Here is a 144,179-nt window from a genome sequence, read left to right on the forward strand (position 1 = left end):
TACCCGTAGTTTAATACTAGTTTATAGTTACTCTCGATCGGTACTGTAACACGAAATATTTGTGATGTCCGCCTAACTTAGGATCTGCAAATTGGTTTGCAATAAAATTTTCTGGGTAAGCTTGTATAGATATGACTTGCTGTGTAAACTTTGTTTACATTTTTTCAGCAGGCAAATAGTTTTTCAACCAATCAGATCTTCTAAAAAGAATTATTATATAGCCAATTGAATTGCTTTATTTTGCCTGCCAAAAAAATAAAAACAAAAAAATTATCAAGATAGCAAGTCATCTAGCTAAGGCCCCATAGATGTATTTCACTATGACACGGTATGAGTGGCTCCCAGACTTCTGTGCATTTCGACAGGCAAAAGATGGCAGCAGAGATGGTAAACAACATGCAAAAAGAGCATAAAAATTACTATAATTACTCAAAAAACTGAAAAAGGAAAGTCGTTTTGCTTATCACTCGAAGCTCTTTTTGCCATCTTATAATGTCTGGTTGCTTAACAAAAAAGTCCTTGCCCGTGGGTGTTTACTCGTTTATTATACATCCCTTCTGTTATTATTTAAAAATCATGTTCATGAAAGCGAGAACAGTTGTCAATCAAATTTTCTAAGCTATGTATGACTATATACAACACAGTTAAGCAGAGCCACAGACTACATACGTTTCCAATAAGATATAACAGTTGAAATAAACCAACATATAAACATAGCCAAAAATGACTTCCTCTTTGCTAATAAAAACAAACATTAGAAGGCTCTGACATAAGTTATAGCTAGCTATATAGGTTCGTCAGCAAAAATATTTATTAAGTAAGTAAAAATTTATTTTCCACTTAACAAGCAAAGCAGAAGCAGAAGCTAAATATTTGACTATTAAAATTTTGTAGCAGGCGCAGTTCACAGGCGAAGTTGACGGATTGTACGAGCTGTTTGTTTAAAAAAAAAGTAACATAATAAAGGGCTTGCATGTACACACTATAGTTATAGCCTGGCTAGCATCCTAAAATGAAAGAGGTACTTATATTTCCAATGCCTAGCTAGCTATATAGCTAGCCTAGCTAGGCACAACAGCTAAGAGCTAACTAGCTGTTTTGGCAGTAGCTAACCACAAGGGATTCTAAATTTTATGAAAATATAATTTTACTTTTGTTCATGCATGTTCACAGCAAGGCAGACTATCCCTCGAAATTAACGGCGTGGCTAACCACGTCTTAAAATTTGTAAACATGACTATTGTACTTCGTTGGTGCACGCAGGCATGGCTTCACTGCTTAGGGTACCATATTAGTTCAAGTTAGTGAAGCTGTTACAAGACGAGTTTTAAATGCCCAGTCAACAGAAACTGCGTCCACCAAAATTTTGGTAAGTCGTCCACGTATTACTTCCTGAATATGAAGGAGATATAGTATTCAACATGCGTTAGACCTATGTACGTTCCCAAGCCTTGTGGAGATAATGATGTGCTATTCTCCATAAAGCACATTGTAGTGAGGCTCATCAATGTCTGTTGTTGAGGGTAGCAAGCCCTTTCTTTCCTGGTAGTACAATGTAGTAAAGCGTAATTTTTCGTAGCGATGTGTAGCAGTACGTTATTTTCTGTAGCAGGCCGTAGTAGAACGTATTTCTTTGTAGTAGAGCGTAGTAGCCTGTAGTAGCATGTAGTAGGCTGTAGTGGAGTGTAGTAGAGCGTATTTCTCTGTAGTAGAACGTATTTCTCTGTAGTAAAGCGTATTTCTCTGTAGTAGGGTGTAGTAGCCTGTAGTAGAGCGTAGTAGCTTGTAGTAGAGTGTAGTAGCTTGTAGTAGTTTCTTCGTTTTTTAAGAAGAAATTTTCGAGAATTAAATTAAAATTCGTGTAATAGAAGGTAAACCAATCTGATAAGTTTGCATCAAATTCGAATCAAGTACAGCTTTGGCATACTTCCTAGAAAAACTTTCGCTTATTTGATCAATCTATATAATAATGCCCGTATACGTCTGTCAGTGGTCCGTCTGACTGTCTGTCACGCAAAATGGTAACTTACCTGCGACAGTCGAACCCGTGGATTTTTGCACGGGCTAACGACTAGTAAATCTAAAATATCTCCAGTAATGTAGTTTTGTAGTTCGGCCAAACATATTCTGCAAGAAATAAAAAGGTCCGAGTGCACATGAAATTTGTTTAAGATAGATTTCACAGTACTTCATTGCAATGAAAGTTACAGCAACATATATAAAACTCGTCGAAAACATCATTGATAGAAAAGAAAAATCTTTATGTAGAAAAACATATGAAACATACAGTCGACGCTTATTATCTCGAACCTCCGTTATCTCGAACTTTCTCTATCTCGAACTTTTTCTTCGGTCCCTTGAGTTCTGTAAGCAATAGTAGGCAAAAAAACGTTCGGTATCTCGAACCTCCGTTATCTCGAACTTTCACTATCTCGAACTTTTTTCTCAGTCCCTTGGGCTGATTTACGCTCGTTATCTCGAACTCTTGAAGAGGAATTTTGAAAAAAGAAGACCTTGCACTGCTTGTTTTAAAGTCACAAAATGTTGCAATAAAAAGAAGACATTCCATTGTAAAACAGGTAGATTTTGCAATGTTTTTTTTGTGATTTTCTTTGTCAGAATGCCAACGAAAAGAAAACTCGTTGTAAAAACTTTGGCAGAAAAATGCCAAGCATTAAAAGAATTGGAAAAAGGTATTCCAAATAAAGATATCGCTAAAAAGTACGGGGTGCCTAAAAACACGATATCAACTTGGCTAGCCAATAAGGAAAAACTTTTTTCTGCTCTCGAAAAATCTTCGAGCAAGAAAAGAAAGATCAGAGATGGTAAATTCTCAGAAGTAGATCTTGTCGTGTTCAAATGGTTTGTTTCACAACGAAGCAAAAACATACCAATCGATGGGACAATACTAAAGGAGAAAGCTAAAAGCTATGCACAGGAGCTTGGAGTAGAAGATTTCAAAGCTTCAGACGGTTGGCTTGGTAAATGGACAAAAAGGTAAGAATATTAAATCTCTTTTTTTCGAATTGGTTTTATTTTGATATTAAAATCTTAAAAAGACTAACATAAACTAAATATGTTTCTTGAGTATCTCGATGCACTTTTCCGTTCCAATAAATGTCAAATTGCATGGCACTTGCATGCCTTCACCATCTCCCAAATTAACTGGTTTTCCAGTCACAGTTACTTTGCACGAGCTTAATTCATCACCTCTGAGGAAATAAAATATTGTTTTAGCGAATTTTCCAGACTTTCCAAGCACCAACTCTTTTTGAAGAGTGGGTGCGAGAAATCAATGCAATGTTTCTAAAAGAAGGTCAAAAGATAGTCTTGATCATCGATAATTGTCCCGCTCACCCTGATGTCGGTGGACTGCCCAACATTAAATTGATTTTCTTACCTCCAAATACAACTTCTGTGTCACAACCGATGGACCAAGGTGTCATAAGATGTCTTAAGTCTCTTTATCGCCAAAAATTGGTCAACATGATGATTAAAAACCTAGAAAAAGGCAAAGGTCTTCCAAAAGTTTCAATTCTGCGTGCTCTTCAAATACTTGTTTCGTCGTGGGACAAAGTGAAGAAAGAAACCATCGTAAATTGCTTCAAGAAATCAAAGATTTCCAAGAAAGCTCAACAGAATGCAATTGATGATATTGATGATCCATTTAAACAACTGGAGAAAGATCTCACACAACTGCGTGCCATTGACGATACCATTATTCCTGCTGATCTCTCGGCCCGTGATGTTGTCGATATTGACCAAGATTTGACCACAATCGAAAATCCCGTGACTGATGAAGAAATCCTTGAGTCGGTACGGCCAAGTACAGATGAGAATGACGAGGAGCATGATGAAAATGCCGATGTCATCGAGGTGTTTGATGAGCCAGTGAGCAAGCCAACAAAATCAGAAATAAACACTGCAGTGGAGACTTTACAAAATGCTTGTCTATTCACTGATGATGGAAATGACATGCAACGCCTCCTGCTTCGCTTTGAAGATTTGTTTCTTAAAAGTGAAATGAAAAACAAGAAGCAAACTAGTATTTTGAGCTTTTTCGATCAAAAATAATGTATGTAATTGTAATCAACAATAAGTATACATGTACGCAAAATGCTGTTTTCTTTATTATCCATTTCCCTTTCTTGACCAAACAGTTCCTTCAAGTACCCTTAATTCAGGTGAATTTTAATTTTAAAAGCTTGCCCACAGATACTTATGACCGAACTACTGACCCTTGCCCTTTTCTGAAAATTTCAAAAATTTTCGAAAAACTCGTTATCTCGAACTTTTCATGAAATACGCTCGTTATGTCGAACCTCCGCTATCTCGAACGCTCGCTATCTCGAACTTTTCTTTCGGTCCCTTGGGAGTTCGAGATAACGAGCGTCGACTGTACAAATATAAATGTTCTCAAAACAAACCGAGACTTGTATAATCAAAATATCAACCGTAGCAGTGTTAAAATGTTCTTAACACAAACCGAGACTAATATCAACCGTAGCAGTGGTAAAATGTTCTTTACACAAACCGAGACTTGTATAATCGAAATATCAACCGTAGCAGTGTTAAAATGTTCTTAACACAAACCGAGACTTGTATAATCGAAATATCAACCGTAGCAATGTTAAAATGTTCTTAACACAAACCGAGACTTGTATAGTTGTTGCACATATTGAACGATTTGGTGGAGGACACTGTTTCGCAAACTGAAAGATATTTCCCCTTGATCATTTTTTGATAAAAATCTCTAAAATGTTATTGCTTTTGGATAAAACTAAAATTACACTGCAAAAAGTAAACAAATAAATTTTAAGAATTAGATAAATTGCATTGACAAACGTTAAAAATTTGAATTCAAAAGTTGAACTGCAAAAAGAGAGAATAATTTTAAAGCTTACCTCCAGTGACAAAAATAATTTCAAATGAAAAAGCTTGGAAAGCTGTCTAGGAATATTATTATTATTTTTATTCTGAAGATTTTGGACATCATCAAGTAGCTGGGAAGTGTTATATTTAACAGTTTTACTGAGGCATATGGGGTTAAAAAATTTTTTGGCAATTGAGTTTGGTCTTTTAAACATTGTAATTTTAATATTTAGTTACTAAATTATGCCCAATACAATTTAATATTTTAGAATTAGTTGATAACGATAGATTTACATCTCGAGAACCACTAAAGGTTTAGACAACTTTCAAAGAACTTCCATAGGAGCTCAACATTTTAATTTTTCACGGAAGGTAAACTTCAATGAAGGAATCTGGTCTTTTAAAAAATGCTATTTAAAGATAGGACGTCAAAAAATCTCTCTAAATCACACTATAGAAAAGATCATTTTCCGCTACAATATAAATATTCGATTCTTTTCAAAGATAAATAAACAGGAGCAAAAAAATGCAATATGAAACGATGTTTTAATATCGCAGCAGATTAGACATCTTTATTATAAGTATTTTGCCGAACTTCGACCATTAACAGATTTGAGCGGATTTTAACACTCAATATTGTTTATTTGTAACAGTAAAAACCTTTTCGCATGGCTTCACTCTTCACCATTTTTTATAGCCTTCTTTGTCCGCATTAATGCATGTTCTCGCCTATACGAGGTAAACCATTATGTATTTACCAAATCTCTGTCTAAATAAGTAAGCATAAACATTTGGATGCTTTTGAACTCCTCATGAAATAATCCATCAAAACGATCTAATAGATTTTTTAGTCTCTTAAATAAGTTCCGACCTCTGGAGTATCATATACTACCTCCACTTGGTGCGGCTTCACCACAGCCGTGGGTGGCGGCGGCGGGGGTGCTTTTTTCGGTTTTAGTACAAAAGAACCACGTCTACTACCGCTTAGACTTCCCTGAGACAGCGGTCGTGTGGTTCCAGTGGCTGCAGGCGGTGGCGGTGGAGCGTCTTTTGGTTTTACCAACGAGTTACGCTTGGAAGAAGGTTGAGAATGTACCAGCGGTTTGACCGGTTGAGACGGCTTCACCGTTCCAGCAGGTTGAGATGTATGTTCGTGCTGGTAATTCTGCACCCGCTGCTGCACTGTGGTTAATTCCACCTGCTCATATCTCGTAATTGGTTCACTAGTTTGTCTTACTTCGTTCAAAGGTCGCTCATCATCGGGTGCATATACAATTCTTTTTTGGAGAAACGGTATCCTAGGAAGTTTGACTGTGTCAAAAACTCCACCGCATAAATGACACATATACATCACAAATGAAACGACACACAATAAAACAACAAGTGCGATGAATATATACAACACTAAGAACAACGTCGACATCTTAGACTGTTTGACGTTAACTATGTTTGTGCCGAATAAATTCTAATGGAGTTTATGTCGTCAGACGTCCAGCACGTTTTAAAAATACAAACGGATCCAAACGTAGCAATATGATGCCAATTCGTGAAATGTTTTTAACAACACCAACGTCGATTCTTGCTGGACGTTATCAAATCAGCGTTGAACGGACGACGACTTCACTTTTTAATTTAATTCAGACTTATACATGGTGCAGTTGACGGATTGTATTAGACGTTTAAATGAAACTTCTTTGACGATTCACATCGATTATTTATATTGTTATTTTTTTTTACCTATAAGTAAACAAACGCATAATACATGGCATGCAAAAAGGATGCAAAAAGGGGAGGCGAAGAAGGTAAAACACAAAATGAAACAAAATTATTTTTTTACAAAAAAAAACACGATACCAAAAAGTAAACGATTAAAGGGAGGAAACTTGAGTAAAAAAACTAATTCTGATGACGGATTGAAGGAAGATTTCATTTAACTTAATTATCTGTAAAAAAATAATTAGATAGTTTTAATTACTCCCACTAAGTTTATTCCAATAAGAAACTCTAAAATGACGGTAGGAGTTCAAGTAAATGTTGTCAGAAAAAACGTGTATAAAAATAATATCAAAACGTCACGAACCGAAAATTAATATGAGATTGGTAAATTAAATAAAAGACTCTAAATTATATAAAAGTTAACTCCCTGGTTTTACAAAAGAAAACAAAAACAACAACGACGACAATAACAACGACGACGACGACAACTACGACGACAACAACGACGACGACAACGACGACAACAACAACGACGACCACAGCAACGACGACCACAGCAACAACGACGACAAAAACAACGACAACGACAACAACAACGACGACGACAACAACAACATCGACGACGACGACAAAACAAAAGAAAAGTAAGAAATATCGACCTCCTAAGAATAACCTTTTCGTATTCATGTATCGATGTAGCACACATTATCTGACGTCATAATGTTGTTATTAAACCTCAACACATTAAAACGGAAATAAAATTATGGAAAAAAAAGAGTAAAATATCATAGCTGAACAATGTTTATAACTCAAAGTAAAAAGTCATTTCAATCTCGTAAAAATGGAAGTCGATTCATTAATTCAAAAACAAACACAGATCAAAATAAAGTGTCAAACTTCTAAGGAATAATATGTATGTGTATATTAAAACTTAATCCTCTCCATAATCACCAGTATCAACAGTATTTCGTGTAACAAGCGTCTTGTGTCTCGTTCACTAATAATTACATCATCACACGACTTTAGACAGATTACAGCATTTGTATTTTACTCCTACGTTGATTAAAACAAAGTTCTTTCTGAAAGAAAAACTACGAAGGAGTGTTGTAGTCATACAAGAAAAACCGCGGAATGAAAATTTTTAATGAGATTAAAAGGAATAGAAAGTAATCTCATTACTTGATACCTAAAGAATGAATCCATACAATGTTTTAAACTGTGGTAAAGTTTAATAAAGCGTATGACACCAAATCACCATGCCGCTCTTCTCACTTGTTGATTTCATTTTTCAAGTTTAAATAATGAAATAACTGATAATTAAAACAGGTGGAGGAGAGTCCACATAGTTATTAGCAGGAAGAATATTTATTGAATAAAGTTGTGATGACGTAATGAATATGTAATTTATAGAAATGGTAGACTAGGTGCGTAGAGGAACTTGAAGTATACTTGTACGAATATAATCCTTGTCTTTCTGAATGTCTGTCATCTTTTGGATTTGAACTTTGGTACAACAACCGCGTATTGTTTCGTTTTCTTCATTACGTCGGATACATTGTAAGCTCTCCTTCGTTGTAACAACTGATTATTCATACATCTCCAGTATTTGACAGGAAATACGCTCCAACTGTTCACTAGTGGTGCCAGGAGAAAATACCTACAAAGGAGAGTGAATACAAATGTCATTTGCCAGTGTACCTAAGCAGTCAGGTTTTCAAATACGGGTAGAATTAAAATTTCATGAAAAATGACAAAATATTGAAATCTGATTTAAAAATCTTAATAACTGCTTGATTAACCATACCTCATACCAGTGTTTTCCTTCTTCGCTTTCCTGTACATCGAGCAAGGTAGTTTTCAGCGAGATAAAAATTATAACAGTAGCTACAAACTCTGGACGACATTCTGCAATCAGAGGAAGACGGCATGAGTCATTTAAAAGGTTCCAGCAGATTTGTGAAACATTAACTTTTTTCCAACGCTGAATGTCATCGCTCCAATCCCGAAGTAACTTGATGAAATGAAGAAGGTACTAAAAATATTAAGGTTTATATTGCTAACATAGGTTTTGATAAATCAACTCGATAACTATTGCTAGAGGTTAGAGAGTTCCACAACAAAAACGTTTGAAATATTAATATTTCTTCAAGTCGCAAAAAAAAACAAAGATCTTGTGGTTTTACTTAAAGTGAAAGTAAAGAAGAAATATGGCCAGAAATATAATCCAGTGGTAACCGCCACAAAGTACACTACGTAATGCGATGAAGCCTGTACGCTTACCTTATGAGGTGTTTCAAAGCAGAGGTTGAATTGAAACAATCTCATCAATATAAGTTCGCATGTTGTGATACTGTCTCGAAGATTCCAATATGACTTGCCTATTTCCAAGGGTTCTTTGTCAGGATGAGTAAGGCTAAAAAAGAAACTAATCTCTTCATTTACATTCTTTTAACTTGTTAACATTGTGAATTTTCTTTTCGCGAAAGTCTATCCAGAATATTTCGAGAAATGTCTAATTTATTGATAGCTATGTCTAATTCATTGTCGTAGGAAGTCTAAGGCTAGAAAAAGTAAAACAAAAAACAAACGAGTTATCGAGTTCTTTTACATAACTTTGTCAAACGGCGGATAAGAAGTGGACTGAAAAAACTGGTAACATAAACTTAAATGGTAACACCGTAACATATAAAACAAACTGTCCATAAATAACTCACCGGTAACAAACATTTACGACATCACGAACCTTTTGGGGTTCTTCTTCAAGTTTGGCGGCTATATACAAACATGTAGCAGCGATAAGCTAGAAAGGAGATTTCTCGCTAAATACTTACACATTTTAAAGACAGTTTAAAACACAACAAAAGTTTACTCGCTGACATTAACAACCTGTAAGTATTGTGGAACAGTTTTAAAACAAAATAAAAAATGGCAAAACCCGGCTAATTATAAGTGTTAATTCACACAAACATTTTTAAGCTGTTATGCGCGCCATGAAGCCAACGAAATTTTTAGCTGTTATGCGCGCCATTAAGCCAGCATAATTTTTAGCAGTTATGCGCGCCAATAAACCAATAAAATTTATAGCTTTTTTGCGTGCCATTAAGCAAGCTAAAGTTTAGCTTTTTTGCGCGCCGTTATGCTTACATTGTTATGTTTATAGAAGAAGAAGTAGAAAGTTTACATATTTGTCGAGATCATTCTCTCTTCGCTCTTTCTTCTGTTTGATCACTTTATGGTACAATATGCACGCACTCGTTCGTGGTACAGCACTGAGATGCAAACAAGCACTAGCATTGAGTATAAATTTGATAACATCGCCATGTTCAGCTAAATATTCCTTCATTGTATATGTAAGTGTTTTTTGCTAAACAAAAAAAGAAAAGAAATTATAATACTAACTTATTTTTCAAACGTCCTTTCTTCTGCAAAACAAAACTTTGGAAAGTAGAAAAATAAATATGACAAATCAACTGAGACACTACTCTACATTATGAGAAAAGAGAGTTATTATCAACTGGAAACACAAAATAAATATAATAACCTTTTAATGTATAATAATAGATAAAAATTTCCAATACATTTTAAAACTATAACTCTTCATTATAAAAAAATTATATTTCTAAAAATATATATATCTCTAATGTATTTACATATAACATACAATAAATATACTACTTATTTCTTATTAACAAAAAATCCAAATAAAGCAGAAACAATATAAATATGGAATCAATTTTAGAAACTGACTTTATGAATTCTGCACGACATTTTAGATATTCGTCTCACAAAAACGGTAGTTAAGAAAACACTGAAGACTACTGTTACATCAAACTGATATTAGCTACTTCTTAAAAGGTCTTTTATAGTGACAGTTCGGTGTCACCTTCTACTATACTGATTATATCTGAAGTTGCTTGGGTGAATAGGAGGTAGCACTCCTCCGTTGCCGTCCTCTATAGCCAACAGATTGTTTTGAACATATCTTTCGTGTTGTCGCTCGCTTAATAGATGTTGCAAATGACTGATTTCAATCTGATATCTACGTGAAAAACCAAAGTATATAAACCCTAAACAAGAAAGGACGAAAACATGTGTCGGCGTTGTAGATGTAGCAAATATAACTTTTGAAAATTAATACGATTGTGTTTACAAAGGCTAGAAATATAAATTTGAACATTTTGTCCCACCTTTTGTGATTTTCTTCCATCATTTCTTGATACGTTTCTAGCTGTTGTTCAGCCAGATGACATCTAGTCAGAAGTTCAGCTCTCTCTTTCTCCAAGTTATGCTAAAACAAATAAAAAACTTTTGTGCTGAATTTATACGCTCCTCTCTATCACGCAAAGTATTTTGTTCAGTACTAAATAGTCGATAATTCTAAATGGCTGTAACATTAATTCTACATTTGATTAGGAGAAACTTTATTCTAGACAATCAAAATGCTTACAAATTTTCCATGTAATTGGAATGATAGTTGTTACAGCTAAAGGATACTGATCTGTTTTGATGTAACTCTTTGAAGTACAGACCGAGATTTTTAAATTGTTATTTCCAAAAAACAACATATGCCCACATTGATACCTTTGCAATCCAATATCATTTGACGTTACAATATTTTTAGGAAAAACTTAATTGTTGACATATTCACATTCATTTTATATTTAGTTATTACAGAAATTTCTGTCAAAAAAGTTTTGCCTCGCTTACCTGAACTGTGGTAGTAAAATCTCGTACTTTTTTTCGCACACCATTCCAAATGTCACCCATGTTGCTATGACAAAAATTTGGTGATAAATTACATGAATACAACAATTAGGGTGGTCACATGAATTTAAAAATAAAAAAATTCATACAACGATCCATAATTTTTATTAGAAATTTTATAACCACTGAACGCAGTAAGTGTGTCCAAAGCTACAAATAGAATAATCTTGTAATACAAATGGAATCCAAGGAAAAAAAACAGATAAACAAAAAAAACTTGTCTTATCAACATAGGTGTATATCATAAGATATGAAATATGCTAAAAATGTACACGGGCCCTTATGTGTTTATAGTGTGTAAATATACCTTTCCCCGAAACTTCCATTCAGTTCTTGCTCCTTGATATGTTGCTTTAACACACTCAACTAAAAAAATGCTCTCTTAGTCTACAGGAACCACATAACAAACACAAAGCTATATCTTTAAATAAGAACAATGATTGTTCTTTTCTTTTTTTGTATATCACTATCTTCATGTGGACATGTTGGTTTGCCACTAATGACAAATAAACACGCGGACCATGTTCGTTTCATTTTTCCGCAGCGGAGAAAACGCAATGACTTGCCAATGTTTACAAAAGCTATAAAAAGTTTGCCATTTTCTTGCACATGCACAAGCATTTCTGTAGGTCGAAAATATAAACAACAGACCACAGTAATAAAAAAAATATCTATCCAAAAAAGGAAAATTCGCTTAACGTTAGTGGATTTTTTTAAAAAGAATTAAAAGAATAAAGTTTAAATTTAATTCCAGTTCCTCTGGAGTCTTATGCTACCCGAAAAAATCTTTAACTTTTATCAATAGCAATTTTACCCTGTGCAAGTTCTGCTTTTTTACCTACACAAAAGTGCGCACATGCCCATTGTTCTCAACATGAAATCAAAACAACTACGTCACGCAAAAAGTTGTCTATAGAATTTTCTGAGGTGTATTGGTCTGATATCTAGTTAAACTTTCAACCAAGAAAGAACGTTACATTTTCTTGAAGGTCTTTCACTTTTTCTTCTGCTATGCACAACTTTGTTCGAAGTTCATTCCTTTCCTTCGTCTGAAAAAGAAACAACCAAAATCAAAAGAGGTGAATTTATTGACTCTCATCTTACTGATATAGTTGTCATGAGAGTAGCCTATTGTAAATACAGTTCGCAATCAGACACTACTCTGCGATTCTTGTACTTAAACATTTTTACTGTCTTGTACTTGAACATTTTTACTATGACTATTGGTCTTTTCTATACTTTTTTCTATACTTTTTCTTGATTTTTAAATTTCCTCTGATAGAATTGATGCAATTCTCTTGTCCTTGGTAAAGGCCTCAAATTTGGAAAGAACTAGAAGTCCAACTTCCCGTTTAACTCCCAATTATTGTATCTCCTTGTATTTCATAAAAATTATAAGAATAAAGTTTAAAAAATTTGGTTTTTAAAAAAAAAATTAATAACCGCCCCTGCTGAATCAACCGTCCCTGCTGAATAAACTGTCCCTGCTGAATAAACCGTCCCTGCTGAATAAACTGTCCCTGCTCAATAAACCGTCCCTGCTGAATAAACCGTCCCTGCTGAATAAACTGTCCCTGCTGAATAAACCGTCCCTGCTGAATAAACCGTCCCTGCTGAATAAACCGTCCCTGCTGAATAAACCGTCCCTGCTGAATAAACCGTCCCTGCTGAATCAACCGTCCCTGCTGAATAAACCGTCCCTGCTGAATAAACCGTCCCTGCTGAATAAACTGTCCCTGCTGAATAAACCGCCCCTGCTGAATAAACCGTCCCTGCTGAATAAACCGTCCCTGCTGAATAAACCGTCCCTGCTGAATCAACCGTCCCTGCTGAATAAACCGTCCCTGCTGAATAAACCGTCCCTGCTGAATAAACTGTCCCTGCTGAATAAACTGTCCCTGCTGAATCAACCGTTCCTGCTGAATAAACCGTTCTTGCTGAATAAACTGTCCCTGCTGAATCAACCGTCCCTGCTGAATAAACTGTCCCTGCTGAATCAACCGTCCTTGCTGAATAAACCGTCCCTGCTGAATAAACAGTCGCTGCTGAATAAACCGCCCCTGCTGAATAAACCGTCCCTGTTGAATAAACTGTTCCTGCTAAATAAGCAGGGGCGGTTTATTCAGGGGCACTTATTTAAAAATGAAATTTTTAAATAAGTGCCCCAGCCGCTTAATCCGTTATTTAATGCAATAAACTTGAAGTGTGTCAGGACAGGCTACCCAGAACTATATAATCGTTGTTAATAGAATTCCACAACTTTAGTATCTTGTCAATTGTTTACAAGTTAGAATGAATAACCATTACAAGCAAATCAAATGTGCTAGCAATTTAACACCAGACATGGAGAAACATAGCATCATTAAAATACTTACATAAATCGTTTGAATTTCTTCATCTGGTGGTAACAAAATTTCATATGAACTCGCATCCTGTTCGTTGTAGTCTTCAGTTTGATTTTTTAATAGCAACCTAAAAATGTTACCACTACTCATCTTCTCTTGGAACAACAACTTGTAAGCCATCCTATACTAACATCAGAACAGGATGACGTAACCTTATTACTGCTACTGTGATATTCTTTTTACATGTGTATATTTTTTGATGATTACCACAAGATATTAGATAAAATCGCTGCCACACACCTGACACACTAACACTTGAGGCAGGAAACCATTTAAATAGTCGCATATTCTCTCCCAAAATAAACGGTATAACAATATCGCGATTATTTTACAGAATAGATATTTACATTATTTAATTTTTCTTAGCTGAATAATTCAAAATAAAACACCTGTTAGTTTAAATTTAGAACAACACAAAAGACGCACATTGTATTTATGCTTCATTACAAGGAAATGTTCTTAGTTACAAGTGATAAATTAGAGCCATGGAAAACTTTGTAAATTCATGTGAAAACCCGCTGTCTTTAGACACACTTTATAGATCAACAATCCTCACCTATAGGCGATCAATAACTTTTCATGCAACACCACAATCATTTGCGATGTTTTCTTTTCTTCCTCCAGTTTCGTGTAATAAGTTTTTACTTCGTTGTCAAAAGCTGTTTGTAAGTCTTTCATCATATTGTCGAGTGATTCAATATATGCTTTATTGGTGTTATCATTGGAATTACCAGACACAAAATTCTGAGAGGAAAAAAGTAGTGCTTTCTAGAGCTAGTAGTACAGTGACATTTCTCCAGGCCTATAACATGATTGATTTGGATTTGTATACAATTCCAATATAAAAATACGTCAAAACTAAAAATACCTAAAAAACTAAAAATACCTGAAAAACTAAAACTACATGAAAAACTGAAAATACGTAAAAAACTAAACCTTATTAAAAATCAAGTTTTAAGAAATAAAAATACTTCCCTGATCACTGGTAACTCCTCAGTTGACAAGCAAGTAGAATCAGGTTTTTATCAAGAAAACACATAGCTAATATACGAATTTTAGACAGGTTTATTTCGTACATCTGCTAGGCACTTTAACCAAAAAGGTTGATTCAACAAACAAAAATTTGTGTAGATTTGCTATTAAATGACACCATACTTGCATGATAAGAAGACACAACCTTGACACAAACTTATATTGGCACAAGTGTTATAACAACTTTTTATCTTAGATGTCTTTTTGTTTTCGCTGTTAATGTGAGTGACGTTCGTAGCTATGAGGCAAAAATTTATGTTTACACGAGTTCAATCAACTTACTTTTAAATCAGAGATATATTGGTGCAAACGCGTGCGGTACTCATGTGAAAGATTTTTAAACTTTAGTTCCACGTCTGACAGCTTCGTGTCAACAAATTCTTTTTCGTCCTTCATGATAAGCATTTTCTAAAACAAAACAAAAAGGTTTGTTTATTACTGATTTGTTCAATATCAAACACTGCGTACTAGACCGCACCCAAATTGTCTACGGTAATGCTTCGAATAAACGCCCAGGGCATTTATTTAATTTTTTGACATTTTGGGGGGGGGGGGCTTCTATTCAAGGGGGGCGTTTATTAAATTTTTTACACTTCGTCTCTTTTGCAGTTTTTAAGGATACCTATAGTATATCTTCACAACAAAAAACAAAAGATATTCACATGTTTTGAAGAATGAACTTCAAAAGCAAAAAACTAAATTTCCAACCTTAAACCTAAGATTCAGGAAAAAAGTAAGAAAGTAAGTAAGTATACCTTAACCATCGCCTCACATAAACTCTCCTTATGAGGGAGGGTCGTCTATTCGAGGGGGGCGATTTAAAAAAAATGACTGAAAAGGAGGGGCATCTAATCAAAGGGGGACATTTATTCGAAGCATTACGGTACATGGCTTTGTGTGGCATGTTTAAAGAGTTAGGAATGTGTGAAAATGTCTACGAAATACTGGTTGTTCAAACTGTTAATAACCCTTCTTTAATTTCCCATGTATACATTACACTTTTTTTCTCATATGACATACTTCTGAATTAGATAGAAAGATTAAACAGTCAACTATCGATGATATAAAGTTTACAGAATGACAAATTACTGAAGTAGTTTGAGCAAGTTTTCTTTGATATGTGAATATTGTTTCTTCATTCTGTACGAGTTTCTTCTTCAGCGAAAATCTAAACATAGAACATGTTACTTATCAGTCTCGTCTTCGTGAAGAGGCAACATTATATATTCAAATTACACATCAATTTCACTTCTCTCTGAACATACACTACTACTTCGTTCTGTATTTGATTTACAATAAAAGAGAGATGTTTATTAAAGCATGTAGCTTAACTTTAACTATTAAATAACCATAAAATACACAAACATCAAATTCTCCAATGACTGCAACTCTTTGTGGTGCTTTTCTTGAAGTTGCTTCATATAATTGTCACTGACTTCATCATGATCAACAAAATTCTAATACGAAAAAAAAATGGTTAGGACTTATAGGAGATGACAAAGATAACGAATCACCACCACCACCTGTCATATTCAATTTTGTTTTTCGTATTGTGATTGTGATGAGGAATCTTACCTTAAGCAAACTTTCATTCTCTTCTACCTCCACCTGATAAAAAGAGAATATGAAAAAAATTGTTTGATCTAACTAAAGGATCCATTTCTATATCCACAGTGCGCCAATGTAAATAAATCAGGTGACTTTATGAAACACAAACAAACAATATGGTATTCATGTATGTAAAATTGACTCTGTTACCCGTAAACAACTTCAAAGATTTACCTGTTTCTTGTTATTTGATAATGCTAATTTCAACTTATGAAGCTGTTCATTAAAATGCTAAAACAAAAAAATAAATTTCACGTGATTGAGATCTTGTTATATTGTTTTTCCATCATGAATAATTTTTTGGTGAAAAAGATAAATTAAGGTTCAGGCACTTAGTGCTCAGTTTTTTATTATGTGTAGTTTTTTCAATTAAAAACTAAGTTGTCTTTATTATTTAAACATGAGGTTGTTAACAATTTTTACATTTAAGCAGCCCCATAGTAACATAAGGTAGCAACAGGTAACATTATTATTGCTTTTCTTTCTTTTTATTCCGATTATTTTCTGCTTTTTGCTACTTCTGACCTACCTTGATTTGCTGACACTGTAAATCTGTTTTCTCAACATCCATTTTTTCTTTTATCTCTGACAATTTGCATACCATTTCATTTAGCCCTTCATTTGTAGATTTCTGAAAAAGTAATGTTGCAAGTAATACTAGTAAATATAGAGACAAATATAGGATATAGTCAGTAAGCATAAATTATCATATAAAAATTCTCTGCATTTTTTTTTCTACATATGTATAAACCAAGCACAGGGTAATTATGATTTGGTGAAAGTAAAGTATAGGAAAGTTGAAAAACAACTTCAAACAAGAAGCCCCACCACTTAAAGATTTCCGCCATCAGCAATAATCTGAACTTTGAAGAGGACTGGGTAATATGGGGGAACAAAATCATTGAATATTCTAAAATTTTAAAATTCAATTTGTGATTATTATTGTAGCTGTAAATCATAGCTAACTTAACTTACACAAACTTCATTTCTCTATAAGAACAATTTTAAAAGAAAAATAATAAACCTGAAAATTAACAATAAAACAATAAAAACAAAATAAGAACAACGGCAAGGCTGAAAATTTGTCTATTTTCTCTTCTTCTCTAAAAAAAAACTCGGAAAATATCTTTAAAGGTGGCAGCAAATTATTTTTTACATAATCAGTTACGAAAGGTAACTTTTCTTTTATAACACACTTGTCACGATTTTATAGCTATAATACATTATCTTTCACCAAAAATATTCAGCCTCAACAATTTCTCTTTAAATTAAAATTCATGAATAATTAATTAGTTCTGCTGAATATAGCTTTAGTCTACGTGCTTGAAAAATTGTACAGAAGGAAATGACGTAATTATTAAAGGAAAACATTAATAGCATCAAAGATGGCACATTATAAGACGATCTTCATTATGCTACACTGCATGAGCTTTAACTTTCGATAGCATATAAACTTTAAAATAAAGTGTTGTTCTTTGGATAATAAAACAATTTGTTGCACTGTTAGGATTCTTATTGGCTTAAAACTTATTTCAGCCTCATTCCCAGAAATAAATATGTCAAATCGAGGATTTAGGCTTTAGCCTGGATAAGTTTCGGGCGTCCAGCCTAGCTGTGATGTCTCTATCTATCTCCTCCTCTAGTCAAGTTTGGATGTCTTTATTCAAAAACATCCATCACACCTAGCTATTGGTACACACCTTGGATTTCTTTTCTCATTTACATCCTTAAAAAACAATGCAAATAGGTTGGAAGAAAACTTGCCAAAGTTGTTATAAACAATTTAAAAAATACTGTTAATATTGTGAGCTATTTAAGGAATGGAGCAAATAATAAGGCTAGCCAATATTACATACTTGCAAGTAACTAGCAATAAACTAAGGATCATAACATTATTTAGTATTGGGAACGGCATTAAGTGCCCACTGTAAATTCAAGTTTTTATATCTTCCGAAATACTTGCTAATAGTAATTTGAATTACCCATCCTTATGCAAAGACGTATTATCGTGTTTGTTTTAATGCTTAGTCAAACGCAATTCCAAAGATGGCAGTACCATTGTTTGGGACAAGCTGTGATAACAGCTGAATATTTAGCAAATGAAACCACCATCATGAAACAGCTTTTGACTGAATGATAAATTTTTTTTTCAGAAAATTAAAAGCACACACTAAGTGTTTTTAGGTATTCTGCGTTGGTCAACTTTTCATTAAATTTGCCATTTTACATGTGTTATTGATAGCTAAACTATAAGTTTATTTTGCATGTATGTGGGCTATCAAGTGTCTCTCGGATAAAAAACAGTTGTTTAAAACCAAAAAAAATTCATCTCTAAAAAGGTTATCGATTGTGCTCATGTTTTGTGCAGGACACACTACAATTATGAAAGAGTTGGCATAAATAAAAATATCGCCTAAGTTATTCATTAGAACTCAAATTTCTGAAACAGACGTAAACATTGGGAAACTATTTGCTTTTAAATACATTCTACGTTTTTGTGTTTATGGATGATAGTGGATAATCTGTAGCACATTTCTACAAAGAGTTATCTAGCTAACCTCTTGCTGATATCGAGTCTTCACAGATTGATAGTTGGCTTTTAAGTTGATATATTCTTCAAGAAGATCTTTCTTGTCCTTGTTTACAATATCAAATTTCTCTTTCAAATCGGTATGCACCTTTCTTTCGAAGGCTAAATGGCGTTCAAGTTTTGAGGTTTTTTCCTGCTCAATCAGTAACTAAAAAGAGGAAAAATAAGTACAACAATTGCTATAGAGTCCTTGATTGTCATGACATAAAATCTTAGAATTATTGTTCAATTTGAATTAAAACAAAAAACAAAATTCCATATTCAGAAAAAAGTCAAAAAGGCCACCAAAAATTACATGCACAATTAGAATGGAGCACTGCTCCTGCGCAAAACAACCTACATTGCAATATAACCTGGGCATAGCAGACAACACTGATGTCTTCGATTTCTTATGTAAAGACAAAATAAATCTCTTGTAGTCTGCCCAAGAAAAGGAAGGTCAAAATACCTTATTTTTCAACTCAAAAAACTGTGTCTCTGCCTCTTGTTGAATTTTGTTAGTATGAATACGCAGTTCGATTGCTTCTTTCGACATCTAAAAATAGTATACTTTTATTCTCACTCACAATGTCATCAGAATTTTTTAAAAGGATCACAATTCCTATTCATTTAAAAAAGGGAAATGATAAAACTTTTTGAAAAACGTTTTTGGTTACCACTCGCAGGGGTCAGTTATCATAGCCAATAAACAAATAGTTCTTAGATTTAAAACAATATCAGTAAGTTATATTGAGAATGTTATCTTTGTAAATAAGACAGCTATACCTTCAGCTTTTCTTCCGTAGAAAAGACATTTTTTGATGAAATATCGGCATGCGAAACAACAGCCTTGTTATATTTTTCCTTTACGTCACTCATCATGTTTTCCAAGTTTTCTTTTTCATTGTGCAGTTGCTTATTTTCCTGATCAAGATGTGCTATTTTTTCTTTTAATTCTTCTATAAAAGCATCATCAATGTTTTTTTTCTTTGACAAATTTCTTTGCAGAGCTTTGATTTTGATTCGGTACTGCCGCAATAAACTCTGTAAAACCGTTTTTTGTTAAAATTACTTAACAACCAACAAAATAAGCTTTATCTATCTGACTGTTTTAGGTAAAAAAAATGTGTTTTTTTTGCTTATTAAACCACTCTTTTCTCAATGACATTAATTTTATTGTTCATAAAAAATAGAATTGATGCTCTCTCTACTTATCTGGTGCAAAAATATCAATAGTATCAAATTAGCTGGGACTGGGACTATTTAATATTTAATTTCAAGTGAAGTGAAAAGTTATTTTGAGAAATCCTAAAAAGATTCCCTTCTATTCCAAGTACTGACATAAAGTCCTTATTTTATCAATTTTTACCTTCATATGTGGCGAGTTATCCACTGGATAATTGTGGAGTTTACAGAGCTTTGTTGCTGTTTCAAGAGAATGTTTATTACTCATCGAAACGTATGGTTCCATTAATAACATGAAATTAGTTATGCAGTTCCCTCCGATCATATCAGACAACATCTTTACTGTAACATGTGATCTAAATAAAAACTGTAAAATTATCAATTGATTTTAAAGTTAAATAATGTTTAAGATATTCCAGCACTTCACATTAAAGTGAAAACACACCCTTAAATGTTCAAACATTTTTATTTACCTGTTGACAGAATCATAAGCATGAGGTGTTGCCAACCTTATAAAAGATTCAAGCACATCTACAGAGCTCATAAACTGCTCATTCTCATTGGAAGCAGCTGGTAGGCATATAAAGCGAAACCAGGAAGAAACAGGAATATCAAATCCATCAACAATCTAAAAGCAAATTAAAATACTCAAGGTTTAAATGATTTTAGACTTCTAGCTACTTCAATATTGTCCGTTATAAGTGAACATTTATCAACCTGGAAAAGATGGAATACTTAAGGTAATGAAAACTGCCTGATTTATTGGTGTAGCTTGATATCTATCAATTTGTACTGGATATTTGTTCTATCCTTGTTAAAACAACAACCCACAAAGCATGAAATATTTTACCTTTTGGAGAGCAAGCTCAATGATGAGATTTGATGTAGTGCTATCCTTAGAAATTTCAGATTGATGTAAAGACTCTTGAAGTGAGCTCAGTAAAACTGTTGACGATAGAGTACCCAAAGATAACACTTTTGCATTCTCTATCATGATGCCATTAAAATCATCTTCCACAACTTGAACATTACCTAAACCAGTGAAATTATAACTTGTACACCTATAAGGAAATTGTTGATGGGAAAAAAATATGCAATATTTTTAACCAAAATGGGAAAATTTTATTAGTTTACTGGATATAAAACAATTAAGCCAGCTCTTGCCAGAGTAAATTATTATTCCAATAATTTAGTATTTAATATCTGTCTGTCAATCTACCTTCAACTGGAGACGGCGTTTCCAATGTGGGAATAGAATCAGTATGTTTAGTTGATGAGTCCCTTCCAGATAATGACTTGTTACGAGCAGATACTTTCAGCAAACATAACAAATCTTTAATATTATCTTGTTGAACTTCAATCACTCTGATTAGAATCTCATCTTTCCTGTTCGATGATAAAGTTGATGATTTTTTACCCTCTTTAGCTTTGCATTGTTTAGAAAAAGCATTGTATATTTGCTCAATTATGTAACTTAATAGTCCTTTATCACTGTGCAGCAACTGACTTTTGACAGCACCCAAAAATAAAAACGAGGTGTTATATCCGCTTAAGAAATATCTTTCCAAATCTTCCAGACATGCTGCGTATATTTCGTTATATCTTTTTGGTTTGTAAAAAACTTTATTAAAGGTATAACTAGTCGAATTGTATGTTACTTGGTTTTCTGATATGGTGTACTTCTCCTTTCCTTTTGGAGTGTTCTTCTCACTGTCACATATTCTACAGAATCCTTGTATGGCAGTCATGACTACATTTTTTAAAGAACCATAATGATGTGCCTAGGTTCTAAATAATTAATAAGTTTTGAAATATATCTACACACAATTCAACTATCCTGAGTTTCATTTACAACAGTGCGGCCACAAAAATTAAAAAAAGAATGTTACTTTTCCGTGATACTTATGAAAAATTATACCTCCACTGAGGCTAGTAAAAATGTTTCTAAAAGTTAGAAATTGAATAATAATTCTTGCAGTTGTCAAGTCAAGTCAACAAAAAAGATAATTACAAAAGGAACACTGAAATAATTAGAACGAATCATCTTTTTGATATGAGTGCATTTATTGCAAAATATGAATCGTATGCTTAACATAAACAGACAATCATTAAAAACTCCTGATGTAAAAGAAACTTGCTGATGACTTTCTGATGCTTTCTGGCACCAGCAACCCCAATTGAAATACAAGGCAAACAAAATCAACAATTTTGGATAATATAACGCATCTTCATTATTATCTTGTTAAACTTCAATCACTTTGCTGAGAATTTTACCTTCTCTGTGTGATGACACGGTTAATCACATTCTACCCTATTTAGTATAGATGAACTGAGTGAAAAAAAAAAGAAATTCTACTTTAAAAGAAGCTCCCAACACAGTAAAAGCATCTTCATCTTTCCAAACCATTGCTTATGTTCATATGTATATACTAAACAGTTGAAATTGACGCCATCAAATGACTTGTCATCTAGATAATCTGACATTTCTATAGACCGTAAGCTTTTTTTTGTTAGTTTAGTTAGTTTTTTATGGTTAGCAATCAAAAATAAAAAGACAACAAGAATAACAACTTCAATTATAAGAACACTGGTTTTCTACAGTAACAATAAAAAATCTTTGACAGCTCTTTTTCAATGCCTTAGGCTGACTCGCATACTGTTTGTGTTTTACCTAAAAAAAGAAGAAAAATAATTAGAGTATTAATTCATTTCATTTTTAATGGGTATTTGGCAAAACTTTTGATACATACCTTACACCTTACCAAGAAAAAAAAACTTATAGGTAAAAAATAGAAACTAGGAACTTATCTATGGCTATCAACTTTTTTCCTTTCTTGAAAAACAAAAAATGGCAAGAAAAGTGCTTTCTTAATTAGCAATATGGTAGCTCTAATTTGAAGGGGTCATTTCCTTTAACTAAAGCAAGCTTTAATGGGTTTTTATTATCAGCTTGCATAGTTCTTACTCTACCAATCTGCCACAAAGTGAATCTCCCTTATCTTCGATGAGGCGAGCGAGAACGTTTTCGTGGTGACCTAGAGCGTCTTCTAGGTGAACGTGAATGTTGCTGAGGTGAGCGAGAACGTCTTCGTGGTGATCCAGAACGCCTTCGTGGCGAGCGGGAATATGATTGACGACGTGGAGAGCGTGAACGTGACCTTGATCTACTCCTAAACATAAAAAATTGAAGTTATTAAAGGTAAAATTCTAAGAGTATTAATGTTATACTGGTAAAGTAATTTAGTCTTGACCCTCTGTTATGTAAGAAATTTACTAATTTCCCTACAAAATTTTTAGCTTTTTAGAAAAACTACTATGCCACCATAATAGGTTCCTGTGAAATAATAATTTCAGCTCCCATGCAATGTGTATCAAAATTGTGAATAACTCTTTTGCCTTGGTTGTGGAAACCTGGAAAGTTTTGCAATTTGATTTTTGTTCAGACATTCAAATGCCGATTTAAACATTTAACGTGTCACATCATGTTTTATAAATATGATTTGTAGACTTTTATTTTCTTGTGAAGGCAATATTAAAGAAGATTGCAGTTTTCTTCTTAGAAACTATGGGCTTTTTTACAGGAGCCATGCAATGATGTAAGAATATAGGCACACAAGCCTTAAAAGGTAATACTTAAAGCATCACACATAGAAATGCGGTATTAATAAATTGTTACAACCAGCACATCAAGGACAACAAAAATAGAATAATAGAAAATCTCAATGACAGATTAATTGCACTATATTTAGCACTGAATATCAACATTACAATTTTAATAGGAATTAATTTGAGCAACAGAAATAAAAGTTGTGAAATGTTAGCAAGGTCTGTCATGAAATAACTTTGTTAAATGCTCTACAAGAGTGTCTACTTCTGCCATAGCACCAATACCAGTATCACCACATGCTAATGTTTTCGATATAGGTGCAATCATTTCATATCCCCAACCAATCAATGTGTCTGTATGCTGTTTTGTAATTGGATGATTCCACATAAATGTATTCATAGCAGGTGCAAAAAAAATTGGCTTCTCAAAATTCCATGCTCGACATAAACAAGTAAGCAAATTGTCACATAATCCATTGGCTAACTTTGCCAATGTATTTGCGCCCAGTGGAGAAATTAACATAGCATCAGCCCATTTAGTTAACTTAATATGTAAAATCTCATCACCAATCTTGCTCCATTCATTCCACTCATCAGAATCTCGATATATACTTGCAATGTTTTCTATTTCTTCAACATCTTTCTTAACAAAGAACTCTCCACTCCTTGTTAACACAAGCCTGATTGAGACGTTTTGAAAACGTTGTTCTATTTTTTTCAATAAAAGTGGCAACTTAATTGTAGCCACGCTACCAGTGCATGCTAGTAACAAATTAAATACCATGTCTCAAATTAGCGTTATTGCTAAAACTGCATTCTTTATTTACCTTGATCGAGAACTGCTTGAGGTGCTACTTGAACTACTGCTCTTTGATCTATAAAAAAAAGAAAATCTTAGATGAGACAAGAATATTTTAACCCTAAAGCCACCAGATCTAACAGTCTACTATCTGTCACAAAAGACTGTAAATTGTTGCCATTTGTTAATACAAGTGTTACAGGTTGAAGATATTGCTTAACAAAATACTGAGAGGAAGAGAGACAATGACCAGGGAAGGACACACCTTTTAACAGCAGTTTTAAATAATTTTAGAAAATAATTGCAGATTTCACTTATGTAATATTTCTGTAGCTGACATTGTTTCATCGATCAACAGTTCAACTAAGCGCAAGGCCTGGCACTGATGAAGTATACAGCTCGAATATACCAAAACAATAACACACACATATAGCATTATCCACTATAAGAGCAAAACATTTAGCAGTACTTTGATGGCTGTTAAGCTCTATCTATTATTAAACGGACTGTTTTAAAATTTATTCAAATTCTATTTTACTATTAATACATTCAATAACAACATTGACTTATAATTTTAAGCAGCATTACTTTCACCAGTGTTTCAGTGCTTGAACAATGGCAATATCTAGATAACTTTAACGTACATATAACAGCTGAGCCATTAACTGCTTCCACAGTTACACAGAAAAAAATTGGGCTATAGATTTCCAAAAGTGTGATGGTTAAATTTTGTACATAAGTCTAGAAATCCTTCTGAAGAAACCATGGTATGCTGGTATTAACTTGATTCCCCATTAAAAAAACTGTGAGCTTATTTAATAAAATAAATGAGATAAAAAAGGAATTCTAAAAACATTAACATTTAATGCAAGAGACAACAATAAACCAGTTTGGGCAGAAACACAAGACAAGACTGGATTTAAGTTAGATGTATTTTATCTTTAATTTAGATATTATGCTAAAAAACACGACATATAACATTATATATGTGCTCATGGAAAGATGTAAACAGACCATAAATATCAATAAAAAAAAAACTGCAAACAACTTATATCTGATTGAACTAAGGATATATATGTTGGCACAATATTTACACTACATCAGACATATAAGTGTCATAATTACTGTCTCCAACATCAAAAAATACTTGGACAGACATATATTTTATTGTTGTAGACAGACAGATACAATGTACTTGCTTTGAAAAACATGCATGGTAGCGTAGGATAGGATACATTTAGTGGAGTAACAAAAGCAGAAAACTGTCAGAACGAATGCTTGCTTTATATTAATTTATTTCAAACTTATTACATTTTAAGAGGGTAAAGATTACCCTCATAAAACTTAACCATCATCATTCATAGCTGAACCTACAACTATAAGTAAGACTTTTATTTAAAACTTTGCAAAGCTCCGCACAATTGTTCTTTTTGACCTACCTACTGCTCCGTTTGGAAGAACGCTCTGGTGACTTTGATTCTCGTCTAGAAAGAAGAATCATGATTGTGTAATATTCTATATAATAAATGACTGCTTGATATTTATTGCATTTTTTTGGTGTTCACACGCATGTATAAATTATTCTCTATCAACAACACATTAGTGTTTAAAACAGTCAGTTTAATTTAATATTAGTTCGGTATGTCAGGTATTAAAGGACAAAGCTCTATTCTCTAGGGTACTAGTTATTGCATTGCACCAAGTGCAATATGGTGTATATTTTGTGAGTGCTTTAAATTTTCTATGAGGCTTCAGGCAATTAAAATATCTGCAAGAAAAATATTATTTAAGAAAACAAGGATTCTGTTTTTCAAACGCAAGGTAGTTCAATTTGAGAAGCGTTTATAATTTTGATTTAATGTTTCTTGTAACAATTAATAACATTAAACAACTCCCAATTGCTAATGAAAATTATATTTATTTCCTTTGATTGGCTGTTTAACTTATGATTTTGATGATATGTTTAAAGTTACATTTAGTTGTGTTTCGAACTTTTTATTGAGTGTTTCATGCCTTTATTTTCACCTTTTCTAGTGAATTATAACACTACTTTAAATTATTCAAAAAATTTATCTTCTACGTGAATAAATGAAATAAACACAAATTAAACATAACACGTTTTGCTCATTTGACATATGTTCTGTTTCGTCATTACTTGAAAATGGTGTATGTGATTCCTACAGGAAAAAATGCCTGCAAGAGAGACTACCTGAATTGGTTTTCATCCTTATCTTGATATAAAAAAACATACCTTTTTAAAATTTTTGGAGCTGGAGGAGGTGCACTAAGAAAAGAAAATATCTCTTATAATAATACAGAGATGGTGTCTGTTTGTAACAGGCAAAGTGGATGTCTTCATTTTCTTTTGATGTTGCCGAAAAAGTTATGTCTAATATGTTTAATTTTTTGATGTAAAGGCACGACAAAAATAACACTACTTTAACGTCAATATCCTATATTAAATTAATGAAGCCATTACAGTGCACCTAAAATTTTCAGGCCAAATAACTTGGAAACGAGTTGGTGACGTCAATGTTTTTTCACCGCGTGGGTAACCAGGGACCACCTGGGACCAATTAGGGAAATTTCCAAACCTGGGTCCCCAAATCCGTTTCGGAATGAATGGGTTTATGATGTCATCAAAAAACCTTTAAACCACAATATTTCCGTAACTGTTTGTCAAAAGTACATGATCCTATACATTTTCGTGATCAGCGTTTTAAGATCTATACAATGAAGGCAGTAGTAGGTATACAAATTTCTAAAAAAAATTTTTGTGTTTTCACGGGCCTTTGCTGACATCAGCACAATTTTTAAACCCTTATATCTCCTTAGGCATTCCTCGAAAACATATTATCCCATGCATTATTTTGATCAGCGCTTTACACAATAGAGGCAACGTGAAAACAAGCTTCTGGATAATTTTTTGTGGATTGGTTGCTGACGTCATCAAAATTCAAGTAACACTTCTTTTTCATTTTTATCCTGCATCAGTGGATTTTTCCACATGCTTTCTCGACTAGTAAATATAATAATTTAATTTTACCCGCGGATTAAAGTCCACGCAGTATCTAACGGAAACAAGTTGTTTATCAACTGAAAAAAGAAAAGCGGAGCGAAGAAGGTTGTCTGTTTTCTCAAAGTAATCCTGGTAAAGGTTTTTTCAAACATTGTTTTCTCATCATGACGTTAGATTAAAGCTTATATTTTTTTCTCCATATTTTCCATTTTTGTGTTTTGGGGCCGAGGTTGCTTCCTTTTATAGAAATTCTATCGGATTCGAATATTAATGTAATTTGAATCTGAAATGTAAAAAAAAACTGTTGTGTTGTTGTCAAACGAAGTTGGTGTTGCAGTTAGAAATGTTTCTAACGTACGATGATTTAACATCACAAAGAGAACTGATTGAAAATGTTTCAGGCAATTGTATGCATCTTCAATTCGTTCTCTTTGGGATGAAACGAAGTTTAGTATTCATAGTAAAAAACTGATTGGAGTTTTATTAGGAGAACGCTAGCAAGCTACCTACTGAGAAGTAAAAGAAAAGCAGGTTCGTTGTTTAGATTATTTAGTAGAGAAATGAACTTATATATAACGATGTATAACGAGTTTCTAGCCATTTCTTTCAGAGCTAAAATGTTGTTGTGTCTTGAGGCGGAAAATATTTTCTTTAAGCACTTATTTTGTAAGTACATACTCTGAAAACGGGTCAGAAGTTTAGAATATCCTAAAAATATGTCTAAGCTTAATAGTTTGTTTTAAATATGAAGATTTGTAAGACGCACAAAATTGATTAGAAGTTTACTGTTTTTATTGTATATCAAACGAACTGAACTTTTTTTGTCCAAGCAATGGGCTGTTACGTGTAGTAGAATTGCCATTAGCTAGCCATAAAAACTTGTAGCATGTTTTTTTAAGGCATTATATGTTTTCAGGCCATAGTCATGCTAAGAACATAATGAAAATAATGAGGATAGCATTTGTGAAAAAAGTTCATAACATCAAGACTGAAACTAAAACACACTATTCTTATAAAAACAGTGTGTATATCCTAGAAAAGAATTTACATAAACATGTAAAAAGTAATTTTTTTTAATTGTTACTGTTTTTAACACTACAGATTGTGTGATTCAGTGTTGATGTCGTTATAAAAAACCTAAACCTAAAACCTAAAGTTAAATCAATGTTTACATCTGTTACGTTGCCGTTTAAAATATATTCGATTTTTAAATTCAAAAACGCTGCATTGTTATCTTCTTTGATTTTATGCGTGATTTTCTTAACTATAAGTTTGGGTCTGTTCTTTTAATATTTTAGATTGAAATATTTCGGTAGATATACAACATACCTACCAAATGATTCAAGTTTTTATATTTTTCTTTTATGTGTTTTCAACTATTAATTTCTTATATTTTGAGTATAACTTTGGAAGGTTTGCCGTTTGCAATAGACTAAACAGCTGATTTTGTGTGACTTTGAAAAATGTTGGATTTTTAATGTTTAGTATCCTTTTTTCCCCTGTTGTATTTCTGGAATGGCAAAGCAAGTATATAGTTTTTGCGTATTTCGCTTTTTACGTAACGGTTGTTAGACGCCTTTGATTTTTTTGGACGTTTTCCATTTTTATTTCATAATTTTTTTTATTTTTTTGTTGCACATGCTTATATTTTTAGACGTTTTGTTTCAGCAGTTATAAACATAAAATAATGCAGATTGAGAGCAACCTCGATCCCAGGGTTTTTTTCTCTTTTTGCCATCCCGTTATAAAAGAGACAAAGAGCCTGGGATCGAGGTTGAAATGTGAGTTTTGAAAATTCAAATTACTGAGTTCTATGTTTTTATTTGGCACCCCTCAAAAGGACTCAATGAGATTCAGTGGATTCTTCCATGGGAATTCGGTTAGTATATATAATAATACGCCAGTTTCGTGTGTCTGTGACAGGCAAAGTGGATGTGTTGTTTTTTCTAAACAAACAGCCGCGGTAACATGTCACTTTTGCTAAAATTTTCTTTTATTCTGTCTTTTGTGTGCTTTTTCAAATTGGTTTAAAATTTTTGATTTAAAAAGGTCATGGTTAATTTGTTATTGTTCTGATAAAAACCTTTGTGTAATTATGTAAACTAACTTTTTACACAAAAGTCATGGGTAATTAATTTTTATTATTCCCTTAAGCACGTGTCTATTGTCTACTGTTATATGAAAAACATATTGGTTTCATTTATTCCCGCTTGAATAGAATTAACAACAAAACGTTTTGACAAAAAGAACAATGCTTATCGCTGTTTGGCTAAAACAAATCATATAATAAATTAAAGTGATTTTATTAGTTAGGAATTTTATTGCATGCGAATTTAAATTTACCGTGACAGGAGCTTTGTTATAAATTGTTATAAGAGTAAAGTCACAGGCAATTAACAGGCAATTAACATTGTTATTATAATTGTCAATTTCGTTCAAAAGTTTTGCGTCTTTAAAATGAAACTGACAACAAATGATATTTGATATCTCCACGTGATTTCATTTAAAACGTTTCCTTTTTAGCCTTCTTAATGAAATTATCAACAAACCTTTTTGTGATAAGAAGCCAAATAAATTTAAGGGGACTATTCCACGGGTTTAAAAAACTAGTTTGTTTAATAATAGCGTTCAAAAAAATATCTTGAGTAAAAAATCAATTTCAAGGACAGTTCAAGCAGTTTCTTTCTGCAACCAGAGGTAAAGAAATTACTGCATTATCCACAGCAAAAACCTTCACAAACATGGAAAAATATATATGTAGTTTACACTCATATTTTTAATATAAAAATGCCAAATTTCAACAATGGCCGCGCCAATAGGCTCAGCACTCTTTTTTAGTGTACACTACTCCCGAAGCTTGTACCCAGGACAATTGGAACCCAAATCAGAATCCTATTGAGTGTTTCAAGAGGGTTTTTAACGTACACATTGGAAGAAAAAAACTGATTTTTATTTTTCAGATGTCTTCTATAAGAGTTTTAATGATATATAGAAGCACAAGAATTTTTTTGACAATTTAACATTGTTATGCAAATCAATCTTTTTTCTACAATAGTTTTCCATAATATTTTCTTTTAAACTTTGCAAAAACAATTTTTGTTTATGCGTTAAGATTTAGCTGTGAATGACAATGTTTCACACTGATTGGGCCTGATCATAATGAAAAAGTATAACCTGTCCAAAGCAGTGCCACTTTGTAAGACATACATTAGTCAGAACACACGTTTGATCACATATGCAAACACTCGCAAATAATTTTATGCAAGCCATTTACTGCTTGTGTAAGACTAGTTTATTATAGTTTTTTTTTTCAAAAATTCTGCAACACAATTTAAAGCAGGTCCATAGAAAAAATTTAAGCAAGTGAAACCAAACATTGGAGGCCTAATATTTGACTCGAGGTGTTTAAATTCTTATGACTAGACTTTGTCACATTTTGTCAAGTTTTGCTTAAAAATTGACTACAAAAGGCAATTATTTCGAATTCATATAGGAAAAGGATTTACCTATCATCATCTGATCCACTTAAATCATACTTTGAAAGGTCTACATCATCATCATCATCATCATCTTCTTCCTCTTCTTCATCATCCTTCTGAAAATAAAAAAGGGAGACATAAATTTAAAATAGGGACTGTTCTGTTTTAATTTTAGACATTTATTAAAGGTGAGCTAATAGGTCAAAGTAGTACTAAGGTCGCCACCATGGCATTGTTCATGGTGGATTTTCTGTTGGTAAATTAATAGTTTGTGTGACTAAGTCTGCAGGGATTTAAGAAACGCATTGTGATTAAGCGAGGGAATGCTAAACACATAAACTGTGTCTCCTGTGTTTGTCTGAGAGTAAATTCATTTATCATGTTTAGAAATAATATCTTTTCCAGAATAAAATGTTTTGAAATAAACTGTTACAAATATAGTTTTTGATGCTTAAGTTTTCACTTAAAAAAAGGGAATTACATGTATTAAAATTTATTACAAACCTTCATCCATCGTTATGTACGTCGTGTGAGGTCACAAATCAACAAAATATGTACGGACCGTGTTGGCTTTTGATTAATAATGGTGGTGACTATTAATTTAATTATCACTTTTTCAGGAAAAAAGTTGGATGTGGTTTTGTAATTATATGATTTTATGTTTTGCACATAAACATGATTAAGGTTTGCTTTGCAACTGTTGCTAATCTTTTTGTATTTCAATATTCATGACAATTCTTGAAAAATAAATTAGTGAAAACATTTCTTTTTATAAATTCTAAAAATTTGTGTTATCAATTAAAACAAAGACAGGAAAGCCTTCATTAAAGAAAAAGATAACTTTTGATAGGCAATGCTTCTTCATAGCATTTCATTATTATAGTATTTACAATGTATTATAAAACAGACAGCAGTAATTGAAAGAGTGAGGTATCAAGATTCCATACTGGATGAACTCAACTATGGAATTTAAACAGCAGGACTTAATTTTATAATAACACAACAATAATGTTTACAAAAGTAAAGGTTGTGCAAGAAAACTTATTATGGAATGCGTTAAGTTATGTATAGAAATTCAAAAACCACAATAACAATTAAATACCTGATGGTTCTTTTCTGGAGTCTCTATTCTGGACTAAAAATAGTGGTAAAAAGCATTATAATATCTTCTTATGCATTCTGTGATTTTAAGTTTGTATACTAGAGTACAGTATTATGGTTTTTGTATATGTTTTTATTTTCGAAAAATACCAGTATAACATGAAGAAATGATTATCTTAATGACAATTTTATGTTTCTTATAACCACACAACTGCAAGGCGTCCTGAAAGTACAAATTTTGCAAAAGCCTTACCTGGACAACAGGTACTTTTCCTCGAAACTTTTTCTTTTTTCGACCAAACTGAATAAAAGGACAAAGGAATTATTTTTCAGAAAAACAACAAAAAAGGCTTTAGTAAACAGAATGTCAACAATAGAAAAATATAACCTACTTCATCAAACTCTCCATCAGAATCTTCTCTTTCTTTATAAGATACGTTTTCGTTTTCTTTAAACCCCCCACCATATCCTGAAGAACAAAAGCATAGAACTTGTAAAATTACAGTAAAAATTGTACTTGAAAGATCTGGTCTTTACTGGTCTTTTGCCTTATGTGAGTTTTTAACAGTCTTAGGTCTGTTACTAGCAGTCTCCAATGATTCTCCAGATCTTGCATATTTTTAAATGATAATAATTATTCTATTGACTGAACTAGTGTCAAAAAGTACTTATTCTCCACGTTTAATGCTTTGCTAGATTGGGACAAGTTCTATTTTTTAATGCAGCATGCAGTTGTTTTTCTTAAGAAGGTGCCATAATGGCAGATTATAATGGAAATACTAAGCTGTGCGTTTAATATAATCTAATTTTCTCTAAACTGTCTATCAACTTTTTTGCAGGAGTGAGCGTAGTGCATAAATGCGTATAACAAAAACAACAATCGGTAAATTGACATCTCCTTACCAGTCCTGTGCTCGTCTGGACCAACTTTTGGTGCATTACACACATTACACGTACTTCGTCTTGCCCAGTTGATATTACCACACCTATGAAATTGACAACAGAAACAAAATCAATACACAAAGAGAAATTCTTTTAAATTTAAAACATAGCTTAATTTATTTATTTTAATATGATTACAGGTTTTATAATACATTGGGCAAAGAGGAACAGGAGGCAAATTGAGAATTGAATGAAACGACTGGTTTATACAACAAATTAATTTGACACTGAAATGTAAATACCGTATTTTCCGGTATATAACCCGCGGGTTATACGTTGATTTTTACGATTTCCACTGTTGGTGCGGGTTATAATGTGGTGCGGGTTATATGGTAATTTTTATTTTTTCAGTCATTTATTGTTAAATTTAAAGCTTATACATTTACAGGTGCAAGCAAGCCAAGGATTTCTTTCTTTTAATAGAATCTTTTGTCTGTTGTTTTTCGTTTATTTGTAGTACTAAAACAACCTTATAAAATTACGCAGAATGAAACAAAGCAATAGTATATGTGATGGTCTGGGAAGAAATCATGGAACACAAAAGAATAATATAACTGCATGCGGATCCGATACGTAGTAACCACCTACGTGATTTATTTTTCTCACACAGTGAAATTGCTTTACATTTCTATTGCTTTTAAGTGCTACTATTAGGAGCTCTCTCTAAAACACAATTCTGGAGATCATTTTTTCTTTTGTGTTGAATGTAATTTTAATCTATTTATATCTTTGCAATCACATTGAGCACATTGAAATGATTTGCTTCTGGTAATAGAGCAGTATAGCAGGTATCATTTTTAGGTTTTATTAACATGTATTTCACAACCTAGTGCCCAGGACTTAATTAATAATTCCTGGTAAAAATATTGAAAAATGTTAAATTCAAATGTATAAGATAATTTTCTTTTTTTATCTTCGATACCTTCAAGCAACAGATGACCATTAAAAATATGAAAAATAAATTAAAAATACAATTAATAAGACACATGCAACTATCTCCACTCCATTGCTGCAACTTATTTTATCATGCACATTGTGATTGCTGAGATATAAATGGATAACAAAATTTTATAAACAATAAAAAGGAATGTTCCGTACATCGCTGTTACAGACAATCCGTGGTTGTTTGTTACTTCAGCAGTCGGGGACAAGGAAGTTAAGACTGAGAGAGTTGCTAGTTCAGACACTCTGTTCTCGTGTTTGGGGTTCACAAGTTTAAACTTCCCCCGCTTGTCTCCAGCATGAAAAAAAAGGCACAAAGCTAAAAAACAAAGTAAAAAACCAACCACAGGCGCATGTTTATAAAATGAAATGGGTAAGTAAATTGTTTTTAACACAATGCGGGTTATACAAAGGTACGGGTAAGGAAAATCGCTGATTGAAATTTTATGCGGGTTATACAAAGGTGCGGTTTATATACCGGAAAATAAAGTAGACATTTTAATGTTACTTTTAAAGGTAATATGTGACTCAGTAAGCATTGAAAATAGCTATATACTTGGCTGTGAACAAATTATTCTTAGCAGAAAGGTGTACATACATTAGAAAAGAGAATGCATTTTGCTTTTAACTTTCAAAATCAAACATACTTGCTACATTGCCAATCATTGGCACTAAACAATCCTTTGCTTTTCTCTGCAAATTTTTCTCCAATTTCATGACCGGAACTTTTAACTACTGCTTCCGGCTGTTTAGCTAAAATAAAAAGTAGAAAATAACATCATGCTGAATTGTTGCATTCACAAACTTAGATTTCTCCTGATTGAGTTTTATTTAAACCAGTTGTAGCCCCCTGGAAACCATGATTCAAAACAACCCATCGTACATATCACAGGCAGCTTTATCACAATTTCAGTCTGCATTACAGGCAGACAAGGTGTTTCATTAAAGAGAAACACATGCCTATGACATTATGGCCTATAATATGTGATATGTGGCTTATTTTGTGGTAGAGCCAAACTGTTTCTTGCCAGATGCTAAATTCACCAATATTATTCTTAACCTACTGCTAATTAGAACCAACCATTTCACTTCATTAATCGCTCTTAATACTAGGTCAGGGTGTCAATAAAAGTTCACATTGAAATAATTTTGTACATATGTACATTTGCATCATTGTACTCTGTCTCATTTTGACAATATTCATTGTCAGGAAATTGGTTAGATGTGGTTCCATATATAAAATTTGAACATTTTAGATATTAAATTTTACATTCTTGCAGATTTCCTTGTAGAACCAACTTGGTCTGAAAAATCTAAAGAGTTCTGGATACTTACGTTTTCCGCATCGGTTGCATTCATTTCGTCTTGCAAAATTCAAATTTTGACAACTACAAAAAATATTAATTTTTTTATTTGTTATTTATCCAATAATCCCTAATTGTACAGAAAACCATTCTTCATCAATTTAGGCTTTTTAGTTATACAAAAAAATTGTGCCTAAAATTTCATTGACTTCAAAGGGGAAGTTCGGTTTAAAAAAAATAATAGATTCTAACAAACATAACTAAAAAACATAACAAAACTTTTAAAGCATTCTGGTTCTAAATGTCAAGAACATATATAAAATCCAGAGCCTTTTGGCAAGGTACCACTTCTTTTTATATAATGTAGCTATTTTTTCAGAGCTCTTTATTTTTTACGCACTGGGAATCTGATAAGAGACTATGCGATTTTTTCTTTCATTATTATCTTTGTCTTTCGTCGTCAGCTTTTCGTTCTCTACCTCCTTATTTTCCTTGCTCCCCTTATCTTTTTCTGTCTTTTTATTATCGCTACTTCGATTTGTATAGCCGCTGAAAGCACAGTTATATATAAATAATAAAAATGTAATCCCCAACACCGAACTTTGTTTTTTGAACTATCAAACGTCATAGTTCCAACTCGACTCAGCCTTCATAAAATATAGAAGGGTCCATATACGGATGTGCTTTTACGCGTGTTTAACACAGATTATTTCAGTAAAAAGAGGGTTTCACTTGAAAGGAATTATAGTATCCATTTTTTTTTTTTATGTGACTATTGATTATGAAAATATAATTTTTGACCGAACTTCCCCTTTAGGGTTCTTAGTTTAAAATATGAAGTACAGTACATGCCCATTGTGAATGTTACAGACTAAAATTTGAATCCATTTTAACTTACCTTCCCTCGTCACAGATCCAGTCACCTTCAGACACCTTTAATTTGCCAGACATATTTTAGTCTCTTTTATATATAAAAATATTGTATAATCATTACACACATTTAAAAATAAAATATATATATATAAAAAGTACATACGCAATTTTTTAATAAAGTTGTTTACACCTGATCAAAACTGTATGGGTCAAATAAGTTTGCAGGGCTTGAAATCTGACCCAGTTTTGGGCACATCTTTTATGCTCATCAATTCTATGCAAGTCTATAAGTCTCAGAGACTGGTTGGTGTCCTTCCATTAATATACACTCCTGCCACTAGGAAAGTTTTGCCTACACATTTTTGTTTATAAACAAAGTAATTTTTAAAATATATAAATATTCTTAGCAATTTCCGTTTTGTTCGGTTCCGTTTTGTTGTCTGGGGAATCAGCACACCCGTAAGAACACATAGACCAAATTGGCTTTTTATGCTAATTTATAGATTTTTGGAAATACAAAATTGAAAATGCACTTGAATTTTTTTTACTTGTTATACTTTGTTAAAGCTTCAACCCTTGAAATTAGAATTTAATAAAATACATTTCAACTGATTTGTGTCAGCATTGCGTCAGCAATTTTTTTTGTAGTGAAATTTTTTAGCTGGCAATAACTTTTGTCATTCACCTTTTATCAGAGCTACCTCTCATAATTTCGATGCATCGACCCCCTAAGACAATGACAAATGGGAGTTGGCATACCTTCCGGATGGTAAAATTTGTTAGTTTAATAGTACACTGCCAACTGGCTTTTTATGTTTAGAGATTAATTCATTAGGTTAGGGCATCATTAGGTTGTATATTGCTGAAGTCACCAGTAACATGCTTCAAAAATGCTTCTCACTGGCACAGTTTAACATGAAGCAAAACTGTACAGGAGACTCAATTTGTTAAAGTCTTCTGGACTTCTTTTAATACGATATACAATCTTTTCGATTATTATTACTAGACATATTTGATTTCTCTTTACCTTTTTAAAAAGATTTTTTAAACTTTATTCAACATGTTTTTTCTTTGCTATTACATTATAAGAACATTCGTCCAAAAGCTGTCTTAAGGTACAGGACACCTGACCTCTCCCATGTTCTGGTTGTATTTAACTTGCATGGGTACGCACTCTTCTCGCAGTATTCTCTGTGACGATGAAGGTCAGACTGACTTGTGGTATGGTTCCAAATGGTCTTCCGTCTTTTGTTTAAGTCTCAGTGTAATGCACCAGCCGAGCATAAGAGTGTCAGCATGAAGAAAAGGGGCCAACTGTAATGTTCTCTATACCTTACATTCTTCATAATAACACCAACCATTTTTGATTGTAGCATTCATTAGATTTGTGATTTTGGTGGCGCTCAAGACCAGCCTAATGGCTTAACTTACTGAAAATTAAATGTAATTAATTTGTAGTCACAATGAGTGAAAGTAGCTCAAACAAAACCGAATTATTGTTATTTAAAAATTTCACAACAAAATTATGTCTGCAATTTTTTTGCTGACGCAACTACGATATCTTCGTATTTTACCTCCCACTTTACAAAATGAAATCAAAAATGAAATTAACTGTATTACAAACATATTGGTTTTTTTTATTATTTTGATTTATTGACAAGATATTCATCACCATTTTTTATTTGTAAATAATACCTTCGCTGGAAAGCATCAAACATCAACTACCAGATAGAAATTGATTCAGCGGTATGCTAGATTTTTACATACAGTTATAAATACAAAATCCTTGTTTTTTCAAATATTTCTGACATGATTTCTAAGATGAGTTTTTAACAAGCACTGAAGATGAGTAATAACTTGTTTTGCTACTTCCCTTACAAGACTACAAGAAGAGTTCCCACATAAAATGTGTTGCACGCTTTACCTTTAGGTGGTAAAAAAGATCATTAAACTGAAATTAATTCAGACTCTAGCTGGAAAATCTTCTTTAACAAAGGCCATGGAAGTAGAAGTATATAAAAGTTTTGTAGTGAACCATGTTACCAACATTGTTCCCAGGGCCTTACCCAGGGCCTTTCAAATGCATAGATCGGGCAGACTGAGATTAAAAATATTGCCATAGGATTTCTGCCTGTGTTGATAAAAACCTTTGGTGAGAAGTGCTTTTCAAAAGGAGTATTGACTATTGAACACACGCAGTTCTTCCAGTAACAATTCTATTATTCTTATGCAAGATGGTAGCACAAGAAGAACTTTATAATCATTACCAAAATTAAACTTGTTGTAATCATTTACTATTTTCTGAGTTATCCCGTAACCAGTTCTAAGGCAACATGGTTTATGGTGCCTTTTGCCATCCAGGAGACGACGTCAATCTGGTCTTAAACAAAAAAAATATCTTATATAATAATTTGGAGTGCTTGTAACGGTCATAGTGGGTGTGTTCCTTTTCTTTTGAAGTTGCAGAAAAAGTATGTCTTAAATGTTAAATTTTATGTCTTTATGGTGCGATGTCAATAACACTACTTTAACGTCAATATCATATATAAAATTAATGAAACCATTACTAAAATTGTGAGGGCAAATAACTTGGAAACGAGGTGGGGAAGGCAATGATTTTTCACCACGTAGGTAACTAGGAACCACCTAGGACTAATTTGGGTAATTTTCCTAAACCTGGATCCCCAAATCCGTTTCGGAAGGGACAGGTCAATATTGATCAGCATTCCAAGATCTATGCGATAAAGGCAACGGGTAAATAAATTTCTAAAAAATAATTTTCGTCTTGTTGCAGGTCTTTGCTGACATCAGAAAAATTTCTAAATTTCCTTATATCTCATCTTGGAGGAAAGAATACGGAAGGAGAAACAACTTCATTTCTGTACGCTTTAAATGTGTTGAATTTTCTATTGTTTTTAATTTCAAAAGAATCAGTGCGTGAGGTGCTCGACCGAGTCTTTTTCGCAACAAAATGATCAAATTCCATATTCTCTTTTAATAGGGGCTAACTTTTTTGTGACTGCAACACGCTGCAGGCACGTGATATTTGTATGGAAAGTGTGCCTAATATAAGTCGGTAAGCATTGCTGTTAAAAACTTCAACAATACGTTTGGAAATAAGCGTTTAACCGTGATATTAAACTATTTTTGCAGGCTTGAGTATACCACTTTGATCATGAAAAACAATATAGATAGAATATGCGCTGGATGAGTGCCGACAAAATGTGTGCTGGAATAACGTTTATTCTAACTAAAGAAATAACTTCTTATAACAGAACGTCGTTTTAAAACGAGATATAAACTATATATAAACTATATATTTTGTTTACAAAAGTGTCGAGCATGTGCTTCCTCGCTAATTATGTTAACATAAAAACAAAAGAAATTTTACCGATTTCAATATGGCTTTTTGTTTTGATAGTATTATCAAATTTATCATCAAATTATCTAATTGTTTTTATAACCAATCATAGTTGCGAATTGTTATTCACGAATAATTTAGTCACACAATCGCCAAAATTTCAAATTAAGTTTCTATACAGGCACCTGCTAGAACCTCATGCAGTGTTTCAATAGAATTAAAAGAGTTGTTTCTCCTTCCGTATTCTTTCCTCCAAGATCTCATCAACCATCCGTTGTAAACATATATGATCCTATACATTATTTTAAGAAGCGTTCCAAGCTCTACACATTGGAAGCAACATGTAAACAAATTTCGAAAAAATATTTTTGTATATGCAAAAATATGTCATCTTAAACAATCTATTTCTGCATGGATTTTTCCACTGCCCTTATCGACTAGTTTTCACATAATGACACCTTTCAATGAAAAAGCATGTTGCAAACGCAAGGAAATGTAGCTTCATATCTGCTTTATTATTTGGAATTCTGCTTAATAAACAGTACGGGATCTTTCCCAGATCGGGGTAAATAACCCGATCAAGTGAGTGCGCAACCACCCGATTGGGAGAGACTTACCTGAATCGAGTAAGTATTTTTCTTGCTTAAAATTGCTTTTTTAAATGACAAACTGCTGGCCGAAAGTGCAATCAGTCATGAACTTATTTTGCGCCGTTTCACAGATTAAAAAAATTCATCGTGCTGTTCCAACGCTATTGATGATTTCTTAAGTTGGATAGACTACATGGTGCATATTTTCAGTCTAGGTTGCATATGCTGTGCCTCTGAAGCTCATTTTAGTTGTCTTATAGACATGTGCTTGGAATTAGTTTAGTTAGAAGCCAGTATAGCAAGCAATATAGATAAAAATGTGCGTATTTTTTATCATATCTGACACGAAGTATAGTAGAGAAATATTGATATCTTCAACATAGCTACTTAGCTGTCTCTAGAGCTTAAGCTGACTAGATGCTAGGCAAGAACTAAGTCTCTCCCAGGCACTTTGGGTTTGTTTATGTATTTAGCTAGCTAAAAATTTGCCGACTCACTCGATCAAGTGGTTAACTCATTGGGGGCACTCACCCGTTCGAGGAAGGATCCCGTACTGATGTTATTTAAATTGTAAATTATTTACAAAGTATAGATATAGCTAGCCCTAAGCTAGATAAGACAGAAAATAAACTTTCTTTAAAGTGGTAGGTAAGCTTAGGAGCCGTCGACAAACAGTTTTCATTTCCGTTAACGGCAAATTGGCCGTTGGGGGAGAGGGGGGAAGGGGTAATGCATCATCCGTTAAACATATAAAAATGGGGACGGATTTCACTTTCTGACCTTTTCTATTTTTTTAGGGAAAGTGAAAAAAATTTAACAAATCACAAAAGTCTAGCGGCCAATTTGCCGTTAACGGAGACAAAAACTGTTTGTTGACAGGCCCTGTTAGCAGGCTTTACTAATTTTAGTGTCTCTTTCTTTTTTTCCGTTTAGCTAACATTTTCAATTGTTTATTTTTTTGCCTGTAGCTACATACTTTCATCCATTCCTGTGAGAAATAAATGTCCATTGTAAACAAGTGGCAGCTATATGTTGGATCAGGCATTTAAGCTTGGTTCCCACTGTGGTTTAAGTGTGTTAAGTATGTTTTAAATAAGATTTAAAGTTAAACCATAATGTGAATGTGTTCGTGTTTTAAAATTTTTGCCATGAAACCTGTTTAAACCACAGATAAAATAAAACTTTAGATCAAAAAAATTTGATATTGTGGTTTAAATGCTGAAGGAGTTTTCAACGATTTTAGGGTACATTTTGTGCATTTTCACGTTAAGACAGAAAAGGGAATAAAAAATGGCAGAAAAAAACTTAGTTTAGTACAGGAAGAGAATCTTAGCGTACTTATTCGCCAATATCCAGTGATTTTTGATAAATCACACAAAGGGTACCAAGACGGAAACGCTACATGTTTTTGCTTTTAAAACACAGTGGGAATGCTCAGGTTTTATTTTAAACTATCTAACCAACATCTAACAAAGGAAATATAGAACGCGTAAGAGAGAACCAGCTAACTAGTCAGCAAGAAGGGGGGGAAACAATGCAATCTGGTTTTCTGTTTCAGTCTTTTCCTGTCACTTATCCTCTTTCGCATCTTGTATTAAGCGATGGTCAAATATGTTACGACACCTTAGAAAAAATTGCTTTGCAATTAATTCAGGTAAGTGTGCTTTTTTACTACAATTGTTCCGTGCTAAGTTGGATTACATACTTGGCGTGGGATAAAAATGAACTCCTCCTTGGGGTTAAGACACGAATCAATAAAAAAAAAGGGTCGAATGATGGATCTTGACACTCATGTGTATAAATGAATGTGTGGCCAGTTATCCAGGTAAATTACTAATTATTTTGAGTTTGTAAAGAAATTTTCCGATGTACTTGATAATCCCGACAAGGCGTTTTTTGACATAAGTAAAAAATCTCCATAAATATTTTTAAAATACAACCTCGTCCCAGGGCTTGCTAGACTTTTATGGCGATCCAAATACAAATAGCCTAACTAGCCTTGGGGACGAGGTTGCTCAAAATTGTCTAGTGTGTAAGTGATACAAACCGATCATTCCAAGCCAGCCGTGTTTGATCCTGATGAAATGAAATTTAATAGTATAGATTGATATTAATCTGATTGATTCTAAGAAAAAAATGAATGTTACTGTTAATTGTAATTGAATTGTCGTTGCAAAGATTATTATTGTCCATACTTGAAGCCAACTCAAACTTTTCACATGTGGGAATATTGAAATGAGTTAACTTGGAAATCACAACTGGAAATAAACGAATCACTTCATTAAAAACTTATCAAATTATCGCACATCAAATTAAGTGGTTTTACAAAAAAAAAAAGAGATTATTTTAGAAGCATGAAATAAGTGCCGTTTCTGGTAATCGTAAATTTAAAAAAATCGTTTATTTAAATGTAAAAAATGTATCTCTTTATAATGCAACATGATTATAATCTACTTCAACAGGTCCATAACATTGTAATCGTCACGTCTTGTAATCTTCAGCAATCCAATCTCTTCTTTCGCCTTTTTCACGTAATTGACTTTCAGTAATTTAAGTGATTCTGTTTCGTTACTCATGTGCCATTCATTATTACTGGAGAAAATCCAGTTTTTGTTGGGAAATAGTGTCTGAGAGAAAGCGAAAGAAGTGATGCATATTTTTTAATTGAGATAATAATGTAAACAATATACAGTAGAGTCTCCATAACTCGAACCTCTATTACTCGAACGTCTCCTTAACTCGAACGAAATCGTTGGCACCGTGAAAGTTTTCTAATAAACTCTTATAAAAAAACCTCTACTACTCAAACCTCCATAACTCGAATGTTCCCTTAAGTCGAACAGATTATTTTGTCCCTTGAAGGTTTTTGACTCCATAACTCGAATTTTGTAGCATTTTGAAAAAAATTGATAAGTTTTCCTGATCATTTAACTCTTTATCATTTTCATATTTTAATGTTTACGTGTGTTGTGGGCCTTATATTGTTCGAATGCATGATTCGAATGTTTTGTTTGTGTTTCGAACGACAACGCTTTCTTAACCAATTTTCAAAAACAGAATTTCATAGCAATCTTACAATGGCGTCTGTGGCAGGGTCAAAAAGAAGTAAAGCCGATAACAAGTCCTGTAAAATAAAATACAGTACCCTCAAAGAGCTTGAAAAAGGAACTGCTCCAAAGCGTTTTCTCGAAATTTGGAGAAGAAATGTTGGCTTCCCTAAAGGACTTAAATAAAAGCATCAAACGAGAGATTATGATGATACTTGTAAACAATCAATTATAACTGATTTTTTTCAAAAAATTTGAGCAAAAAGCAACTAAAACGCTCTGTTTTTGTATTTCACCAACCCAGAACCCCCAATAAGTAAGACTACGTACTTAATATACTGTTTTTGTTCATCTGGTAGGCAGATAAGGGAAAAATTTTGAAAAAACTTGAAAACCTCTACTACTCGAACGTCTCCTTAACTCGAACGGTTTCCTTTTCCCCCTGGCCGTTCGAGTTATGGAGACTCTTCTGTAGTTACCATTCTTTTTATTCTAAATCATAACTTTAACCCTTGAAATCAAATCATTGTTTTTCTGAGCACATGTGTTTTTCTCCTGTTAACCATTATAAACAAATGACGATGATTTTATAGAAACTTGTAACACGTTTTCTCCTCTCGGCAAAAGTGACCATTCCGTGGTAGAAGTGGTTTTTAAATGTGAAGTGAATGAAATAAGGAAAAAATCTGTTCCACAATATCATAAAGGTGATTATACCAGTATGGAAAAATTATTCGATGAGCGATTTAATGAATTGATAAGATATACACCAGATGTTAATCTGAGGTGGGATATATTAAGTAAAACTCTCACGTGATAAATTTATTCCTCGCAGTAAAGTAAATAGCCAAAAGAAACACAAAGCACCTTTGGACAGAAATGCATTAGCCAAACTAAGAAAAAAGCATAAGTTGTGGAAAAAATATTTACAAACAAGGGATGGACAGGATTATTTAGAATACCGTAAAATAAGCAATCAACTCAGAAATTTAACAAGAAAATGTGTTAAAGCCACAGAAAAGTCTATATCTAAAGCTGCTAAGAAAAACCCAAAACAGTTCTGGAAATATGTTAACAACAAGCGCAAATCTAAATCAGAAATACCCAGTTTAAAAAGAACTGATGGTAAATTAGCTGAGTCAAGTAAAGAAAAAGCCGACACTTTATCAGAATTCTTTGCAAGTGTATTTACATCAGAGCCACCAGGGACTTGGACGCCAAAGAATAAACCAAACATTGTAAATAGTCTTAGTATTACCATAACAGAAAAAATGGTGTATGACAAGTTATGTAACCTCAATATTTCTAAGTCCCCTGGACCCGACAATATGCATCCACGTGTATTGAAAGAGCTTGCAGATGTATTAACGCCAGCAATAACTGAAATTTTTAACAATTCCTTGAGATCTGCAACTGTACCTGAGAAATGGAAGTATGCTAATATTAGTGCTATATTCAAAAAAGGAGACAAGAACTTACCAACAAACTACCGTCCTGTAAGTTTAACATCAATTTTATGTAAAATCCTTGAATCATTTATTAAAGATGCACTCGTGAAATTTTTGTTAGATAATGGTTTGTTGTCTAATAAGCAATATGGGTTTATATCTGGAAGATCCACAGTACTACAGCTAATCAAAGTTTTGGATAAGTGGACTGAGATTCTTGATAGAGGGGGAGCAGTAGATGTAATTTATTGTGATTTTGAGGACACAGTGTCATGTAACACAGTGAATCAATTTAAAATGAAGCTAGACAAATTATGGTCTGATAAAGACCAATTATATTATTATGATCTGGATATTACTAATTTCATATATTAGATAGGGAGGAGTGTCTTTGTGAATGGGGTGTTTGAACAATTTTTTTTTTTTTTTTTTTTTTTGAGATTAACCTCACTAATTTCGTTATTATCATACTCTTTTCTTGTTTGTTTGTGTTTGTTTGATTGTTTTGCGATCATTATTTTTTTTAATTGCCTTTTTTCAAATTTTATTTATAATCTAAAGCAAAGTTAAATATTTTACCAATTACATTTTAAAAAGTATTAAAAATTTAAAATCATAGTATTTCATGCCTGGTACACAGATGTATTCGAAATCGCAGTGTAAATGTATTTACTCAACTGACTGAGAAGCCTCCTTGTTCAATTGCTTTTAGGTAGCTGCTATAAGGTTTATTCAAATCTTATCCATGTTCTTTACCGAGCTTCCATTCTTGTCCAGGGAGTTTATTATTTAATTATTTTTATTTTCTGTTTTTTTTTTTTTTTTTTTTTTTTTTTTTTTTTCTATTTATTATGAGCTGACCCTAGAGGTTGTTGTAACCTGAAATTATTGTCAGAATACACTATACTATACTATAAACTGATTAGATTGGTTGAAATGTTAACTTTGTATGACCGTTTCTATGGTATTATCCTTTACATTATTACCTTTTGGAACCATTCAGAAGGTGAGTAAAAACAATGCTGAAAAAACAGGATTGTTTTTTGATCGCATTTAACCAACCTCGTGCACAGAGCTGCTGCCTTTTTGACATCGAGGCCGATCGTCAAGTAGGCGCGAGCGGCTTGGACATAGGTAACACACCCTGGGGACGAGGATGCGCATTCACCAACATCTATGGCATCTTCCAAAATAGGATCCTTTACATTATTACCTTTTGGAACCATTCAGAAGGTGAGTAAAAACAATGCTGAAAAAACAGGATTGTTTTTTGATCGCATTTAACCAACCTCGTGCACAGAGCTGCTGCCTTTTTGACATCGAGGCCGATCGTCAAGTAGGCGCGAGCGGCTTGGACATAGGTAACACACCCTGGGGACGAGGAAGCGCATTCACCAACATCTATGGCATCTTCCAAAATAGGATTTCAAAAAATTAGCTAGTTAGAAAAACATTAAAATTGACCTACATTTAACCCTGTTAGACCGTTATTTCGGAGTTATAACAAAAAAGTGAGTTTGTAGTGAAATTCTACAGTTAGTAAGGAATTTTCACGGCCACCATCAGATTTATACTCCGCTTAAGAAAGTGTGTTCCAATGAGTAGATAAAGCGGAATATGACTTGAGCAAATTTCTTTGTTGTTGTGGCAAACCTTTTAACTCATGATGAATTTACACACTGCTAGGATTTAGAAGTTAATACCTCTTTGAGATAAACTTTGAATGAAAGAATTGCGCCATTAAAAACAACGCAACGTTGCGTGGAATATGAATTTACCTCGTGACTTTCCTAGCTACTCTAGGCGAATCTACAGTTGCCTTTAACACTCCAGTCTTCTAATCATGTGTTTGTTATCTAAACCGTTGAATGAATGTTCCGCTAGAGCTTGAAGGTTTTGCTGACCTTCGTTAGATGTGGCGCGAACTATCGTTGTCTAGACATAAAAAAGAGATGTTGGTGGCGCGTGGGTATAGAATCCGCAATTACATGGTCTGTGGTTCAATCCAAAGCGCGAATAGATTTAGAAAGTGTGTACACAGCTACAGGCCAACCCATGAAAAACAGACAGGCAATGACTGAGTAGACCTACTGGATATATCCAAGCATAGGACCCGAATTAACACCGGTTATCTTATAAAAATATCTAAGCGCCTTTTGTTTCTCTTTTGTTGACTTTTCTCCTTTTACGAACCCCCTGACAGTTTGTTCCTTTTAATAACCCCCCTGACAGTCTGTGTGTTGAACTCTGATCTTCACTACTGCATGTTAATTCATCCCTAATTGAAAGCATTGTTCCACAAGGTATAATCGAGCCAAGTAACTCTCCATGAAGAGCTTAAGTCGTTCTCACTAAAAATTCAAACCAAAAGAAACTTTTAGTCAATTCACAAACAAAAAATAAATTTACTGAGCTTGATGCTTACCCGTTACCTCGTATCAATGAAACAGTTAACAAGATATCTCAATATAAGTATTTTAGCAATACTGACCTTAGCTCAGCATACCACCAAATACCAATTAGTGAAGTTGACAAGCCATATACAGCATTCGAAATTGACAAGGCGTTATTTCAGCTCACTAGAATGCCTTTCGGAGTTACAAATGGAGTGTTTCCAGCGCAAGATTGATAGTTTTACTACTAAAGAGGAACTAGAGGCTACGTTTGCTTACCTAAACAATGTTACTGTGTGTAGCATGACTAAGGAGGGCCATGATATCAACCTAAATCGTTTATTGGCAGTAGCATGTAAAAGAAATTTCACTCCCAACGAAGATAAATCTGATTTCTGTACTCAAGTTTGAAGTCTTTGAGAGAGCTCCCACTATCAACTAACATAAAGTCACTGACAAAGGATCATTCGTTTGTTTGCATACTAGCTACTCACAATGGATTCCAAAATTCTCTGACAAAATTGCTCCATTGTTGGGGCGACAGTTTTTCCATTAGACAAAGAAGCTGAAAATGCCTTTACCAACCTGAAACTTAATATTCCAAATTTTGTAGTATGCTCAGTAGATGAATCCGTTCCTTTCGAATTGGAAACCGATGCTTCTGATATAGCGTTAGCAGGTATTCTCAATCAAGGTGGATTCCCAGTAGTCCTTTTCTCAAGAACCATGCATGGCTCCGAACTGAAGTATCCAGCAGTCCAGAAAGAAGCTTGTACGATTATAGAATCTGTTCACCACTGGAAACACTATTTTTCTGGCCACCATTATCTCGCATCAATAAATGAACTTCCACATAGCGATGTAAGCATCGATACTGAAAGAAATCGGTCAATTAAATCGGTTATAATAAATAAATCTGTTAATACACAAATTGATATACCTTTCATCATACCAGATGCTGTTGTACCACAGGACGTTGACTCCGCTGCAGAACCTGCTCCAACTGTTAGAAGTTCAAACCGACAAGAAAAGCACCTGATCGTTCAGATCTATAGTTTCAACTGGACTGTGTAGTAAGGCTAGTTATAAACGTACGACGTAATCTGTGCTGTTTAGACTATGGGTTTATATACCTCTGTGACTCTGTTACTCTGATTTGTTGAGTTTGTTTGCTCAACTATTATATACTGCTGTGTTGCGTCCATTATATCCGCCACGATTTCGATATAACTAGCTCAATATTTACAGCTGGAGAGATTGTTGTGTTATATGTATTTCCATATATATCTTAGGTAGATAAAACCTTATGAATAGAAGTAAAGGTATTTTACGTTACTCCACGTTACAATAGTAGGCGTAAATGTCCCGGTATATAGAACAGGAGATGTTTATTACGTATATCTCATTACAGACCAATTTCAATATTTCCCTGCTTCTTGAAGATTTAAGAGAGAATTATGTACAACATTGTATAACTTCTTGGCCATGGAAAGCATTCTATCTACAAGTCACTTCAAAATTGCATTATTAAGAAACCAGCTGCCTTGGAGAGTGATAACGAAAAAAAATTCTTCTAAAAAACCACGTGTGCTAATTAAACGCTTTCTTGAATGTTTAAAATTAAAATTTAATATTTTTAATTGTCAATTTCTACTTGACAGTTTTCTTAATGACATCTACATAAAGTGTAAGATGATAGGACTCCATATAGTCTTATACTTACTGCTGCATTTTATTCTATGTACCGGATAATACATTATAGACTAACTGTGACAATATTTGTTTGAGGTGGTACTTGTAGAACTTTTTATCTGTAATTCTAGTAGCAGTATGCTATTTTTTCGGCGAAAAAAAACAGTGACAGTAAATGAATACTGTACAAATAAAGGTTTAAAACATCAAATATTTGTGATGGCATCCAACCAGAACATGAGAATTGTTTTTGCACAATTTAGTGTCTAATTAGTGCGGCTTAGACAGTCATTAAGAAGTACAAAAGGTACTGGTTGACTAAATTACTTCCATTTTATCAAACTCTTGTCCCCAGGGCTTCTTTTTTGCGTTTGGTTTTGTAACAAGCACGAAAGAACTAGCTCAGAGATAAAAAAATAAAGTTGTGTATCTCGAAAAAGAAAAAAATAGTTTTAAGGGATGTGCAACCTCGCCTTCTCATGAGGCGCGAGATAACAATCTCATTCCCATGGCATTTTTCGCTTTTTTGATATCCGAGAGACGGCGCGACTCGACACCGTCCAGCCAGGGTATCAAAAAGCAAAAAAAGGCCCTGGGAGTGAGGTTCATTATCATCATCATCATCATCATCATCATCATCATAAAGCATTTTCATAATGCGTGCATATAATTATTTTTTTTTTTTTGTGTATATATATTTCTGCCATACGTCTCGGTCCCTAGCCAATGTGCATGCCTCTTCAAGAGAGGCCATGCTCTTTCCTGGGAGTGAGGTTGATGATTTTAAATAAATATGCCCTACCCCGGATAGATATGTGTGAGCACGTTCGTACTTGGGCGATCAGGATATACGATATAGCTGAAAGTAAAGTAAATAGCTACGAATCGAAAGCCGAATCGAAACTGATTGTGAGGAGGTTGAACCGACTGCTCTTTTTTTTCTCTCTAAGTTTTACGTGTTTAGAAAAGTTTGTTTATTGACACAAGTACTTATGTAATTTCTTAATGGTAGCTAGATATAAAGCTGGCGAATAACTGACATTTTTTGCTATGTAGGCAGGTCTAACTCCACCTTGGGGTAAATTTCAAAAATTATGCATGTCTTGTTGCTTCTTCGCTAGCTAAGCTTGCGTGATGTGCTTTGTTTGCATAATATGTTATTTAACAGATATATACGGGAAATAACTATATCTATATACATGTAACTAGACAGTTAGGCCCAACCTATAAACCAGGGATCTCATGTTCCAGGGACTAGATAGATAGATAGATAGATGTGCATATTTTACATGGCTAGCCTCACAAATATCGAGGGATATACCCTGTCTATTATTTCCAGGAGGGGCCATGGCGTAGATGGAGAGTCCTAGAGTATTTAATGCTCATTTTGAGCTACACAGACCCATTTTGAGCTACGCAGACCCAATTAGAGCCCGCGCTCTACTAGACAACTCCCGGCAACATCCAACGGCCCACACAGTGTGCCATCTTCCCAATTTCCCTCACATGGCTTGGGTTAACCCGGGGCTATGGTAACATTCACTCGCCCATGTTGAATCGCCGTCAAGAGGAATCGAACCCCGGTCTCCCGCACAGAGTACGAGAGCTATAACCACTAATCTACGGCGCCACTGTTTACTACGATGGCCCCTATGGCTCACGTTTCTTCCAATTTAAAAACACTTCTCTTCTATGATCCAAACAGTTCTCTTCTGTATTCTCACACTTCTCTTCTGCATTTTGACACTTCTCTGCATGTGGCCCCAAACTTTCTCTTCACAAGTAATTTTAAAAATCTGGTCCGCAGTTTTACACCCATGGTCTGTATAATTTTTTTCACTTTTTACACGTGCTCAATTTACGAATAAAAAATATTATTATTAAAATATTGTTGCAGGTCCCGAAGCATGTGCATGAATAAAATAATATCACGAATCAATTCAGATCAGTAGCAAAGTAATTAATTTTATTTATCAAGAGACACAATAAATGGCAAAATAGATGGCCACCAAGAGTCCTCAAAGTCATGGTGGTGTCAACCAAGCAAAGCACATTTCCTTTCAAAAATGTCAGGCTAGGATTTTAGATTAGAGCAATACGTATTTTGTTTAGAACAATAAAGAAATAATGGCCAGCCTGGTTAAAATTCTTATAAGAACGTGCGTATTAAAAAAGATAAACGAATGCCTTAACGGATACGTCATTTATTCCCTCTTGTCTCCCTAATATATGAAAAACGCAAAAAACCTGGAGGTGACGGGTCGGTCATTTATTCAAAAAGCGTGGGTTAGCGAAATCTAGCTCAATCTATATTCCGGACCGGAATTGGGTCTGGGAATTTTTTGAGTTCATGGAAGAAAAGTGTTTCTCACTTTGGAAGAGAAGTGTTTCGAACGAAAGAGAAGATTTCAGAGGAAAGAAGAGAAGTGTTTTAACTAAGAAGAGCAGTTTTTTGACTAAGAAGAGAAGGGTTTTTATTAAGAAGAGAAGTGAGCCATAGGGGCCATCGTAGTTTACTACATGCAGGCTGCGTCATATAGATCGCGTGCGTGCACCTTAGTACGCTCGTAAAATCTGTTAGACAAGTGAAAAATAACTCGCCTAAAATATTAATTCATTTCTTAGGTGTGTGAACAATCACGCTCCTAATTAAAACTGTAGCGAATAATAATTCTTAGAAATCCCATTACGGAAAGAAAAAAGAAAAAAAATGCGAGACTGCAAAATTTTTCTTTTAAATAAGGTCACGCGATTTCTTTAGAGTACAGAATTGCGAGTAGCGTGGAGAGATTGCAACTCTAAAGGGGAATTGTTTGGCCTTAAAAACCTTTTTAAATTATAACGTGTCAGATGTAATTGGCTGTAAAACCAAAAAGACGGCGCAAAAGTTGTTAATTTTGTGTGGTGTAAGATCTGTGCCAAATTTGAAAAGGAGATACAAAATTGTTCTATGATAAAAGGGACAGCAAAAGCTGCAATGCAACCATATATCGAAGGAACAAGTTTTGTGACGAAGTATCAGGTATGCATTATTTTTTTATTGGTATGATTACATCAGCAAAAAAATTGCCGAGGTAACTTTGTTGTGAAATTTAAATGCCACAATCAAAAACGGTCTATGCTAAAGAGCGTACGGTATAGAGAACATTGAAGTCGTCCCCTTTCCTTCATGCTGAAACTCTTATGATCGGCTGGTGCATTACACTGAGACTCGAACGAAAGACGGAAGACCATTTGGAACCATGCCACAAGTCATTCCAGCCTTCATCGTCACAGAGAATACTGCGAGAAGAGTGTGCACCCATGCAAGTTAAACATAACCAGAACATGGGAGAGGTTAGGTGTCCTGTAACTTAATACAGCTTCCGGACGAATGTTCTCATGATGTAATACCAAAGAATAACATGTTGAATAACGTTTAAAAAAGGGGAAAGAGGAATCGAATATGTTTAGTAATATTAGTTAAAAAAATTGTATATCGTATTAAAAAGAAGTCCAGAAGTTCTGTCTCCCACACGGCACAGCAGGCAATAAGTCAGCCCTGCCCTCGGTTTTGTGAGAAGAGATGTTCTGCGAAGACTCAAACAATTGAGTCTCCTGTACAGTTTTGCTTCATGTTAAGCATTTTTGAAGCATGCCACTGGCGAGTTCTGCGTTATACAACCTAATGATGCCCTAAACTAATGAATAAATAATTCATTTTTAAACGCACATGTTTTTCATTCAAATTAAGAACTTTCATTCATTTTTTTCTTTGATTATTATTATAGTAAATAATTTGTACAAAAGACATTTCAGGTGCGCATTTTTGAAGTGACTAAGGTGTTTTTGGTGCGTGATTGAAAACGCTGCTCCATTGTTGCAGAAGCATGCGGAGTTGGGTGGCGATCGCGCACCTCAAAAGACCAGGACTGCTCAGGCAAGTGATAAATCACGCACCAAATTCTCTGAAAAGATTTTTAGGAGCGCTGCATACCACACGCCTGTGTTTTTTTATATGCAGCCTGTGCATGCAATGGTCATTGTGCTATATGCCAGTGCAAGCTAAGCTGAGGAGACATAAAGTGTTTAGCATTTGGAATGCACAGCTAGCATTGGTTACAATAAAAAATCGGCGTGTATAACTCGCAAGACAATGAATACTGTGTGTCATAATGTTTGTCCTAAGCTTAATGCTTTGTTTACTTCGAAGATATGTTGACTGAAGTAGATGTTAGTTCTGCCTAATAATTCTGGCTAATATGACCATTAAACAGCTGATTTGTTATAGTTAAATATACGAAGATACTTTAGCTGATCCGAACTAAGAAAAAAATGATCTTTGATTAGAAAGCGCATCTGCCGACAAGCGCGAAAACATTAAAATCTCTGGTTAAGGGGGATCTAATGCCTTGATCGTGGATCTGATGCCTAGATCACAAGACCCCTGGTTAGTAGGCTGACCCTAATTGCTAGAGGAGAATTTTATTAAAATGTGTGATAGCAATCCTGACTGTCTATTAGCTAGCAACTAGCTAGTGTATAACATCGTAATTACTTGATTTTCTAATCAAACGGCTAAACAAGGAAAATTTCTGCCTTAAGAGATTGTTTTCCCCGTCTTTTTGTTTTTTTCTATGTGTTTGTTTTTTCCATGGAAGAATGGAATATTAAAATTCCACTCTCGTCATTTCTCTTTTAGTTTTAGTTCTTTTAGCTTTTCTCTTTTAAGCGAAATTGTTTATCTAGCTGGAAGTTTTATAAAAACATCCATCTGATGGTGAAATACAAGAACAAGCTTTATTACAATGCCTCTAAAAGTAACAAAGCCAGCTCTCTTATTTTTTATATATTAAATTAAATTTCATTTTATTTATTGATATATACTTTTTCTAAAAAAAAACAAAAAAAAAACACAAATACAATTAAGAACAATTTGAAATGTATTTGAATTAAAATTAATTAATTAATTAATTAATTAAAAGGAATTTCGAAACTAACTCTGAAACAAATTTGATTAAAGACTTTTTAGCATCGTTCTTTTAAATTTAAAGCTCAATAACTTGAAAATCGATGGAAATAACTGACATCATCTCCTGCATGGGTAATCAGAAAGCTAGGACAGCAGTGCAGCATATAAATATGCTGCAGAATTGACAGAACAGTTAAATTTACAAACATCAAAAAACTTTAAATTGAAGAATTAAGCTGTAATGTGATTCTCGACACACCTTGCTTTCAAAAACAAGACAGAATTATATAGAGCTGTAGTTGCAACAAAAACTCTTTTGATAAGATAAATATGGGAGAAGTTTAAGGGGAAAAATTGAATATGAACAAAATGAGAAACATCCACCCTCCCCCCCCCAAAAAAAAAAAAAAAAAGAAAATTTAAACATAGGGAAAAAGCAAGAAAACAATGTATAAATACTGTAGTAGTACATCTTAAAGCAATAGCGTATCAGAAAATAGAAAATATATTTCAATCTTCATCATTGTCCTCTAGTTCCTCGTTATGCTCTGGTCCATCGTTGTTCTCTGCTTCTTCATTTCGCCTCCTGTACCATTGCATCTTTCAAGAAACCATCAATTTTTTTGGCTTCTTTTCACAATTTCCTTGCTACAGTTTTATTTGCCCCTCCATTTCTCCATTTTAACAAGGCAAGGCAATTAGGAATTACTACACCGACCTTTAACTTCCTCAATCTTCACAAGTTCTTTGACAAGTTTCAAATCTTGATTGTCTGAAACTGGGTTTTCAGGGACTTCAGGCACTTTTACAGTTGGTGGCAGATCACCTTGCTCCTCAGCTTCGTCATTTTCGGTACCTGCAGCTGATCCATTTACTTCATACTCTTCCATATCATTGCCTTCACCCTCATACAGTTCCATGCCTTCATCTTCAAGTTCTTTATTTAAGTTTTTGGAACGTTTTCCTTTTTGAACTCCTTCTGGAGGTGTTACTGTTTTTTCAACTTATTGCTCGTAGTTATGATTTCATAAACTTCTCCCTAAAGGCTAGCATTTCCTTCCCTACGAGATCCATGATTTTGTTGCTGACCAAGAGATCTTCAGAACCGTCAAAAGCAAGAGTCATTATATTCTTTTTATATTATATGCATCTTCACAGTTAATTTCAGATTTAACATACGCATCATCTGATTGCTAGATGGCGCTGGTATTTTATCTGGATGTTTAGTTAGAAGGTCTAGCACAAGTTGCATTTCTTTCTTTCGGAATGCAGCTTTGATTTCTCTATATGTTGTATCATTTACGTGAACATTCCTAGTTATGCCAGCACCAATAAAAGTATGTGAAAATACCCCTTTTGAAACAAGGCAGATTCAATTTCAAGAGGTAAATGTGCAGAATAGTCATCAGTTGTGAATATGCCTTATTTTGAAGGTGGGAATGCCAACGGTATGGTCGGCGATTTCTTAATTTATTCTAGCATTTGTTTAATACAATATGAACCTGTCTCTACCCATTGATTTGAAACTTTTTCTGGAGGGTTGACAGTGACCCTCAATCCTTTACCTTTAAACACAAATCCTAATGGTGGTGGTTTGAATTGCTGTACAGATGCTGCAATAGTCATGAATGCAAAGTTCACGTGAGAGGTGATGGTTTTCCTTGACAAAGCAAGACTGATCTCTTCCTTTAAAGTTAAGGTAGCAGTAACCCTTTTAAAAATCGGATTTTTTTTCACAAAATAAGTTACGAAAGGTTATATATCCATATTTTTTCACTTATACGCACTTATCTTTCATCAAAAATATTCAGCCTCAACAATTCCTCTTTAAAATAAAATTAAAATAAGTAATTAGTTTAGCCTACACGCTTGTGAAATTGTATGGAAAAAATGATGCAGTTATTAAAGAGAAATCTTAATAACAACAAAGATGACACATTAAGAAGAAATTTAAGACAATCTTCATTATGCTACACTGCACGAGCTTTAACATTCAATAGCATTTTTGTGTTACTTTAAAATTTTCAGACATGCTTGGTGAATCATGCAGCCATGATACAGTGTGCGGAAATCTTTTTATTTGGAATTTTGTTCTTTTAACAGCGTTCAATGCTGCAGGGGATGCTAACAAAGTATCTTTTGAAAAAAACAAAAGTCTATTGTTAAAAAAATATAAATGAACAAAAAAACTCAGCACACCGTTTTAACAGAGCAAAAACAGAATGCTTATGATACATTTTTAAATAGAAATTTCTGCTGACTCAGCTATTTTGGTGTTAAGTTAAAATCATTTTATTATGTATTAAGGCCTATATTTTTAGAAAATAGTAAAAAAATGTTATAAATAAAACACTGAGTAAATAATGCAGCTATTTGGACAGCCATAAAAGGGTTACTGCCACCTTGAGTGTGATGACAATTCATTGCGATGCAGAGGCATTTAATCAGCTGACAAGATAGGAGGGTCCACTTTGAACTTATAGAGCTCCATATGTTCTTAAGAAACTGTATAATCCTTTCCTTTCTTGCTTCTTGTGAGATAGCAAATCGTTTGTTAGGGTGCCAAGTGACACGCTGTACTCTTTACACCAGCAATCAATCCACTTGTTAGTCAATTTCCACTCATTAGCTTTCTCGTTAGCTTTCTCGTTAGCTTTCTGTTCTAACTCTCAGTAATTATCATAACACTACTTGTGCTTTTGCTTTCAATATAAATCTTAGAAGTCGCCCTTTCCAAGATGACCTGACATTGATAAAGTAGTCAAATAAAGCGGAGCTCACTTCATTGGCTCTTTTTGGTGGGCTAGCACCCAGTAATCTGTACTTGTTTTTACTATCATTGTCAAATGAAAAGTCTGTCAAGTTTTTCTGAACAACGTAAAACAAATTTGGTAGCAGATTTTAATTCTTTAGAATCACACTTCTCTTTCTTCATGTAAGTAAAATAATCCCGAACAAATGGTTATATATAGTCAGTTTGGGTTAACAGGTGCACTCACTTCCTTTTCTTTGCATTCCAAACTGCTTTGTTGATTTGAGGGTCTTTCTTGTCGGCATCGTAATTTGCCTTCTTCACCTTTAACACATCACCAACTTTCTGCTCAGTAAATTTTTTGCCTCTTGGCTCTATAATCCATCTTATCATTTTTATTTTAATATCTACTACCTAAAAAATAAAAGCAGGAAATTTTTAAAATTTTAGAAAAATTTTAATTTTTAATTTTTTTTTAAAAAATGTTTTTTTATTAGTTGGATGTAACTTGGACTTTCAAAAGTTTGGCTGTTATTTTCTATCTTAATTTAACTGTGTATATGGGAACGTGCAAAAGAAAACAAAATATAATGATGTTAAATACAAGTTTGTTAGGCAAATAGTGTTTCCTGTCAGCAATTTTTTGCAGACATAGAATATATAAATTAGTTGTACTCTACAATATATAAATAGCTTTTATCTGTCTGTTAATCATTGAGAAAATAGTTGTACTATAGACAATACATGATATAGCAAATGTAACATGTATGTCAGGCCAATTTTAATAACTAGTCCTTTTGTTTTAGTTTACTAAGGACCTTATATCTTTCCTTAGATAAACATGACTACCAGCGCTGAGGAATTGAAAAGGGCACTACAAACCAGGCAGATTGATAATTTAGCTCCAAAACCCTTTGGAACTCATTCAACCTCCTTTAAAGGACGCAGTGTTACAGGCAACGGTACTACACAAACTCAAGGTGTGGGACCACAGTTGACATCTAATGACTTGTCAAAACACAAACTAAAACCAGTTTCAAGCTCAAATAGTGTAGTAAAGGAAGAAAAACCAGATGAGTCAAATGTGCCAGAATTTCTTAAACATCGACTAAAATCTCCTGCTGAAAGAAAAGCAGCTGCTGCACAAAAAGACAATGCTCAAAAAACTATTTCAAACGCATTAGGTAAGAAACCTCTCGCTTCTCAAAAGCCCACAATAAAACCAAAAGTAGTACCAAAGCTGCCATATAAAGAGGAAAAGAAAGATATTGTGAGTAGTGAGAAAAGCAATAATTCTGATAATAATGACGAATCTGATGGAATTACTAAAATTAGGTCAGGATCTGTTCGCAACAGTGTGAATTTTTTTAAAGAAATTGATCAAAAAGCACATCCAAATCCCCCACCTAAGGCTCCTGTTAAACCACCAATTAAACCAAAATTTAACATTGTAAAAGATCAACCTGTTCGTGTTCAAGAAGAACAAGAAGAAGAGAATTACGATGATGTGGTGGAAATAATCAACAAAGGGACAGATCATAAAACTGTTGTGCAGGAAAGTGTTGAAACGGCTGGGAGTAATAATTGTGAGGAAGAATGTTACTACGATGATGTTGATCCCGATTCTTTTCCACAATATAATCCGCAAAGACCATGTGAGCAGTCAACTTCAGAATTATACGATGATGTATGTAATGGTGACAATAATGATGAAATATACGATGATGTTTGTGAAGAAGTGTTATCACCTTGTGAACCAGCAAGTAAGACACTGTCAAGTGTAAACACGGCTGTGAGAAGCAGCGAGTTGCAACAAGAAACAAAAAGTGATTTTACCCCAGTTAAATTACCGAAAACATTTTCATATATTGATCCAGACAAATTAATTCCACCATTCGGTTTGGACAAATGGCTGAAAGCTATTTTACATTCCAATCAATCAAAATTGAAAGATTTTGCAAATTTTACAACTCAAGGTGACGACACAGCTGTTAAAATGATACCTACTGAAGATGATGAGATAACAGGTATACATTTTTATGCAGCTCGAAAATATTTTTATTATATATACAAAAAAATTTGTTCCACCTAACATTTTTTTGGTTTTTTAAACATACAGTGACCACAGCAGGAATTTTTTTCAATACTTTTCCATAGCCTTTTTAAAACAGAATTAAACATAGCACAGTTATACTTTGTCATAAAATTTTTGTTTAAAAAGTTCTAGAATGAATTTTAACATCTTTTTTAAAGAAAAAAAAGAAATAAAAGTTTTTTAAAAATTAATGCTGCAATGCCAAAAACGGCCTAATAATCCAATCCAATAACAATCCCATTTTTTGGTATAATCTGAAAATCAGGTTTTGTCACATTTTAAGACTTTCTGATTATTCCTAATGAGATAAATTTATGATATGTTTTAGTTCGAATTTGAAATTTTACTTATAAAAGTGCTGGTCATTTGAAAACCCACTTATGGAGTGTTATTGTTGTCCAAACTGTGTCAACACTCTTGATTTTTTAAACGTATTCTAAGAAGTTAACTTAACCTTCAATTAATTTAACACTCTTGTAATGAAATTGTTATTCTTATTTTTCTCTGGGCAGAATGCTCTCTTTTCTCTTTGTCTTTGTTGTCGCGTAAATAACATTGAAGTATTGGTATTTTTATGTTTAGATGAAATTTATGATGATGTTGCAGGGTAAGTGGCTGTAAATAACAAAAACAACATATTATTTTTGTGCAAAAAGAACAGTATGGTGGCAAGGTTTACTAATATATTCTGCTTGTTTATAAAGAAGTCAGAAGATATTTTTTAATATAAAGAAGGCTTTAGACAATGTGGAAAACGTCTCATGATAAATTGACATTATCTTTCCATTCATTTAGGCCTGCTGCTCCTGTGAAGGAAGTCAGTGATAGCCCAAAATTGGACTCTAAGTCTGCGAAAGAACGTAAGAAAGAAGAAAAAGAAAAAGCAGATCGTGAGAAAAGAGAAAAGCGTGAAAAAGAGAAAAAAGAAAAAAAAGAAAAGGAAGAAAAAGAGAAGGAGAAGAAAAGACGTGAAAAAGAGTACAAACAATTCAATGTAAGAATGTGTTTGTTGTTGTTGTTTCTAGGTTAATATTTTGCATACAAAGATGATTTGTATCCTATTTCAGGGTGTCAATTCTGCCAGAGAAGTCAGGAACTGTTAGGTGCTCCTAAAATATTACAAAGTGTTAGTGAAAAGTCAGGGATATGCTTCTTTGATATGTCAGGAGATTGCAAGGTTTATGAATGGTCCATCAGAGCTATTTCAATTTTACAAAATATTAGCAAGGGTCAATATGATTGTAATTAAATTTACAATTTTAAGGGTAATTAAAGGTTCAAATAAACGCAAAGTCGCAAATAGCCTGAAAACTATGGAAACGTCAGGAATTTTAGTCAAAAAAGATCAGGACAATGTCAGGATTATCAGGAATGCCAGGAAAACTGGAGTTTATGTTAGGTGAATCTTTTTGTATCAGTTACTTTCAAAGTTACTGTCCTCTTTTTTAAACCTTGGAAAAAAAAAGTGTTAGGCTGTATGTACCATAGTTCTAACAGTAAAAATTTATGAAGCCAGAAACAATGCTTCCCTTAAGAGTGGTGCTATCATGTGTTTGTCATGACAATTTTTTTATATCCTTGATATAAACAAAAAAATTTATTAAAGCTGGCTATTTTACAATAGCTTGCTATATTAGCAACAGCATATTCGCCACACCCGAATTTCTTCACATTTGCAATGCTCCTTAATTTGGCTCAGTTAACCTCATATTTTCTAAGTTTTTTTACAGTCAACATGTAAGTCACTTTTTAAAATAATGTAGTCTAAATTTTGTGATTGACTTAGCAAGTGCAACATGTTGCCACATTTTACACTTGAAAAGTTATTGCATTTTACTTATTTCTCTCCTGGAAATGTCCCCTCGAATTTCTTTAGTTTTTAACTCAAAAAAAGAGTAGCCATTCTGAACAGGCAAAACCAATTTCAAAGTCACGTTTCAAAATAACGTTTTAACTGACTTGCCAATGTTTACAAACTTTTGTTGATTAAGATACATACACACATATTGTTGTATTCAAAAATGTAGGATGGTTCGAAATAAGATGGCTATTATTAAAATTTATACTGATTTTTTTGAAAGCACAGGATCCAAAAGGAACAATTGTTTTTACCTATATTTTCTTTTCTTTTTTTAGAAAAAATGGTTTTAAGCAAATTTTTGGTTTTTTTAGATAGATTTATTAAACCTTTAATTTATCTGGCATTTTCTACCAACAGAGATGACTGCATAATGTTCATTGCTCTGAATGCATAATCAAGCATTAAGTTGCACGGAAAGTGGTCTATTTAAAGTTTTGCATTTCTAGCTTTATGAAAACATTCACATCTACTCAACTGCGCAAATCAATTATCCTCAAACCATTGTTGTTTCTTTCGTTGTGTTTTTTTTATATATTTCTTCTTATTTGTATAGTTGAATCCTGATCTTGCTCTACCATTAATTGGCACAGTCATGTGTAAGGTGGATTACAAACCGAAAGGAAAGACAGATTTGACATATCAAATTGGTGATGAAATCAATATTATTAACGTTCCAAACGAATCATGTCCAAATGGTAAAATGTTGGTACAACATTGTGGTACAGGAAGAAGTAAGCCATTTTTTTTATACATTCATCTATATTGTGGTACAGGAAGAAGTAAGGCATTTTTTTGATACATTCATCTACATTGTGGTACAGGAAGAAGTAAGCCATTTTTTTGATACATTCATCTACATTGTGGTACAGGAAGAAGTAAGCCATTTTTTTATACTTTCATCTACATTGTGGTACAGGAAGAATTAAGCCATTTTTTTTGATACATTCATCTACATTGTGGTACAGGAAGAAGTAAGCCATTTTTTTATATATTCATCTATATTGTGGTACAGGAAGAAGTAAGCCATTTTTTTATACATTCATCTACATTGTGGTACAGGAAGAAGTAAGCCATTTTTTTATACATTCATCTATATTGTGGTACAGGAAGAAGTAAGCCATTTTTTTATACATTCATCTATGTTGTGGTACAGGAAGAAGTAAGCCCTTTTTTATATATTCATCTATTTTTTTTTATGGTCTGTGACCTCTTAGTTATGCAGTTCTCTTTGTAATCACGTGGTCCGTTGTTTGACTCACAGTATGGGCATGTTTGCAAGTGTCGTTACCACAACTACGGGTAAACCCATACCATGGAGGGTAATTGGGTAGGCGTAGCCGGTGTATACTTAATGTATACATTCAGAACACAGGACCCACATTGCAGTTGTTATATCCTGTATAAATATTCGAAATGGTTATAATATTTTTTCAGTAGCAATTTTTTTATTTCTTCCTATCTATTTTCTCTTTCTCTCGACAGACCTTTATAACTACGAACGTTATGACTTTCATAACATCGTGGACAGCATTATAATTTTAACTGAATGCAATTTACGGTTGAGTTCTTACCATTAATTTCCTTATACTCATTTTGATATCAAACTTCATAAAACCTGATTTAAATCCCACTGGATGATAAACGTGCAGATTGCAACCACTGTTCAATTTTATATTTTCTTGTATTCTTTAGTCGGCTATGTTTTACGTCAAGATTTTGGAATGGAACTTGTAAGTATTCTTTATATTCTTTTTCTTCTCGTTGACGTACTTGTAAAGAGTGTCGATCAAAAGGTACAATTTTATAAGAAGTTCACTTTTTGTAAAATATTTCTAACCTTTTTTTATTTTTTCTACACAGCCACCTGAGGATCATAGATCGCGCAGTGTGAGGTAATTATTTTGTATATATTTTTTTTAATGTTGAAATAGTGACAACATTACCCCATAATGCTCTCTTTTTGCATTCGGATTTACAAATTTTTTTCCCTCTAGTAAACCCGTTTTTTGAGCATGGTTCGAAAAAATAATCGTTCCTCCCCAATAGTCTGACACGTGGCATTACTATACCTGCTCACCTACATTCTTTAAAATTTCAGTCTTGCAGTAGCGTGAGTAGGCTCCTGCAACAAATTGATGACGATATGATTGTTGACACCGTCAAACATATCATTCATACTAGAATATGAAGTAAAAGTTGTAAAATCAATGATATGGAACAGATTTGTGCTAAACCTGTGGTGTTATGCTTTTTTATGATCAATTTTTTTACCTGTTTAAAAACGTTCTGCGTTTTCTTCGTCGTCGAAAAAAATACTAATTTAAAAAGCAGCCAGCCGGCTGCAGAGTAGTGGTCCCAATTCAACCTTTTATCCGTGTTTAAAAAAGGACTTCGCTTCAATAATTTTGTCCATGATAGATTTATTTTTGTATTTGTAACAACGTATTTCTTTACCGGGTAAAATTTTGTGTCCAAAATTATTATTTAAAGTTGTTGTTGTTGTCTCGAAAGAAAAAAACGATTTAAAATAAAGAGAAAATCATGCTCATATACATGTGGTAACTTTGTTGCAAGAAGAATTATTTTGAATATAATCTTTTTTTAGTCTCATTCCAACGGAAGACGATTTGGAAGAAGTTCAAGAAACATATGAAGAAATCAACGTTCATCAAGCACCCCCTGTTCCTGAAACACCACGCCCTCATTTACGCCCGGAAGGTATTTCTATATATACGTTACGTTAATCTTACTTGTACCACAACTTATTGCATGCAAATTAGCAAGCACGAGAATGTTTTGAAACGTAAAACGCACATTTACATTCTGTCTAAAACGCTAGGATTGTACAATTTTTATTTATATTTGTGGATACTTAAACATGCGAAAATTTTTACGCGTGATGTTGCTATGATGGAAGTATATTACAAGCTACATTTCCATCGTATTGTGTTTGAACAATTTTCTACTGCGTGGTCATGATTGGTCGCCATAGCAATTTCTAAAAGTGCGATTATTCGCTATAGAAAAAGCCGGTCTGTAAATTGTCAGTCTGTAATTTTTAATTTCTTTTTAGCACCTATTGAGGAAGACATGTATAACGATATTGCAGATGAACGTATGTTGATTTCTTTATATTTTTTTTTTTTATGAATTTAATTTATTTACACATTTTGGTGATTAGTTGCAACGTGAAATATAGGTTTAAAAACAGTGCCACCAATCCAAGATCATGTGAAGATTTATTCTTAGTGTAAAACAAGCTTAACTACACGTAACCGATTTTGTGAACACGTTTAATTTCTTTTCTATAGCGGCGGAAGATATTTATGAAGAAATTTAAACGGATTGTGCTGGATGTGAGAAGCCATCTTGGAATGCTTCGAGTCGGGTAGAAAACATATTGTCGATACTAGAAAAAAAAAACGTCTCGGAATTCATTGTCGGTCTAGCAGACCATTTAGTAGATTTATTTTCTACACAATTTTTGTGAATTATTTAAACACTTCCTACGTGTATATTATATATGATATTTTAAAGGGAAGAAATTATAGTGGGAAATTTTGCGGAAAATGGCGAAATTTAATTTGGCGGATCCAATTGGGGAAAATTAGTGTTTTTAAAATGGATTGGAGAGGGAAAGTTGATTAGATCCATCACAAGCCCACACAAATACGAAATGAACAGATGATATCTGCGCCTGTTGAAGAATATGGCTTGCATTTGCAAGGCGTCTTCTCAATCATATTTAAATCAAGCAGAATTAGCAAAAAGTAATTATTTTTATTATCAAAAATTTGATATTGTTGTCTTCTTTTGAAACAATGTGTAGCCTATGCTGCAAAAATATCTTAACTTTAAAATTGACACGGTTTACTTAAAACGCTCAAGGTTTTTTGTAGACGTTTCTACAATTTTTACCAGTATATGCACATAGTAAACCTCCTGCTACCAGCCAGTGTTTTGCGACCGGGTGGACTGCCTAATGCACTGATCATGCATGCATTTGCATCAGTTTTAATACGATCAATTTTTTCCGTTCATGAAATTTTATTTTTTTTATTTTACATAGATTATATTTTTGTATTTGTAACAACATATTTGCATATCGGGTAAAATTTTGTGTCCGTGTTTACATGAATTTAAATTCACTTCGCATTTACAAATTGTACATATTATATTATTTTTTATTATAAAGTAGATTATTCAGTGCGGAAGAGAAAAATCTTGAATGGCTGACGAGACATACTATTTCGTCAAAATTTAAGGTTCTCCTCCTCCTTCGCCTTTCAGCCATAATTATATATGTCACCTACCATTTGTGTTGGCCAAACATTTTTGTAGTGAGAGAGTACACATATCTTTTTCATCTCTCCAAAAAATAGTAAGTAACTTTAGTATAAAAATTACATAATATGACATAAAAACATCAATTTAATTTTTTAAGATGTGTGTTAAAACAACACATTGTCAAGCCTATTTTTATTTTCGGTAGAAATTAATTTATTTACACCTTTTGATGTAATGTGAAATATAGGTTTAAAAACCAATCCAAGGTGACAGCTTCTCCTGCCTGATTTTTACACGTGTAATTTAGGGATTTTGATAATCTTTGAAGTTGTTTGCCTTTCTGTTAAGCAACCCTTAAGCAAACAACTTTTTCTCTCGAATTCAAAACATTCTTTAGCAACTCAAGTACTATGTCAAAAGTTCAGTTGGTTATAACAAAAGACACTAATAAATACTACGTGTACTAGCAGGATAGACATATAATTGGACGGGATGGTATATTGGTACACTAACTTTAGAACTCTACGTTCCTGGTTCTTCTTACATCTCAATAAAAAAATTGTCATTTTATTTCAACTTGTTTCGTCGGCCATTACTATGGAAATCTCTAAATCTATTTGTTTTCAATATCTTGGAGATAGATAGTATGCGAACAGGAGATAATATATATATATTATGTATATATATTATATAATATCTTACGTGAAAAACGTTCGCTCGTAAACAATTTTTTGTGAGATTAGGCGTATTCGTATGTGGAAATATAGTACGATTTTGTACAATAAAGAATTTATTTTTCGAACGCACTCTTGTATATGTAATAAAAATGTTAGATTTTAGTTTTATATTATCACTTTGTACATAAAACAATTTCTGAACAACGCTCTATATTTGAGTTTTATTTTATACTGATTTATTTGTCGTCCTCGGGTGCTTCATACAATAGAAGGCTCTTCCAAACGTTTTACGAAGTGATAGGTAAAATAGAACACTAACCAACAAATCCCCAACGAGATAGCAGCCGCCTTTCTTAAATTATTAGGAAGCCCTTGCATTAAGCTTGTGGGGCAGTATACATCAATATTTTCTAAAATAAGACACGATTTTTTTTTACCTGAAATTCCCTACCTGTCGGAGGTTAATAACCACGAAAACATCTTTTCACGAATTTGTGACGCTAAGTATTTTCACGACTCAGCCATATTCGTAAATTTAATAAGCATCGCTCCATAATTTCGTAACATGCGTAACATGATTTTTAAAATGCAAGCATAATATGTTGAAATTTAATTTTGTAATTCGGTTGATTCTTTTGTGAGACCGGGCAAAATCATGTCGAAAAATAAAAAGTTGAAATTAATTGATTTATGCCGAAAGATGTGAAGTTCGAAGAATCACTATTACACCAAGGACGCTAAAGAAAAAATCAGACAAAATTTCCCTATTATTCAGTCAAGTTGCCCTAAAGTACCACTGCCGTCCCCAGGATTAGTTAGCCTTTGAGCGGAGCGACAGCTGTCTCATTTAACTTATTGGCCAAATGTTTATATCATTTATAACCTTCCTACCGACTAAATCACCGTCCACACATCTGCCAAATTAAGATTTGATGAAAATGAAATCATTAATTAATTAGTTTGGTAAGTATATATAAACAGAAATGTTACTAACTTGATCATCACATTATCGTACAGAGAGGAATGTCAAAAGTGGAATAAATATAAAAAAACAGGTTAGTTGTTTTACGTTTCCTTATGTGATTTTTGGATATTTATTAATTTTTATTCTTATTTATTTCTTTTGTTTATTTTATGTAATTTTTTGAATAATTCTGTTGAGTTGGATTTTTATAATTTTTATTCCGCTACTACTTTTTTTATGTCAATTTTTTTTCTCCTGATTCCAAAAAAAATTGACTAATACCTTGATACAAAAAAATATTAAAAAATGCGATAATGTTTCAAGTATGATCATAAAAAAATAAGTTCCCGAGTTCTTAAAATTTTGAAAATGGAACCCTGATAATTCTTCTAGAAAGAATTCTTACAAAAAATGAGTTCAATATTAATTTTATTATATTCGGACGTTTTGTTTTCACAACATAAATAAAAGAAGCATTGGCATTTTAAAGTTTAGGTAAGATCTCTCTTATTGTATTCAAACTATTATTATAGAGAGCTGGTGTGTTTTAAAAACGACAGATCAGCATATTCGTTTTACACTGCGACAATAAAGTACAAAATCATGTGGCTTGTGATAACGGATGAAAACTTTAAATAATTTTAATTCTTTAAAAAGAGTAAAATATCACTGAATAAAATATAGAAAATATATTTCGCAGTTCTTGATTTTGGTTGTTTTTATAGCTTTAAAAAATACGTTTAAGAAACGTTAAAGCGACTATTCAGCTGCTACATAACGTAACAAAATATTACCTAAATTCATTTCTTTAGATCAACTGTTACAATGAAGACAACTATTGCTTTTATATTGTTCTACGTTGCTGTCTTGTCTAGTAAGTCTATTCTCCTAAATAATTGTGACGCAGTCAATTATCTGTAATAGATTTACATCAATACTCTTGATTCTTTTTAGTTAATGCTACACCAGCCATCAATACCAATAACGAAGGTAAATATTTGAGACGATCACTAACTTGAGATAATAAATTGGGTCGCGGTTATTCACATTCACCCGAAAAAAAAATATGTTGGAGAAGTCTTTACCCTTCTGTGGGCTAATGAAAAAGTTGTGTGCGAAAATACTTCAGGAATGCACGAAAGTTAAATGTGTGCAACAATTTTATGGCTTAAGGCATCATCTTTTTCTTCTTTATGTTTCTACACAAACGATAATGTTGACTATTATGACGTTGTTTGACAATTTCATCTTCTTATATACATCATCTTATATTCATCTTCTTATATACTAATAATATTCTCCAGGCCAAGAAAATGCACCTGTGGTCAATGATGCTGTAGAAAACAACCAAGCTAATAATGACGAACAATTACCCAACGACGAGATCGAAGAAGAAAATTATCCTGAAGAGGAGGATGAAAAGGACGAAGATGGAGAATTAGAAGCAAATGATCCTTATCAAGTCCGCTCTTATCGTAGATACGGACGATATGGTGGAAGTTATGGTAGGTATACTGGCGGATATACCGGTCGGTACATTGGAAGTCGATACACTGGTCGATATTCCCGAATTGGGTCAAGATACGGTACCTATGGTCGATTAAGCCGATTCAGATCATACCGACCATCGTATGGTTCGTCTTACCGTCGATATACGACTGGAGGATACAATCGATACAGTGAATATGGAAGCCGTGGTCGTTACAACCGCTATGGAAGCTCGTATAGACGCTACACTCCTCGATACAGATCTTATCGTCGCTATACCACTGGTCGATATGGAACCAAATATTAGAGTTGAAATTAAATATTTTACGAATTTGGTGTAGGTTACATTAATAAGAAATAAATCAATTTTGGAAATTCGATCATTTTCGTTACAAACAAAGTACAACTCTAATCTTTACAATCGTTTTAAAAATACGATTGGTAGTGGTTTGCTTTGTTTACTTCTCTTCCCAAATGGACATATGTTTTTGGATCCGGATTAGTTTCTTAATAGAAGAAAATAACGCCTTTCAGAAGGCAGGGGCATTTAGAAGATACCACGGTACTAGACATCAGATGCAAGTCAATTTACAATTGTGAAAGGGCTCTTGATAGTGCAATTCCTTGTTAACTTTCCTTAAAACACGTTTTTCATTGTGTCAACATATTGTTACGTAAAACTCAATACGAATAAAGTGTTGCGTTTTTACCGGACACGACGACACTCGTACAAACAGGTGATAAACGTTTTCTTAACAAGTTTCATTTTTTAACAAATGTAGAAATACTGTCACAAAAAAACTCAATATAACTTTTAAATTGTTGCCATTTATGTGAAGGCCTCGTCACATGATCCTCAAATACACAGTTTTTCTGGGTGTAATAATTAATAAGATTTGTTTATCATATATGACCTTGCCGAGCTAAGCCAGCTCGGGTTTTACGTTACAGATATGTGCGGCGAGTTTGTTTTCATTCCTCTCGTACGAAGCAGAAGAACTGCTCGCATATTGATTTTGATTGTTTTCCAAATGTATAAATATACAATCATGTTATTTACGGTGAAGTTATTTTGTGTATTTTTAATGAATTGGTTGGCTAGCAAGCACTGGGTTGCAAAACGTGTAGCCAGGGGAAACTTTGCAATTGTGAAATGATTTGACGACAACTAGCTGCCTGACTGATGGTAGATAAGCAGAAATTTAACTTACTTTAGATATCCTGATGATGGAAGAAAAATTCCAAAACATATTGATAAAAAATAAAGTCTTTGTTGGTGAATCACCTTTCTAATAACTTCATATTAACATTTTTTATATTTTTTATTTATCTTACCTGAACTTTATAACTCTCATTTCCCGACCTGTGGCTGTATTACAGCTTTATATGATAGTCAAGATGAATCTTCTGAATTCATCATAACAGGTTTCCTCCTTGTCTCAATTCTCAATAAGAGCGTTGTAAAAAAGGAATGATTCCATAACAAGTTTCATGTCAATAACTTTATTTTTTTACCGAAGTTATTGCACTTTGAATTTTCTTGAATTAGGCAGGGTAAATGTTCAGAATGATAAAATGACTCCGACGGTTAGCCTACTGACTTTTTATATCTTTTATAGTAACCAAAGCATATAAGGTAATAAAACATGTCCACTAATAACAACCTAATATAATTTAAAACGTAATGATACATATATTTTGTAAAAAAAAACATTTCAGACATTTTGTGCAAAATAATTTGTCTATAAAGGACATTGGCGCACTAGGTCGCTCAGCTAGTATTTTTTTGTAACTTCATCCTCTGCACTAAGCGGCAAATTAAACCTTGCCACTGGGAAACAAGTTGATTTTCTTTCTATTTATTGATAGTTTGCTAGGTAAGTGTAGTAGCCAACTACAGTTCTAGTTATTACACTTTGTCAGCTATTGAAATATTTCCATGTAAGTAGTAACACATCTTTCGTGCACTTTCATTTCTTAGTAATGCTTTTATGAAATGCTATACCTTGTCTCCTGTTAGTATCCGACTCGCCGGCTCGCCAAAATGTTTATTGTGACCCAAAAATTATGCGCTACATCCGCGCCGATCAGGTCTCATATCGGACCAGCCTACCCAGGTCCATGCTCGCGCATCGCCGTCCTGATGTCGAAAGAGAAACAATATGCCCTGAGGACGAAGTTGGGTATTTTAATGAAAGATAAGAGGAAATCGCAAAAATGAGCCCTTCTACTACAATTGCAAATTGACGAAAAGATCTAGTACCGTGGTATTTTCTAACTGCCCCTACCTTCTGAAAAGCGTTATTCACCTCTATTAAGAAACTAATCCGGATCCAAAAACATATGTCCATTTGGGAAGAGAAGTGAACAAAGAAAGCAAACCACTACCAATCGTATTTTTAAAACGATTGAAAAGATTAGATTTGTACTTTATTTGTAACGAAAATGATCGAATTTCCAAAATTGATTTATTTCTTATTAATGTAACCTACACCAAATTCGTATAAAACTTAATTTCGACTCTAATATTTGGTTTCATATCGACCAGTGGTATAGCGACGATAAGATCTGTATCGAGGAGTGTAGCGTCTATACGAGCTTCCATAGCGGTTGTAACGACCACGGCTTCCATATCGACTGTATCGATTGTATCGTCCAGTCGTATATCGACGGTAAGACGAACCATACGATGGTCGGTATGATCTGAATCGGCTTAATCGACCATAGGAACCGTATCTTGACCCAATTCGGGAATATCGACCACTGTATCGACTTCCAATGTACCGACCGGTATATCCGCCAGTATACCTACCATAACTTCCACCATATCGTCCGTATCTACGATAAGAGCGGACTTGATAAGGATCATTTACTTTTAATTCTCCATCTTCGTCATCTTCTTCCTCTGCATCCTCCTCTTCAGGATAATCTTCTTCTTCAATTTCGTCGTTGGGTAATTGTTCCTCGTCGTTAGCTTGGTTCTTTTCTACAGCATCATTGACAATAAGTGCATTTTCTTGGCCTGGAAAATTTTAGAAGTGTATATATGAATATAGAAATGTTTACAGCTGTCAAAAACTACGTCCTAATGGTCAACATTATCGTTTGTGTAGAAACATAAAGAAGAAAAAGATAATACCTTAAGCCATGAAATTGTTGCGCACATTTAAACCAAAGTTTTCACACATTTAACCTTCGTGCATTCCTGAAGTATTTTCGCACTCAACTTTTTCATTAGCCCACAGAAGGGTAATAAATTGTTGTTGTGTAAGTTTAATGTAACTTGAACTTTTTACACATTTAACCTACGCACATTCGTGAATTAACTGTTTTCGCTTTTTTCAATGGCTTAGAGAAGGGTAAAGACATTTTTTTTTTTTGGTTAAATGTGAATAACAGGAACGCAATTTATGTTCTCAAGCTGCCTTAAATATCATGCTTCAAATAAATTTTGAAATTTACCTTCGTTATTGCTATTGATGGCTGGTGCAGCATTAACTACAAAGAAAAAGAATCAAGAGTATTAACGTAAATCTTTTACAGATGATTGATTGCGTCAAAATACTTTATCATAAGAGTAATTTCTTGTTGTTGTTGTTGTTGTTTTTTTTATTTACGAAAAAGACTTACCAGACAAGACAGCAACGTAGAACAATATAAAAGCAATGGTTGTCTTCATTGTAGCAGTTAATCTAAAGAAATAAATTTATGTAATATTTTGTTACGTTTTGTAAGAGCTGGAAATTTTGCTTTAACGTTTCTTAAAGGAATTTTTTGACCCTAATAATAACAAAAATCAAGAATTATAATAAAAATTTTTCTATATCCCTTTAGTTGTATTTTACTCTCGTTGTAAATACTTTTAAAAAATTTAGTTTTCTTCCGTTATCACAAGCCGCATGACTTTGAATATGTTGGTCTGTCGTCTTTGGAAAATACCAGCTCTCTCTAATAACAGTTTAAATGCAAAAACCGATATAGTTGCGTTGTGAAAACATAAAACATTTAACTAGAATAAAATGTATATAAAAATTTTAAAGCAATACTCATTTTTTTTTTGTAAGAATTGTTACATCATCAAGGTACAATTATCAAAATTGAATTATCTAAGAATAGGGCTCGATTTTTAGGCAGTATTTTTTATAAAATTCAAAAAATCTAGATTATATCTATCAAGATATTTTCTCTCTCTGATTGTAGTGTAACCAAAGAGAGAGAAAATATAACCTTTCCCCACTTTAACTTATTCGTGTTTGAAATATTACTACACTTTGAAATATATTTTTATCAAGCATTAGTCGATTACTATAAAGGACTGAAAATGTTGATTTTTCTAAGAATCACGAAGCTTAAACTAAAAAGTACGGTTCTTATAAAAAAGTGTGTAGTATAACTAAAATAAAAATAATAGAAATAAATAGGAATAAAAATTAATAAATATCCAAAAATCACATAAGGAAACGTAAAAACAACAAACCTGTTTAATTATATTTATTCCACTTTTGACTTTCTTTTCTGTACGATGATGTGATGATCAAGTTAGTAACATTTCTGTTTATATATACTTACCAAACTAATTAATTAATGATTTCATTTTCATCAAATCTTAATTTGACAGATGTGTGGATGGTGATTTATTCGGAAGGAAGGTTATAAATGATATAAACATTTGGCCAATAAGTTAAATGAGAATTGATTTGGCGGTGGACATGCATGATTAATTTTATATTGCAGTTAAAAACGTCGTTAAAAATTTTACAGTTGGAAAAGGTGAAAAAATTAAAAACGTGTTATCTAGGCACAGTATGGAAAACCTACTGCAGAAGTGTTGATATCAGATAGCGTTAGGTATGTATTTCATCCTAATGTTTTGTTTATATTTGGTTATTACCTAGCTAGCTAAGCTTCTTAAAAGTAAAATTTCCAATTTTAAATGACACTGTAAGCTAGCTAGGTAGAAGGATTAATAAAATGTTTGATTAAATCTTGCAACAATATTTTTGCAGGATTTATTTTTAGCAAATTTGTCAAATATTTGCAAAGAAAAAACTTTATTTCGTATTTCTCAGTGAAACATGCAACAGAAAATCCCAAAAACAGTAATCGTAGAATTTTGATACCAACAGAGTGGGTCTTTGTGAGATATAAAGCAATATTTCCAAAAAATCTGGTTACTTGTGTTCCGAGTACAAATCAACAAAAATAAGTTTTTTACACATTTTAAATTTGTTTCTCCCTTACGCTTATACAAAAATATGAAAAAGCCTTTCTTAGCAATATGCCCAATGGCTTCTCTACTAAGGTCAGTGTTAACAATATTGAATTTTTAACTCATCCCCCTGCTTAACAATATGCCTCCCTGGCCTTTCTACTAAGCTACAACTTTGACTCAACTAACAGTCAGCATTATTTTCATCGTAATATCAATCTTTTTTACATCGTAATATCAATCTTTTCTACACTTTTTTAGAATCGTTACATTTTTTACGTCATCATTAAAAATTATATGTACGTAATATAAAATGAACAACAAGAAGGTATCCGCCTTATTTCTACTGATTTAAGTGCAAGATTTACTTAGAGATTTTTCCAGGATAAAAACTCTTCGGTACCTCGCGGTCAAATGAGGTTGGTTTCGTTTACCTTTTTTCCGAAAAGAAACCGTATAGAAGCGGCATATTAAAGTTAGGCAATTACCTTCTCATATTTTACAACCTTTTACGGGAGGGGAGTTGGGGGGTGGGCTTTCTCTTTAACTTGTTACAGCTCTGATGGTTAATCGACTTGTGAGAAGGATGGGAGTTTTTGCACGTGTTATAACGTTAAGACTGGAACACGAATATTTCGTAACGAAAATAAATACGATTTCATTAGACTTATTTCTGAATGTGTTTTTTTACACATGTATCTTTGTAAAGTTGATATACTGTTAAAAATTGTTTCTCACGGCTTTTATAAGATGCACTACAAATTATTTAAACTTGTTTGGACAATTAAATTTTTTTGGAAAATGGCTTGGATAAAAAACGTTTTAACCAAACAAAAAGAAAACATTTAAATCTCGTTGTGGATCATGAAAACGGCACATCTGTGTAATTTTTGTTATATCAGGTCTAGTCAAAAATGAGCAGGATAGTGCTAGCTATATCAACATGTGAGGACATGTTGATATAGCGCTAGTTTTTTTCAAGATGATAAAAAAGGAGACCATACTAACTTTCAATACGCACGCTTTTTTGCAGAAGGAATTTGCGTATAATCATTTGCATACATGTTTTTTTAATCGTTTAAAAAGACATTGAGGGTAGCAATGACAGGGCGTTAGCGGCCAAACATGGGAGTTACTTGCCAAACGCCCTTCTAGGAAATTAACTTTATTTTTTTATATTCTCCTTCTCTACCCATCTTTTATTTTGATATTTTGTAATTTCAAATTCTTATTTTTAAATTTAATTTTTTGTTCCCAACATTCAAATTTAGAAATTCCCGACGCTCCACAAATTTCCCAAAAGTCTGTTTTTACGGTAATTACGCCCCTTTTCTGTTACTGGATTGCCTAGCTTGCTTTTAAAAATGATGTCAACATCAGTGTCTTACTATGGTGTGTGTATTTGGGCTAAACCCGTCCTTAGTAATAAAGTTTGTTTGTTGGTTCCTTCACTCCCTGGTTCGTTGGTTTGCTTTTTGTGTATCTCCAAAGCTTTAAAATCCTTTTTTGAAAACCTTTTGGTACAATTTTTAACTTTGTTCCAGCTTTGTCAAGGTGTGGGTACACCCTATTAAAACAGTTGGTAAAATCTAAAGGTTTGGGACAAACTAAGTGCTTAGATCATTTGGCTAAAACGCTGACCACAAAATAAACAACTGCTAGCACTACTCTAACTTTATCACGCAGAAATGTTCTCACACCGTTATACAAACATTAAAAGATTATAAAATATAAGTACAACGAGTACTAATAAAATCCTCTGTAAAAAAAAAGAAACACAACTACTCAGACAATTACTAGAAACAGAAAAACTTGTTTTTACATTTACAGTACGTACTGACAGCATGCACAAGTCAATAAAGGACGACCAAAAAGATTTAAAATATCTACCCGAAATCTGATCTTTAATACTGCTCATGGGAATACTCATCATCAAGTGATGCGACTGAAGAAAAAATGACACCTGAAGCTAGACGGCGACAGTAGTTTAAATACAAGACGTAATATCCGTACCATAAAATGTCAAAGATACAATTTTTTCACACCTACGTGTCGCACTTATCTGATCAATTTTGACATAATTTTAAATCGCAGTATTGCCATTTATGATTCGTTAGAGTTGTAAGACACCATGGACGTTTTCGTTTGCCAGCTGGATTGCGACAATAATTATGTTCACCAAGTCCGTCTTCGTTGGTTGACAAACTGTAATTATGAGAATGCGGATACTTCTTATTCCAGGGTTGGCACATAACACCTTTCTCTGTGTAATCCAACTTCCCTCTGTAATCACGACCTTTTGTTTTCCTGCTAACACAGACCATTTTGCTTTCTGGACTAGGAATCTTATTGCATTTGTACATAGCTCGAGCTCGGGCAATATCCAAAAAAGTTAAATCTTCTTTCATCCCTAGTGTAAAGTTTAGATATCGGTATTTTTCCAATATTTCCATCGTTTTCGTTCCATTTTTTGCCCCTAAATCTCCAGGGTAGTGCATAATTGACTCAAAGTCGTAAGGATATCCCATACTATCTGACGCGGTTTTAAATACATCTAAAATATATTACGAAACATGGACAGTTCTATCCGCAACAGCGATCACAATGATCATGTGAAAAAGTTAATTAAAAAAAACATTAAAGGAAAACGACAACACAAAAAAATATTAAAAATAAGGCAGATTTCCAATGAATACAAGAAAACAACTTATATTTGCGTGTTTCGCGAAGAAACATTCGTTTATACAGAAATGTTTACTTACGACACTGTGTTCATTTTAGTACTGACATAACGCAGTAGAATATATTTCATTGCAAGGTAAAGAAGTTCAAATTATAGCCTATATTAAATGTTTCGGGGCAACTAAGTTTAGAAACCGGTTTTAGCCATTCCGAGATTTTTTGAACGGACTAGAATAAAAATAAATTATAAAACTTTTTTCTTAAATATAGTACATATGACAAGTCAGGGTTAACTAAAAAGGCAAAATACTCTAAGGGTTGCGGTTGGCTGAAATAATGGCGGTTTTGAAATTGTTACTGGTCGAGGTTTGCAAGAATTGCTAGACTTATTAAACATCTTTATCTTTCGATATATTGGTCACAAAAGCTGGACGAAATCAGTACTGTTTCTGCGCAAGGCTAATTGCACAGCTTGTCTGTAAAATCATTCAGAATTGACGATCTTATTTTATTCAATTTTGTATCACCAGATCAGATACAGAAAGAATAATTTAAACTTGTTTCAACTTACAAAACTGGTTTTCAAACCTTGAATCTTTCTCTATAAAATTATCTTTCATAACTTTGATGTAAGAATCTCGATCTGATCGGGATTGTTCGTGGAAAAAACCAATAGCATGTCCAATTTCATGAAGAACAGTTTTAATATTCTCACATTCTTTGCCAATAGAGAGGAGCTGCCGGCCTTTAGTTGGTTTGTATTCCTATGTTTCTATCCTTGTATCTTGTCGTACAGCTTGCGACCAACACCTGAAAATGTGATGGTGTAATATTAGAAAACTTACACTTGTTAAGAATTCCTGGCATATAAGAAATGTAGCAATAATAAAAATTAAACTAATTTATAATAATTAATAAAAAGGGTCAGAGGGTCAGATCTTTTGAACACCTTGGAATTTTCCTTCTTACAGGCAAAAGAACCTCTGGTAACCAACCCTCAGTGGTTAATGATTATCTATTATTGACGTCACATCAAGCTAGCTTGGATAATTCCACAGTTTGACGTGAGATGCCACTAATTATATTCTGAAGATTAAAGAAAGTCTTTTTATTCAAAAAGACAAACCCATACTTAATAAAAATACAACTTCGGCTCCTTTGTACCTCTTTGATCAGTGTATTTATTATTTATTTCAATTATCAATTAAGGAATTTACCAACTGTATATATATCATTAAAAAAATGTGATTGATGTGATCATGGCTTTAGTTCAAGCCGAAAACTATCTATAAAACAAAACCCGTCGTATTTGGTAATTTTCAATTATTGACATTGACATGGATACAATTCACAATTAATAAAAAGGTTTCATTTTCAGCATGCTTTAAACCCCGTTGTACAATGATATAACTTCATATCTTCAGTATTTTGACTTGAATATTTAAATCATTATTGACGTTTTCCCATCTTCAATTTTTTTACAACTTATGCATTTAATAAACAAAAAATATTAAAACTGAAATGTAATCTCGACACAAACTTACCCCGATCCTTTAAAGAATAAGACATGATGCAACAGTTCACCACACAACTTTTCTTTACTAATTAAATGTTTAAATGTTTAATTATGATTTAAATCCACGAACACAATACAGGTTGATTCTTGCCAACGCTGTATTCCCCTTCTTATTAATCTTGTTGCGTTTTTACCTAAAATGTCATAAAGACAAATAATAGAGAAAAGACAAACACGAGAATATTCATGACGAAGCATTTAAACCTCATTATCCTCTATACGATACTACGTGTTAAACTCACATATAATAATAAAGCAAAACAAATGACAAAAAAAGGACTTACCAAGTTTTGGGGAAATTTCATAATAAATAGTTTTGTTCGTCCAATGATACCTTTTGATGATAGCTGTTCTTTTAACACTCTTACTATCCTCGAAAAGGGATCGTTGTTCAGCAGTTAATAGCATATCACCTTGAACAAGTTTGCTGTCTAAAATATCAATGATGATGAGGTGACAAAACAGGTGGTTGTAATGATAAAAAACTTGTCTAACGGTAGTAAAATGTAGAGGTCCAACCGTCTAAACATTTTGGATCTAAGCAAAATGTCCTTTATTACATGGATTTTTATTAAATAAACCATTAACCATAGAAAGACAACATTAGGAGCACAATACACACTTTTATAAAAAGGATAGACCTATATAAGTGAATGTCACAGTTGGCGCAATTTTAATTTATGTTTTTCTATTCTTTTCAAAACATCAAAACTACTGAGAACAAGCACAGATTTTCTTATCACCTCCTACATTCATCTGAGCTAATGGTAATTTTGTTTTGTCAGCCAAATGTTCATCATTTAATTTTTTCAAAAGAGAGTTGATGCCCATATCATCCGAATTTTTCGGCGCCATCATAACAACTGTGACCTGATACATCGTCACATAAAGCCATAGTATGTGGTTTCAAGTGTAAAGTTCCATACTTGCATATAGATTTTCTAAAAAGATACAGAAAAAGATTTCATAGTTTGCGTTTGATAAAACAAATAAAATTCGTTCAAGTGACAATAATTGAAATCTTAAAGTAAAATGTATACAAAGTCCCATATAATTTACATTGTCTCTCGCAAGTTCAGTAACTTATTTATTTTTTTACCCTGTTTCATTCGTTCAAGTAATAGAAAAAGGTAAAGTTTAAAAAACGGTCTTCACAGGTTACAAGTATTAAACAGAGGTCACATTCCTTAATCTCTGCAGTTGTTTAAATTCAGATTCACTGGCTTTTTAAATTAACAAAGTTATTCAACGTTTTAAACAAATGCGCAAAATTCTGTGGTGTTGAAAAAAATGATCAAAAGATAATAGAGCGAAAATGGGAAACAAGTGCAAGACATCCTTTACAATCAGGTGATATATCTATCACCTGAATAAATATCTTCTCTGAATAATGAGTTTTTATATATTTCATTTAAGAATTAGGCAAACAAATCTAGAGACGATATTTATACTCAAATGGTGTAATTTGCTGCATGATTAGTTCCTGCCAACACTTAGCTAAAGTTTTTGTAAGATCTCTTTCTATTTTGTAATTCTTTTTGCTGCTAAGCAACCAGATGCGAGTATCTTTCACTCCATTTTATTATTTTTACTCTAACACATTTCACTTTTTTCTCCGAGGATTTAGTTTGACTTTTTACAACTTGTCTTTAGAAAAAGTCTTCGAAAACATCCCATTGCGTAAACATGTCGACAACAGTAAAGTTTGTTGGAAAAGCTTGTTCAGTAAGAGTGTTGTTCTTCATGTCAGACTTCAGCTTGCTCTTCCAACACAAAATTGGCGTACAAATTTAAGACAACAAATTTTTTTTACCTTATTCACACTCTAAGCTGAAGTAGTTAAAAGAGGCAGGTTAAATGTTTTTCTGGCTAGAAAACAATTGTTAGAGTTATTTCAATCGTACTGCGCAGTTTGTTCTTAGAACAATGATGTACGAATGATTTATTATGCTATTATAGCTAATTGGGTTGTATACATTTGTATAAACCTGCATATACAATTTACACAGAGAAGGTCATAAGAGAAAAGGGAAATGCTGTGTTTCTGCTTGATCAATCATGCTTAAAAGAAAATATCACAACCAGAAATGACTTGCGCAAGGGTTATATGCCGCTCAAAAAGAAATAAAAATTGTAACCACAAAAATATAAAGATAAAGAGATGATAAAAATTGATCAAATTCCTTTTTTTCATTTAGCGCCAGAACGAGCTATTTTAAACTTTTACCAACGCTATTCACCACCACATCAAATGACAACAGTTGCGTGTTCCTCTCATGAAAATTCTTTGCCCAAAGTTGAATTCTATTTAAATGAGACCAAACATGCTGAAAGTTATAATACAAAAGGGAGAGACACTATGATGAGGTGAAATAACACAATAAGTAAACTTTCTAAATGCTTTCCAATGTTGCAAACCGTCAAAAATCGGTCGGGTAGTGAGTTTACTCGACAGATACTTTCTTTGTATACATTCACCTATACCACCAGACGGGGATTTAGGGGAATCCATGCATTTCTTGTTTTTGCTGATTGTAAACCTAAAAGAGTGTTCCAATGTATTACAAGAAACTCTCATGGCAGCGCATATGACGCACACCCGAGAAGAGTTTTGTAAAGAATAATCAGAAAACGAATTACAAATTAAAAAGGTTAAAAACTGCTCAAAAGCTTCGTACTATAAAAACAGCAGATTTCCTGAAATGATCGGAAATATAAAGATACTGCGTCTCGGATAAGTTGAGACCAAATGTACAGCAAAATTTCTCACCATGCGCACATGATTTAGCAAATTGTAATATGCTAATAAAATAGTTTTCTATAGCGACTAAGGTTTTTTAAGTACTATATTGTTACGTATAATCAACGAGAAATTTAAAAAGATGATAATTCTTATAACTAATTTAGATTTTAATTTCAATGAAACCACAGAAGGTTGTATCACATTCGGTCCTCCAAAAATTTGACACATTTTTGACACATTTCACAGTAAAGTCTAATTTTACAAAAATTAGCTATCTAGGTATATTGCATGTAACGTCTTTTCTTTTGAGTTTACACAACTTTAAAGAACAGCAATATGCGACAAGTACAATATAAAAGGAGAAACATGCTACCCTCTTCCGCACAATTTTTAACAAATATATGAAAGACACATGTAAATTCCTTCCTCACTCTTCCAAAAAAATATATACATAAATAAAAAACTCTTGTCTTTTGTTATTAACTTCACAACAATAGGAACTGGAAAACAAACATATTATTTCTTTGTTACAGGTTGGTATACAGCGGATGGGTATTCCATGTATCTAGAAGGATAGATATAGAAAGGAGAAACATCTCCAAAATTTTTATTGTACTAGGCTCGTCTCTTACGTCATCTTTGTTTTGTTAATATAATTTCAAAGTTTGTCAGTTCCCGCGCATAATCATTTGAAATTTAAAATACGGCGCGCTGATTGGTTTTTAATAAATAATTAACATCGCGCTCAGGGTCAGATCCAGCATTTTTATCTAAGCAGGCCCAATAAGATTTTTGCATAGTTTCTTGATGATCAACGGCTTAAAGAGGCGCGTTGTAAGCCTCCCAACGGGTGAACGGTTTTTAGCGGCGCCTCAGGGTCTCAAATGGCTTAAAATTGATGGAAATATGACAACAAGACCCTGTCTTTTTATAATAATAATACACCAAAAACTAACAATAAGAAAATGATGCTCAAATAACTTATTAAAGCGAGAACTTTTGTCAGTTAAACTGAATAGAATATGAACTTGGTAAGAACATTGTGGCGTCACATTTATTATTTAAGAATTAAACCAACAATGATTATTATTTTTTTATTAACAATATATTTCAGATAAATTTATCCATCATCAGGCCTAAAAGCAAATTAAATTAAATTAGCACTAGCCCTTGAAAAAACAGCTCCTCTATTACTTGCTGCAAGAATATACTTTTGCACCATTGAGTCAAGGCTACCTAGTATAAGTGGTCGTCCTGTTTTTGCTGTGCATCTTGACAGTGATTTACTTGGAGCTGTTTTGTTAGATGTTGTTTTTTTCAAATCGTCTTCGACTCTTTTTCGAAACGTGCGAGCGGTGCTCTCATTCAATTTTGGGAAGCGAGTTTTGAACTTTTTCACGGTAGCTTCAGGACCGTTAACGGAGGCACTTTCCAATAATGTACCGTTCTTCGTCACTCCATTTTGTATATTTCGATCGTTTGGACGGCGATGCTCCAGCAATGAAGCCAGAATCAAGAACAGAGAAACCAACATTACCCAAACCAATGTATTGTCTGGTAACACGTGCAACTAGCGCTATAAAACAAAATAAACAAAGAATGTTTTTAATTAAAAAGAAATAAAGTATTCGTATACCGTAAATCTTTCAATTTGAGGATGATGATTCTTGAGTTTCTTTCATTTTTCATCGTTTTTCTTCTTTTTCATATCTGCTCTTAAAAACGACATACTTCCACCAACTTTTTTTGTTTGTATGAACACTTTTTTTCTTGTGGCACGAAAAAAAGGTAAGAGAAAAGAATACCCAATCATGTTATTTATATCATAAAATCGAATCTTTTTTCCGTCTTTCGTATTTGTTCAATATCTTCATCTTAGAGGCTTAAAAAATAGCCTATTGGAAACATTCTTTTAAAATTTTTCACTTTTTCTTTTTGACACAACGTGGAGTGCCATATTTTGTTTACATTTTTTTGTCTGGTATTGAATTGATAATATATTTTAAAAGAGCTCTTTGGTCTATATATAAGCAGGAAAGTATGACAAGCAAGAAAAATGATTTACACGAAAACCTTTGAATTCACCGCTGCAGTGCGTGGGTACTACTACTATAGAAGATTTTGGATACCACAACCTGCACAACACCTCAACTGCTTACACGAATCAGATAACCTGTTCGATCAGTTTGCAATAAAAAAATACGAAACAGGTTGTGAAACTCCGATTGGTCACTTACCGAGAGAGATATCGAGGGCCACTAAATTTTTTAGTGACAGGGGAGCTGCTGCAAATGCAATTCCTACTCCGCTCGTACAGGGGGTCTTGAAATACCCGGTGTAATAAAGGTTTCAATCCCTGGAACATGTTTAAACCTATTGCTGATGGAGCTTTACAAGAAACTAATAGCAAAAAAAAATTGCAACATTCATATTCTTTGTTTTATATTGTTTTTTAATACTTCATTATCGGTCCGCGAAAGTTTTTTCCCGTAAACAATTTCAAAATTGCTCGACTGCGAAAGCTTTTTCCCGCGAAATGCCAAATTTTAGAGTTTCTTCCGAACCACGAAACTTTTTTCCAGCGAAAGTTTTTTCCTTTAAAGTAGTAGCACAGGTTGGAACGATGGTATACTTTCGCCAAAAATAATGTTTTTTTTTAATTTGGGTGTCTTGTTTGAGGAAATAACTAGAAATCCATAACACACGTATAACCAAGGAGGTTTAAAAAGAGAAGGAGATACATCTCAGGAGTTTCTATTGCAATCTCGCGCGTAAATTGTGAAAGTAACCAGTGCTCATTGTTATTTCTGCATAATTATAAATTATCTTTTCTAGTGGGAAAAACTCGTTTGCTTTGTATTTTGAAAATAAGTAAAATCAGCCGAAAATGAGGAAGTTATCGTAACATAAAGATAAAAAAACAATATTAGAAAATAAAAACGCGAAGAAATAAAAGTAAAACATTGTCCAAGGAAAAACGCTTAATTAGAGATAGTAACGAATGATTAATATTTTCTTTTGTTCTATGAAAGAAAGAATAGTTACCGAACACCGATTCTATACCGAAAATTCAATAACTTTGAAGAAAAAAATATGTACTAATATGCAACCCCTCTTGCAGTAATATTTTTTAAAAGTTTTATCAATCTTTTAACTGACGCTGTGCTAGGAAGGAACATACAGAAACATCTACAAGATATAAAATTATATCATATCTCAGGGCAACAATTTATACAATATAAGCTCCAAATACCAGCTGAATCGTTTTGCAAGTGGGGATAATTAGACTTTACCAGCATTAATTCTTATAGCTCAACAGTGTTTCATGTGTTTTATTTATGTTCGGTATAGCTTTTAATATGTTCTGCTTTGTCGTTAAAACACTCGTCTCACACTCGGCATGTAAAAATACAGCGGCGCAACTGATGGATTCAAAGGAGCACGTAAATGTAGGCTTGGTTTTATTCATAAAGAATAAAAACTCAAGTTGCAAATTACTTTATCTTATTCACAACTAAATCGGGTTTTCACAAGTTTTCTGTCCTGTCAGATTAAAAGTCTATCAACAACTGCCACTCCCAGTGTAGGGTCAAAGCTCAGAACCATACAGGGGGCTGAGACTAGAGAGCTCTGAACTCCTGCACTTGGCACAACAAAGCACAAACGAAGGAGAGCTGGGGGCAAGATGGGGGGGACTCTAGGACAAATATGGCTGCCACTGTCCCATCTTGCCAAGGACACTACAAATATGTACAAAGTATCTACACAACAGGATTAAAAAAAAATTCTTTAGCAGGATATTTCTGTGCTGCCCACATAAAAAAGGAATTTGAATAGAATTTAAATGGACGTTGCTAAGATGTATCTCCTTCTCTCTTTAAACTTCCTTGGTATAACATATTTATATATTAAAGGAGAAAAGTCGATTGTTTTAATACTTTTTAATTCAGTAAAATTAAAACAATTTTTAATTTTGTGCGCGGTTTGACCGTAGCGAAACAGCCGTGGGATATGCAAGCGATTCATCATTGAAAGTTAACCTTTTGATCTTGGGCTTCATCATGCAATAGGTACGTCGAAGAGTGTTGAACTCAGCATGAACACTTTCACCACCCTGTTCGCTATATAGGTCAAGTCCAACACCCCACTTCTCAATAAACCCAACATGTTTTTTCAGCAAGTGAAGTTTTGGAGTCACAGATGCTTTTGCAAAGTTTGTCCGGAAGTACAACATCAAATCCTTGACAGCTTTATCTAGTTAGTATGAAACATGAAAAATAGTCAATTAAATTTTAGAAAAAACAAGATTTATCAACGCTAATTAATTAATTTAGTCATTAATTACACAAGGATTATAACTGTTCTTTGCTGAATTCTTGACAGGAATTCATTGCGTTGTGGCACATACTATATTTATAGAATAACAACTTGTATTCGACTGATAATTCCACAGCTCCTTTGTGAATGTTTGTGCCTGCAAGTACAGCTACGTTGTATACCATCAGGGGTATTGTATTACACAATTCTATTATGTTACCCACCTAATAAAAATATATGTATCTTTAGATGGATTTCATCTTTAAAAGCTCGTCTCTTTATCAGCATGGGATTTCTGAATTGTAAAAAATTATAATTGCGTATTATGTTGTTGCTGTTGTTGTTTATGTGCACAATCAGAATATTTTTAATGTTTTTTCTAAGAAAAACCTACTCAGCCAGTTTGTCCATATGTTCATAAAAGTGTGTTGGCATATCATAGACATAACACCAAGGAGCAGGTTGGATTATGTATAGCCCTTTCTGGACTCAAAGAGGAATGGGGCAACTGCAACTTTAAGTTTTAACCGTACCAGTTTTTTGCAACTTGCCTTTGAAGCAGGTTGACTGTTAAAAGAATTCAACCACCTGAAATAATAATTTATTTACTCACTATTTTTGAATACATTTTAGGAACAGATAAAGCTTGCAGTTTGTATTACCTGGCCATTGTTTTCATCTTTTCCCAGGGCACACCCATATCTGCTTGTAAAGCAACCATTGCTTCAGAAGTTATTGTTGCAGAATATTATTGTGCTTCCTTCAAAATTGTCTCCCGTTCTGCCTGTGGGAAGCGCTTTACCAGGGCAGAAGTCTGCCCAACAAGTAAAATTTTGTTGCTCCAGCTGTCGTGAAGATTTTATCATGAAGGAATTTTGTTCTGATTCTCAAGTGACGACAACTAACATTTTCTTTTAATTCCCCTTGGAGTAGATGTCATAACCATTAGCTGAAAATAATTATTCTCATAGATAAATATTGGTACACATAACATAGCTTTTTATAAATGTTTTATTAGAATAATAAGAATATTAGAGTGAGATTTGCGTTAAAAACTAGTAATCAAGACTTACGTTGCGCATGTTGAAAAACCCCGCGGTAACAAGCCACTTGCACAGTCTATGACTTACTTGGAAGTTACTATTGTTGCAATGTAACGTTAGATTGCTTTGTTTGTTACTTTCTATCAGCCTCCCTTCCCTTTGTCATTGCTAACTTTTCTAATATGCTGGTAGATAAAAGTATGCTCCTATAAGGTCAGGTATTTTCTTTTTGTATTACTTTTTATTAGTATTCGGTAGTTGGTCTCGTGCGCCGATGCCTTGGTGTAAAATCCAATTGGCGGCATCGGATCAGAAGCAGTCGAAGCTGACATATAGAGTTCAGCTCCCACATCGCGTAATCCATACATTTATTTCCGAAAGTTTAGAATGATTGCTATAGAGTAACTTCTCCAGGATTAAGGGAAGTATCATTGCTACTTCCACTCTTTAAGCGATATTTCTATGTACGATAACGTGATCAGTGTCGCTACTATAACAACACGCAGACCTATAAGATAGATACGCGCTCACAGTTTGTCCTTCAGTACATGGTTGTGCAAGAATGAAGCAATTACGATCAGCATATATATAGTCTGATTTGTCAGGATAGAAGTTGCGGTGTGTATTAAGTAGACTTTAAGCACACCATGTTAAAATTATTATTTGTTTTAGGACATAACTTTTTATTAGTGTTATACGTTTCATGTGATTCTCTATTAAGACAGACAGGTTAACACAAATATCTAGACATCTATACATCTAAGTATGGATTACTGTTGTAATCCATACCTTTGTTCTGCAATCTCATTTTCTTGTTGTATTTCTTATTTTAACAGTGGAGCAATGATTAAAAATGTGCACTTAAAATAAGAACCGGTTCGTCCACGCTGTACAGGACCCCCTATGGTTTTGTACTTTAATTCACCCTCAGCTATGTCAACTGCATCTCTCACCTTTCAAGAACCTGCCTTTAAAGATGGGTTGAGTGTTGACAGAATTGGATCTTTGGAGTGTCGCAAAAGTAGGTGACCACTAATCTTTGCGGATTTTAATTTTATTATTATTATTATTATTATTATTATTATTATTATTCATCTTTATACAGCTTTATCTACGTCAGTATAATATATACAAGATATATGTAAATGTTACTGTTATCAATGAGAGACCTGTGTAAAACAAAAATAACAAAATATAAAATTTTCGAAGTAAGATTTAAAACGGAGAGAAATAAAAAAAAATTCGCGGATATTGAAAAATTTAAGAGAATGAACATTGAGAACCATATATGAGAAAATTAAAAATATTGTGAAAGACTTTGTGCGAAAAATTTTCAAGTATATCAAGAAACACGATGTAAGAAACGACGGACGACGTCATCACACAATCCATACATTGGCAGTGAGAGGACGTGGAAATTGTATTGTTTGTATCGTTGGCGTCAACCGTTCCTTCCTACATCGTGGATGAACCAGAAAAGTTTAAAAATCATAATTGTTTACTAGTTTTTTAAATAAATTAAAATTAGTTTCTTTCCTAATACTAACAGGTAGGGAGTTAAAAATAACTGCTCCCTGATAATATGATAATTTCCTCCCAGCTTCAGATTTAATTGATGGGAGCCGAAGTGAACAGTTCTTTCCTCGAGTGTTTATCGAGTGGTTGATCATAACATATTTCCCATCAGTTTCGAAATGTAACGATTTGAAGACGTCAATAACAATTTTTCTTTTCAGTCGTATTGTGAAAGTTGGCCTTTTTTTACGATTTTTGACAATGAACCCGCCTGTACATTCGTTGAAGGTGAGAGCTCATGTTTAGATGGCTATCCATGATTACACCAAGATATTCGTAGAACGCAGGCTGGTGGATTTCATTGTTATTGATTGTTATATTGATCTGGGTGTTACGTGATCGAGATGTATATGTTACAAATTCTGTTTTTCCTTTTTTTGGGTTTAGGATAAGACAGTTATCTTGCATCCATCTGAACACTTTTTCAGCATCTGAGTTTATACATTTTTCGATCTCAGTTAGCGATTTGTGTGAAAAATAAATCACTGTGTCATCAGCATACATTAATACGTTGCAGTAATTTAGCTGGATCGGAAGGTCGTTTATAAGAAGGACAAATAGCAGAGGTCCCAATATCGAACCTTGGGGTACACCATGGGTAACAAACTCCTTCTCAGAAAGTACTCCATCAACGTTAACGATTTGGCTTCGGTGAAACAAGTAGCTAGATATCCAATCAACCTCTTTACCAAGTATTCCATAGTAAGGAAGTTTGTAAAGTAAACAACTGTGGTTAACAGTGTCAAATGCTTTTCTCAGGTCCATAAACAGGGCATCTGTTACTTTGCCTTTGTCCATGTTTTCGCGGATGTTATTTGTAAGTTTGGTAACTGCATCACTAGTCGATCGTTTCCGGCGGAAGCCATACTGGTGTTTGCTCAGGAAGAAGTTTTCTTCCAGGTAGTCAGCTAGTTGGTTATAAACGACTTTTTCGATGGTCTTCGACAGAATGTTGAGCACAGAGATCGGACGGTAATTATCAATATTACTGCGATCTCCATTTTTAAACACAGGGTTAATTTTTGCAGTTTTCTCTGATGTTGGAAAGGTGCCAGATAACAAGCTTGCATTTATTAAGAACGTAAGTGGTGCTGCAATTACGGGAGCAATATCCTTTACAATTCTTGCAGGTGATGTGTCCGGACCTGCCGCTTTCGATGCATTTGTCGATTCTAAGATTTTTAATGTTTCTCGGACTGTTAATTCTTTAAACTTAAATGTTGCATTAGTTCGGTTTATATCCTTCAGGGGGTCCCGATGGTCAAACATTTTCCATGTGTAATTAATGATTTTACAGTTCATTAATTTGGATCCGACTTTCGTAAAAAACAAACAAAATGCATTTGATATACATTTGGGATTTTATACATTTTCCCCATTGATTTTGAAAAATTTACTTGGAGCACATGTACCCTTAGTAGGATAGCAGTTTTTGATTTGCTTCCGGAAGTCGCTAGGTTTGTCAGTGGATTGCTTAAATACATTTCTGATGTGGTTTGCTTTTGCAGCACGTATCTTTTTTGTTACAGTATTTCTGAGTTTCTTATAATTTTCCCAATGAGCATCAAGGCTAGTTTGTTTTAAGCGGCGTAGTTGATAATCTCTTGTGTGCATCAACTGACGTATTTCTCGTGTCAACCAGGGACTGGGCTTTCCCCGAACATTTTTCTCCTTCAGTGGTGAATGTTTGTTGATGGTAGATGTGACGTAATTTTTGAATAAATCCCAGCCTTTGTTGAAATCGACAGCTAAACAGTTTTCCCAAGGTATGTTACGAAGTTCGTTCTGTAAGTCTTCTTTGTTATATAGAGAGTAATCACGCGCCGTTATTCTTTTTGGTTGATAGCGTTTACAGTTCATTTTTCTATTGATGCCAATTAAACCATGATCACTTACGGAATTTGTGTGCACCAATGTATCGGTAATTACTATTTTGTTTGTCGTATAGAACAAATCGATAAGTGTTTTACTGTTCTTTGTTATTTATTAACCCTATTCGGTCCGGGGGGGGGGGGGGGGCGGATTCCGCCCCCCCTGACGGTTTTTTTTAATAACTCCTGATTGCTTTGTTATATGGCTATGATACTTACTGAGTTTCAACATTTATCTATTAGACACCTGCATGCTAATTTTTTAGGTCCCATACCTTTCAGAGGCTTTGATATTGGCCATTACTCGAAACTACCCCTAAAAATCTCTATGAAATCCTTATAATGGGGAAAATATAATAACTCCTGTTAGGATTATCCTTAGAACTTGAAACTTGCAACACAACTTTGTTTCATCAAGAAGAATCTTTTGGAATAATTTGAACACGTGACTAATCCGATTTCCCGATTTTGTCGGATTTTACCCAAAAATCGAAAAAAACGGATTTTCGGGCAATTTTTCATCCGATCCATGTAAAAACCGGAAGATATGTTAAATAACTTTTATTTAGCTTTCAGAAACTTCAAACAAAATGTAAAAATTCGCTCTAGAACAAAAGTAATTATATTTTAAGCAGATAGTGGCATTTTTAACAATTTTTAAGCTTTTGATGACGTTACAGAAAATGTGCTGACGCAAGCAAATTTTTTTTGGCGCCATTTTGTTCCTTTTATGACGTACTATAAGTGTGCCAAGTTTGATTCAATTTGAACAACCCTATGTCCCGGTCATAGTATGTTCGAAAAACCCCGGACCGAATAGGGTTAACTGACTGAAACCGTGCAGTTTTACAAGATCTTTCAAGTCGGAATGGTCTCCGGGGACCTTATAATTGCAGTTAAAGTCCTCGCACATAATCATTTCTTTGTTCTCTGCTGTAATCGCATCCAAAATATTGTTAAATTTTTCAACAAAGTTTCTGTCGAGGTATTTTGAGTTATCAGGGGGTCGGTAGCATGAAGAAATGAGCAACGGTTTCGATTTTTTTGGGAAGAATTCAATCCATAGAAATTCAATTCCTTCAATTTCTAAATCATCTCTCCTGTTGTTGTTCAGATCGTCCCGAATATAGAGTGAAACTCCTCCATGGCCTTCAATTACACGGTCTTTTCGTTCGAGTGTGTACCCCGGAATCTTTAATTGTGCATCTGTAACAGTGTTGTTTGTGTGAGTTTCGGAGAAACTGATAATATGAACAGAGTTTTTGGTATCTAACAAGAATGATTTTATGTGATGTAACTTTTCTTCGATCCCATTAATATTTTGGTGCATGATTTTAAATCCTTTCTTACCAATAAATCCAGAAATTTCAGGATCAAGTGAATTTATGATATATTCAGGATCAGCAGGAGTACAGTCAACACAGAAAAATCTCTCTTCATCACAAACAAATTTATCATTTAAACATTTCAAGTGAGATAAATTTTTACACGTATAACATTTCTCTGATGTTTGATTTCTTCTGATAGTTTTCCCACAACTATTACAAGAAACATTGTTGACTAATGCCAAAAACAACAGCAACAAAAAATTTAACACAGAAAACACGTCCGTACGGACAGCCGCCATTATGATAGACAGACTTGACAAAAAAGGCCAAAATCGTGAAAAATCATTGACTACGTGTGTAAATATGAATAATTAGGATGGTTTTTAGGTCTCTCAGTTAAGGAAAATACAATTATGAGGTATCACGTGATCCTTTAATAAATACATTTTACAGACCACATTTTTTGTAATTTACAGACCTTTTACTCAAGGACTAAATGGTAGTTTAAGTTATTTCATGCTGAGAAGTGAGGCTCTTAATGGGCAGAGGACAAGGAGAGGAGTCAGCATATAGGGAGATGTTTGTGATGGAACGGTGCAAGTTTAGCCATTTTCGTATGAACACTGAAACCTTTTGCTCTAGGCGCCCAGCAACAGACATCGAAACCTCGTATATTAACAGTGGCCACTAAATTCGCGGGATCAAAAGATGTTGCAAGATCCAAAGTTTTTGAGCTCCAGTGTATAAGGACTTATTAATGACACCAAGCCCTTCTATCAGCTTTTCCTCTAATTCGTTGATGGACTTCCTGTCTGAGACAGAACAATCAATAATCCGGCCTAAAAATCGCACTGGCATGAATAGGTGGGATATACTGTTAGAAATCAATGTGGTTTTCAGGGCTACTTACACTAAAAGAGGTGCTATTGATAGATCTTCCCTTGATGATCAAAAAACTACGGGATTTTTCGGCGCGAAATGTCATATTGGCCCAACTTAGAGCTGTGGTGCACCTGTTAAGGAGTACTTGTGTTCCAGCAACAGACGAAGACATGATATTTATGTCGTCCTTAAAAGCCCTTATTAAAGGTAAGGATACTCTGTTAGAGGTGATGTTATGGTTGAATCTAAGTCTGACGATAAGCTCTAATGAGATGCCAGGTGAAGGATTCCTTTAATTTTTAACGCTTTTTGGTGGGAAGACGTGTACCAGCTGGAAAAAAGGATATTTTGTGACATCAGGATGGTTCTGCTGGTTCATACTCGGATAAGAACTTCTGAATGGCTGTCACTAACACACATAGAATAGTATCGTGGCGGAATCTAGAATGAAAATTACAAAGTGCACGCACAATGATAAACTCGACCTGTTAAGTCTTAAAATTTAAATTCTAGAGGTTTTGCTCCTCTAAAAATATACTCATATAAAGGAACACAATTCTTCCTTTTTCCAAGGAGGTAATTGGCACAAAAATTAAACAAAGAAACAGACAGAGAGAGTAGGACAGGACTTCTGTAAAGGGTGCAAGGGTTTCCTGAACCAAGGTACCCAAAATGCTTAGCTGAGTCACCTCATAAGAGGTCTGCGAACAGACTTCAGCAGGAACTAGACATTTCTTTCATCCATAACTTTTCATCTGTCCTACTCTGTACAATCTTGTGTGACTGGGGTAAGAAGTGGAGTCGTCACTCTCCAAAGATAAGACCAGTGCAGTCAAACCCCCTTGCTGACATAGTTGTTTTATATATTTGTTTTTTTTGTTTTTTGTTTTTTCCTTTTTGACTGGGGTAATAAGTGGAGTCGTCACTCTCAAAAGATAGGACCTGGTACAGTCAAACCCCCTTGCTGGCGTAATTTTTTTTTTGTTTTTCGCTTTTATTTTGACTGGGGTATTAAGTGGAGTTGTCACTCTCCAAAGACAAGACTACAAAAAAAAAATAAAAAAATAAAAAAAAAAATAATAATAATAGAAAAAAAATAAAAAAGTATAAGAATAGTCAAACCCCCTTGCTGACATAAGCCGGAAGTTGTGGTGCTGACTGCAATTTACCTAACCTCTTCAAGGAAAAGGATGTAAGGTTGTACACCATTAAGCAAGCTTTGTTTGCAAGGGACCACTGCTCTGTCGTTGCAATGAAACCACTTACCATGCACTTGGTTATAAGCAACAGTAGTGTAATGGCCATTGTTCAAATTTCCGGAGTGGTTAATTACAGCCCTTAAGTTGTAGTGCTTGCGACAAGAGACGTCACTGTCTACAGTGAAAGGTCTAGAAACGGTGCCCGGGTAAGATGTGACAGGAGAACAAACCTTAGACACAAGACCTTTGTTATAGGCAAAGCGCTTTAATTGCAGAACCAAAATTGAACTGCACTTTGCGACCTCTTTTTCAACTGTTGCAGTTTGGTAACTAGTGCAGTAGTGACAGAAGTGCGAGTTGACACCTGACAATTCTTCGCTCTCCAAAATGTTATCTATTGAAGATTGTACTTCGTGTACTTAAAGCTAGTGGTCGAAGTTGCTTGTGACTTGGATTATTTCTTTGAAACAGTAGGTATCAATTAAGCGGTATGCTGTGGATCCCTACCAGGATGAATCCAAGACAAAGAATCTCGAGATAGCCAGATGTAAAACGACGATCGCATCAATGACTCAGTAAGAGATTTCAGAGTGGAACGCACAGACATGTTAGAAAAGCCGAGGCGACGGAGGCAGATTCTAACTGTTTCGGAACAAAATCCTCTACTTTAACAGCAAAGAAATGCACAGACCAATTGTTTAATCTCATGACGGAACAAAGTGACGAGTATTTATCAACCTTAACTCCATGCCAAGTCTCCATGTTCTCTTTGCATGGGCAAGTTAATTCAAGGATAATTACAGTTTTGGTCATGGCAAAAGTTAAAAGTATGTCCGGAAGAAGTTGCGTTACAGTAAGATAAGGTGGTACTATTAAGGTTGAACCTAAGTCTAATAACAATAATTTCCAATCAGGGGCCAGGTGAAGGATACCTTGAATTTTTGAACGCCTTTTGGTGGGAAGACGTTTACCAGCTGGAACAAAGGATATTTTATGACATCTAGATGGTTTTGCTGGATCATAATCAGATAAGAACTTCTGAATGGCTGTGACTAACACACGTAGAACAGTGTCGTGGCGGTACGTGAAAAAGAAAATAATTTACAAAGAGGTGGCAAGCTACCACAATGATGAACTCAACCTGTTAGGTCTTTGGAAATAAGCTAGAGGTTGTACTCCTCTAGAGAAAATGCCTCTAAAAGCACAATTCTCCCTTTTTACAAAAATATAAAAAATAAAAAGGACACAACACATATGAAAAGATGAACAGAACTTTAACCAAGGGCAGGTAGGTTTCGACCCATATTTTTGAACCTAAGTACCCTGGATGTCTAGCTGGGTCACCTCGAACAGGTCCGCGGACGGTCATCCGCAGAAAGTAGACATCCCTACTAGACATTCCTAAAGTAAACTTTGACCACTTTCTGTTCAACTGTGCTATTCTTTGTTTTTAACTCAGGTAATAAGTGGAGTCGTTACTCTCCAAAGCCAAGATCATGTGTGATCAACCCCCCCTGCTAATATTTTTTTGACGGGGGTAATAAGTGGAGTCGTCACTCTCCAAAGACAAGACCTAGTATGATCAAACCCCCTTGCTAACTTAATTTTTATTTGATTTTGTTTTATTTTTGACTGGGGTAATAAGTGGAGTCGTCACTCTCCAAAGACAAGACTGAGTGTAGTCAAGCCACCTTGCTGACTCATTCCGGTTAAAATATTCTTATCTCAGCTATCCTAAAAAGAAAACATATGACTCGTGACTGTTAATAAGGCGGTCATCACAGAAAATTACTGCTCTATCGTTGCAATGTATCCACCTGTGTACCATTTGGTCGAAGGCTATGGTTGTGTAGTGACCATTATTTAAGCTGCCGCAATGGTTGATAATAGCCCTTAATTGAAAATTTTTACGAAATTTCACTTCTCCATCTACGGTTAAAGGTATGGAAAGGGTACCAGGGCAAGCAGTAATACGAGAGGCAATTTTTGACAATAGGCCGTTGGCACTGGCAAAACGTTTTAACTGTAAAATGAGATGGAAATCGCACGACACTACCTCTTTTTCAACTAAAGCAGTTTGATGAGCGTTGCAAACATGGCAGAAGTAGGCATTGGTGTCTGACAACTCCTCGCTTTCGAAGAAATTATCTAAAGAAGATTGTAACGTAGGTGCTATAACTTCTGAGGAGCTGGTAATATGACATGAATTGCAAGTGGTTGATATCTTGATGTCAATACTAAAAAGACTTCCAAGAAATGGAAAGTCTAATGACAGACCAGGTAGGAGATATTCAAGAACCTCGGGGACGTCGTGCTGAGCAAAGATATTAAATGCACTTCCTTTCGCAGCTGAGATATGATGTTTCATAGCACGCAAAGAATGGGAGGGATCAACTGGACTTCTAGAAACAGCCAAACTTTGAAGAACACCTACAAATGCTTCGCCTAACTTTGAGGTTGTTTTGCTGACAGAAATGGCTTCTTTAACTTTTGGAAGGTTATAAAAACATTGTAAGATGGAGTTTGCATAACATGTGTTTCCTAAGTTTTTTAGACCGCTATTCCTAAAATCAGGGTTAGATGGCAATGCGACTGTTGTTTTGGAAGACCTTGTAGCAAGTTTTTCGGGTTTTTTGATTTTACAAAATTTGGTGTGATTTGCAGAAGATTTCTCAGGGGTTTTTGATTTCTCACAATCCATATTTGTAACAGACAAACTTCAGGAATGATTTGGGCCTTTTCAGGCTCAACCCAAGTGGTAGAATTTCGAGACATCCAGATGTAAAAAGAAGCACTCATGGAGGTAAAAGTTAGGGACTTTAATAGGCAACGTAAAGGCTTGTTAGGGAAACCAAGGCGACGAAAACAGGTCCTTACTGATTCTGAACAGAAACCCCTTGCGCCCACCTCAATTGCAAAGAAATGCACGATCCATCCATTGTTTTTCATAGCATAACAAAGTGAAGAATATTTGCTAAGCTTTCGTTTGTGCCAATATTCCGTGTTCTCTTCACATGGACAAGTCAGTTCTAACATAATTACAGTTTTGGAAGAACTGGATATTAATAACACGTCTGGGCGTAGTTGTGTTATTGCAATGTATGGTGGAACAACTAAAACAGAATCTAAATCTGACAGTATTTTCCAATCGGAAGCAAGGTGAAGAAGGCCTGGACACTTTGTATGCCTCTTCTTAGATGGTGATTGACCGGCCGGAATGAAATTAATTTTGTTGCACTTGGAAACCTTAAGAGGTTCATATGATGCCAAAAACTCTTTTAATGCCTTAACCAAAACTATTAAAACCGAGTCATGACGGTATGTGTATCTACCCTGCGTAAGGGAGGTCCTACAGGCACCCAATATGTGAGAGACATTTGAGGATGGTTTCTTGCACAGAATGCAACTTTTGTCTTTCTCAATTCCCCATCTCACAAGATTGGTTGGAGAGGGAAGGGTGTCGTAGGTTGCCCCTATACAAAAGGAAGTTTTCGTCCAACTGCCTTGCAAATGCAACTGTACAGCTCTGGTATGGTAAATATCTTCTTCATTTTCTTCAATGATATTGGAAACAAGCTTTCGGTAAGCATAAGTGCCTTTTGGTGGTATATTTTTGTGGTCTAAGAGCCCTAAGCCAGCTCGACCAGTCTGATGCAAACCTAAAATCCTTTTGAAATTGAGCTAACTATCCGCCGAAAGAACTGCCTCACTAACTTTCCAATTTCCAGCTTTCAAATCTGGTACACACTTAGACACACAAGGGTCGACAGAATCTCTTAGTAACAGATGTCCACTGATTTTGGCAGATTTGAGCACAGATGCAAGACTTTTTAGGGGAAGAGGACAAGGCGATGTCGAGGAATATAAGGAAATGTTGGAAATTGAATGATGTAGTTTTAACCATTTCTTAATGAAAACAGAAAATCTTTGCTCTAGTTTTGTGATAGTAGATAGAGAAACTTCATAAATTAATAATGGCCAGCGGATTCTGGGAATTAACAGATGGTGTAAAAACCAAACCTTATGGACCCCTTTATGAAAGGACTTGTCTATAGCCATAAGTTTGTCTTCGGCATCATTTAGAAATTCTTGTATTGCAGCAGAATCAGACAAAGATGAGTTTATTGTTCTGCCTAAAAACTTAATTGGATTAGAATGAATGGATGGAATTTTTTCGCTGCCAACTGTAAACGGTGAACTTTGGACGACTTTCCCCTTATCAATAACAATGCTGCGTGATTTAGAAGGCCTAAACGACATGCCTACCCAATCCAGAGCTGTTGTACACCTGTTTAATAAATTTTGAGTACTTGGAATTGACGTGGACATTAAAAACATATCATCCATAAAAGCTTTTATTGGGGGTTGGTCTGGGATTTTGTTTTTATTACCTTCAGTATCAATAAGGCTGGGGGTAACACACATATACTAATAATAATAACGTTTATAGCTGCAAGAAATAGTATAATGGAAAGTGTACAGCCGATAAAAATTCTCCTACAGTGTTGAAGGAGCAGAAGCCGAAAAGGATTTACTCCACAGGCTGTCGTAGTATAGCTGTATGAGCCTTATCCATGATTCTGGTACAACATAGCGTCTGAGAGCCATAAAAATCAGCTTGTGCGGAACTGAAGGGTATGCATTAGCAATATCAAGCCATATGGCTGGAAGTGAAGAATGTTGTGCCTTCGCATTCTTAAGTGTGGACCAAACAATAGACATGTGTTCCCAGCAACCCGGAACTTTTTCCATACAATCTTTTTGAATGGAAGTATTAATGAAGTTGTTTTTCTTTATAATATGCGATTCTAACCGCTTGGAAATCAAACTAAAAAAGAGCTTTCCTTCAACATTCAGAAGAGCTATGGGGCGAAAATCCTTTATGTTGGATGGACAAGGTGTGTTGTTTTTAGGTATATAAACTTCTGATGCAATTCTCCATTGCACGGGAATAAAAGACTTCTTTAGACAAGCTTGAAAAATGTTAAACAGAAACAATGCAATATGAGGACAATTCTTATATACTGTGTAAGGAATTTGGTTCAGCCCAGGAGAAGAAGCATTTCTACGAGAATGTAGGACAGCTTGGAAATCCTTGAACTTTAGCTTGGAAGAATCGAAAGCTGAGACTAGATTTGGTGGTGAAGGCAATCCAGGGAGATCTGAAAGAGGTATATGGCGTGAGGGGTCGTTCAAGGTTAAATGTTTGTGTGAATCCATTTCGTCCTGGGCAACTTCAAGTTTTATTGAACATTTGGGATCTAAAATATTTTTTCCAGCCTGATAAGGATTCTTAGAGAAAGCCCGGCGTGCATTCGAGATTTTCCAACGTCTTTTCCTATTCCGCTCACCTCTTCGAAGTAACCTTAACTTGGTCATTATATCATCTAAAAGGTTTTGCATATTGCTTTTCTCAACTGGGTCAGATGTGTTCTTAAAAGTTCGGAGTAGATTGTTCTTCTCGTTCACCAAACTGATGCTGCGTAAAGCTCTCCTGTTCAAACCTGATAGGTTGTGCTGAGGAAGTGACCTTACACCAAACAGGTGAGACGCATGGTAGTAAATTGTTGATTCCAACAGCTCAACTTTTTTTGACAATGGGTAAGAGCCTAGAAGATTGTGGAAAACTGCAACATCAAGGGAATTCCACAATTTTGTGTCAATTGACTTCGGCCAAGCAATAGGTTGTTTCCATTTCATAGTGCTAAGATGGTCAGGTTCTGTTGATTGCTGAGAAAGAACACTATGGGAGTTATCTGGGTTAGCTTTCAGCAGCCGAGACTTTTCAGTGGAATCAACAGCTAGCACATCTTGCAAAACAACTTTACACGGTTTTAATGTCCAATGCTTAGTGGAAGAGAGTAACGAAGAATCACAGGTAGCAGGAAGGACAGAGGAGTTAGTAATAACGAAATCGATATCCGGAGGGGTAGCCAAATGCGGTCAGGGTCTATATCGTTGGGGGTATCATTGTTTAAAAAATTTAACTTTGTCGTAGACCATAAAAAATCCCACGGGCCGGCCTAAGCTTGGTGGGGGCGACAGATAACAATTGGGTGGGGGCTGCTAACTTTTACGCGGGCTCAGCAGGCATATTTTTCATGCCATCCCACGACTCTACCTATTGACCCCTTGCGTGACAGTACTATCTGTCTATTGCTGAATACTTCACTTATAACTGGTGACTGACAATAGGGAGTGTGATGTTACATGCAACAGAAAAATAACAGAAGAATAACACACATACATAGACACACACAAAACAAAATGAGCAAACAAATAAAAAGTAAAGGTCTAGTCTTTCCCAGTGTCAATCTGTCTTTCCAGATTGTCATTCGTTATCCTTTCGGACAGTAGCAATAAGAAAATAATTTACAAAGAGGTGGCAAGCCACCTCAATGATGAACTCAACCTGTTAGGTCTTTGGAAACAAGCTAGAGGTTGTACTCCTCTAGAAAATATGCCTCTAAAAGCACAATTCTCCCTTTTTACAAGGAATTAATTAAAACCCTCATTTAAAGCTGACGACAATGAGATTATTTTTTGATTATGAGATAACAAGACAGCAAGCTATGATGATAGAATTTGTCTAACGACCCTTGAAGTTAAAATTGTAGAAGTTACAATCTCTAAAGATCAAAACGCAGTGAAAGATCTCCCTTTTTGCAAGGATAATCTGTGGATTCAAGGTAATGGAACCAAACAACCCTCTGTGCACAGTACAATACGTACAACTAACGGTCGGTACACAAAAACTGACAGCATGAAAACAGAAGACAGACATTACGACAACAATACAACAAAGAATTTACTATAAAAATAAATAAATAAATATAAAACTATAAATATGAGCAGACAACCACCCGAGCGCCAGGACTTGTGAGCCTTACACTCAGCCGTAGGTCAGGACCAGCCTGAAGACAGTGGAGTAATCTACATGATGTAAAGTCACGAAAACAAGAAAGACAGAAATGAAAACCCCTTATAAAGTTTCTTCCTTACATCAGGTATAGCAGGATCGTTAACCTTGTAGACTAAGTGAGCCAACTTAGATTCCCTACAGAACTGGGGTTATAAGTATGGTCGTTACACCTAAAGACAAAGCAACTGCCAAGCCCACTTGCTAAGCTTCTGATAATTGCTTTCTGGGAAAGCAACGAGTGAGCGAACTTGTAAATAACGGTAAACTGTATCTAAAACACACAACAGGGGTAATTTCAAACCGCTAGTAAAAAGAGATCCCTCCCCTTTTTGATATAATGTACTCCCGATTTAGTGCGAATTCACGCTATTCAAATTTTGACAAAAAATAACACATACACTGTGGAGTTATCTAGATCAGATGGCTTGACACTAATCACTCTCCTTTATCATATTTTAACCATGTATTAACACCCTAATCTCTTATGTCAGACCAATAGTGACCAGCCGCCAGTGTGCCTGAAGGAGTAATAGTGGCGGTTAATTTATATTGGTTTGTGAATGATGTATCCTCCGCAGGATGGGAACAAACTTTTAGGGTGTCGTGACCTTGGGCGAGGCAGGAAACAAATTTATTATTTTTCACAGATTTTCCTTGGATACGGTTAAAGTTTATCCAAACAATTTATCTTTGAATAACCTTTTAGCAAAACTGATACCCCTGTGCATTATAGCTAATACGGCCTATAAAAAATGTCCAGGGGATCAGCAGTCCTTAGCTCAGTAAAGACTTTTCTTTCTAGTATCAACTACACTCTTATTTTGTGTTTTTTATTTTCCTGTAAGTACACCATTCATACATCTTCCCTTTCATCATTAATGCCCCTACAATAACAAACCATTGCAAAAGGTAACACACTTTTTTATTATATTATTGTGACTTTTTTCATTGATGACGTGACAAAACAGCTACAATCCCGGTCAAAAATAATGGCAGTAAACCCTTTTTTCATGTGTAGCAAGAGCTTGATAAGTACAAAGCCCCCTTTCTCCCAGTATCAATGTTCAAAAGTTGTGCTAACGCGTTTCCAAACATTGATAATGGGGGAGAGGGGGTAAGAAAGGATTTTACTGCACTTTTTGTAGCTTACTACCAATATATTTTGACCGGGATTGTCTCTGAAATTTTAGACTTAGAATTTTTTCGGCAATTTTTTGCAGTAATTTTTTTGACTTAATTTTTAAATTAATTCTAAAGGTGGATACTATATATATGTTTTGAAGTATGTACCAGCATTGTTTCTTTTGTGCCATGCTAAAATTGGAAACAATAGAAATGCTAAAACAATAGATGACGAGGCGAATGGGGCATTTTTCGATAATCGCGAGACATTATAATATTCCGTGAAAAATTGTAGTTAGATGAATACGTTATTGTTACTAATTTTTGTGGGTATTAATTTTGACGCAGTTGTGCGAAAAAAAATTATTTGCGCGCAAAATTTAGTACAGAAGCAACGCGCAAAATGTTTTGGGTGAAAAGTACTACGCGCAAAAAATATATATATACCTTTTCAAGAATGAAAGGGTACATGTATATTGAGTCAAAAATTCAGAAAATTAGTACCAATAAGGTAGTGCTAAGCTCTGTAAGGGAAGATCGAACTGAAAAAGGACCTTGTTTATGTTTGTTTTGCATGTACATAACTGCCAACAGAAACAATGATAACAACAACATGTATATTTTCGTCTTTCTAGAAAGATATATATAAACATAAAACCAGCGCAAAATCAAAATGTCTCCAAAAAACAGTCGGGGTAAGTATCAAAAAATGGACCTACAAACTTCCATGAAGTTGAGGATATTGCATCAGGAGAACGGTCTGAGTTGTTATGAGCTTGTCAAGCGTTGTGGAAAACAGTTTGCAAAGCGGACCATTTACAGGCATGCAAAAAAACCTATGGATGCCGCTGCCCCGTTTAATCCACGGAAAGAAAACCAAGGTCGTCCTCGAAAGTTGTCTATCCGTATGGAACGAATTATTGTCAGGACTGTGGCACAATTGCGACGGAATGGGGTACAGTTCTCCTCGAAGAAAGTTCAAGAGACAGCAGGACTCGGCTGGAAGATAAGTAACAAAGACATACGACGTTGTTTGCAGAAACATGGTTACAAGTATTGTCAATCAAGGAAAAAAGGACTTTTGAGCGTGAAAGACAAATCCATTTGCACGAAGTTTGCTAGGCAACAGTTAAATCTCCCGGCCGAGTACTGGACTAAGGAGATTGGGTTTTATTTGGATGGGATTGGATTTGCATTTAAGCCCAACCCGGCTTTTGGTCGCAATTAGTTTTGGTAATGGGGTTGTCATCTGTCATCATCATGACTGGAAAATCACTGGCCACAATTTTGCCAGGTATGTTATTGATGAACAATTCCCCTCTGCCTTCGCGAAGAGCGAGTCTGCGCTACCGTACAAGTTTCTTCAGGATGGATGTCCTAAACAAAATTCAAAATCAGCGAGGGTGGCCTTGGAGCGCAAAGGTTATGTCATGGTCAAAATACTGGCACGCTTCCCGGATCTAAACCCAATAGAAAATTTTTTCCACCTGGTTAGGACAAAATTAAAAGAAGACGCAATGAAACAGAACATCACAGCAGAAACATATGAACAGTTTGTGAACAGAATCAAGCAAACCATGTTGACAGGTATTCGAAAACAAACTATTGACAACCTGATATCATCAATGCCAAAAAGCTTGGCACTTGTGCAAAAGCACAAAGGTGCCAGAACAAAATATCAAGTTTTTAAAGATATTTAGCTGTAAATTCTATGCGTCACAGTGCGTCACTAATGCTTCACTCGGTTTTTTGCATGCGTTTAACTGTTAAATGTATGCGTCACATGCGTCACAACATTTTTTTTAAAGATATATATACTATTCTTTTAAAACTTTGGATGTGACGCATGTGACGCAATAAATTCTTTTAGAGCATAGTACTATATAGCTTGTGACGCATATGTGACGCACTTGTGACGCATGGAATATAATAACTTTTAAATACGAACATAGTTTTTATATATTATACATTTTACGCATCCATGCCTTGGATAACCAGGGTGCAAAAACAGTGCGGACAAGGTTCTAAGTCTTTCATCGATTCCTTTGGGATTTCTTCAATGAATTTGAGTTCTCGCCACCTTGAACTCATCATATCTGTTTCGCGTTGGTCTCTCTGGTTATATTTTCCAACATGTTCAATTGAACCTTTGGTTGTAGCCAAAATTGGCATGGAATTGTCCCTGCCTATAACCATGTCAGTGGCAACTGGTTTTTAGGCCTTGGCAGGTGAACAGTCTGACCTTCCAACAGGAGGAGAAATTCGTTCCATGCGATTAATTCCGCTGACCACCTAAAATCATTAAGGTAGGCGAGTTCACATTCATCGAGGCCAACCCATGCGTACTTGCTGCTTGCAGGATTAACAAAACAATTGAAAATTAGTTCTACAGGGTTCAACAAGAATGATTTTCCACAATTTGTTGGTCCTGTTAACAGGATATTGTTATTTTTCTTGCGACCACGCTTCAGACATTCTCGCAGAGCATCAGCAAAAACGTATATATTGATGCTATTGTTTCTCAACACTTGCCTTGCACACACCAACCAAGTGCCGTTGCATCCGTCTACGCAGGCTGTGTTTGATTTTTCTACCACAACGTCAAGTCTACATTTTTGCTGTCGCTCGATCGCTTTAGGGGCACTGTGCATTTTCCAAGTTACAGAAATGAGTTCTGAGAGTGCCTTTGAAGACTTATTTAAGATAAAATTGAATAAGTCTGGCTGATTCTCAGCTTGTCTCCGGTTTGCCACTGACATGAGCTGAGTGTCATTTTTTATGTCGTTTTCAACAAAAAACTTGGCAACATCACTATTAGATAAGCGTCGTTTAGCTGAAGCTTCCGGTTTTTGTACTGGACCCTCCAAACACCGGCGTTTCTTTGAATTTTGGGAAAAACGAGTGAAACCCCGCTTTGATACTGGTGATTTGGCATTCTTTAAGTTTGGGTGATTTTTGCTGTGCAAAACTGACTCAAACGGTTTATCTTTGCAAACATAACGGTATGCAGCCAAGTACCCATAGTTTTTGGATGAGAAGTTCACAGAAATCTTACGTGTCTTGTAAATGTGCTGATGAATGGGGCGCCAACGACGGGTTCCACTCAGTTTCAATGCCATGTGGTAGTGTTGATGCTCACCATATGCATGAACCTCTGTACAAGTAGCCCAGTGTTCGACATTAGCCTTAGGCGTCCCTATGGAAAATGCCTCTAATACGATGTCAGTGAACGTCTTTTGATTTGGAACAACACTTAGATCTGCTTTGGAGTACGTTAACATATACGTTCTGCAACTGTCTTTGTTGTCAAGCTCCTCATCGCTATTTATATTGTTTGCCATTCTATATTAGGTTTTATACTTTATTTTATACGTTATTTTAGGTTAGGATGAGAGCTTATTTCTTGTGTTGAATATCATTTGATTTCACTTTCGTTTTCTTCGAATTTTGGCGCCTAATTTTTATACTTTATTTTATACGTTATTTTAGGCTAAGATGAGAGCTTATTTCTTGTGTTGAATATCATTTGATTTCACTTTCGTTTTCTTCGAATTTTGGCGCCTAATTTTGCTTATCATTTCACTAGATTCGTTACAGAATAGTAGTCTCATAGAAACTAGGGTCAAGTCCACGTGTAAATTCGAGTTACAGAGGCCTTTTTGACTTTCTCTAGGAAGAAAAAAGCCACAACTCTTGTCAAATTTTTTTCTTGAAATTCAGACAATCCCGCTCAAAAATAATGGCAGTAAACCTTTTTTTCATGTGTAGCAAGAGCTTGATAAGTACAAAGCCCCCTTTCCCCCAGTATCAATGTTCAAAAGTTGTGCTAACGCGTTTCCAAACATTGATAATAGAGGAGAGGGGGTAAGAAAGGATTAAACTGTACTTTTTGTAGCTTACTGCCAATATATTTTGACCGGGATTGTAGCTGTGATAATATTTCTTTTCTAATGACAGCTGGTTCTACTATAGTTAGAGTTTGCAACGTTTTTTAAAAAAAGCAAAATCCCCTTCTTTGCAAGCATTTCCTAAAAGGATTGACCGAAAATATAAAAGCGACAGAACACAACACAGCACAATAAATATTAAAGCAATTCAAAATGAATTGAATAGGTACAAATGAGATAAATAAAACTTATCATAACGTGAATATCCTTAAACGAATAAATTCAAAATTATTCCATATTCATAAAAAAAGATAGTCTAGCTCCGTGGGCCGTTTCCTTTGTTTAGAAATTCGTAGTTGAAATATTGGCGACGGCCCGACGACACTACACAGCTTTTGAAAATGGCGGCGAACAGGAAGAATTTTCTCAGTGGGGAAGACCTTGATGATTTGTTTTATTTAATTGAGGGTGGATTTTTGGACGATGATGGTGATTTTACCGTGGATATAGATGCAGTTATATCTGAGGAATCATCTACCGTGGAAAATAGCGATAAATTTGTTTGTAATGAATGTGGAAAGTGACAAAAACAGGCAGAGGTTTGACAAGACATAAAAACGCCAAACACCAAGGGAAAAATAGTGAATCAGCTACTGAAAAAGCGTCTAGCTCTCTTTCTAAAGAGGAGCAGCTATTGAAGAAGTTCCACCCTTTGAAATTACGTGTCATTCTGGTTGAATGTGTCACCATAGTGAAGAAAGATATGTGTTTACCTGAGCAAACAAGGAGTGCATTTTCAAACATCAATTTTTCGGTTGATGAGGCTGTGGAACTCTGGGAAAAAATCAAATTTGTCATTGAGAAATACAGTGGAAGTGCTGAGAAATTTTATTCAGAGTTTTATGGATTATTGGATCAAAATCTTCCGCCTAAAAAATTTGCTGATGTCACCATAACTAACACTTTGTTGATAGAAGTTGCTAACCATGTTCTGATTCATCTCTCTGGAACGATGATTTTGAGATAACAAGACAGCAATCTGCGATGATGGAACTAAGGGTCTAACGACCCTTGAAGTTAAAATTGTAGAGGTTACACCCTCTAAAGATCAAAACGCAATGCAAGATCTCCCTTTTTGCAAGGATAATCTGTAGATTCAAGGTAATTGAACCAAACAACCCTCTCTACACAATACAATACGTACAACTAACGGGTCGGTACACCAAAACTGACAACATGAAAACAGAAGACAGACATAACGACCCTCGTCGCTTGATTTTTCGCCTGAAATGACAACCGAACGTCCACACAAAGAGTTAAAAAGTTTACAGTATCTTTCTGGTTATATTGTTCATAAATTGCACACAAAATTCTGCTTCGGTAAACAGCAATCGAATGTAAACAAACAGTATGCTCTTGTATTGAAATATTGTAAGAGTGATGTAGATGACACACAAACTTTGGTTAACATCCGTGATAGAGGTGGTTTGTGGAGAGTCAATCAAAGGACACAAAATATTTTTGTCAAATGTGAAAAGTTATTTCGTGAAAAACATCTGCTTTTAATACCAAATTATGTGCTAAAGAACTAGTTCCCTCCATGTTAACCGATATTACTATACTGTCAAATTTCAAAATGATATGTGAGGGAATTGATCCAAAAGTGAAAAAAGAGATTTGCATCAACCTACTTAAACATTTACTAACTCTGTTTGTTAGAGTTCGCACTTTTTCATATGCTGAAGACGTACGTGAAAAACACAAGGCTGCCAAGAAGAAAGGAAAGAAACGTTCATTAAGAACAGAACTGAAGCAAACTAGCATTGCAACTGACATGGGTCATTGAACTTTTCCAGTGCCGGACATGGACTATAATAACGGTCAAAAAGGCTATTTTTATAGCCAAACATTTTAAAAACACATTATTTTGGATATATGCCTACTACTTGCATACATTCATTGTTCGGTAAGTTGAATAATTTTCAGGCTGAACGAGAAAAATAAATTTTGCAAACTTATATTACATTCATGGAAAAAATGTTTGCCGGACGAAAATTTTGTGGTTTTAAAAATCTGCAAAATTTTTGCATTTTTGAGAGAAATTTATCAAAATATGTCAACAACAACAACAAAAATACCTAATACATACCTATATATCTAGGCGATAAGACATTATACCATACATATTCTCCCGGTTCCACAGTATAAAGGAAACCGGGTCTGTGAATAATTTCCAACAAGGTGTGCAATCATTCTCTAGTCCTTTTATATTGTTATATTGTTTTATATTATTAATTTATAATGCAGTATTTTATCATTTTAATGTTTTCAAAACATTTGTGGCTATAAAAATAGCCGGTTTGACAGTTTTTGTCCATGCCCGGACAGATTGTCAAGATGGTTCACTGTGTCTTTTTTCATTTCGGCAATGGTATATCATGAATCAAGTTGAATCTGTCTTGCCCACGTACATTTCCAGAAATCGGTCTCACTGAATACTGTTTTTATTGTGTTGTCATTGTAACCGACATCTCTGACTGTTGGATTATCACGTCTTCGACCAATAGCACGTTGTCGACGAAAGTAATTTTCAAGATCATCTTCGCAAAATCTTTCTGAATGCACGTAGCTGTAAAAAAATAAAAAAAAAATAGAATTAATCATTATATGCTGTTGAACTCAGGCTGCCTATTTTGATAAAAATAAGTTCACAAAAAGTTGCAAAGTATCAAATTTTTGTAAATCTTTTAAGACTTTTTTCCATCAAAACTTTCTCTCAATGTACGCAAAAAATATCCAATCTGTATTCACATACATACCTGATTCATGTTGTAGTAAAAACTTCACTACTTCAATGAATGAATACACTGTTATCCGTAGACCTTCATATGTTTGCCACGAGATGAACATATTACATTTGGCTTGATCCGAAAAATTACCAGGTATGGTCTCGATAGACTCCTTCCATTGCTTAAAGTACGACAAAAAACTTTCCAACCAAGCAAATCTCTCATCATCTACCGATTCATATGGTCGTAAAAATGGTTTTCGTTTCAATGCATGCTCTGTTGTATTTTTAACATTTAAACAATCAAAGAATTTATCCATTTTCAAACAAAATTCTGCAGTGCCAGATGCTTCAGCTGGACCAAATTGGTTCAAAACATTTCCAACAGTTTCACTCAATACTTGGGCTGTAAGTCGGACTCTCATGACAGAATATGGTGTAAGGTTGACATAATCACTTTTCAATTTTGGGACCAACTTCAAACCACTTTCCAAATCTTCATAATACAAATTTGAAATGTGTGACCAAAGAATAAAACATCCATTATTCCACATGAATCTTGTTGCTCTACCTGAACCAGAATTTGAAAGACAGCTTCTAGTTGTTCTGATAAGATGTGGAATGTCTGCAAAAAAGTAAATGAAACGTTCCTCCTTGCTAAAAACATTTTTTGTACGATAAACGACATCTTTTCCGGTGTTTCTAGTTAAATTCTTGTGCATTCTAAAAAATTTACGGTTATATGAAACACCCTCAACAATAGCAGCAATGACTTTCAAATTTATACCTTTAAGGTAACATACAGCTCTCCAAAATATTGGCATTATTTGGGCAGATGTTGCTCCAGTTGTTGCAAATGTACATAAACTATAAGACAATTGGTTGACAATACTTTTAACAAGAAATACCAATACATGAGATGCAAGTTCTTGAACATTTTGTAAGGTAGCAAAGTTAGTATGTATATCCCTAGGTCAACAAAACCTATAAGTTCACCGGTATGTTTATCCCACACTAAATCTTCCTGGATCTTCATTTCATCAAATAAAAGTAAAACATATCCCTCAGGATCAGTAAAATTACCAGTTTTTTGTGCTAACTCTTGAATTATAGCAGAATTGAAACCACGTGTTGGTCTAATGTAATTCTTATAATCTCGAAGTGTAAGTAAACTTGGTAGAACTTAAATCCCAGAGCCAGTTTTCGCATCATATCGCAGGTCATTATAAACAGAAGATGACTTTGCAGCTAAGTTGAGACAATATTTTATTACCATGGGATGATAACGAACACTACTAGCACACGAGGAATTAACATAATTTTGTTGTTTCTCCCAAAACAATTTCATAAAATCAGGAACATCTTTTTTGTACACCAGAAAATAATGTTATGAAGTCATTATTTAATTCATTACTAATTGGCTGACTTTCTTTTTCCAATGCACTTTTCATTCTAGCCAAATCTTGTTCCAACTGCTTACAATGCAATCGCTGTCCTTGAATATACAATTTCAAACGTTGATTTGAGGTGTGTTTGTGATTTGAGCATTTAGTTTGGCAGGTTGGTTTGAAACAACAGATTTTCGGTTTTTGTCATAAATTATATTCATATTGAATGACTCACAGTTACCACATGGATTGCTAAGATTTACCAAAATGTTACAATTGTTGGAACGTTAATACTGATCCTGATGCAACCTTGATTTGAATAAGGATTTCTGATAATTGTTATAATCAAAATGTTTTGGGACAACATGTTTCTGAAAGTTTACTTCTTTGTCAGGATCTGGTGTTTCAATACCATGACATATGTTGTAACTATTCAGCTCAGCAATAAGGTTTGACAGGGTGACATTATGAAATGACCGGTCATTCGATAAATAAAATTGATGCTGTTCAGGTAACATCCAACCATAAACTCTTCTCGGCGACGTTAAGGCGCATTCTGAATGCCGCGGTATTTTTAACTCGCCTGCTACAATTTTACACTATGGCGAGTAATGTTGTTACGCGCTATCTGGTCCGCGTTTTTCAACTAAAATAGTCATGTTGCGCGGCCTCGTGGCATTTTTGAATTTGATATAAAGCTTTGCCCTGACAGTCATCATTGTTGATTGTTGGTTCACATTTGAAGATTTAAAGAGGGGAAAAGAGTTATACAAACAAATAAATGGTAAGTCAGTTCTTTATTAATATTATTGATAAATAAACTTTTGGAATATTACAGTTTTATTGAGTATATAGCTACCTAGCTAGCAAAATGATTTTTATTTGCTGATATTGGCTATTCCTCATTGTGAAGATTTTTGTTCTAAGAGAGCATTCTAAGACTGGTATTTTAATGTCTTGGTTATCCCCTAGAATGAATTATCCAGGAAGATGTGGATTTAAGGTAAAAATTCAATGGATAGTAGCTAGCTAGCTATTATATAAGAAATGTAAAATGGGCCATTTTGTGTAAGCTGTTGACCAGCCTATTCAAAATATTATTTTGAGTCTCTAGCTATATCTATTAATGCTAAAAAAATTATTTCAACCTTTACGCCACTTTTCTCTTTCAAGTGGACAGGTAAACAAATTATAACTATAATAATATATATTTTATTTTTTTGTTTGCAGACAAAAGTTAAATATATTCTTGCGGTCGGAACGTTCTCCTTCGTTGCTCTCCCATGGGGTACAAAGTGGGCTTTTCACAGTCAAACCTTCACAATAGAAATCTTAAGCAAACAGAATTTACAAGCAAAACGGCGTTAAAATGTCACGAAATGGCAAAAATTAAGCAGTATCTAAAACATCTATATTATAATACCCGTATACGTCTGTCTGTCACGCAAAATGGTACCGCAAGTAGCGACACGCGTGCAATGCTGTATAAAAGGACGGGCGAACCCGTGGATTTTTCCAACGGCCACTGACTAGTATTAAAGATTTGACTAAAAAAAAAAAAAGAATTCGTGGAAAAATCCAGTATTGTATTTATAAAGGTTTCGCCACAAAAACATTACGATTACGGTATTTGTACACCATTTCATAATGGCTGCTTAATGTGAATACTGGCCCATGGATTGGTTCAACCAGTATTATGACGCGAATCCGACCGCAAGAATAGAAAGGTGTGACTTTTTACTGCCTGTCAATTATTCATATTTTTCCTGTATGTAACTGCGCTACATTTTGTTCAACACGTCTCTCCACTGTAAATTAAAGATTATATGCTCATATATATAATATAATTTAATATAATATAATTTGCAACAACGCAACAATTTCTACTGGGCAAAAATTGACTCTTTTATGATTTGTTTTATAAATCAAGTTCCTTTTTTAAGGCAGCACAATATTTTAATAATGTTAAAATATTTTTGTATTTTGCCAACTCATTCTCACTTTTTGGGATCATTGACAATGCTGTGCTGTTTGTGCCAATGCAGCTCAACTCCAAGTTCTTTAATTTCTTTTTTATATTTTCCTCTGTCAATTTTAACTTCACCTCAACTTCTGCTATAATTTGCAGGTATTTTTCTTTTCCTAATTGACATGGATTAGCCTTCATTTCCTTTCTGGTTTTATTGTACTGGTATATTAGTGGAATGTCCCCAATAACAGCTTTCATCATGAGAGAAGTTCTTGACAGCTCAGAAGTGGATGATGAGGTAGGACATAGAGGTGGTTGGAATTTAAAACCTGTAATGTTTCCTTGTTTTTTTTTGTGTTTCAGGTGATGAGATATTGGTAGCATTCTCATAAATTGGTGATAATTGATGCAGGGGAGTATTTAAATTGGTTGCAGAAACAGCATGTGGTGTTGAAGCAACTTGTGGCGGAAATAAGGAGGTTGGTGTTAAGTTGTTTTCAGTGCTAGTAGTGGTAGTATTGTGTTTGTTAGCTTTTGGAGTTGTGATTGGACTTTCTACGTAATTTTCAAATCTTTTTAAACTTTTCAGTACCATCTTTTTGTCATCTTTTCCAGTTACTTTCAACGCAGGTACACAATGCTTATTAACTAAGCATTTTTCCCACAATCTAAAGGTATAACAGTTACACATATAAAATATACATACATTCTCAGCCATTATATGCACAATGGTAAGGGTGTGCAGAAATTACCATGATTCTTCGTTCATGGTAATTTCTTATTCATTATTTTCAAAAAGTTTTCATATATGTACCTTACATCTAGTTTTTGTACGCAAATAAAGAAAGTATTGTAAGCGAAATATTTTGACATCAGATTTGTAATAATCAAAATAGGTATGTATACAAAGGAAAATGACAGTTAATAAACTTTGTAAATTTTTCTGAAAGGTTAAACAATGTCAAAGTATTATAAAAATTGTTGATAATATAATTTAGCACCAAATAGTAAAATTAAGACACTTGAAGTTTTAAAATGTTTTATTATTTTAAATTGCTTGCATCAACATTGCTAGGTACTGCAAGAAAGAGCTAAATGTGAATACCGTTGAAGGTATTGTTCTTCCTCTTTTAGTGTTGACGATCGATAATAATGAAGAATCAAGGAACTGTCACCAGGTAGAGAATCAACAATTTTAAATATAATTCCATCACTGGTTTCTTCCAACCATTTATGTGAATCCAATAGAAAGTCAGCTATTCTTTTTAAAAAGCATTCATGATCATTTGGATATTTCTCTATCCAAAAGAATGGTATCACGATCCCTGTTATAAAAATACTACACAATAATATTAAGCAAAGAAACGCATTTTATATTTTTTTATAAATAATAGAACTATTGCTGTTTTCTTCATTAATGTAAATACTTCAGCCATAGCAATCTAAAAATTAGGGCGACGTCAATTTTAATTTCACCATCATTTCATGGCAGTTGATTAGTTGATTGAAAGGACGTTCTGTTCTATGTAACCAGAGCACAAATAACATAATCTTTTTTATATATCAAATTAAAAAATAAAGTATAAAGTCAAAACGCAAAATATCGATAGCACATTGGGTAAAATATAGAACCTACCTGTTGAATGTCTCTGTATTCTTTGGGAAAGTTCCTCAAATGATTTATCTTTGCTCACTGCATTTTGGCCTGCACCTAATTTTATTGCGGCTTGCATTCTGATCAGGGCATTACATATGATGTTTTCTGGATGGTTATTTGATGTAAGTTTAGTTACGGTCTTGATGGGATTAAAACTAGCCTCTTCTTTTTCAGTGTTGGCTGTACGACCAGAAACAAGACGTAGCTGTGTGCCAGAATGTCTGATAATTGAATGGCAATACACACCAAAAAATTTCCTGTGTCAGTGATGTTAATTTACCACGGATATGGAGTTTTATCAACATGGCGTGGTGGTGTGTTGCAATTATCAAATGCAGAATACTTGGCATACTTCTTCTATTTGCTGGCAAGTACAATATTTCCTGGATCTTTGAAAGTGAGATCAGCAGTTTCAATGCAAAGTGGCCTAATAACAAGAAAAGACTAGTTTATACATTGGTGTAAGTTATATTTGTTATGTTTATTTTGGTCCCATATTCAGGTGCAACTAAATCTTCAGATAATAATACTGTAGCCCTAATTTAGAAATATAGTAAATATTTACCTTCTAAATTTTTTAATGCCCAATTTGTTACGATCAGCAGGCTTCTTCTGTAATCAGAGGCATTTTTTGCTTCCTTGTTATTAAACGAAGCCTCAATTATTTCTAATAAAGTCTTCTTCTTTGCACCTACATGATGTGGAAGCTCACAGTAGATATTTTTAATGTAGTTTGACACATCATGCAAAGGTTCATTATTTAATATCTCATATACCTCAAGATTGAGCTCACTCAAAGGTCTATGGGACTTCCCAAACATGAGGGCTGGTAACCTTTGAATTCCATGCATTTCCTCTTAAAGCGAGTTGTTTAACTCCTTTGTAGGGAGATCACAGGAGAACCTTATTTTTCGTTGATGAAGTTCGTTTATCAGCTCATGCTTCTTCAATCCATTATGTAACTTTACTGCTCCACTTTTAAGTTTATCGCATGATTCGACAGAAGATTAAGCATGGCTGACCCGATCTTGCAAGGACAGATGCTGTTGTTTAAAAGTATGTACAAGACTACTAACACAATCAGCGTGTACAGAGCATGAATGGCAAAAAAAATTGCCACCTTTTTGCTGCCCAGCTTCAAATGCCGCTGCGGGACTGTCACCCTTGAAAAATCTCATTACATCAGTTATACCATGTCCAACACTTTTCCTCATTTCTATGATATCTTTGCAGCGTTCATTTGAATATAAAAGCTGCTGGTCAGTTGCAGGACATCTGGCCAAAATGTAAAACTCCGGCTTTTCAATCACAGCTTGCACATTTATTTTTGTTTTAGTATTTTCCATATACTCGTCATCTGTGAGAAATAAAGCAGGGTCGTACATACATGCAACAAGCATGAGGACATGGCTGTGGCTAGCTATAGATGACCCATCATGCCAAAACATCAAATGACGCCTCCTTTCAAAACACTTCAAGGTATGTACATACTCTTCTGAAGGCATTTTTTCACTGAACTCGTTAATTCTTTTTAAGTTAAGAATCAATTCTTCTTGTGTCATGTTTTCATAATCCTTATCAGATCATAGTCGCATAAATGGCAAATGCTTTTCCAACATGTCCTTTCTTATTTCTGTTAAAGGCATTTTCCGTCCACTGACCTCAACAGTTTCATGTATTATCTTGTCCTCTTTTAAAATTGCTTTGGTGAATGACTGTGGCACAATCAGATCTCCAAGTGAGTATTCCCCTGTGGTTATTTTATCTTTTAGTTTTTCATTAACTTTGTTGTTTCCACGGGAAAGGACATGTTCTTAAAGTTAGGGATGTCCAGTCTAAAAAAATTGTGTCATTTTTAAATAAATTGTTGCTGTGCAAACCTGCTAGATTAAAAAAAAGACTACACAAGAACTAGAATTATTGATTTTAGCAGTTTCTAAAAATGTGTGATTCCGATGTATAATAATACTAACTTCCGTTTTTTTCTTCTCACTTTAGTAAATTCAGTGCTAAGTTGGTTTGCTGTTACACAGTTTCGAAACCTGGCCAAATTGCATCCATTGTTAATTAGCAGTTCTTTTAAAACTTGCCCACAGTTTTGTGGTTGAATACCTGAATATAGATACTAAATTGGTAAGTTAACTTGCTACATGATAAAAAGATCTTACAAGCATGACGTTCAAAAACGTGGAGTTACAAACCACAAATTTTCATGTCTGCTATCAAGACCAATTTATTGAAAAGGAAATAGATAACCACGTTTTTGTATAAGAACATGCAAGACCACATCAAGTTTTATAAAATAATTAAAAATCGAAGGGAGACTGACCATTACTATTAACTAATTTATGTCGTCTTGCTAAATCGCTAAAATTAATCTGATGTCCTTCTGGATAATTGTTGATTTCTTCCGAACATTCGCTTTTGTTCCACTCGAAGTTTTCCAGCTGTCCGGTGTGGCTATGAGGTCTTTTAAGGCCCTTGAAAATTAAATAAATTTATTGATATTGGTATTATCATTACCTGAACAATATCATTCCGACAATTGAAACAGCATTCTTTACCTGTGTAATTTTTGCGACATTGTCATTTGTCCGTTTTACAGCATCGATTTTGCTTTCAAAGCTTAAATGCAACCGCAGTTTATCTCTGTTTCGTAACGAGATAGGTACTCCATAAGCACTAAAGAACAAGCAAAAAACAAACTTTTTAATGTTGCTTAATTTATATTTTAGATAAAGCATGCCGACTGTTATGTACTTATTGATTTTGGTCTAAATTAACAACAAACTTCATACCGTTCAACAGATGTTTCCGCCCACTGATGCTCAATATCTTTTTTTTGCTGTGCGGAAAAGACATCGTTTATCGCTCTCCTTTTTCTCCAGCAACATTGTTTCAAACTGGGATGTAAACGAACTCTCGAATCTTGATGCAAATTCGTCATTTCGTCATTCGATTCTACGCGTAAAACAAATAATTCACATATATTTATTTAAATACTTTGTAAATTTGTATAGATTATATATACGAAACGTCTACTTAAAAAATAAAATATAACAGCCAAACCTTCATTTCCTTTTCCCTGAATAAGCCGCTCCTCTCTGCTTTTATTTTAAACGAGTTTTTTTCGCGGGAAATAACGCCAAAAACTGTTTAAAACTTTCTTGACAACCAAGACAGTTCTGAAGGCTGTGTGTCTTTCTCTTCTCCACTGATAAATTCAGCCAAGCTTTAAACGAGAAGCATTCTAGCAACTTATCTCTTAAAGCAGTATGACGTTTCGCTAACCCTCGTACATTTTCAACGATTTTAGGGAAGTTGCGTGTAAAAGTGTTGTAGTCCACTCCGCTCATATATTTGGTTAGGCGGAGGCGGAGTAGGCGGTCACAACTCCATCTTTATGAGACTTGGATCTTGGTTTTGCGTTTAGAAGAGCAGAAAGACTAAGAATTACTTGCAAATAACGGCAGAAAATTTTGACGAAATCTTTGCGCTTGTTGAAAAAATTTGTCTGTGTCGATTTTAGATTTTATTCCTGCAATGTTTTTCTCTTGAATATTTCCTCGCTCTTCTGTATGTTTGTTTCATGTTTACATAACTTCAGTACAATTAAAAACGCGTTATGATTGGTTAACATCTGAATTTCAATAGAAGACAATAGGTTTATATGATCATATATCATATAAAAAATAGGACGTGTTCTATCCTTAAAAATAGAAATTTTTATCATATATATAACGTATGTTACACAATCAAATTTATATGATCATATAGTATATGTCATACGAAATTTGATCGTGTAAAAGCGGCTTAATACTTTTTTTGGTCACAGATTTCTATAACAAAAATTCTTAAAATATTATAACAACTAAGAACATTTTCAGGCCAAAATAGGTGAAAAAATCAAAATAACTAAAGCAGATTCTCATAAAATTACAATAATTAATTCAATAATTGCTGACGTAACCAATAATTTGCCTGTTTCATGTCTGTTGTGTTTCACGTTAACAATTTTTATTTTGTATTGGCAGGGTTAAAATTGGATAAGTTATTAACACTGAACTAGAAAACAAAAAAGTGGTTAAAATTTAACAAATAAATTTCCTTGAAAATGATAAAAAGTGGCATAAAATCTTTAAAAGAATTTCTAGTCACTTCCCCTTGTTACATAACAATCAAAATAGCTAACCCTATGTATATATACCCTGCAATTTGATGTGTATATATATATATATGTTAAATTATGTTCATTTTTTTACCAATGAAAGAACTAGTACTGGGAAATCCTCATTCTTTATGCATAATCGAAGCATAAAAGGTTAAAATTATATTATTACAAAGGACGACAAACCCCAATAACTTGAACACAGACAAAAAATGATAAAACTTTAACAAATGTGAAGCTTTTGTTATAATCATTCCACTGTCACAGTAGAGAATCAACTAAATTACTAGTAAGAAACTTCTATCTCAACAGAAGAAAATAAACCTAAAAATATAGAAATAATATCAAATAAATAATAAAAAACTAACAACTAGAAGGAACCTTCACATTGTCTTCAGTGCACAATTTTTCGCTTGCGAACATAGGAGACTCTGCCCCCTGCTTCGCAACCATTTCTATATTGATTCAGGTACACTGATTTTTTTAGTATCTATAATTTAATGACTCTCGTTTATCATTAATTTCTTTTAAATTATGTTAAAAAACTACTCTAAAATTAAATTCCTAACAACAAAACAAGGTATTAGTATTGCAAATGAGAGATCATAATTAACTTGTATATACCTATAGCTATAGAGGTATTGAGGACATTAGTATAGTGAACCTTTCATAAAGGGGAAAATAGCATACAGCTCTATCTTCAGAACACATATATAGTCATTAATTTTAATAACAGAAATGAGATTTTACACAAAAGCATTTTATTTCATCACAACAAAATGTAGCTAATGTATTTAACCATAATCTGCAATACTCTGGTTATAAAGAGCTTTCGCTTGTGAACCTAGGGGATCCTGTCTAGAGGAAGAGCTATAGCAAAATGTTCTATGATGTTTATTGCTATAACTGTCTATAACTGAACTAACTTTTGGCTAATTTCTTAAAAATAAAATTATACACAGCTGGTGATATAGCTTTGACTGATTTTTCAATTAGCTAGGACAAATCCCACAAAGTTCAATATGGCTACCACAACCTTCTGCTCACCCAGAAAATGCAGACCAGGTAATGGCGACAATAAACTGGTTTTGGAGAACAGAGATAAAAAGAATTGCTTGGGGCTAGCTGAATTTTACTAAATAAGTCAAACAAATTGTTGAAATCTTAGCAAAAACATTACTTTTAACATTTCTTACATGACATATGTCGCAACTAAAATAGAAAACCGTTTATCAGCACGAAAGCAGTCACAACATTAAAAATAACCAAATTTTGGAAGAAAAAACTTTAAAATTTAGGAATTTCTTCTATATGCTGGACATATCTCACGAAAGAAGTTGTAAATACATATCCATAGGCAATACAAAAACATATTTTCATTGTCTGTCCATAAAAATTCAGCCAGCCCCAAGCAAAAATATACCTCATTTTGTACCCTTTAAACTTTCTCGTATTTCACAAAAGGAATCCCACATTACTCTCATGTACCTACATTTTTTGAAGATTGAAGAGTTCTACTGACCAAATATAATTCGAGTTGGGTACAGCGGTTTGTTGAAACAACACAACAAAGCTTCAAAGTCAGCAAAAAATCAATTTAAAAAAAGTGTGTATTTTGCAGACCCCGCCTTAACGTCGCCGAGTTATAGAATATGATAGTGATGTATCAATAAAAATTTCATACTTCGGTAATACATGACAATCAGAGGTACAAGTCACAGTAATGCCATCTTCTTCACATTTGATATTCCAGCAACTAGCCAAAGATAATTTTTTGATTCGATGTGTGAAGTCAAAAAAATCCTTATATACAGACATGGGTGGAGAATTAGGAGGAGATAACTGTCGTAAAACCATAAATTCTTCACGTTTCTGAATTGATGTTGGAGATCTGATGGATGATGTGAAGGTACTGCTAGAGCTCACACTTTTTTCAGGAAAGTTCAACGTTGGTAAAACTCCTTCTTTCAATGCTTTTCGTGTTGGATCTAAACAGGCAGGAGAATATAGCAAGTTGAGTACAGCAGCCCCAGCACTTTGCATGCAAGTCTGTTGGCAGAAGGTTCTTTTGCCTGCAGGGAAACCAAGGAACAGCATAAAAAAGAAAACAAAATAGTTCTACTTACACACATAATAGTCGTCCTCCGTGAAGTGTCTTTCACATATATACAATTTGCGACTTTGTATGCGATCTCTTAGAGATTGGTCTATCTCTCTGTACTTCGTAATAACATTGATGAGATCAGCGCCTCACTTCTTGTTTACTTCGTTGTTAGTCAGTGGAACTTTGAACAAATTAAGTTTATGTTTCCTGGACACAGAACAACCAAGAATTGCACAGTTTTCTCCCGGCATATTGAGAAAAAAACTTCAAAAACCAAGCGGAAAGTTCAAAACATAGGTAACACCTTTCTCGCTAGGCAGACATTTTGAAGTATCGTGCAGGGTTGGAGATCTCGGCTCGAAAAATTAGCATATGAAAGAGTATGAACAATGAGCCATTGTTTGATGCCAGACTATCTTTTTTTCTTATGACTATGATTATTCTAAACGGAACGTGATTAAGTTAAAGTAAACAACTATCTGTGCGCTGGGACTTGTGAACCTGACTGTAGATTTCCACATGTGTTACCGAGCTCCAACACTCAACCTTACACAGATAATGGTTGCGTTGGACTTGATTAATGACAGTACCAATGGTTAAAAGTTGCCCAGTATATTTAGAAGATAGATTAAATCGTGTAGCAAAGAATCCTTACCAAAATTGTGCGCTAGTCGCCTTGGCCAGTCAGAGAAATCCTGTTAATTAAAGGTTGCCTCCGACGTTATAACAAGTTAATCTTAATCGAAAGAAACCATTAAAACATTATAGAAAAAAAGTATTATTTAATGATTTATCTACAAAATAAAAGCATAAACACGATTTACTTATTCCATGTTTTCATAAAACCTTGTGCTTCGACCGCCATTATTGCAGCATTAAAAACACGCTTCAAAATCTTGAAAAAACATCAGCATACCTCCTGACGTCACAAGAGCCAAAACTACAGACCGTCTTGCGGCATGAAAACGACGAAGCGAGATTTCTATATGAAATTAATTATTAAGAAGTTGTTTCGCTATCACAATTCTAAAGGCTGAAATACACTATCATTTTTCAATGATCATTTTCCAGTTATCATTGAAAAATGACAGTGTATACAAAAGAAAATGTCATTTTTTACACTCTCATTTCCAATGATCCTTAAAAATGAAAAGTTGAACATGTTCAAGTTTTAATTTTTCAATGACATTTTTTTTCTATTGTTTTAAATCGAATCCATTGTTTTCGCACACGTGTTTGTTGCACGCGATGTAGTTTAGGCTTAAATATAGATAAAAACAAAGATTTGAACAAGTAATTCACCCGAGAATGAAGACGCAAGAAGCGACCGAAATTTTTTTTGAGATTTGGAGAAGCCAGCCCAGTTTGTGGGATGTTAAATCCCCGTTTTATAAGGACAGAAACGAGAAGGCAAAAAGTTATGAGATATTCAAAGGCAGACTAGGAATGGAAGGTTTGTGTTATTTCGAATGGTTTGGATGAGAAAAGAAAAACATGTATATTTTTATGATCTGTTTTTCTTTTTAGAGAAATTAGTGAGGGTTAAATGAATACACTACGAAGTTATTTTAGCGCAGAATTGAAAAAAGTAAACAACAGCAACAAATGTGGAGCAGGACGAGATGATGTTTACGAAAGTTAATGGCCATACTTTCAGTTCTTGCTATTCCTACGTGACTCCATCGTCCCAAGAAAAACAACTTCTTCGATGGTGGGTATAAATTTCAGACAAATTTTTCTTGCCATGGAACAGCACCGGTGGAGTTAAAGTACGCACAAAATTTATCCCCGATATCTTTCGCATCATTTCTGTAGTTGTTCAAATGAGATTACTCGCCGTAACCTCTTTCAGAACACCGCCCATTCAATCTCCGATCCCAAGGAACTCTTCAACACATGCCACACAAAATTACCCACCCTTTGTGTCTCCGCCGTTATCGCCTGTTTTACAGAATATGTACCGACACCCAGTGAACATATATCAAAACACTTATTAGAGTCGAGAAAGTTTATCAGATCTCAACCCAGAAGAGGGCTCACAAAGTGCAGGGTATTAATGTGTGACTGCTAGTTTAGTACGTTTGATAAATTACTGAACGAAATATATATTTACCTTGAGGTATTTTTCTTTTAATCGCAAGTAAATAGCTTCGCAAACTTCAGCGATGAACTGTGACAAAATACTTTTGTGAACGCGAAATAAATACTGTAATTCGGTGTAATTTATCCCACATGAGAAAAACTTCAAAGTTGCAGCTACTTTGACTTTAGCAGGAATTGGGTCTCGCAAATGCGTTGTTTTTTTCTCAATGTCAACTTCTATGAGATTTAGGAGCTCCTCAAAAATATTCGGCGGCATTCTTAAAAATCGCGTATACTCTGCAATTTCCTCTACACGCAGTTCATACATGAGAGTATTGTGGATGCCAAGTTCATTTCGCCTATACGGCTTCACCCATACATTTCTTTGCATTTTTTTCTATGTTTAGCTCTCTTTTTTGATAACATATACACAACAACAGCAACTGCTATTTCTTCTTCAGAGTCCATGTTGCAAAGAAAACATGCTCAAGTTTCATGTTTTTAATGATAGTGTATTTGCGCCAAAATTTGTCATTTTTAATGTCATTGGAATGTATCATTGGAAAATGATCATTGAAAAATGATAGTGTATTTCAGCCTTAATTAGCTTTAAAAAAATTTTCTTTTTCATATTGTAAACATGGTTTGGTGTGCAGCAGTAGGATGTAAAAGTTACCAAGCAAAAAATCAAAACTTATCTTTTTTTAAGCTGCCAAAGGATAAAAAGCTTGCTGCAGAATGGAAAGCAAAAATAAAGCGGGAAGATCTTCCTCAGCTAGTTTTTCTATGCGAGAATCATTTTAAAGGGCACTGTTTTGATCAGTCGATTGAGATGCTCTCAGCCGATCGTCATATTCAAATGAAGAAATTGATGGAGACGGATGACAGATTCAAGCACTTAATCCATCAGTTTGATCCCTGGCATTTGGTTAAGTTGGCGAAGAAAAAGTGTCGGTTATGTTCTTGAAAGTAATAACTTTAATAAATGTTTTTATATCTACTCTTGTGTTCTACAATAGCATGTCAAGATCTAGGACAATGGATACCTTCGATCATCAACTATTTGTACTGGTCAATTAGTACGTGTAAGGGTAATGCTTTGGAGCTTGAGGAAAGATTCCTACCTTGTATGCATCACTGTGTCAATCGTCACGCGTTTCCCGGAAATAAATTTTATAAAGCTTGCGAACACGGAGAAATTAATGATACTGCGTGGTTGAAATTTGATTCTCCAGCACACAAGGCTTTAAAAAGTGTCATTTTCGACGACAAAAATCTGCTTAAGGACTTTATGAAGCTGAATGAAAATATCTTCACTACTCATTTGGAGGTACAGATCTCACAATGCTAATTATGATGTCAAAAAAAACTTTAGTTTTGATCTAACGAATTTTATTTTATTTTGTAGGTTTTTCACGCCCTTAAAATCCGGTACCTTCCTAAAAGTGTTTTTAACGAACAGGAAAAAATGCATACAGGGATGAAATTAGCTGCCCTAGACCATAATCTTAACATCAACCGTAATCAGGTAAAGAATACTTGTTTTTTTTGTTTCTTAAACACTAGCGTTAAATTACATTATAAAATGATTTTTAACACGCAACGAAGATAAAGAAAAGTGAAGGATCTTTTGTTCCCAAGTTTGAGGTGTCTTGGCACAGATATTCAAAGCGCTTTGTAGCAAAGAAGGTGAAAAAGGATAAAACGAATTCTTTTTTTCGTGACATTACCTTAGGTGCATATTTCCGTGCAGTAGAGAAAAAGAAGAATTGACGTTTGCGAAGAAAACAAGCCTTCAATACCCCTGCCGAAAGACCCTGTAGAGAGGAAATTGTTGAAAACTCAATTAAATACTCACGAATGACATAATTTTGTTTTACTCTTTATTTCATGTAATTTGTACATATTATTTATTTAATAAATCATCTATCTCATAAATATTTAATACTTCGGAACATATCAACAAGGCATTCTAAACACGAATTATGTCACCACGAGGCATCCTATAATTCTTTGGTCCTTGTGACTTCAATTATGCAGCCATTATGAATTTCAAAGTTCGAGAAGAAGCGTGAGCATGATAAAGCTGCATGAAGTGAGGTAGCTCAATATTTGAAAGTTTATTTACAATTATTTGCTGTACTAAACTTTTCTGTAAAAAACGACTGTTATTTTCTTAAATACTTATATCAATAGAAATTAATTAGGTAGAATCATTAAAACGTCAGAGGGAACCTTTAAGCTGTATAGCTTGATTTAGATGTCAGCTTAAAGCTTACCTCCCACTTCAAAAAAAGTTCATCTTATTCTGTTTATATTATGTTGAGAATTTGTAATTTAACATTTATTAAGTAAAATTTGGAATAATAAAGCTAATCTAAAGCCACATTTTCTTGTGTTTACAGCATGCTTCTTTTCGAAAGCCGCTATTTTTTGATAATTTTTTTTTGGATTAAACCCAGTTTGACGTCATCTCCCGGATGGCAAAAAAGGCCCCCTGAACATGTTGCCGCAAAACAATAACTCAGAGAAAAGGAAGAAGAGTAAATTGTTGCAACTAAGATTAATTTTGTTAATAATTATAAAATGTGTTTTTGTGCTATGGCTTGTTGTAATAAGAATAATAGAAGTAGCGCTGGAAAGCATTTCTTTGCCAGTCTTCCAACAAGCAAGAAAAAACGAGCTGCGTGTACTCATTAACAGAGTCGAGTTTTCACTAGAATCACTAGAATGTTTTGATCAACGTTGGCAAAAAAGGCTTAGGCAATTCTAAATCTCTGTCTAGTCTTCGCATTAGGCCATATGAAAATTCTGGTTAGGTGCTCGCTCTTCTACGTTGCGTCTAAGACTTTTCTATTATATTGTGGTACACTAGGCAGGGGATTTAAAGGATTTTATTTTGTCCTGCGCACGCATGTTGATTCTTCTTTCTTTTTTTTCTTTTTTGCTTTCTTATATTAATCTATTTTAATTTATTTTTTGTGTCGCGTTTCACTCTCATACGCTATAGGTCCTGGGATCGAGGTTGCTTGATTTGTTATTATAATAAGCCATGGGTTGTGTTTTTGCACCCGTTCTTTCTATGTTTACTTCCGCTTGGTCGTGATTATTAACGCTGCCAATAGTCTAGTCATAAAATGAAGTTTTCTGCAAATCTTCTAAATTAAAAACGCTTTCAGAGTGTCTAAATCTTCTAACCAATACAAACTCTTAGGGATCACAGCGCGGCATTTTTCGAAAGAGTAAAATAAAATGTCGCCCGCCATGGTTTGCTCTGATAGCCCTAAATAGCTTCTTTTTCACTTTAAAATATACTTTCCGGCGCCGCGACCCGTCTCCTGTGGGCATTGAAGTCTCTACACAAGTCAGAAAGAGCCAATCTCGTTCTGAGAGCATCGGAATAGCTAAAAAGGCCACGGTTCACTACTAAGCTATTGCTTCAACTTCCATTCTCATCCTCATATCAGCTTTCCCAGCTAGAGTCTGATTCACTGTGAGGTTAGACTTTTCACTGGCTGAAACTTCAAAACTAAGAAAGCCCCCACAAATTTTTCACGGGAACACGGGAAGAGTTTTAAAAAGGGAAGTAAAAAACAAGTGTTTACTTATCTTCAGTATATACTTGTTACAAACTCATCTTCAGTACCCGTTAGAAATGTTGAAAAACAACAACCGCTTTGTCATATGTAAAACTACTATGTATATAAAAACATGGGCCAACGGCAGAGTCAGCGAAAATATCATCCGGGAGTTGACGTCACAAGCCCTCCCACGAAGGAATTCATTTAAAATCGGGACACAAGATGGCGACTGGCACGAAGCTTCTTCTTCAGCTAATATTTTACAACTTCAACAACGAATATCTTGCGAACAAATCAAAATAAGTACAAAAGAATTTTTTTTCGTTATTAGTACAATATTTTGAGTTGATTTTCGAATACTTTTTTTAAAGTGGGAGGTAATCTTTAATTAGGATGTATGGTACAGTCTAATTAGGCGTTTTACAGCTTAGTTAAGATGTACAAAACTTTCATCGCCTAAAACACATATTATACTGAATTTTGGCATCTATCTAATTGAAAAAATCCGATATTTACGTGCATATAAACATCTCCAATACATTAGTTTATTTCGTAGCACCCGGGAGATCCGCTAAATTTAAAGTTATAAAAATATTCGCTTAAATAGGATGTATCACTAGGGTGTATCACGTATCACTTATTACCCCAGTCAAAAAGGAAAAAACAAAAAACTAAAAAAACAAAAAAATAAAAATTATGTCGGCAAGGGGGTTTGACTGCACTGGTCTTATCTTTGGAGAGTGACGACTCCACTTCTTACCCCAGTCACACAAGATTGTACAGAGTAGGACAGATGAAAAGTTATGGATGAAAGAAATGTCTAGTTCCTGCTGAAGACTGTTCGCAGACTTCTTATGAGGTGACTCAGCTAGGCATTTTGGGTACCTTGGTTCAGGAATATGAGTCGAAACCCTTGTACCCTTTACAGAAGTCCTGTCCTACTCTCTCTGTCTGTTTGTTTGTTTAATTTTTGTGCTAATTACCTCCTTGGAAAAAGGAAGAATTGTGTTCCTTTATATGAGTATATTTTTAGAGGAGCAAAACCTCTAGAATTTAAATTTTAAGACTTAACTGGTCGAGTTTATCATTGTGCGTGCACTTGGTAATTTTCATTCTTATGCTAGCCTTCTGAAAGGAGGGCAAATAACAATCTGGAAAGACAGATACACACTGGGAAAGACTAGTTCTTTTTTTGTTTTTTGTTTGTTTGTTTGGGTTTGTTTTTTTGTGTGTACGTTTGTGTGTGTGTATGTTTGTGCTGTTTGTCTCGCATGCATTTGTGTTACTTTAAACATCACTCCCTATTGACAGTTACCAGTTATAAGTGAAATATTCAGCAATAGACAGATAGTACTGTCACACAAGGGGTCAATAGGTAGAGTCGTGGGATGGCATGAAAAACATGCCTGCTGAGCCCGCGTAAAAGTTGGCAGCCCCAACCCAATTGTTATCTGTTGCTCACACCAAGCTTAGGCCGACCCGTGGGATTTTTATGGTCTACAACAAAGTTACATTTTTCACTACCCCTCCGGATATTGATTTCGTTATTACTAACTCCTCTGTCCTTTCTGCTACCTGTGATTCTTTGTTACTCCCTTCCACTAAGCATTGGACATTAAAACCGTGTAAAGTTGTTTTGCAAGATGTGCTAGCTGTTGATTTCACTGAAAAGTCTCGGCTGCTGAAAGCTAACCCGGATAACTCCCACAGTGTCCTTTCTCAGCCATCAACAGAACCTGACCATCTTAGCACTATGAAATGGAAACAAACTATTGCTTGGCCGAAGTCAATTGACACAAAATTTTGGAATTCCCTTGATGATTTTCCACAATCTTCTAGGCTCTTACCCATTTTCAAAAAAAGTGGAGCTGTTGGAATCAACAATTTACTAGCATGCGTCTCACCTGTTGGTGTAAGGTCACTTCCCCAGCACAACCTATCAGGTTTGAACAGGAGAGCTTTACGCAGCATCAGTTTGGTGAACGAGAAGAACAATCTACTCCGAACTCTTAAGAGCACATCTGACCCAGTTGAGAAAAGCAACATGCAAAACCTTTTAGATGATATAATGGCCAAGTTAAGGTTACTTCGCAGAGGTGAGCGGAATAGGAAAAGACGTTGGAAAATCTCGAATGCACGCCGGGCTTTCTCTAAGAATCCTTATCAGGCTGGAAGAAATATTTTAGATTCTAAATGTTTAATAAAACTTAAAGTTGCCCATAGGGGAATTATTATCGGCTGTACACTTTCCATTAACTCTTCTAGCAAGCAGGAGAAACGCTTCATCTCCTGGTGTTAATGCAATTCCTTACAAAGTTTATAAGAAGTGTCCCAAGATTAATACCCTCTTGTTTAATGTTTTTAAATGTTGTGTCAAAAATTGTGTCGTACCTGTTCAATGGCGTATTGCTCGTGAAATTTACATATTTAAATCGAAAACTCCTAAGGAGTCAAACATAAAAGACTTTAGACCTATAGCAATTTCAAATGTCGAAGGTAAGCTTCTCTTCAGCCTTGTATCAAGGCGGTTGGAATCTCATATCATAACAAACAACAAGTTTATAAATACATCTGTCCAAAAAGGTTCTATGGAAAAGGTTCCTGACTGCTGGAAACATATGTCAATGGTTTGGTCAGCACTCAAAGATGCCCGTTCATCAAAGTCATATTTAGCAACTATTTGGCTAGATATCGCAAATGCATATCCTTCAATTCCTCACCGTCTTATCTTCTTTGCTCTTCAGCGGTACAGTGTTCCACCACCTTGGATTGCTTTTATTAGAAACTACTATATTGGTATCTACAGTAAATCATTTTCTGAATATGCACCAAGTTCTTGGCATAAACACATGCGAGGCATATTTGCTGGTTGTACGCTATCCATTGTCCTCTTTTTAGCTGGCATCATTCAGAAAGCTTTTCTGTTTCCAGGTTTGCTGCTTTTTATTCTTTGTCACAACCTCTCTAAGGGCTGGGTTCCAAGTCTACCTCTCTTAGCCCTGGGCTCTGTGTCAGTAGGTAAAAGCAACAACGATATGATTTGCAGCTGGCGACTTTTCTTTTTCCAAAGTTTAACAAAAGTTATTGGTTTTGGCGGACGGTGTCAATGAATGTGGCTGGTGTCTTGCAGGAGGCAGGGGATGCTTACTCAAGGGCCCGCACCAGATCCCAAGCATGAGTGAATTTCACCAATCCTCGTGTTTCCACATTCATAGGTGTTTGTTTCAGTACAGTCGAAATCCATTAACTTTCCGATTATCCCTGTAAAGGGGAGAATGCAGAAGTTCTCCAGCAGCTTCTTATTCTTTGGAGAGAAACCTCCTTTTTTAATTAAACTTTCCGTCTTAAAAGACTAGTTTTATCTGCATTGCGATGTAGTTACTCCTATTCTCATTATTCTTGAATATACCTTAGTGGCTTCCGTTCCGGGATTTATCACATCAAGCAAGGTGGCACTTTCCTTAATGAGAGCTTTCATGGACGACATTAACCTTGTGTCTTCATCTGTTTCGGGTACTCAAAAGCTATTAGACAGATGTGCTACCGCACTCAAATGGGCTGGTATGGACTTCCGAACCCAGAAGTCGCGAAGTATTGTTATTATAAAAGGCAAGTCTCTGAATTCTACACCTTTCACCGTCCAAAAGCCTGCAAACCCTACAGACTTCTCTTCCTATATACCATCTATCCACTCCATGCCAATACGGTTTTTAGGTCGCCTCATAGATGATTCTATTTCTGATAGGAAAGCTATTGGCGAGCTTCAGGAGAAATTATCTGTAGGCCTCTCAACAATAGATAAGTCAGTTTACAAAGGTCCCCAAAAGTTGTGGATTTTACAACACCTTCTAATCCCGCGTATCCAATGGCCATTGCTGATTTATGAAGTCTCAATGTCGTGCGCCAGTACTCTTGAGCAAAAGGTATCATATTTTATAAGAAAGTGGCTTCGTCTGCATCATTCCACCACCAATTTGTGTTTATACGCGTCATGTACACCCTGTCCATTACCGATAAAAAGCCTAACTTCCGCACTAAAATCATCTAAAATTAGTGGACACTTGCTCCTAAGGGATTCAAAGGACCCATTGGTTTCAGCAGGCTTGCCAATATTAAAGGCGGGTAAATGGAGTGTATTTGGCACAGTTAGGACGGCTGAAGCTGAAATGAAGATTAGATCCATAATATGTTCACCTCAACATGGTAAAAGTAGCCTAGGTATGCATCCCAACCCTAAAGTACCCACAGTCAAGGGATGTTACCCTTACAGAAGATTGGTAACAGAAACTGCTAGAGACATCAATACAGAAGACCATATAAGTAAGGCTATGCAGTTACAAGTGCAAGGGTACTGGACCAGATGGGAGAATTACATTAAAAACGATTTCTCCTGGAAATCCTTGCTGGGCATGCCCCCAAACTTGCTTGCTTTTTGTTTAGGCTCTACCTATGATGTTCTCCTATCACCAAGTAATTTGAAGAGGTGGCGTTTGTGCACTGAAACCTCCTGTTTCTTATGCGGTAAGCAAGTGTGCACCACAGCCCACGTCTTAGGTGGCTGCAAAACTGCTCTTACACAGGATCGGTTTACATTTCGCCACGATTCTGTTTTGCGTCTACTTTTAGAGCTTCTTACTGAGTTTACTACTTTTATCTCTTTCCCGCTAAAACAACTAAACAACATCAAATTTGTTAAACCAGGTGCTCGTCCCCCTAGTGAAATGTCTAAGCCCATAGGTCTCTTACATCTTGCCTCCGATTGGTTGCTTCTTTCTGACTTAAAAAGTGGATTCGTTTTCCCTGGTCATATCGCAATAACATCGCTTAGACCAGATCTTGTCATGTACTCTAACAACAGTAAACGTGTAATTTTGATAGAGCTTACCTGTCCATGTGAGGAGAATATGGAAATCTGGCATTCAAAAAAGCTTTCGAAGTATTCACCCTTAGTTGAAATTATTAAACAGAACGGATGGAATGTAGATTTTTCGCAATTGAAGTAGGTGCTCGAGGTTATTGCTCCCGATCAGTGTCACTGTGTTTAAAAAGATTAGGGTTGAACAACAACAAAACTTTCCGAGCTGCGCGTCACCTTGCTGATGTATGTATGAAATCCTCTTTTTGTGAATGGAATCAAGATGGACTTATCTCCATATCCTCCACACCAACAAGGCCTGATTCTCAAATCCCAAAAACAAAAACCTTGCCACAGAAACAAAAACGAACTTACTGTAAGAGCAACCCGTCTAAAAAGCCTTTCCCTGATTTGCCTACCCACAGGACTGCTTCAATAACTTTACATGCAGGGCTTATAAATAAAGGTTATACGTGCTACGCCAATTCTATTTTGCAATCTTTAACTGTAACTCCTACACTTTGGTCACAATGTGCATCTGAGTCCTCTTATGTTTCTCCTCTCTCCAAGTCAGTTTTACTGAACTTATCTCTGCTGTATAAATCACGCTCTGCTATAGACCCGTCCAACTTTCTCAGAGCCTTGCAGTGTAAGATGTCAAGCATTAGGGGCGCTCCATTTAATATTAACACTCAACAGGACGTTCCAGAGATACTTTTACACATCTTGGATGAATTAACAGGACCGTCGGTTATTGCAAACAATAGCATTACTAATATTTTAACAACGACCATGTCATGCAATTCGTGTCTCTTTTCATCTAGTAGGGAGGAGAGGATGACTATTGTGCCACTTGCTACCTCAAGTAGCGTTGCAAACTCCTTTCACTTGTTTTTCCAACCCGAAGAGCTGACTGGCAATGACATGTGGCTTTGTCCACAGTGTTCTTCGCTCCAGGATAGTACAAGAGAGACAGCTTTTAGTCAGTGTGGTGTTGATTCTCTAACTAAAAAGATTTACCTGTGTCGAGGGAAGATCAGTAAAAAACAACCAATTTGTTAATTGTATCTCTCACTCTGCCAACATATTGGAGGTACCTTCACATCCTGCAGATGATGTATCCTTTACCAACAAATACAAACTAGTGGCAACTATAAATCATTCAGGCACACTAGCAGCAGGTCATTATTGGGCATTTTTTTAAAGATCGGAATGTAGACGAGTGGTTGAAATGCGATGACAGGGCAGTAGTTAAGGTTAAGCCGTCTGATATAAATAACTCAACAGTGTATGTGTTGTTCTTTCTCAAGCTGTGAAAACGCAAGTTTTGCTTTGCAAAAGGGGGAGGATCTCTTTTCCTAGCGGTTTTATTACCCCGGTTGTTATTTTCACCGGCAGCCTACCGTAATTCAGGAGTTTGCTCACTCCCCACTCTCTTACAGAGTAATTAAAAGAGTACAGAGTAATTAAAAGAAGCTAAGCAAGGGGGTTTGACAATCTGTCTTGTCTTTGGGTGTGACGGCCCCACTTTTAACCCCAGTCCATATTGGATGCCAAGTTTGGTCACTTTGTCTACTGGGTTAACGATCCTGATGTACCCACAGTTATTGTTATAAGAAGCTTTGCAAGGGGGTTTGAAATTTCTAGGACCTAGCATTCTAGGACCTCCTAATGACCACTTAGTGGACCTCTGATTAGAGTTGCCCCGCCTGGAATCCTGACATCCCTTGGCTTTATGGCGAAACTGTTTGATGTCAAGGTTGGTATTTGCAATCTTTGTGTGTGTATTTTTTTCTTTTTTTTTCACTGATATTGTGTATCCTGCAGAAAGGAAGTTGAACTGTCTTTTTTGGCAGCAACTTAGGAGGAACAAAACCTTTATGATTTAATACCAATATTAGGACCAACAATGAGTATGTTTATTATTTTTTATTGACAATATATTTCGGATAAACATTATCCATCATCAGGTCTAAAAGCAAATAAATAATGTTAAAAACAGTTAAAAACAAGTATAAAATTATTCAACATATCATACATAAACTACACCTCACATTACAACAAATCAAATTTACAAGAAAATCTAAAAACAAAACGAGTTTAAAAGAGAGTAAGGTAATTAAATTTTTATTACCAATGCTCTGCTTCTATATTCGTCTTTTGTATTTAAAACCGGTTTGATGTAATTGATCATTAACGCCTCAAGAGTCATTAAATGATAAACGTTCCGTGTTGATGAACATAAAATTGATACATTTTCCATTGTTAAAAGATTATTGCAATCGTCGAAATGCTTTCCCACCGGACCAGTTCTTTTATGTTCCTTAAGTCGTTTGATTAAATGTCGGCTCGTCTGTCCGACATAGCACGAGTTGCATCGTGGACATTCTATTTTGTATACCAAACAACTTTTGAAACATTTTTCAATTACAGGTTTCAATGGAGGCAGAGAACTTTTCAACTTTTTCAATGTGAAAATAATTTTACACGGAATATTCAACTTTCTCATAGAAGTTTCAAATTTCTCCGAAACTCGCCCGAGATATTGAATGAAAATCATCTTCTCTTCAGACTCTTCTTTCTCGTTTTCTTCATCAGGATTCTCGTTATCATTATTTTCCATAATCTTAGATATCGTACTTTTAACTATCGGGTCATAGAAAGCTTTCGGATATTGATTTTTCTCAAGAACAGTTTTACCTTTTTCTAGACTTTGGTGAAAATTCGACCATGTGCTACACGCTCGATGTATTCGATGAACTAGGCCGGATACGACTGACCGTTTATATTTCCGTGGTGCCAGTGAATGAAAGTTCATCGTCAGGCCTGTATCGGTAGCTTTCGTGTACCATGTCGATGATAAATTGTTATTTGAACGAATAATTAACATATCCAGAAAAGGTATAGACGTATTCTTCCCTTCTTTTTCAATGGTAAATTTGAGTGACGGATGCAGGTCGTTAATTTGTAGAAGTTTTTCGTCAATTCTATTACGTTCTATGTTTCTCAAAACATCATCCATATACCTTGAATACAGTACAGCATCGTCTTTGAGGATAGAGTCAAACTTGCTTAGCCAACTATTAGCGAGAAGTGGAGCTGGTGGGCTGCCCATAGCTAAGCCATCGATTTGCTTGTAATAACCATCGTGTGATAATAAAACTACTTCACGACTGCACAAAGAGACTAAGGTTTTAAAGGTTTCTTTATCTACAGGAGGCTGTTCGTATTTACCAGAAAATAAAAGCTCGGTGCAATCATTTATGGCTTCATCAAGCGGAACGTTTGTATACAAAGACTTTATATCAAAACTAACTAGTTCTTCGTTCGTATTAAGTTGAATTTGAGATAACAGCTCAGAAATTTCCTTTGTTAAGGAATTGATATTGCACTCCTTTACAACAGATAACCATTTTGAAACTTGATTACCAATTTTATAGTAGGCTGAGCCAGGCATGGGAAGTACTGGTCGAACTGGTGTATCTTTCTTATGTACCTTCGCTAGGCCATATAGACGTGGCGGTTGGCTTCCTACTGGTTTCATCTTATCGTACAATGCGTCCGAGATTTTATTATCTTCTTTCAACAACTTTAACATGGATAAAACTCTTTCTTCTTCTTTAAGCATTGGGTGCTTCTCATTCTTCCTTCTCCCGACGAGTTTTTCAAATTGAGGTAAATCGGTGATTTCACTCATTTTATTATTGTACGTTTCTACTTTCATGATGCAAATTCCGATGCCCTTATCGAAAGGTAGCGCAACGAGGTTATTCTCTTTAAGGTATCTATTCGTCAATTGCAAATTTCTGGATCTTTTTTGTTTACTGCATCTTTTGATATATGCTAGTGTTTTAATATTCATATCAGTAATGACATCTTCTTCCACCTTTTGTCCTCTGCAAAATCTAATCAGATCATCAAGCTCTGTAAGAACGACGAGCCGACATTTAATCAAACGACTTAAGGAACATAAAAGAACTGGTCCGGTGGGAAAGCATTTCGACGATTGCAATAATCTTTTAACAATGGAAAATGTATCAATTTTATGTTCATCAACACGGAACGTTTATCATTTAATGACTCTTGAGGCGTTAATGATCAATTACATCAAACCGGTTTTAAGTACAAAAGACGAATATAGAAGCAGAGCATTGGTAATAAAAATTTAATTACCTTACTCTCTTTTAAACTCGTTTTGTTTTTAGATTTTCTTGTAAATTTGATTTGTTGTAATGTGAGGTGTAGTTTATGTATGATATGTTGAATAATTTTATACTTGTTTTTAACTGTTTTTAACATTATTTATTTGCTTTTAGACCTGATGATGGATAATGTTTATCCGAAATATATTGTCAATAAAAAATAATAAACATACTCATTGTTGGTCCTAATATTGGTATGTTATATTGCAAGCACTAAGTACTATTCCATCCCTATGGTCCCAGAGTGCTTCGGAGTCATCCCGTTTGTCACCAATTATGAGGGCGATTGCTCTTAACATGACCATGTTAAACCGTGCTTTGACCCCCGTTGATCCTTCAAACTTTCTCAAGGCCCTACAACGTAAGATACACTCTTCTGGAAATACAACTTTCCAATACAATTCTCAGCATGATGTGGCAGAGATGTTACTTCTTGTCTTTGATGAATCGAAAGGGTTCTCGGTAATTGCGTCTCAGAACATCTCGACAGAAGTATCGGTGTCAGTTAGCTGTAACACCTGTCTCTGTTCTTGAGTTACTGTTAAAAATCAGGACATCCTAACACTGTCACCGTCTTCCAGCGTACAATTGTCAGTTAGTATATTTTTAGCTTCTGAAAATCTGGAGAATGAAAATAAATGGTTTTGCCCACAATGTTCCCTGCACCAAGAGAGCACTAAGGAAACAAGGATTACGAGAAATAGCGAAATTTTAACCTTGCACCTGAAAAAGTTTGCAAGAGATAGAGAACATCTGGTTAAGGACAATAAATATGTTGAAAGTTTTTCCTCTTCTAATCCTTATCTCAATATCCCGATATCTAGTGACTCGGACACATCTTTTATCCAAAAGTATGCTTTGGTAGCTGTGATAAATCACTCTGGAACATTGAATGCAGGCCACTATTGGGCCCATATCAAAGATCGGTCCACAAACTCTTGGTACCTCTGCAATGATAAGGCAATGAGCAAATTTGATCCAAGAGCGCTCAACAGCACTACATCATGTTTTCTTTTATCCCCGCTGCTAGTTTTTTTTGGTTTGTTTTTTTTCCTCTTCATAAATGCCTTCGCTGTTGCTTTAAACCTGTACTACCAGGGGCATGGGGAGGAAAATGTAAATCCGAGCGGTTTTGTATTACCCCAGCTGGTTCATACAAGCCAGTTTACCGTTAATCCCAGAGGGTAAAGAGTTCACTCTTCTCTGGTAACTTATAAGAAGCTTAGCAAGAAGGTTTGCTTTTAGCTTGTCTTTGGGTGTAACGACCCCACTCTTTACCCCAGTTCAGTAAGGTGCCCAAGTTTACTAACTTGGTCTTCTGTCCTTAGTCAAAATATCGACAGGCTGGTCCTGTCGTGACAACCTCCTATGTAAGGCTGAGTGTTGGGGCCCTGTAACACATGTGGAAAGCTACAGCCAGAGTCACAAGTTCTGGCGCACAGGAGGGTCTTATTTAATTCTTTTCTATATTAATATATTTTTGGCATATACATTTTTCTATTTGTGTTTGTTCTGTAACCAGTCCGTTTATGTTGTTAGCTCTGTCTTGTGTCGTATTGTTTGTGATAGAAGGATTGCTTTTTCTCTTTACGATTTTCTTAAAGAATAGTTTTAGGTCCAAGTTGGACAGTACTCATGCTTGTAAGAAGCAAGAAAGTGTATTCAGCACCTTCTTCTGGGACCCTAATCTCAGTTTTGACAACCACCGTCCCTGTAGACAAGGTACTTCGGTGCAGCTTGCTGTATTGTAAACCTTTTTCATTTAAGGTTGTTTTTATAGAAAAGTTCTTTCGGATGTACGGAGTGGAAGTGTTTGTTGAGAAGAGAGAAAGAGGGATTTTTTCGCTAAAATTGTGGACACTTTTGTTATATTGAGGATTGCACAGAATTATATTTCCTGAGCAAATTTTTTTTTCGGAATAGTGGATTTTGAAAAGTTTAATACACTTTCATCCTTTTTTGCGTTCTGGAAGATGATTTCTTTTACATTCTTGCTGAAAGAGAAATTTGCAACTTCTAACTATAGTATAGCCAGCTTTCATTAGACAAGTTATATCACTGCATTAGAAAGGTGATTCACCAGCAATGAGTATTTTTTATCAATATATATTTTGGAATTTTCTTCCATCATCAGGGTTCGGACGCTCTTCTCTGGCCATGTAGTGGAAGCATTATTCTTGTTAACATCTTAGGTTTTTTTCTGTATGGCTTTATGCCTAATCTTACAGCCAGGTTTCGTGTTGTATTTGGACGAAAATGTTCTATTCTATTAAAAAAATTCTAAAAATAAGTTAAGGCTCTGAAAATATTGGAAATAAGACAAACGTTCTTCTATTCTATAAGATGCAAATAATGTTATCTAAAAAGATTTAATATGGTCCGTATTTTTTGGTTTACTTTTTGCCAAATCACATTCGTGGGAACAATGGAATAGTCTTACACAATTTTGAGTTTGTACCTTATGAGGTCTAATTTGAGTCCCTGTTCAGATATTTGTTTGACCTGCTGATAGGACCGTATTTTTGGTAAGCTAGACTCTGCCACAAGGTTAGACCTGTCAACCAACACCTATTGTTCCAAATCCAGGAAGCCAAGAAGAATTTCTCGGTCAATCCCGAATGGGTTTAGGTTATTTTTTGAATAAATTGGTTTTGAAAAGCTTTGGACACAATGTTTTCTTCATACTTGCTTAACATTGGCATTAACTGTTTGAATTGCATGTTCTGAAAACTCTTTAGCAGGGGCTACAGTACGCCTCCTTTTTTCTTTACACATTGCTTAAAGAGCATTTTTGTTTGCATTCCGATGTAGTTACTCCTATTCACCTTGTTCCAGTGTATTTCATTATATTGATATCTAATTGCTTAGTGACATTAACATTCACAATTTTGTGCCAAATGAGGAAAAAGCTATTGTAACAATTCTTCACACTATTCTTTATTACAACAAGCATTTACTGTAAATCCTGCACTCTGGTCACAATATGCATCTAAATCCTCCTACAAATCCGTTGTTATTAACATATGTCTTTTTCTGCTGTTGACCTGTCTAAATTTTGAGAGCACTGTGATGCCTTTTTCTCATTTAGCTTCGACTGTTCTTATTTGTGTTTCTTGTAATCCGACAATCTATTAAGAAATTCAGGCTGAGTATGTTCTTATTGTGTTCTTAATTTTTCGCACAATCAACAAAAAATTCTTATAAAAAGAGACGTATAAAGTGCTGTTTTATTACACTCTTTAACCTCTCGAGTGCACCTAAAATTAGTGTAATATAAATACCGTCTGTATAAGTAAATGGATTGAAGACAAGTGGTAAAAAGAAATATTGGAGATGTTTTATACTTTTAAACACAATTTTATGCATTTAATATTGAATACTAGCAAAAAAGCAAAAATTTAAACCACACGCATGAGTTTGTAAAAGCGTCATCCTGTTTATTATACCACATGCAAGAGAATTGCTTTTAATTGTAAAACACACATATTTTTATAACCAGTTTGTAATAGATGCACTAAAAATCCTAAAGTGTTGTTACGCTTGATGATTTGAATGCGCATTTGTATGGATGTTTCGCATCACGAAGTTCTTCCATACCGATTATCTAAATCAATAATGTCATTCTTACAACTAAACATGTTTTGGAATTAAAAAATATAAACATGTTACAAACAACACAATGAAAGTTACTATTAAAGACAAAGACCTTACCTTTTTTGAACTTGTATATCCTTCTTTCGTATTTTTAATCTCGTCTGAATTTGATTCATCTTATAGTTTCCTAATATGTGCCGAATACCTTGACAGCATTTTTTTTATTTCTTTGCCCTCGCTTGAGTTGAAACATTTTTGGTGTGCTATCAAGGTAGACTCTGTTGGTGCAATAATGCTTGAAATTGAGATCTCATCTCTTTGGTTTTCGTCAAGTTCAATGCCCGGTACATAGTTAGGGTCATCGTTAACTATCCTTTGAACTCGTTGAACAGCTGTTTTTCTTCAATTGGTGGAAAATATCTTCGCTTGGTCCATCTTCTTCTGGGGAGTTATTAAAGAATACTGCAAGATGCGATTTCTTTTTCAAAGTATGGAAGTACTGTACCTTCCTGCACTTGTGTCTATTGAGGACTTATACCTATACCACTTATACCAGTCGTAACTGAATGTGAAAGTAGGCCAGCAACAGGCTCAATATCATTTCTTTGATTGTTATGAATCAGAGTTGTTACTGATTTTCTTATCACAGTAGTGCTGATGTTGCCTTTAGTACCATCGTTACCGCTGTAGACACCGCTTCTGACCCATATAGAATTTATCTGCCTACTAATATAAATATATTATCAACATCAGATTTGATTTGTGAGCTTACGCAAATCACAAAAATGTCAAGTAAATGTGTTTCGTGTTTTAACAAGCATATAACCGCAGCCCCATAAATGATTTTTGTCTTGTGATCTTTTACTCGAATGATGACATTCTGGCCACTTTCGTCAGGTTTCTTTCGACTGTATTCGCGTTTGTATGGGCATTTTCAAGAACAATACTTGTCATCAAATAATCTCACATAGGCTCGTTGTTTTCTTGATATACGCTCACTGAGCAACGTTGTTGCGTTTCTTGCCATATCACTTTGTTGGAAACAATCCACTTGCTCAGGTGTTACCAATCTCTTTAAGATCTCCTCTTCCTTTTCATTTCTGACTTGCGATCAACTTATTGTAGCTTCTTCTCCAGACGTACAATCGCAGTTTCACACATATAAAATCCTCTGGGGTGAAGTCTCCTATTGTCACACCCTCAAGGAAGAATTGTGTTCCTTTATATGAGCATATTCTTCAGAGGAGCAAAACCTCTAGAATTTATATTTTAAGACTTAACTGGTCGAGTTTATCATTGTGCGTGCACTTTGTAATTTTCATTCTTCTGCATACTCAAAAAAAGATATTAATGATGAAAGATAGTGCTTTGACGTTGCTGGCTTTCTTTAATTTTATCAAAGTAATTTCGGAAGAAGTCGTCTCCAACCTTGATTCTATCAAGCAGACTTTATTTACAGAATTTTTTTTTCTACCATCAAGGGAAACCATGTGATTCAGAAAATGTGCCATGATTTTCCGTACGGTATTTTCTTGTTAGCCTCCAATCTAGTCATTTCTGAAATCAATCAATTCTTTTTTTGGGGAATTACTTTTTTCATTTCCCGCACTACAATGGAACTACAAGTTTACCTCTTATTCGTTTAGAATTTCAGAATTCGCATCATTTAAATTTTGACTTTCTGCTGCTTTGTAGGATCTGGATTTTTTTAGCATCCCATAATATTCAATGCCAACTGGAATTTTATAATATTGTTTCAAGTGTCTGTGGAGCTTGCATTACATTTGTTGCCAGGGCAGTAGCGTTATAGTCAGCATACACCTTGACATTCTCATTTGCAGTTACTTTGCGTCGAGTAGGTTTCTTTTTCTTCCAGACATAAGGCGTTCTCACACGGTCATTCAAGTTCGCCTAGAAGCGGGAAATTCAGTCTGCGCATGCGCTAATTTTGAAATTTCAAAACAACCGCAAATAAGGCGTGAAAATGACGTCATCATATTTGCATCCCTGCACAAACAACCCATTTCAGGAGAAACGGCATTACATATAAATAAACCAAACGTTTTGCCATGGTATATGAGGCCAGGGGAAGTTAGAAACATAATCTTTATCGCGCTTGCATTTGTTGTGGTTACAAAAAGCCCCTGGGAAGTAGCAACTTCTAGTGAAAAAAATTTCACAAATTCTCAGCAAAAAATCACCCAAACAAAAGTTTTCCGGCCAACAAACTAAATATTTTTAGAAAAACCGCACATTCTACTTTTATTTAGTGAAACTTTTGAGGTGCTTACATATTTTGCAAAGAGATATTTCAACATATAGTAGACCTATGATTTCACCAACCTAGCTACCGTTTACAAACAAATATGGCTGCTGATCACGTCTTGAACCTAGCCAAACTTTGCAGAATTTGTGGGTTTCTTCTGTCAAAGGATAAAAGAAACAATTTTAATGTTCTTAACGAAAAAGTTAAAGAAAAAATTCAGAAGCACTTATTTATAGACGTGTGTAACGACAAAGCAGAGCTACACCCCGCACAAATCTGTAATAAATGTTATGCTAGACTTGTTCAAAATGACAAACGCAAAAGTACAAGCAAGCATGAGTTCTTTGCTTGGAAAAAACATACTGATTTAAACTGCACTGTGTGCGAACATGTCTGTGTTAAACGAAAAGGAGGTCGGCCTAAAAAAAGACTTTCTACAGGTCGGTATTGCACTACCACAAATGCATACTGGACGAAGACTGTATCTTCAAAAATTTACGAAAAGCTAGATGAAACAAATGAACTTTACAATGAAAACTTTAAAAAGGAGAACAATCCACATTTAGATCTGTGCTTATGTCCCTCCTGTAAATCTATAATGAAAGCACCAGTTTTATTAGCCACATGCCAGCATTCTCTCTGTTACAGATGTTTCATACCAACAGTTGAAGGTCAAACTTTAGAAAGTGCAAAATGTCCAATATGTTATACACCTGTTTCTCCTGACTTTGTCACACCTTCTAAAACAATAACGCAACTTATAAAAAACTTGCACCCTCTCATTGATCAGAAGCCAGAAACAGCAAAACCACGTTTACTAAGCGAGGTTTATAGTATTGACAAGGAAAGCAAAATCCCCAGAGATTTCGAAGAAGCAGCTCTTCATGTTATAAAAACCAAAATGGCTAAATCTACGCTACCTAATAGTGGCATAGAATTTATGACTGGTGGTTCAAGAGTAAGAACAATTATTTTTTTTTTTTTTTTTTTTTTGTTTAGTCAGCATAATATATTGGCTTAAATTTGGATAAATTTTTGTACAGTCTTCATATAAAATATATACATTCAAATATATCTACACATAATTTAACTTCTCATAATTTAATATCTATATATACATGATATAATATCTACACATATATAATTCAATATCTGCACATAACTTAATATCTCACATAATTCAATATATGCACATAACAACTTATTTAAAAACTTATATTTTCTTGCAGCCCCTGGTCTTGACTTCAACACCAAGAGCTATAAAGTCTTCAGCAGTTTGCAGAAAAACTATAGAGAACAGAAACAAGTTTATTCTTGGCCAATTGAAACTTTCAACATGTGGTACAACCGATTCTCTAATTAATCAAACCTCAAAATTGGTAAAATCATTTGCAGAACATGAAAAGGAGGAAATTTTGAACAAAGCCAACATTGCAGCTCCTATCCTTTCAGCCGAAACCATGGTCACAATGAAAGTTGATCTTGGAATCCCATGGGAAAAATTAAAGAAAATGGGCAGGTCAATTTTTTTCTATTTTTGTTTCTTTGTGTTGTGTATTTATCCAAAAAGAAACACAGATACCTAATAGTGTTGGTACTAAGTATATATAACAAAAAATTTCAAGTGCAAAATTCTTTTACAATTTCCTAAAATTATAAGTGGCTGAAATCATTAAATATTAACATAGAATCTCAGTCAAAACAAAGAAGTCTCGCAAAAAAGTGGACAGGAGAAGACATTAATGTTGAAAACATGCCGTTTCAATTTCCTGTTAAAGAGGGGAATGGAAAATTTTTATTGAATGAAGCACCATGGGGATATGTTGTAGATGTTCCAACACACATTCTTAAGTATCTTGATGCACTCAATGAGTACGTTTGTGCATAGAAATAGTACATGTTTTAAAAAAGCTTATCTACAAAGTTTTTTAAAATTATTGCATCTTAAAAATATAAAAATGTGAAATGATCTCAAATTAAATTATTTTTTTAGCTACTCACAATTTGTTGAAAAGAAAATCCACAACAATGAGATACATGTGAAAATTGGGGGAGATCACGGTGGAAAGTCATTTAAAATGTCTTATCAGTGTTGCAACACTCTACATCCTAATAGTAAAGAAAATACTGTTGTCTTCAGCCTCTTTGAGGCTAAAGACTATCGCATAAATTTAAAAATAGGATTATCCAGATTTAAAGAACAGATAGATTTGCTTCAAACTCTTGATTGGCAGTAAGCATGAAATTTTATATAGCAAATTATAATATATAAACAAAACCCAGACAAAACTGTACCCAGTAATAATTTAATGTATATAGTCATAATAGCTAACAATGTTGTTAAAAATTGTTGACAGGTTAAATATTTACAATTTCTCAGTTCACAATAAACTTTTTTTTTATATATATATCAGTAGAAATTCATAAATGCCTAAGAAAGACAATTTTTTTCAATGTTTTTTTTATTCATAGGGAAAGGAAAATCAGAGTATTCATGTTTGGGGATTATGAATTCCTATGTGCAATGTATGGGATCACTGGAGCTAATGGTAACAATTAAATAATAATTTTCTGACATTTAGTTTAATTTCTGCCACTGTAAAACTAAATATTTTTCACTATGTCTTTTTTCCTCTATAGGACGTCACTGCTGCCTGTTTTGTGAAATTACTTCACAAAACATGAAAATTCCAACTTCGGTGCGGGGAAAAGCCAAACAACGAACTTTGGCAACATTAAAAGCAGATTATGAGAGCTTCAAAAATGCTGGTGGTAATATAAAATTTGCCAAAAACTACAACAATGTCATTGATGAAGTTATGTTCAACATCCCTCTTGATCAGGTTATTATTTTAAATGATCAATTAAAATTCTTTGCACTGCAGAATTAAACACAAGACATAAACTGAATAATATATTTTTAGGTTTCACTTCCCTCACTCCACATATCTTTGGGCACGTATTTAAAATTTTTTAACATGTTCGAAGATAGATGTCATCTGTTAGACGTTAAAATAGCTGGTAGCATGGCTATCAATGACAAGGTGATAGATGAAGCAGGCTTCAAGTCGTATGTAGATAGTCAAATAAAAATACGTGATCTGGAATACCTTGTTCAGGATTATAAGGAAAAAATTGACTTGGTTCATGAAGCACTTGCCACCAATGTTTTGAAGAGCCCTGAAAAGGAAGAAGAATTACGTAACATTTTTGAACCAAGATTGGAGCATTTAGAAATAAAATTAAAGGAAAAGGTATAAATATTTCTACATTTATTAACTCATTTATTAAAGTAAGAATTGTATCACTTAGTCACACTTTTATTCCTAAACTTAGTTGAAACAGATTGATGATTTAGAGAAGATAAGTATATTGGAGAAAAATACTGGCCCATGCGTCAAACAATTGGACGAAAAGTTGAAAGAATTGGGAGTAGAACGTCAAGCATATCATGGTAAATCATTTGTGGGCAATGATGTCCACAAAATGCTTAAGGTAAAGTTTAACACTAGTAATATCATTAATGCATATTATATGTGCTCCTTAGAGGAGGTGAATCACAAATTGTAGGTTCCAGTAATTTTTGTTTTAATATCAAAATTACTTCTATATAGGTACAGAATATTCTAAAGCTGTGTAACAGTATTCCGATTCTGGTAGTGTCCTTGGGTTTTGGTGCTACAGATGTTCATATGGAGGCAATAGAGATATGCAATAACTTTAAGCTGCTCTTCCAGCACTATTCGAAGTGTCATCAGTTGATGAATTCAACACTCTACTTTGATGACAACAAACTTCGGGAAATAGGTATAATGCTTTGTTTACATTATTTTTTTTTTTAACATAGCTATAGACAAAACATCAAGCTTTCTCAACTAAAGAATATACACACATATATAAAAGAACTGAGGTATTATATAGCCACACCATACATATTTTGATATTTCTGTTGCACACTTTAATGTTCTTATTTTTAAACTATATTACAGATACAGCTATCAAAACACTGATGGCCTATTTAAGATTAACCTTTCCCAATGCATCAGTAACTCCAAAGTTACATATGTTGGAGGATCACGTGGTTGATTTCATCAGGAAATGGAAAATCGGACTGGGGATGTACGGAGAACAAGGGGCAGAAAGTATCCACCCAGTATTTAATAATTTAAGGGCAGTGTATGCAGCAGTGAGACCACATACTGCCAGACTAAAGGCTATGTTAGAGCATCATCATTTAAAAGTAAAACCTGTGGCCAAAAGTCTCACACCACAAGTAAAAAAAAGAAAGTTTAAGAACTCTGAAGAATAAACATATAGTTAGTTTAGACATTTTTCTTTTTTAATTTTATATATATTTTAGCTAGTTAAGTTTCGGAATAGCAGAGTAAATAGTAAATCAAGGTACTTACTAGGCAGTGCGAGTGTTGTGAGTTTCTTTTCCATCATGTCGTCTCAAAGTTGACCAGTCCGTGAAATACTGCTCCATTATTATTGCAGAGTTTCAGAGCTTATTTTTTTTAAAAAAAATATGTAAGCAGCAAACTGTTGTTTTTCACAGCTTATTCGAACATAAATCTAACTGTATATGTCTTTGAATGTTCCATAAAAACTTTAGAATATGATAATTTAATGATTATCGTAAGATGTACAAAACTTGGAAGAAAAAAAGTTGCACAACAAAAAACGGTGTTATTTAAAAACACCTTGCTCCATGCTTCGTTTTTTCACCGCAAGCGTCTTTCTGAACACACGATAAATCGTTTTGCATCAAAGAATAAATATTTTTTTATTTATGAAAGATGCTGTTGTTCAAAATCATTCAAGGGTAACATCTGAAAACATAATTAGCTAGCGCTCCGCAACATGCGCTACCATCTTGAAATTTTGCTGAAAAAGCGAAAGTCCGCCGCCCATGCGCAGACTGAACTTCCCCGCCCGAATGAACGTGCTCAAGGCATGCACTGCAGTTATGCTTTTATGGAGCTTTTATGGAAAGCTTTTCTTGCTTCTAATGTATTTAACCTGAAATCACAAAATACGAAAATATTACAGGTAATCCAAACTCCAATAGTTCAATAATTTTGGATGTTTAATTTTAAGACAAATTTTAAAATTTTAGTATAAATATAGGTTTCTGTTATGGCATGCTTAAAATTTTAGCATGAACGAGAAGGAAAGGAATATAATAACGTAAAATAACAAACTAAAGTCCCCAAAGGAAACTTTATTCTGCAACTCAATAGTGTCAACGGTGTGGCATTAAAGCATCTTGTAGCATGCCTGTCAAAATGAAATCGTCACAACAAAATTCGGGAAACAATGTTATGGGAAAATTAAGGAATACGAT

At 34.4% G+C, this 144,179-nt stretch overlaps 11 protein-coding genes across 15 annotated transcripts; 5 read left to right on the forward strand and 6 right to left on the reverse strand.

The window, feature by feature from the left end:
• The first annotated feature begins 2,620 nt into the window (after positions 1 to 2,620).
• Positions 2,621 to 4,074, forward strand: LOC130630132 (tigger transposable element-derived protein 4-like). The gene is made up of 3 exons (XM_057443525.1): positions 2,621 to 2,997; positions 3,089 to 3,182; positions 3,238 to 4,074. Exons 1-3 carry the CDS (start codon positions 2,621 to 2,623, stop codon positions 4,072 to 4,074), a joined length of 1,308 nt encoding a protein of 435 aa, XP_057299508.1.
• A 2,870-nt stretch (positions 4,075 to 6,944) lies between these two features.
• On the reverse strand, positions 6,945 to 9,977 carry LOC130630701 (cyclin-Q-like). The gene is made up of 5 exons (XM_057444288.1): positions 9,770 to 9,977; positions 9,303 to 9,388; positions 8,869 to 9,001; positions 8,393 to 8,620; positions 6,945 to 8,245 (listed from the first exon to the last, which is right to left on the reverse strand). Exons 1-5 carry the CDS (start codon positions 9,929 to 9,931, stop codon positions 8,174 to 8,176), a joined length of 681 nt encoding a protein of 226 aa, XP_057300271.1. The 5' UTR covers positions 9,932 to 9,977; the 3' UTR covers positions 6,945 to 8,173.
• A 207-nt stretch (positions 9,978 to 10,184) lies between these two features.
• On the reverse strand, positions 10,185 to 22,582 carry LOC130630696 (coiled-coil domain-containing protein 78-like). Of its 3 annotated transcripts, none has more exons than XM_057444275.1 (20): positions 21,371 to 22,582; positions 21,002 to 21,183; positions 20,625 to 20,779; positions 20,336 to 20,507; positions 19,753 to 20,010; positions 19,436 to 19,522; positions 18,956 to 19,135; positions 16,927 to 17,028; positions 16,572 to 16,628; positions 16,365 to 16,397; positions 16,155 to 16,246; positions 15,879 to 15,957; positions 15,072 to 15,197; positions 14,314 to 14,501; positions 13,728 to 13,824; positions 12,330 to 12,401; positions 11,660 to 11,718; positions 11,296 to 11,359; positions 10,776 to 10,876; positions 10,185 to 10,627 (listed from the first exon to the last, which is right to left on the reverse strand). In XM_057444275.1, the coding sequence occupies exons 1-20, from the start codon at positions 21,897 to 21,899 to the stop codon at positions 10,468 to 10,470; spliced, it is 2,793 nt and encodes a 930-aa protein (XP_057300258.1). In that variant the 5' UTR covers positions 21,900 to 22,582; the 3' UTR covers positions 10,185 to 10,467. The 3 variants fall into 3 exon arrangements, 2 of the variants coding, with proteins under 2 accessions (XP_057300258.1, XP_057300259.1); XM_057444276.1 differs by having other exon boundaries at positions 10,517 to 10,655; XR_008982100.1 differs by lacking the exons at positions 10,185 to 10,627; positions 11,660 to 11,718.
• A 145-nt stretch (positions 22,583 to 22,727) lies between these two features.
• LOC130630699 (zinc finger Ran-binding domain-containing protein 2-like) lies at positions 22,728 to 36,335 on the reverse strand. 3 transcript variants are annotated; one of them, XM_057444280.1, is made up of 13 exons: positions 36,242 to 36,335; positions 35,375 to 35,427; positions 34,687 to 34,792; positions 33,059 to 33,141; positions 32,548 to 32,624; positions 32,409 to 32,456; positions 32,157 to 32,189; positions 31,082 to 31,170; positions 26,808 to 26,840; positions 25,996 to 26,040; positions 24,585 to 24,632; positions 23,117 to 23,321; positions 22,728 to 22,822 (listed from the first exon to the last, which is right to left on the reverse strand). In XM_057444280.1, exons 1-12 carry the CDS (start codon positions 36,292 to 36,294, stop codon positions 23,147 to 23,149), a joined length of 843 nt encoding a protein of 280 aa, XP_057300263.1. In that variant the 5' UTR covers positions 36,295 to 36,335; the 3' UTR covers positions 22,728 to 22,822; positions 23,117 to 23,146. The 3 variants fall into 3 exon arrangements, with proteins under 3 accessions (XP_057300263.1, XP_057300262.1, XP_057300264.1); XM_057444279.1 differs by having other exon boundaries at positions 22,728 to 23,321; XM_057444281.1 differs by lacking the exon at positions 26,808 to 26,840 and having other exon boundaries at positions 22,728 to 23,321.
• Positions 23,329 to 24,576, reverse strand: LOC130630702 (uncharacterized). The gene has a single exon (XM_057444289.1). It carries the CDS (start codon positions 24,539 to 24,541, stop codon positions 23,969 to 23,971), a length of 573 nt encoding a protein of 190 aa, XP_057300272.1. The 5' UTR covers positions 24,542 to 24,576; the 3' UTR covers positions 23,329 to 23,968.
• Positions 36,336 to 49,561: 13,226 nt separating the features above from the next.
• Positions 49,562 to 65,599, forward strand: LOC130630703 (myb-like protein X). The gene is made up of 10 exons (XM_057444290.1): positions 49,562 to 49,664; positions 57,286 to 58,477; positions 59,128 to 59,152; positions 59,341 to 59,539; positions 60,960 to 61,137; positions 62,099 to 62,136; positions 62,267 to 62,298; positions 63,012 to 63,124; positions 63,480 to 63,521; positions 63,718 to 65,599. Exons 2-10 carry the CDS (start codon positions 57,292 to 57,294, stop codon positions 63,744 to 63,746), a joined length of 1,842 nt encoding a protein of 613 aa, XP_057300273.1. The 5' UTR covers positions 49,562 to 49,664; positions 57,286 to 57,291; the 3' UTR covers positions 63,747 to 65,599.
• Positions 65,600 to 66,125: 526 nt separating this feature from the next.
• LOC130627754 (shematrin-like protein 1) lies at positions 66,126 to 68,131 on the forward strand. The gene is made up of 4 exons (XM_057441405.1): positions 66,126 to 66,425; positions 67,147 to 67,208; positions 67,289 to 67,324; positions 67,639 to 68,131. The coding sequence occupies exons 2-4, from the start codon at positions 67,160 to 67,162 to the stop codon at positions 68,127 to 68,129; spliced, it is 576 nt and encodes a 191-aa protein (XP_057297388.1). The 5' UTR covers positions 66,126 to 66,425; positions 67,147 to 67,159; the 3' UTR covers positions 68,130 to 68,131.
• A 2,180-nt stretch (positions 68,132 to 70,311) lies between these two features.
• On the reverse strand, positions 70,312 to 72,344 carry LOC130627770 (shematrin-like protein 1). The gene is made up of 4 exons (XM_057441406.1): positions 72,300 to 72,344; positions 71,453 to 71,514; positions 71,285 to 71,320; positions 70,312 to 70,844 (listed from the first exon to the last, which is right to left on the reverse strand). Exons 2-4 carry the CDS (start codon positions 71,499 to 71,501, stop codon positions 70,345 to 70,347), a joined length of 585 nt encoding a protein of 194 aa, XP_057297389.1. The 5' UTR covers positions 71,502 to 71,514; positions 72,300 to 72,344; the 3' UTR covers positions 70,312 to 70,344.
• Positions 72,345 to 75,097: 2,753 nt separating this feature from the next.
• On the reverse strand, positions 75,098 to 77,282 carry LOC130630133 (zinc metalloproteinase nas-1-like). Its single transcript, XM_057443527.1, has 3 exons — positions 77,258 to 77,282; positions 76,285 to 76,458; positions 75,098 to 75,585 (listed from the first exon to the last, which is right to left on the reverse strand). The coding sequence occupies exons 1-3, from the start codon at positions 77,280 to 77,282 to the stop codon at positions 75,098 to 75,100; spliced, it is 687 nt and encodes a 228-aa protein (XP_057299510.1).
• A 43,609-nt stretch (positions 77,283 to 120,891) lies between these two features.
• LOC130630704 (uncharacterized) lies at positions 120,892 to 122,392 on the forward strand. Its single transcript, XM_057444291.1, has 2 exons — positions 120,892 to 121,664; positions 121,743 to 122,392. The coding sequence occupies exons 1-2, from the start codon at positions 121,320 to 121,322 to the stop codon at positions 121,944 to 121,946; spliced, it is 549 nt and encodes a 182-aa protein (XP_057300274.1). The 5' UTR covers positions 120,892 to 121,319; the 3' UTR covers positions 121,947 to 122,392.
• A 10,856-nt stretch (positions 122,393 to 133,248) lies between these two features.
• Positions 133,249 to 136,564, forward strand: LOC130630134 (uncharacterized). Its single transcript, XM_057443528.1, has 2 exons — positions 133,249 to 133,333; positions 133,508 to 136,564. Exons 1-2 carry the CDS (start codon positions 133,249 to 133,251, stop codon positions 134,158 to 134,160), a joined length of 738 nt encoding a protein of 245 aa, XP_057299511.1. The 3' UTR covers positions 134,161 to 136,564.
• Positions 136,565 to 144,179: the final 7,615 nt, after the last annotated feature.

This window comes from Hydractinia symbiolongicarpus, chromosome 2 (genome assembly GCF_029227915.1).
Source record: "Hydractinia symbiolongicarpus strain clone_291-10 chromosome 2, HSymV2.1, whole genome shotgun sequence".
Lineage (NCBI taxonomy): Eukaryota > Metazoa > Cnidaria > Hydrozoa > Anthoathecata > Hydractiniidae > Hydractinia > Hydractinia symbiolongicarpus.

Excerpts from the sequence above, each read along its gene's own strand:
- LOC130630702 (XM_057444289.1), bottom strand. The coding sequence starts at position 24,541 with ATGGTATTTAATTTGTTACTAGCATGCACTGGTAGCGTGGCTACAATT.
- LOC130630703 (XM_057444290.1), top strand. The coding sequence starts at position 57,292 with ATGACTACCAGCGCTGAGGAATTGAAAAGGGCACTACAAACCAGGCAG. Across the intron at positions 61,138-62,098 it reads ACATTGTGGTACAGGAAGAA|TCGGCTATGTTTTACGTCAA; the intron begins GTAAGCCATTTT and ends TGTATTCTTTAG. Across the intron at positions 62,137-62,266 it reads AAGATTTTGGAATGGAACTT|CCACCTGAGGATCATAGATC; the intron begins GTAAGTATTCTT and ends TTTTCTACACAG.
- LOC130627754 (XM_057441405.1), top strand. The coding sequence starts at position 67,160 with ATGAAGACAACTATTGCTTTTATATTGTTCTACGTTGCTGTCTTGTCT. Across the intron at positions 67,209-67,288 it reads CTACGTTGCTGTCTTGTCTA|TTAATGCTACACCAGCCATC; the intron begins GTAAGTCTATTC and ends GATTCTTTTTAG. Across the intron at positions 67,325-67,638 it reads CATCAATACCAATAACGAAG|GCCAAGAAAATGCACCTGTG; the intron begins GTAAATATTTGA and ends AATATTCTCCAG.
- LOC130630132 (XM_057443525.1), top strand. The coding sequence starts at position 2,621 with ATGCCAACGAAAAGAAAACTCGTTGTAAAAACTTTGGCAGAAAAATGC. Across the intron at positions 2,998-3,088 it reads CTTGGTAAATGGACAAAAAG|TATCTCGATGCACTTTTCCG; the intron begins GTAAGAATATTA and ends ATGTTTCTTGAG. Across the intron at positions 3,183-3,237 it reads TAACTGGTTTTCCAGTCACA|CGAATTTTCCAGACTTTCCA; the intron begins GTTACTTTGCAC and ends ATATTGTTTTAG.
- LOC130630134 (XM_057443528.1), top strand. The coding sequence starts at position 133,249 with ATGAGGGCGATTGCTCTTAACATGACCATGTTAAACCGTGCTTTGACC. Across the intron at positions 133,334-133,507 it reads CTTTCTCAAGGCCCTACAAC|TTACTGTTAAAAATCAGGAC; the intron begins GTAAGATACACT and ends TCTGTTCTTGAG.
- LOC130627770 (XM_057441406.1), bottom strand. The coding sequence starts at position 71,501 with ATGAAGACAACCATTGCTTTTATATTGTTCTACGTTGCTGTCTTGTCT. Across the intron at positions 71,321-71,452 it reads CTACGTTGCTGTCTTGTCTG|TTAATGCTGCACCAGCCATC; the intron begins GTAAGTCTTTTT and ends TTTTCTTTGTAG. Across the intron at positions 70,845-71,284 it reads CATCAATAGCAATAACGAAG|GCCAAGAAAATGCACTTATT; the intron begins GTAAATTTCAAA and ends AAAATTTTCCAG.
- LOC130630704 (XM_057444291.1), top strand. The coding sequence starts at position 121,320 with ATGTTTTTATATCTACTCTTGTGTTCTACAATAGCATGTCAAGATCTA. Across the intron at positions 121,665-121,742 it reads TCTTCACTACTCATTTGGAG|GTTTTTCACGCCCTTAAAAT; the intron begins GTACAGATCTCA and ends TTTATTTTGTAG.
- LOC130630133 (XM_057443527.1), bottom strand. The coding sequence starts at position 77,282 with ATGTCTTATTCTTTAAAGGATCGGG. Across the intron at positions 76,459-77,257 it reads TTATTCTTTAAAGGATCGGG|GCCGGCAGCTCCTCTCTATT; the intron begins GTAAGTTTGTGT and ends AACCAACTAAAG. Across the intron at positions 75,586-76,284 it reads AAGGTTTGAAAACCAGTTTT|ATGTATTTAAAACCGCGTCA; the intron begins GTAAGTTGAAAC and ends AATATATTTTAG.
- LOC130630696 (XM_057444275.1), bottom strand. The coding sequence starts at position 21,899 with ATGACTGCCATACAAGGATTCTGTAGAATATGTGACAGTGAGAAGAAC. Across the intron at positions 16,247-16,364 it reads AGAATGAAAGTTTGCTTAAG|AATTTTGTTGATCATGATGA; the intron begins GTAAGATTCCTC and ends TTTTCGTATTAG. Across the intron at positions 15,958-16,154 it reads CAGTCATTGGAGAATTTGAT|ATTTTCGCTGAAGAAGAAAC; the intron begins GTTTGTGTATTT and ends TTCTATGTTTAG.
- LOC130630701 (XM_057444288.1), bottom strand. The coding sequence starts at position 9,931 with ATGAAGGAATATTTAGCTGAACATGGCGATGTTATCAAATTTATACTC. Across the intron at positions 9,002-9,302 it reads GTCGTAAATGTTTGTTACCG|CCTTACTCATCCTGACAAAG; the intron begins GTGAGTTATTTA and ends TTTCTTTTTTAG. Across the intron at positions 8,246-8,392 it reads AAGGAAAACACTGGTATGAG|GTATTTTCTCCTGGCACCAC; the intron begins GTATGGTTAATC and ends TCTCCTTTGTAG.
- LOC130630699 (XM_057444280.1), bottom strand. The coding sequence starts at position 36,294 with ATGTCTGGCAAATTAAAGGTGTCTGAAGGTGACTGGATCTGTGACGAG. Across the intron at positions 24,633-25,995 it reads TCTTCCAAACGGAGCAGTAG|ATCAAAGAGCAGTAGTTCAA; the intron begins GTAGGTCAAAAA and ends TTTTTTTTATAG. Across the intron at positions 23,322-24,584 it reads TCAAGCAGTTCTCGATCAAG|GAGTAGATCAAGGTCACGTT; the intron begins GTAAATAAAGAA and ends TTTTATGTTTAG.